At 41.9% G+C, this 141,611-nt stretch overlaps 13 protein-coding genes across 23 annotated transcripts in view; 10 read left to right on the top strand and 3 right to left on the bottom strand.

The window, feature by feature from the left end:
• Window positions 1-4,799, top strand: part of LOC306933791 (transcription factor A, mitochondrial-like) — a 6,609-nt gene extending 1,810 nt beyond the window's left edge. For both annotated transcript variants that reach the window (XM_079516113.1, XM_079516112.1), the window contains exons 2-7: window positions 1-112; window positions 297-367; window positions 811-960; window positions 1,770-1,865; window positions 3,511-3,567; window positions 3,654-4,799. The exon at window positions 1-112 is cut by the window's left edge. In XM_079516113.1, coding sequence (XP_079372239.1) covers window positions 1-112; window positions 297-367; window positions 811-960; window positions 1,770-1,865; window positions 3,511-3,567; window positions 3,654-3,878 — 711 coding nt within the window. In that variant the 3' untranslated portion in view covers window positions 3,879-4,799. The remainder of the gene's footprint in view (window positions 113-296; window positions 368-810; window positions 961-1,769; window positions 1,866-3,510; window positions 3,568-3,653) is intronic.
• Window positions 4,800-7,929: 3,130 nt separating this feature from the next.
• On the top strand, window positions 7,930-20,309 carry LOC306933270 (5'-AMP-activated protein kinase subunit beta-1-like). Of its 2 annotated transcripts, none has more exons than XM_079515410.1 (8): window positions 7,930-8,045; window positions 11,054-11,223; window positions 12,291-12,460; window positions 12,917-13,010; window positions 13,447-13,561; window positions 14,938-15,071; window positions 16,227-16,295; window positions 19,524-20,309. In XM_079515410.1, exons 2-8 carry the CDS (start codon window positions 11,086-11,088, stop codon window positions 19,599-19,601), a joined length of 798 nt encoding a protein of 265 aa, XP_079371536.1. In that variant the 5' UTR covers window positions 7,930-8,045; window positions 11,054-11,085; the 3' UTR covers window positions 19,602-20,309. The 2 variants fall into 2 exon arrangements, with proteins under 2 accessions (XP_079371536.1, XP_079371537.1); XM_079515411.1 differs by lacking the exon at window positions 7,930-8,045 and adding an exon at window positions 8,085-8,184.
• Window positions 20,310-24,132: 3,823 nt separating this feature from the next.
• On the bottom strand, window positions 24,133-26,327 carry LOC306934404 (phospholipase A2-like; the record flags this gene model as incomplete). Its single annotated transcript, XM_079516973.1, has 4 exons — window positions 24,133-24,306; window positions 24,577-24,704; window positions 25,444-25,600; window positions 26,288-26,327. The coding sequence occupies 4 exons, from the start codon at window positions 26,325-26,327 to the stop codon at window positions 24,185-24,187; spliced, it is 447 nt and encodes a 148-aa protein (XP_079373099.1). The 3' UTR covers window positions 24,133-24,184.
• A 2,438-nt stretch (window positions 26,328-28,765) lies between these two features.
• LOC306934027 (phospholipase A2-like) lies at window positions 28,766-30,430 on the bottom strand (the record flags this gene model as incomplete). The annotated part of the gene is made up of 4 exons (XM_079516442.1): window positions 30,382-30,430; window positions 29,769-29,925; window positions 29,440-29,567; window positions 28,766-28,890 (listed from the first exon to the last, which is right to left on the bottom strand). Exons 1-4 carry the CDS (start codon window positions 30,419-30,421, stop codon window positions 28,766-28,768), a joined length of 450 nt encoding a protein of 149 aa, XP_079372568.1. The 5' UTR covers window positions 30,422-30,430.
• A 1,893-nt stretch (window positions 30,431-32,323) lies between these two features.
• LOC306934403 (protein tyrosine phosphatase type IVA 2-like) lies at window positions 32,324-32,857 on the top strand (the record flags this gene model as incomplete). The annotated part of the gene is made up of 1 exon (XM_079516972.1): window positions 32,324-32,857. The coding sequence occupies one exon, from the start codon at window positions 32,324-32,326 to the stop codon at window positions 32,855-32,857; it is 534 nt and encodes a 177-aa protein (XP_079373098.1).
• Window positions 32,858-36,155: 3,298 nt separating this feature from the next.
• Window positions 36,156-38,714, bottom strand: unc119b (unc-119 lipid binding chaperone B). Its single transcript, XM_079516678.1, has 5 exons — window positions 38,260-38,714; window positions 38,053-38,166; window positions 37,140-37,248; window positions 36,766-36,938; window positions 36,156-36,664 (listed from the first exon to the last, which is right to left on the bottom strand). Exons 1-5 carry the CDS (start codon window positions 38,492-38,494, stop codon window positions 36,552-36,554), a joined length of 744 nt encoding a protein of 247 aa, XP_079372804.1. The 5' UTR covers window positions 38,495-38,714; the 3' UTR covers window positions 36,156-36,551.
• Window positions 38,715-39,309: 595 nt separating this feature from the next.
• Window positions 39,310-41,815, top strand: pop5 (POP5 homolog, ribonuclease P/MRP subunit). 2 transcript variants are annotated; one of them, XM_079516176.1, is made up of 5 exons: window positions 39,310-39,427; window positions 39,534-39,676; window positions 40,508-40,663; window positions 41,191-41,274; window positions 41,464-41,815. In XM_079516176.1, exons 1-5 carry the CDS (start codon window positions 39,408-39,410, stop codon window positions 41,571-41,573), a joined length of 513 nt encoding a protein of 170 aa, XP_079372302.1. In that variant the 5' UTR covers window positions 39,310-39,407; the 3' UTR covers window positions 41,574-41,815. The 2 variants fall into 2 exon arrangements, with proteins under 2 accessions (XP_079372302.1, XP_079372303.1); XM_079516177.1 differs by having other exon boundaries at window positions 39,323-39,427; window positions 39,534-39,637.
• Window positions 41,816-42,568: 753 nt separating this feature from the next.
• Window positions 42,569-51,990, top strand: rnf10 (ring finger protein 10). 3 transcript variants are annotated; one of them, XM_079515788.1, is made up of 17 exons: window positions 42,569-43,138; window positions 43,691-43,875; window positions 44,238-44,446; window positions 44,812-44,902; window positions 45,158-45,342; window positions 45,478-45,614; window positions 45,771-45,925; window positions 46,964-47,104; window positions 48,078-48,330; window positions 49,001-49,134; window positions 49,360-49,477; window positions 49,838-49,939; window positions 50,065-50,205; window positions 50,367-50,452; window positions 50,765-50,822; window positions 50,907-51,071; window positions 51,179-51,990. In XM_079515788.1, the coding sequence occupies exons 1-17, from the start codon at window positions 42,976-42,978 to the stop codon at window positions 51,250-51,252; spliced, it is 2,397 nt and encodes a 798-aa protein (XP_079371914.1). In that variant the 5' UTR covers window positions 42,569-42,975; the 3' UTR covers window positions 51,253-51,990. The 3 variants fall into 3 exon arrangements, with proteins under 3 accessions (XP_079371914.1, XP_079371915.1, XP_079371913.1); XM_079515789.1 differs by having other exon boundaries at window positions 50,364-50,452; window positions 51,182-51,990; XM_079515787.1 differs by having other exon boundaries at window positions 42,570-43,138; window positions 50,364-50,452.
• Window positions 51,991-54,538: 2,548 nt separating this feature from the next.
• On the top strand, window positions 54,539-89,315 carry LOC306934664 (uncharacterized protein). Of its 2 annotated transcripts, none has more exons than XM_079517332.1 (13): window positions 54,539-54,768; window positions 56,834-56,927; window positions 58,786-60,155; window positions 60,251-60,341; window positions 62,305-65,661; window positions 65,810-65,935; window positions 80,862-80,971; window positions 82,200-82,365; window positions 83,947-84,118; window positions 85,950-86,083; window positions 86,323-86,459; window positions 87,349-87,436; window positions 87,593-89,315. In XM_079517332.1, exons 3-12 carry the CDS (start codon window positions 58,801-58,803, stop codon window positions 87,422-87,424), a joined length of 5,724 nt encoding a protein of 1,907 aa, XP_079373458.1. In that variant the 5' UTR covers window positions 54,539-54,768; window positions 56,834-56,927; window positions 58,786-58,800; the 3' UTR covers window positions 87,425-87,436; window positions 87,593-89,315. The 2 variants fall into 2 exon arrangements, with proteins under 2 accessions (XP_079373458.1, XP_079373457.1); XM_079517331.1 differs by having other exon boundaries at window positions 80,856-80,971.
• Window positions 89,316-89,911: 596 nt separating this feature from the next.
• Window positions 89,912-93,079, top strand: LOC306934616 (beta-crystallin B3-like). Of its 2 annotated transcripts, none has more exons than XM_079517262.1 (6): window positions 89,912-89,985; window positions 90,926-91,026; window positions 91,287-91,405; window positions 91,861-91,993; window positions 92,357-92,499; window positions 92,681-93,079. In XM_079517262.1, the coding sequence occupies exons 2-6, from the start codon at window positions 90,952-90,954 to the stop codon at window positions 92,946-92,948; spliced, it is 738 nt and encodes a 245-aa protein (XP_079373388.1). In that variant the 5' UTR covers window positions 89,912-89,985; window positions 90,926-90,951; the 3' UTR covers window positions 92,949-93,079. The 2 variants fall into 2 exon arrangements, with proteins under 2 accessions (XP_079373388.1, XP_079373387.1); XM_079517261.1 differs by having other exon boundaries at window positions 89,922-89,985; window positions 90,929-91,026.
• Window positions 93,080-103,247: 10,168 nt separating this feature from the next.
• Window positions 103,248-106,606, top strand: crybb2 (crystallin, beta B2; the record flags this gene model as incomplete). Its single annotated transcript, XM_079516188.1, has 5 exons — window positions 103,248-103,310; window positions 104,204-104,322; window positions 104,768-104,900; window positions 105,460-105,602; window positions 106,438-106,606. 5 exons carry the CDS (start codon window positions 103,248-103,250, stop codon window positions 106,604-106,606), a joined length of 627 nt encoding a protein of 208 aa, XP_079372314.1.
• A 4,821-nt stretch (window positions 106,607-111,427) lies between these two features.
• ctu1 (cytosolic thiouridylase subunit 1 homolog (S. pombe)) lies at window positions 111,428-114,314 on the top strand. 2 transcript variants are annotated; one of them, XM_079516814.1, is made up of 3 exons: window positions 111,428-111,557; window positions 112,396-112,896; window positions 113,250-114,314. In XM_079516814.1, exons 1-3 carry the CDS (start codon window positions 111,437-111,439, stop codon window positions 113,783-113,785), a joined length of 1,158 nt encoding a protein of 385 aa, XP_079372940.1. In that variant the 5' UTR covers window positions 111,428-111,436; the 3' UTR covers window positions 113,786-114,314. The 2 variants fall into 2 exon arrangements, with proteins under 2 accessions (XP_079372940.1, XP_079372941.1); XM_079516815.1 differs by having other exon boundaries at window positions 111,523-111,663.
• A 136-nt stretch (window positions 114,315-114,450) lies between these two features.
• On the top strand, window positions 114,451-141,261 carry pxnb (paxillin b). Of its 3 annotated transcripts, XM_079516811.1 has the most exons (14): window positions 114,451-114,767; window positions 129,448-129,656; window positions 131,173-131,258; window positions 131,592-131,731; window positions 132,146-132,329; window positions 132,548-132,668; window positions 132,797-133,975; window positions 134,584-134,844; window positions 135,014-135,451; window positions 135,605-135,766; window positions 137,019-137,192; window positions 137,293-137,374; window positions 138,243-138,391; window positions 138,731-141,261. In XM_079516811.1, the coding sequence occupies exons 1-14, from the start codon at window positions 114,755-114,757 to the stop codon at window positions 138,995-138,997; spliced, it is 3,465 nt and encodes a 1,154-aa protein (XP_079372937.1). In that variant the 5' UTR covers window positions 114,451-114,754; the 3' UTR covers window positions 138,998-141,261. The 3 variants fall into 3 exon arrangements, with proteins under 3 accessions (XP_079372937.1, XP_079372939.1, XP_079372938.1); XM_079516813.1 differs by lacking the exons at window positions 132,797-133,975; window positions 134,584-134,844; window positions 135,014-135,451; XM_079516812.1 differs by lacking the exons at window positions 132,797-133,975; window positions 134,584-134,844; window positions 135,014-135,451 and having other exon boundaries at window positions 132,125-132,329.
• Window positions 141,262-141,611: the final 350 nt, after the last annotated feature.

Raw genomic sequence — 141,611 nt, 5'->3', positions numbered from 1 at the left:
GGGAAGAGTCTGAGTACTTCGACTTCGAATGATGGCCGACCAAAAGCACCAATGAATTCTTACTTCAGATATTTAGTTGAACAAAAGTCATTCGTAGTTAGACAAAACCCAGGTAGGCAAAATACAAATCGCATACAGTTGAGATCATTCAATTTCTAATGTTCATTGGCATTTTCTGTACTACTGTACTATTACTGTACTACTACTATTTGAATTGAGTCGTTCATGCTGGTGTAGTTCATAGTGTTTTACAATTGGTAAAAATGTATTGAATATTGAATCGTGATTTCCTTCAGCAATGAAACAAACGGAGGTCAACAGAAAGATTGGTCAACAATGGAGCACACTGAGTCCAGAACAGAAACGGGTAATTGCTCACTCTAAATTCTTTGTTCTAACCGTCGGCTTCATTTAGAATTAGAAGCTTTGTCTGAGCAACGCAGGGAGCGTAAACCTCTATCCTTGATAGCATTAGAAGTTTAGATGAGTCTTTGCTGAGTGACAATGAGCCATGCAGGATCAGTGGTTGTCTTTTATATACTGTATGTTTTATTTATAGAGTTAGGATAAATGATCTACATCTCCTAATTTGAACCGTATTTTATACATCTTTGTACCATGAATCACTATTTAGCTTTTTTTTTTTAAAAACATGTACAAAATAGGGAAGCTAGGTTGAAAGTAGTTATAGATGGCTGGGGGACAATGGATTAGGCTATATTGGGTTTAAGTGGTTCAATTATTGTCTTTTGAGTTTTCATAAGGCTGTGTAAACTTTATTGAAACATTCCATCTCTTTTCTCTATGTAGCCATTTGAGGTGGCGGCTTTGCGCGACAGGGAGCAATTTAAAAAGGACCTTGAGCAGTACCAGGCCCGGCTCACCCCAGCCCAGATCGAACAGAAGGCCGAGGAGAGGAGACAGATGTTGGCTAAGCGGAATGCTAAGCGCAAGAAGAGGGTAAGGGATGAACAACTGGATAGATGAAAAGTGGAAGACGGAGGGATTGGTGTATGGAATAAGGGTGGGGAATGGAGGCTGAAACGGGAGGAAGTCTATCCATATAGTCTGATTTAACCACTAGCCCATTTCGGGACCCTTGTTTAGCTTTTCTGTATTTGGGGAGATGGCAGGGGATATGACCCAATATGACATAAGGACCGATACAGTACCGGGACATCTCAAGTGTAAACACAAACTTTGTCCTAAAACAAACATTAAATGCCATTGATAATGAATGGCCAGTTTTACATCATTGTCCCAACACAAACATTAAATGCCATTGATAATGAATGGCCAGTTTTGAGTGTTTGTCCCAACACAAACATTAAATGCCATTGATAATGAATGGCCAGTTTTCAGTGTTTGTGTAAAGGTGAGGACGCAAATTCTAATTGGCCGGAATGAGATGATGTATGATGATCAGAGCGCCCCTCACTTCACACAGGTGTGATTTAAAAATATATATTTTGTTGTAGACTAGGGAACCAAGTATAGGGGAGCCCAGTCAAGGAAGTATATTTAGGTTGTTAAAGAGTCATTTATTCCGGATTAGCGGTCCAGGCACATTAGCTGGTAATCCAGCATGACAGTGTGTCACGGGTTCGAGTCCCGATCCCGACAAACTTTGCTGTGTGTCTTCCTGGCCATCTCTTTCCCGTTTCCTGTCTACCTACTGTACTTCTATCAATAAAGGCAAAAAAGCCCCCAAAAATATCTTCTATCTAAAAAAAGCTTCCTCTCTCTATTCTCTCCTTTGTCCCTATTAGGAATTGACCAGTCTGGGGAAGCCCAAACGACCCCGCCCTTCATTCATGATCTTCATATCAGAGCAATTTGACAAGGCTAGAGGACACAACATGGTGGTCAGTACACAACTGCACCATCTCTAATACCACTGTAACATTCGACTCATCTTCCCTTTGTTCTCTTGCTTTCTCTGTCTGCCCCCTCAGGAATCTGCAGTAAAAATATATATTTTTAATTGGATATTTTAAATTCTGTGATTGTGAACCATAATGTTCTGCAATATTGTGCAACCACTACGTGTCTGAGCTAAGCTGTCTGTGTCTATTTCTGTTTTGTCTTTGTCAAAAAATGTAAAAATCAATACAAATATTATTGAGGGGCACAGTGGCACAGTCGGTAGTGCTGTCGCCTCAACGCTAGAAGGTCCTGGGTTCGATTCCCGCTGGGAACGCTGTGGGTGCTGGGGGCGTGTTCTCTCCTCTGCGTCATCAGTGCCCATACCCGAGGCGGGGTTGGCGAAAGGGCCTTTCTGTGTAGAGTTTGCATGTTCTCCATGTGTCCCCTAGGGTAGGTAGGTATCAATCAATCAGCCTTTATTTATATAGCACATTATAACACAACCAGGGTTGACCAAAGTGCTTCACAACAAAAGAAATTAAAGCAAAATACAAATACATCAAGCAGAGCATAGAAAAACATATAGCATATAAAATCAAATAACATTGAAAGCCAAGGAAAAACGGTGCATTTTGAGTAGGGACTTAAAATGGCAATGGTTTGAGCAGCTCTAATATGGGGGGAGGTTGTTCCACAGCAATGGCACGGTCACCTTTTGTTCTGAGGGTTCGGGTTGTTGGCACAGTCGGCAGTGACTGGTCAGCCGACCTCAGAGCTCTGGAGGGGTTGTGACGCTGTATGAGTTCGGTCATATAGGGGGGCCAGGCCGTTGAGAGATTTAAAAGAGAATAGGAGGATTTTAAAATCAATTCTCTGTTTAATGGGGAGCCAGTGGAGTGAGGTTAAAACAGGTGTGATGTGGTCAAACATTTTGGTACCAGTGAGGAGGCGGGCAGCAGCATTTTGGACTAATTGTAGTCGTCTGAGGGAGGATTGGGGGATACCATAGTATAGTGCATTACAGTAATCTAGCCTTGAGATGATGAATGAATGGATGACTGTTTCAAATTGTTTAGGGGGAGGAAGGGTTTGATCTTGGCGAGTAAAGTGTCGGCGAGTCGAAAATAACGCTAAGATTTTTTTTGCATTAGTATGGATGTTGGATGTAAGGGGGCCGAGGTTGTTAACAGGGGTGGGGTGTTGTCCAAAGATGATGATTTCGGTTTTAATGTCATTGAGATGTAGGAAATTTGCGGCCATCCAGGTTTTTATGTCATCTATGCAGTTAATTAAGGGGTCAGATGAATTATTGGTGGCGTCGTCAGCATAACAGTGGAAGGAGAAGGTACCCTCACAAAAACATGCAGTAGTCCTGGTCTCTAAACTACCTCCCCCTGGTCAGCCGGGGCGCCTGATGGAGGGGAAAGGAACTGGCCGGAATAACGTGTTCCTTCCACATGCTATGTCCAGCCGGGGAAACTCTCCCCTGTCAGGTGAAAAGAAGAAGCTTGGAATTATCTTACAGATTAGATAATTGACACTGGGTGAAAAAATGGGTTGCAAAATCGTGGGATAAAAAAGAAAAGTTCTTCTAAACAGTTACCAGTTAAAGATAATAATGATGCTTTTGTTGCTGTCTTTCAGGCAAAGGTGTTGTCAATGACAGACGACTGGAAAAGATTGTTGACTTATCAAAAACAGGTTAGACTATACGTATCTAATGCAAACTCACTAAACTCTTTTTGTTCAGCCTTCAAATCATCATCTCGCTTCCCTTCATGTCTTAGGTGTACATTCAGCTAGCAGAGGATGATGTTGTTCGTTACAAGAACGAGATGAGATCATGGGAGAACCACATGGTGGAGATTGGACGAGTCGACCTCCTCCGCGAAAAAACCATCGCCGACAGGAAAAGGGCTGCAAAAAAGGTTACTGGGGCTAAACAAACCACCACCGGCAGAAAGACGGCTGCCGCAAAGAGTACTGCAGCTAAGAAAAGTACTGACGGCTAAGTCTGAATCTACAGCATCCATGAAGTCGTCAAAGTAAAAAACTACAGGAGGTGCAACAGGGACCATTCGGAGAACAAAATAAACATAAGATCTACTGAATAGGCCCGGGCGGCTGGCGTAGCCGTCTGGGCACCTTGGCTGGTAATCCAGTCTGGCAGTGTGCCGCGGGTTCGACTCCCGATCCCGACGGCCTTTACTGCGTGTCACCCCCCCATCTCTCTCTCCCCATTTCCTGTCAGCCTACTGTATACCTATCCCTCTATAAAAAACGAAAATAAAGGCGAAAGCCACAAAAAATATATCTTTAAAAAAAAAATCTACTGAATAGAGAAGAATTATAGCTTATTTATTCTTTGGCGAGTGACACCGAAGTCCAACAACAAAGAATAAATGAAGCTTTTGACATCTCAACTGGAAAGAAATGTTCAGATTCTGTCCGAGCAGGTACACATTTGGTATACAAAACTTGAGGAATACCTTTGTGATATTAGATACCTCTGTTTTTCCTCAGTTGCCGCATGTTGTTTTTTAAAGCTTGGAGGTTTGTTGTCACAAACATGTTCCAAAGGAGTTACATTAAAGTAAGTAAAGTAACACAAAAGTGTTACATTAACAAACATTTCTAATAACATCAATGCAAAGTACTTAGATCAGATAAATGAAACATGTAAATATTGGTCAATGGCCCCTCTTCTTCCTCTTGTTTTCTTTCTTTTTTAAGAACTGAGCGATGAATATTAGTTCATATTTTTCTGAAAAACAGATTGTAATGTTTTGGAATTGTCCTGTCTGTAAAGCACATGAGCAGATTGGTGTAATGTAATACTCAGATTTTGCGTCACATATTCAAGACAAGCATGTATGCAGTTAACCCTGTTTGGGTCAAATAAATATTATGGCTCCCATGGAGCTGACTCCTCATATTGCCTGGGCTCAGTTCCCACTTATACTTCACAGTTCACACCCACTGTAATCTGATAAGTCTGAAAGAGTCTAATATATAATATTAATACCATTAAAAGGCTAAAATTAGAAATAATAATAATAAACTTTATTTGTATAGCACCTTTCATACATAAATGCAGCTCAAAGTGCTTCACAGGGCAGGACACAAAAATAGAATACAATAAAACACAGTCAAGTAGTTAAAATGATGAATGAACAATGGCAAAGAACAAAATAAAAGTATAAAAACATAGAGAAAAAATAAATAAAAACACAACATGCAGCAAATCAGTCAGGACAGAGTAGGAACGCAGATATTAAAACTCAACTAAAAGCAAGAGTGAAGAGGTGAGTCTTGAGTTGAGATTAAAAAATGTCTACAGAGGGTGCGTGTCTTAGCTGGAATGGTAATTTATTCCAGGCTGTTGGGCCGTAGAAGCAAAAGGCTGCCTCACCATATTTTTTTGTGCACATTTTTTTAGGCACTTCAAGCAGGCCAGCAGTGGAGGACATGAGGGGGCGGTTAGGGACATATCTAGGTAGGCAGTCACGGAGGTACGAAGGTGCAAGACCATTTAGGGATTTATAAACAAGAAGACATATTGTTGATGACACATGGTGATATAGATAGGGCATAGTATACCACCACGCTGAAATGGATCCTTTATTTGCCCACAAAAATGCCATGGCTTGTCTGTTAAATAGCCTATTTGGGGTGAGTCGGTGTTAAATATTACGTTAATTGTTAATTTGCTGCTAGAGTTACTTTTTAAAAGAAGGTTTGGAATGGTCTTGGTCTTGCCTATACTAGTCTATTTCTATCTTTTATCTTGTCTTGTTTTTGTTATTTTTGTTTCTTTGAAACCTATAGGCTACTTTGTATATTATGCTGTTGTTGCACAGTAATGCAGAAATGCTGATGCCGCAACAACACTTTGCTATACTTGTACCTGTATGAGTGTGAGTGAGTGTCAAATAAAACCTTCTTTATTCTTGATTCTTTGTCATTGGATCCAGGATTCCAAGATTTGGAAAAAGTGTCGTATTCAGCTTGTGAGCACGTTGATGATAGATACATTCTATAGACGAGCAGGGGTGGGAACTGTATAAATGTAATTTATTTATCTAGTCCCAAACCAGAGAAAGGAGTCAGCGTTCCTAGATGTTGAAATGCAATTGACAGTTAACTTCTCTGAACATGCCTCTAACAGTGAAACCGGAGAGCCGTGAGAGCCTGAGCCTGGGATGTTACATACTGTAGGTGTGATACAGATACAGTGATAGCACAATACATTGTTGCTGAGCTTTCAATGCCCGTTATGGAAAAATGAAAGCACAGATGCATGTCATTCAGACTTTCAATGGTCTTAACCCTAGAGCTCATCCAGTTTTTGGATCAAGTCTAACTGATTCACGACTTTCCTGATTTATAAATAATTGTGTTTTTCATCTGATTGCCTCAAGTGCTATATGTTTTCCTTCACACTATGCATTTGAGTATATACAATTGCTGATCCACCACTCTCATTGAATTCGGAGTGGTGTATTCAGACCAAAATTACTGCCATAGGAAATGAAAGGGTAAAGACTTATGATATTCATCCAGAAGATGAAATAGCCTTATGCTGCTGGTTGGTGGTTGGCTGGGGTTAAGTCGAGGAAACATAGGTGTATCCTACTGTAGGCCCCGAAACCGAATACACCCCCATACACTCTCCAAAGATCCACCTCACCCCACCCTTTGGGCAGTATGCGTGTCTTAAGTACCAGGTCTTATGACTTAACTTAAGACCTGGAGGCGTGGTCAATGCCATTTGGCTATTCTGAGTGGCCAAATGGCATTGATCACGCCTCCAGGTCTTAAGTTAAGTAATAAGACCTGGTACTTAAGACACGCATAATACTGCCCTTTATCCTTTAATTTACCACCCCTAGGCCTGTAGGCCACGATCCACGATCACAACACCAGGGGGAGTTCAACAAACCACGTTCAACCAGATTCGGCTCAAACAAGGGGTTTATTCATTTCGCTCCTATGCCATTAAAATGTGCCCTACCAACAGCCATAAAGAAATGTAAATCCCTAGCCTCCTTCAAAACCGCTCTCAAAGAGAAGTTAGGGCGGCTGCAATTCGAAGCTGGCCCCTTTTTCTATAGGTACTGTTCATGTATTCCCCTTTGTAACTGTGTATCTGAGTGGCCAAATGGCATTGATCACGCCTCCAGGTCTTAAGTTAAGTAATAAGACCTGGTACTTAAGACACGCATAATACTGCCCTTTATCCTTTAATTTACCACCCCTAGGCCTGTAGGCCACGATCCACGATCACAACACCAGGGGGAGTTCAACAAACCACGTTCAACCAGATTCGGCTCAAACAAGGGGTTTATTCATTTCGCTCCTATGCCATTAAAATGTGCCCTACCAACAGCCATAAAGAAATGTAAATCCCTAGCCTCCTTCAAAACCGCTCTCAAAGAGAAGTTAGGGCGGCTGCAATTCGAAGCTGGCCCCTTTTTCTATAGGTACTGTTCATGTATTCCCCTTTGTAACTGTGTATTTGATGATTTAATGTTTTTATTTTGCATAGATGTGTATATTTGTAATTTTTGTCTTTAAATGTTTTGATTAATTGAAAATGGAGGACCCTGATGCTTTTTCTGGTTTTATCCTCTTAGCAGCTTTTGTATTGACCTGTACCTTCCTGGGACTGTACCCATTCTGCAATCTGTTAATACAATTTTCAATCAATCAATCAATCAATCAATCAATCAATCAATCAATTGTGTAACAGCTTAAAATGTGCTAAAACTATAGATGTATTGGAATAGTATGGTTATAGTAGGCAGTTTCTGCCAAAGGGTAGAATATTTGATATTTTTACATAGGCCTACATGAGCTACACGTTTTAATTTCCTACATTTAAAAATCATTATTGAACATATCAGGCAGTTACACGTTTTAATGTCCTACATTTAAAATATGCCCCTATTCATATTGAAGCAGGCAGTTTTACTTTAAAGTTTGTAGTTAAATACCGGATTTGTTGTTGTTGTTGATACTGTCACTGTCGTACTACGGAATAAATTACACGTGAAACAGGAGGCGGAAGGGGTGTGCTTTAAGCTGCGTCAACAAACAGCAGCGCACAGACACAAGACAGTACGTTTTTGACACGACGAGGTTTAAAGCATTTCCCCAAGCAATCGTTACAATTAAAGGTAAGACAAACGTAAAAACTACGACCTCTCATCTGGGGACATTTAAACCTTTTAATACGCACGTCCATGACGTTTGGTTTTGTAAATTATTAATCCGGAGACGAGACACAAAACACGGAAACAATGCAAAACTCAGGAGGTTTGTTTTAAATGTTATTTTTTTTTTTGTTTACTTGTGGTTATTTTCTTCATACTCTTACGGAGTACACAGCTTCAGGAGGAAAATTACTGTGAGTCACGTTGAGTTATAATAGTGAATGTTGACACGGCCATAAGGCCATATAACTTGAAGTGCCAGTCTTGTGTGGCGACAGTGGCGCTGTGACTTGTGTGCTATTGGATGGATTATCAACCATTCTCTAGAGCAAATGTGATGTGTGGTGTAGTGACTGTAGCCTATGAATGGGTGAGAAAGGCTTGGAATTACTTTGTGATTAGCCTCGGAAACCCAGACGTTTTATTTCCAGGGAGAAAAAAAAGCCCTAGAATGAACACTCATCCAATAATCCAACAATTAATGAGCTCTTCATCTACTATAACAGAAGACTGACTAGTATGTCTATGTACCTCTACCCCACGAGATTCCCAGTGACATTTGCAGTATGACGACAAGTATGACAAACAAATTGGCCACCAACTACAAATGCACCTGCCAAGTTGTGTGTCCCATACTGTATGCCTAATTTAAGTGTATTTCAAATGTTCAGCTGTTGTGTGAATGCCACCCATTCACAGAATGTGGTCTGTGTGATTGATCTCATCGTGGAAACGTGGACATTTTAGTACATTGCTCGCACATGTTCTATCAGAACTTTAGTATGTGGGTTTACTTTTGGTTTGGGCTACTATATCTGAAAAAATATGACCCCCATTACAGCAATTAACTAGAAAAAGTGCCCTTCTGGGCACAGGTCTCCACCAGGAGGATAGGACTGTGTGAGATGTTTGGCAAAATGTTTAGGAGTAATATAAACATGTTTGCCTTTGATGGCAATTGGATGACTTGAGGCATTTTGTTCCAAAAATGTGTTTTGCAAAAATCAACCTGTTGGTGGCGCTATAACAGGCCAATGTGAAAAGGGTGGGATATATTCCTCAGCCTAGTAAGAAAATGTGTGAAAGATTTCACGTAAATTGCATGCTGCGTTCATGATTTGAGGCTTTTGTTCAAAACGGGGCAATCTTGCAAACTGTGAAAGCCAATTCTAGCCAATTAGGATGGAATATGAAATATCGGACAGATCCGACTTGAGCACATGACCATAGAGATACTGTGTAACGATTTGTGAGATTTTTGGACAGAATCTGGAGGAGTAATATCAAAAAATGTGTTTTACAAAAGTCGGCCTCCTGGTGGCGCTATAAAAGGCATATGCGGAAAATGCAGGTCAAAGGTTGGTCCTTGGCCTCTAGGGAGTGTGCATCCAAGAGGAGAATTAGCAAGAGAGACCACTTTGCTTTACTTCCTGTATCTGCGTGAGGTGGGCGGTAACATTATTAGGAGACAGGAAGAATGTTGGAGTCTATTCATTTCCAATGGGAGAGTGAACGTGAACACAGCTTCTGAACCATTCCTTAACTCCATGGTCACTGAACTAAATACTGGACCAAATCATCACAAGGCACACAATATTTACAAGATATTCATAGTAAAATGGCTTCTTTTAGCGAGACAAATCAGGAGAAAATCGACTTTGTTAATGACATTTCTTTATCCCAGCAACAAACTCTCGCGAGATTTGAGATGAGTCCGGAAGCCTCTCTCTGTCCATCTGCAATTTCACGGACAACACATAGGGGGCTCTGACCCCATATTTAAGATGATAATATGTGAATATTATAATGTGAAATGAATGGACATATTTAAAACTATTAGAAATTATCCTTATGTGCCCAAATTAGAGCTGGCATACTTGGTCTGCATATTGAGACAGGCAGATATGTAGGCACGGTTGAGGAGGATAGATTATGTAGTCTGTGTGATCTAAAGGAAATTTAAATTGAAAAGTATTTCGTTTTTTATTGTCCATTCTACAACTCTATTAGGGAGAGACTTTTTAATGAGATAGATCCAAATCATGAATTTATATGGTTGGAGGACTTCGAGAAACTACTTGTCAGTTGTTTTCAATGTACTTTGTTAATGACTTGTCAGTGTTGTTGTCTTCTTCTTCTATCGGGTTTCATGGTGGTTGGCAAACCTAAATGGTGCATTACCGCCACCTACTAGACTGAGTGTGGAAACAGTGTTGTTGTCAGGGGGGGAGGGGGAGGTCGGGGAGAAGCAAACCACGCCTACTATATTTAGGAGACCATTTGTAGGCTTTGTGTACCATTTAGCCTCTAGTGGATCCAATGAAGATGGCCCATCTTCATACATAAACCATCTTTGGTGTGCATGCAACGTTTCACGCAGATCGGTGCAGTTTTAGGTAAAAGATGTGAAAAGCTGCCTCATGGTGGCGCTATAACGGGCCGTTCTGGAACGGCCTGTTCATCGTTGGCATCCAGGGAGTGTGTGTGCAAAGTTTGGCATCGACCAGGTTAACGGTGCCGGAGATTAGCTGGTAACAGACGGACGGAAGGACGGACAGACACACACACACACGGACGGACACACACACACACACGGACGGAGTGCAAAACATACTCTCTCCCCATGCCTTCGGCCTGGTGGAGACAATTACTGGGTGAGTGAGTACGGTATACACAGAGCAGATCGTAAGCGGAAGGCTCACCCCAAAACAACAATGCCACCTATCGGATGACAGTGACACCCGCCATGAAAAATACATTGAGTGTTCTATTTGTCTGTGTATAGAATCCAATGCATGGAATATATGATATCATATCAACCATGCATGGGCTAGGTTGTGGTGTAAACTACTGTAAGTAAGTAAGTACTGTGTCATTGGAGGATTGTTGAATGATGTGGTGATGTTTGGAGTTAATGAAGGGTTGATGTGTTGTAATGAAGGGTTGATGTGTTGTGTGTGTGTGTGTTGCAGTGGCTGTTGACTGTTGATGCCACAGAGAGACGATGGGGAACAGCAGCAGTGACCGAGGTGGCCAGGGAGAAAAGGCATATCGAGATGGGCATGGTGCTAAAGAGCCACGCTCCAACATCCTGATAGACAGCACAGACGATGCAGATCTTTTCCAAAGAGAAGATTCAAAAGTATTTATGAGTAATAATGAAAGTCATTTTATCCAACTGGTTCACTTTGCCCTTGCTGATGTTTGGTGTAATGTTGTGAAATACGTCTGATTTGTGTGTGTTTTGTTAATTAATATAATGATTCATTGTTTGAATACTTGATTAGTCAGAAATGTAAAGAGCACGAGGTACAGTCAGACATTTAGGCTAAAAGGATAACACAAAAACGTCCTGGGGGTTGACGGGTGGGAAATTTGGTATATAGTTTTTTTTTATTGGCCTAAAATATTGTTTATATGCATACATTCATGAATCCACTTGCTGACCGGCTGTGGGTATCGGGCAAATGTTTTTATAGGGGTTTCTTGTGACCTTACCATTAACATCCTATGGCAGGCAAACATGTAAAAAAATGTCAAACTCTCCTTTTGCTTTAAGTAGCATGTGACATGTCAAACTAGGGGGGTTTCATGATTCTGAATCCATTCCAAGCATTAGTTTTGCACAAAAAAACACTCTTTGGACTAAAAACAGCCATAGAAGTCATGACAAATGTGATGAGATCAGCACAAATGTGATGAGGTCAGCACATTTGGGCAAGTGGCTATGGCTGTTTTTAGCCCAAGGAGTGTATTTTGTACAAAACAAATGCTTGGAATGGATTCAGAATCATGAAAACCCCCTAGTTTGACACCCTACCTAAAGCAAAAGGAAAGTTTGACATTTTTGACAATTTTTCTTGCCTGCCATTGGATGTTAATGGTAGGGTCACAAGAAACCCCTATAAAATGGAATTGCCCAATACCCACAGCCGGTCAGCAAGTGGATTCATGAATGTACGCGTGTATATAGACAATATTTTAGGCCAATAAAAAAGACTATACCAAATTTCCCACTTTAAACAAAAGAAGCCTGTCGGCTGCCGGACTAATATGGATATTGGGTTGTATCGTATGTGTTTGTCCTGTGTTTATCCTGAGAACAGTGAGAGAATTTCCAAACTGACCTGGAACCTATCCGTTTTAAGTTCCAATATTACACACATATTGGTTCTACCAACTCAAAAAATATGCTTTGATCTTGTCCAGGCTCCACAGGAAATCCAAGAGTTTCTGGCCTGGCAACAGGACTTGGAGAGTGACACTAAATGTTCAACACAAGCTAGGCCCACTGTTTTCAGATGGACAGGGGGTGCCAAAGAAGTCTTTGTGTCTGGTTCTTTTAACAACTGGGCTACCAAGATCCCACTAAATAAAAGGTAGTGGGTAGAGAGATAACAGAATTATTTAGCCAAGATGCTACATATCATCGCTATCAGGCGTAAACCTTGTCGATTACTGTTAAGAAAATGGAAAAAAATTACCTGTGATCCAATGTAGTTATTATAGACACAATATCTGTTGTTAATACTTTTCATTAGTTTAATATTTATAAAACCCACAGAGAGAATGAATCACTTTCAATTTGGTGTCCTTATTTTGTCATTATAGGCTAAGATTGTAATGTGTTATTTAAACACTGGCGAAAATAACTACTTTTGAGCAACACTGTCATATGAAGTGTAAAATTGGGCATTCATTTATGGGGGGAAAATAATATAAATTATGGAGATACAAGGTTTCTTACTGACAGCGATGATATGTCAAGAATAATCTGAACTATGGCATTTGATACATTCCCCCCCCCCCCCCCCTTTTTAATGTGATGTCTACAGTCAGAACAACTTTGTGGCTATCGTTGACTTACCAGAGGGGGAGCACCAGTATAAATTATGTGTAGATGGACAGTGGACCTTGGATCCCAATGGGGTGAGTGGAAAGTTTTCTGACTGCCTGCCACTACTACTACTATCACTTGTCTCTGGCCCAAACCACATAAACACCAATGCTAGTCGCAACTCCTTGCAACAAAACGTTTACGTTTTAAGGACATGTCACAATCATACCAATGCAACTCCTTGCAACTGCCAGTGGGGATGCAACCAAACCTATGATGACTGGGAGGGACACATGAAATCGTATTCTAGGAACATTTGTTACACCTGTTGTCTTGCCATGTGTGACCGTGGCCCCTAATTGTATTAATTGTATTAACTTGCATGTAAATACAATTTAAGATTTTGACATTGTGGTTGATCATGTTAGACTGAAGAAAAAGGAAAGTTTCATACTTTACACATACTAGTTCTCCAACTTGAGTTTGCATTTTTAGTCAATTAATATCAACATTTGATCTCCTTTCTAGGCTGTTATGACTAGCAAAACTGGAACAGTCAATAATACAATCCAGGTGAAGAGAACAGACTTTGAAGTTTTTGATGCCCTCAGGCTTGACTCACAGGAAACTGCAGATATTTCAGGTACAGGCACATCTGTATTTGCGTATGCTGCAAACAAATATAATTTCTTTCATTCTTTTTTCTTTTCTTTTTTACCAAATACATCATTGTGGGACTGAATAATGACGCTACAAAATATTTACAAAATTAGATTTTTCATGAATAATCAATCATCAGTAATGTCTATATAATAAAATGGGTAGAACAGTCAGTTAAGTTGAGTGTCACTTCAGTGTAATGCAGCCTTTAAAAGTTTAAATCCGGGGGCACGGTGGCACAGTTGGTAGTGCTGTCGCCTCACAGCTAGAAGGTCCTGGGTTCGATTCCCGCTCGGGACGCTGTGGGTGCTGACGGCGTGTTTCCTCCTCCACGTCATCAGTGCCCATACCCGAGGCGGGGTTGGCGAAAGGGCCTTTCTGTGTGGAGTTTGCATGTTCTCCACCTTTTCCCCTAGGGTAGGTACCCTCACAAAACAAATGCAGTAATCCTGGTCTCTAAACTGCCTCCCCCTGGCCAGCCGGGGCGCCTGATGGAGGGGAAAGGAACTGGTTGGAATAACGTGTTCCTTCCACGCGCTACGTCCAACCAGGGAAACTCCCCCCCTGTCAGGTGTAAAGGAGCAACTTGGACACTCAGGCATGAAGGAAGCATGAGTTCAAGTCCGTTGCTCTCCTCATGTCCCCCATATATGGGGACTAGGTTGGCGGAGGGTATGTAGAGCCCAGGATCACTTTAGATAATTGACACAGGGGTGAAAAATGGGTTACAAAATCGTGGGATAAAAATTATATATATAAAAAAAAAAAAAACCCAGGAAAAGACAACACTTGTTGTTGCATATAATTTTATTGACATTCCAAATCCCACATATCTAGTCTCATCACAATATCAATTTAATATTGATATATTGCCCAGCTCTATTCTATACTTGTAGGTTCAAGTAGGTCTTTATTGTTACATCTTGTGTACATGCATATAAGAGTAGAACATGTTTGTTTTGCTTCTTTAGACATTCGTCTCCTGTGTTTGTTATCAATATCTAAAAATACAATCATTATATACTGTAGCATGATAGCATCTAATGTACACATATTATGAGAATGCAAAAGCATCAAACAATAGTAATTGTAATAGTAATTATTGCGAATCCAATAGTAAATATTGATTGGCATTGAGTGCCAATCCATAATATATTGAAAATGTATTTAATTTAAAGGATAGCCCCTTGAGATGCATCATCTCGTTTTAGAGGGGGTCCTTGAAGAAAATAAGAAGTCCATTAGAATCCATCAGTACTGTTATTTCTTTATTCAAAGAACTTTGCTAACCTATTAAGTTCAATGATTTGAAGTGCTGTGTTGTATACTATTGTTGTTGAAGTGATTGTACTTTTCCAGACCTGTCCAGTTCCCCTCCCGGCCCCTACCACCAGGATGCATATATAATGAAGACAGAGGACAAGGTTAAGAGTCCTCCTATCTTACCACCTCACTTGCTCCAAGTACTGCTAAACAAGGACACAGCCCTTTCTGTAAGTGTGCATTTTCTGCTGGAACACACTCCAAAATGAAATATCCATCAACAAAAAAATGACTACCATACTTTTGGAAATGTAACAGCTTTTAGGGTTACTATTGCAAGTTACAAGTCATCCTAATGCCAGAATCTGGAGTAAACAAAAACAAAAAAGTACTGTATGCATTATCCAGACGGATACAGCAAAGACAAAGATGGGGGAAATGTGGACAGACAGAGAACAGGGGATTCGAGATTCCTGCGGGTCCCGTGCGATTCCCACGGGATGGGATTAAAATTTGTATTTACCCGGGATTGGGACGGGAATGAAAGGTCAACGGGAGTGGGAGTAATTTTGAGTGTGACCAGGAGTCATACTACTAGGAGTGGGATGGGATTTATTTTTTACTCTGGTCCGGGATTGGGACGGTATGGGATGGGACGGTGTCAGTCTCTACAGGTGAAGTTTCCGGTTGGCCAAGAAGTAAATCGGAGAATCATTGTCAGGCATTAGACAGTGTTGCGCCCGCTAACCACTCGGCTATCAGGTCGCCCCAAATCTCAGGAACATTTGCATCTTGAACTGCAATATATTCATTAAATTAGCCCTTCACTAAATCCCACCTCAAAAAGCAATTGTCCAATGCCAATCCAAATAGTTTAGCAATGGTTGCTTCGTTGCTATGCAGGTCAAGCTTTCTTCGCTGCTAACGTGCCTATTGGACAAGGATGGGTTTGGGAGGGACTTAGTGAAGGGCTAATTGCCACAAGCAGGTAGACTACGGGAGGCAGATGTAAACAAAGATCTCTGTATACTTTTCTCTTGGAAGGCATCTGAATCTAAACGCATCGCACCAGATTTCTCCTCCGAATGTTGGGGATAAGAATGGCAAATTTCTTCTGTTTGTGCACAGTGTGTACTGTGCGTATGCCTGGCGGCGGCACTGGAGCTAAGCTTAAGGTCTTTGTTTGTAAAGCAGTAGTAAAAAGTTATGTTTTTGAAGATCAATCTTTCCTTTTTTTAAGTTATCTTTTTGAAAATCGAGCATCCTTTTTTCTTTTTTTAAACATTCAGAAATGTGGTATGCACCCTACTAACTGATCAAACACATGAGTTGCAAACATATTGGCTAAATGATTTGGCCATATTTTCCCTTCCTCTGTATCCTAGTGTGACCCCACCCTGCTTCCAGAGCCCAACCATGTGATGCTCAATCACCTTTATGCTCTTTCCATCAAGGTAAGCTACAGGAAAAAAAAGCTCTAGAGTATTTGACAAAAAGTATATTTCAGAAGTCAACTGCATAGCATACACCATAAAAGGCCATGTGTGGTAGTACAAAGCCTACAAAGCCTAATTTATACTTAATCATACAATGGAGACATGCATCTTTGATAGGGATGTCCCGATCACGTGTTTTTGCTTCCGATCCGATTCCGATCATTTGATTTCGACTATCTGCCAATACCAATTTTTATGCCATATCACTTATGCCATATCACAGTACAATATCCAAAATCACAGACAATATCCAGTCTAATATCATGATATGGATATAACTAGGGATGTCCCGATCACGTTTTTTTCTTCCGATCATTTGAAAATTACGTGATCAACCCCGATTTCCGATCACTTTATCGGATCGGGACAACCCTAATCTGTGAGCTTGTAGATCTTCTGTTTTCGGTGAGTGACTATGTTATATGATGTAGTAAAGTTAAAGTATGTAAAATAGCATAACGGAGAAGGACGCTAGAATGTCACTGACCAAAACAAGCTAAATCAATATGCAATGTTAACCTGTATACAGGGCATCTAAAGAACGCTACCCTGGCCTGCATGGCATTCTGAAGCATTTTGCTGATGCTCATATCTATGAAAGCAATAAGGTACACCCGCACACTGTGTATCTGCTCGGCACAAGTATTGTCTTATTTAATGAAGCAACGTTTCGGTCACTAGGGACCTTCCTCAGGCATAACGCATCATTTTGACAGTTACTTATATACAAACATTTGAAAAAGAATCAACCAATCACAATAGACAGAGTACCACAGACGAATAACAGTCTAAGTCCACACTATTGATCCATAATATATAAATGATAGATAAGGGTTCAGGACAACGAGGCCTTTTCGTGGAGGGGTCAGTCTGAAATTTGGACTTAGACTGTTTTTCGTGTGTGGTACTCAATTAGAGGAAGAGGTACAGCTTGTGATGATCCTCAATTTGATGACATCATTTAAAGGCACAAGGACCCCAAATAACTTTTACATAATTTCAGTTACATTCTAAAAATTATTATACGAGAAAAGATGTAAAGACTAATGGTTGTACAAATACATTAGGAAATCAACATAGTCAACAATAAGAGACAAAAGTCACTAGGTCCTGCTCTCATGACATACAGACAATGAGAGTGGAAAAATACATAGAATATATATCTATTATACATTTGAAAAGGTGTACCCAAAAGGGTGTACCCAACCCAGGAAAAGGGACCCAAAGTCACCAGCTACTACGTCACTGACACACTGCAACACACACTGCAACAACACACTAAGACGTCACAGACTTACCCTCCGCGTCGATCCATGCCTATCTCCTCATGTCGCGCCGCACGCCCACACTCAACACCACCCGCGTAAAAAATGTCATTGCACTGCCACTAAAGCCGGCTCCCGTCCAGACTCACAAACAATATCAATATCAATAATAAACACAAACACGCCACAAGCACCGACACCCCCGCACTCACACACAGGCCACGGAACACTGTTGCCAGGTCTATGCAAACAAGCCCAGAAAAAATGCCATACAACACGCTACTCACACACACTACAACACGCTTAAAACTCGCGGACCTGGCAACACTGCATCCTTTTTTCCCATTGGCTACTGTTGCTAATTTGTTGCCACGTCTATGAAAACAAGCACCGAAAAAATGCCATTCAACACACTACTTACACACACTACCACTCGCTTACAATACGCGGACCTGGCAACACTATATTCCCTCTCCCATTTGCTCAAAGCCCACCACGTGACCCACGTGAGTTTTTATGTTACGTATCTAACATCCGGATGCACCACCGGACGTTACACACACACACATTAGGATAACAACAAGACGAACGCTTGCCAGCCACACACACACACACACGCTTGCCAGCCACACACACACACACACACACACACTGTACAGCCTGCCGGAAAACAAAAGTAGAAGAAGAACAACAACACACCGCACACACTGATTCTAACTTGGATGGAGAGCGCCGCGATTACATACACAGTTAAAATAATGCAAACACGAAAATTGCGCGAACGACCGCGTCGAGACCTGGCGTGGAACAAACAGGACGAACCGAGGCGCATATATGGATAACAACAACAACACCAACACTACACGCACACGCGCGCTGCAACAACGCGCTGCAACACAAAACAGCTGCATACAACGCGTGTCACTGTGGACTTCTGTATCTGTGGACTTCTGTATCGCAACGCAGGGCAACGCAACTCTGGGATGAGCGGGCCAAAGGCCCGCGAAATTCTAGTATAGTACATACACAAACCAAATTCACTCAACTCTGATGCTCATATCTAAAAAGATTTTTAAACTAGAAAAAGTGCCCTTCTGGGCACAGGTCTCCACCAGGAGGATAGGACTGCGTGAGATGTTTGGCAAAATGTTTAGGATTAATATAAACATGTTTTTGAGGTATTTTGTTCCAAAAATGTGTTTTGCAAAAATCAACCTGTTGGTGGCGCTATAACAGGCCAATGTGAAAAGGGTGGGATATATTCCTCAGCCTAGTAAGAAAATGTGTGAAAGATTTCACGTAAATTGCATGCTGCGTTCATGATTTGAGGCTTTTGTTCAAAACGGGGCAATCTTGCAAACTGTGAAAGCTAATTATAGCCAATTAGGATGGAATATGAAATATCGGACAGATCCGACTTGAGCACATGACCATAGAGATAGTGTGTAACGATTTGTGAGATTTTTGGACAGAATCTGGAGGAGTAATATAAAAAAATGTGTTTTACAAAAGTCGGCCTCCTGGTGGCGCTATAAAAGGCAGATGCGGCAAATGCAGGTCAACGGTTTGTCCTTGGCCTCTAGGGAGTGTGCATGCAACGTTTCACGCAGTTTTAGGTAAAATTTTGAAAAGCTGCCTCATGGTGGCGCTATAACAGGCCGTTCTGGAAAATGTGGGGCAGAGGTTCATCGTTGGCATCCAGGGAGTGTGTGTGCAAAGTTTGGCATCGACCGGGTTAACGGTGCCGGAGATTAGCTGGTAACAGACGGACGGAAGGAAGGACGGACACACACACACACACACACACACACACACGGACGGAGTGCAAAACATACTCTCTCCCCATGCCTTCGGCCTGGTGGAGACAATGATATGCTGTACTCTTGTACCAACCTAAACACTGCATTTGTTTGTATTTTAGGATGGGGTGATGGTTCTCAGTGCAACACACCGCTACAAAAAGAAGTATGTTACGACACTCTTGTACAAACCAATATAATGAGTAATTCCATATATTATTCCATTTTAAATTAAATGCATTGCATTGCATTTTTACATTGTTATATTTTACAAATTTATACATTTCTATATTTTTTTGTTTTAAATACTCTATGCCTATGGAGTAGAACTCGACAGTTCATATGTACCTGGCGATTGAGTTGTACTCCGTCAATGACTGTGCCTCTTTGAAAGCTATAATTAAATTCCACATGCTGTATATTTCTGTTTTAAATACTCTATAGAGTAGAACTCGGTAGTTCATCTGTGTACTAAGTGATGCAGTTGTACTCTATCAACATCACAGACGGAAATGGTGTGCTTTTGCAAAATGGAAGAATAGCAGTATATTGATTTTACAATGCTAGAACAAATCATTTTCCAGTCCAGTGTCTTTCCATACTGTATGTAATTCACTCATCCTGAGTGTTCACAGGGAAGAATGATTTAAAATTGTACAGAAAGATTTAATGAAAAACAAAACAAAAATATAAGCTTTCTGTTTCAAAATGCTGTATATTCATGTTATAACTGTAACCTAGTGTTTATTATTCAACATAGAAAATAGTGAAATCCAAGATGACCTTATACTGTGTCTAAAGACTCAAGTGTGATAATACCTTGAATAATATTCACTTTTATACAGTATGCATTCCGTGACTTTTACTTTGATGCCAATAAATCTGTGTCACTCTTTCAAAAGGTGAATCTGTCATTTTGGAACCAACCTTTTTATTGTTATTAATGAAGTTATTGGAAACATAAATAGTAAAAGGCTTTTCTATTCTAATGCATTCTTAACCTCATTCACACTCACTCAAAATTAGCCACTTAAGCCCTTAAAAAGATCTACAAGCTCTGGAACAAGTTGCTCCCCAATTTGTTGTGAGCTTGTAGATCTGCATTTTTACACGTGGTTGCATTGTGACGTGTAAGAAGAAGGGAGGCGCTGGAGCAAATTCAGACAATTAAAGACTTTACAGGGTGCAACGTGACACCGTTTCAATGTCAATAAATCTTCATCAGGTCAACGTGATGAAGATGTATTGACATCAAAACGTCACGTTATTTGCATGCACCCTTAAAATAAAAAAGGCTTTAATTGTCTTGTTTTAACCCATTCTGGACGGGAACCCCTTTTGGTGTTTTAACTAAACATTATGTTATACTTTAGCTATTGAAAAATAACAGATCTACAAGCTCATAGCGCGCCACCAAGTGGCGCGCTATGAGCTTGTAGGTCTGCTATTTTTGAAAAATAGCAGACCTACAAGCGTCAGGCCTAAATGGATTAAACATGTGCTAGAACGCGTCCCCCTAGATTCAAGATGAGACCTAATCAACCTCGTGTCTGCGTCACCAGACTTTCCAAGACACACTAAGTACCCAGTGGTCTAGGTTTACCCCCCCTCCCTATTACTATTTTCACGCCGTGTCAAGTACCGTGCCGAATCAAATGGCTACTACTTTGCATAACAGGACAGCTTTAACTGTTTATACCTGAGCGCACGTAGCCTATACGGTAAGCATGCACACTCGCAGCAGTAGGCTATGGCTCCAGTAGGCTACTGCTGCTGTGAGGTTTTCTGCACACAAGAAGAATGCCTCCTCCTCCATCAAAGAACAGATTAATTCGTCCAAAGCAAACTTTTTAGTTTCGCTAGTGTGCACTAAAGATGATTTGACTATTTTAAGTCTACTTTTGTGTTTGTCTAAAGCTCTCATACACTATTTAACAATAGGCTTAGGCTATAGCCTATCAGCTGTTCTGTGTGCATGCCGTGATCGATGCGCACATGCATGCACAACATGCACGCGCGTGCACGTGACATCATTCAAACGCTGTGGTACCAGTAAAAATAACACGATGATGGTCCCGCTCCTGAGATGCACCGGACCAGCCTGAATTTGTCTTGAGGTGGGGTGGAACCCCTTTGTTTTTTCAACATCTTTGCCTATAATGACGTGCAAAAAATAGGAACACCAGGGTGAAAGTGGTTATTTGGTCAATGTCGGCAACACAGAATTATGTGACAGAGTTGCTTGTCTCAAGATTAAACAAACACTGCTGTTATCATTAACCACCCGAACAAAGATCTAAGGACATTGATAAACCTTGTGCAAAGGTGTCATTATTTTCCTTGTGAATGTCAATGTTTGTTTGTTATGTAATGTTGCGCACAGAAAGTTACTTAGTACAATGCTGGAATCAACATTTTTCCATCCAAATACTTAACAGGCTTTAGCCAAACTCTGTTACAAATATATTGGGTGTCAAATACTCACAATAATAAGCAAACACAGGGTTTACAGTAACAAAGCACACGAGTTCTTAAAAAGTTCTATACCTTGAATGAGTCAAATTTCACTGTGGAAGGAGGTAAGAAGGTGGCGAACTTAAAAGAGGGTCCAAGGCAGCTCTATCCAGTTGAAGTAGAAAATCCTTTATTTCATCAAGTTTTAAAAACAAGGGTTAAAAAACGAACAACGCGTTTGACACGTCATTATAAGTAGTGCCAGTAATCAGCATCTCATTAGATCAGGGGTTCTCAACCCGTGGGTCGCGACCCCTCGGGGGGTCGCCAAATTATTTTCAAAAAATATATATATATATATATTTTCACGATTTTTCAAAAATAGCAGACCTACAAGTTCAAGCTTGTAGATCTGCTATTTTTCAATAGCTAAATTATAACAATGCTTAAAACATCAAAAGGGGTTCCCGCCCAAAATGGTTTAAGGTTATTGTAGCAGTCAATTTATATTGGGGGTCGGGAGGGGGCGGGGCGGGGGTCCCGAGACATTGCCAAAGCATTTCCGGGGGTCCCCGGCCAAAAAGGTTGAGAACCCCTGCATTAGATCACATGACTTCACATCATCAGAATAATGCAGAAAAACAACACCTGGGTGTGCACACCTCACTATTACAGACCACCATTAGCAAGCTGCATATTATGTACCAAAAAATATCAAATGGGAAATACAGTATATAAATGGGAAAGAAAAAGGTTAAAATAAAAGTATAAATGTTGGTATGTTTACTATGTTATACTATGAGGATGGAGGGGATTGGAGAGAAGTCAATGTAGTATGTAAGGAACTATCTACCTATGTAAGGAGCTATCTACCTCCCCCTCCAAAGAGACCTGGCTTCAACGACCAGTGGGAAACTTAATTTGTGGAAATTGCAATCATTGCTCCAACATAGCCAAAACTAAAAGCTTTATTGATTCATCCACTCAAAAGACGTACCATTTCAGAGACTATGCCAATTGTAATTGTACTTATGTTGTGTACAGACTGCATTGTGAATGTGGCTGCTTCTACATTGGGCGCACCAAGCGCAGACTAAGAGACAGATTGACTGAGCATAAAAACGCTGTACGGGTGGGAAACCCAAACTACCCGATGGCAGAACACTATAAGATAGCCGGACACACAAATCCAAACAACCTAAAAATGATGGTTATTGAGACCATCCCGAAATCAGTAAGAGGGGGTGACAGACTAAAACAACTCCTCCAAAGAGAGACCTTTTGGATAGTCACTCTGAAAGCAACAATACTCCCCGGCCTAAATGATGACGTCGATTTCTCTCCCTTCCTGTAAAAGTTCCTTACATACTACATTGACTTCTCTCCAATCCCCTTCATCCTCATACATAGTATAACATACCAACATTTATACTTTTATTTGAACCTTTTTCTTTCCCATTTATATACTGTATTTCCATTAGATTTTTTTCTGTACGTGATATGTAGCTTGCTAATGGTGGTCTGTAATAGTGAGGTGTGCACACCCAGGTGTTGTTTTTCTGCATTATTCTGATGATGATGTGAAGTCATGTGATCTAATGAGATGCTGATTACTGGCACTACTTAATGACGTGTCAAACAGTCATCTTTAGTTGACCCTGATGAAGGCCCATGCAGGCCGAAACGCGTTGGTCGTTTTTTTAACCCTTGTTTTTAAAACTTGATGATGAAATAAAGGATTTTCTACTTCAACTGGATAGAGCTGCCTTGGACCCTCTTTTAAGTTCGCCACCTTCTTACCTCCTTCCACAGTGAAATTGACTCATTCAAGGTCTTTTTAAGAACTTGTGTGCTTTGTTATTTGAAACCCTCTCCAAAGAGCACCTGTCTACAGTTTTCTCTACATATAAAGGACCCACGTAGCGCCTCTTCTTTTCTTTTTTTTTTACAGGGTTTACAGTGTTTACAAAGGGTTACAGTGTTGTCAATCTGTTACGTTTCATAAACTCAACTAAAGTGACATGGCCCCATTTACATTACATTTCAAGCTGTAATAGTGAGGCAAGTACAGTCACAGGTACAGATACGTACAGTAAGTGGTAGGTTGCCATATCTGACTAAAGAAACAAAAGGTCACAGATAGCTTGAAACCTTGCATGTCACGGGTGTTTTTATTTGGACTGCTACTGTTGAACAACATTTTTTATTTATTTTTCCAAGATTAATCTTTTGTTTGACAAATGACAAAAGAAACAGCATTCTCTATTCTCTGATTATGTCAAATACCTTTTATTAATAAGTCATTTGATTTTGTTGGGCATGATTTTGCTCAATTTTCACAAAGTGATTGGTCTACGTTCTTGTTTTCGGGCTTGTATGTAGCCTTGGCAAAGCAGTTGGTTGCTGCTCGATCACACTCGCACACTGCAGCCTGGCACTTCGCATTGGTATCTGCAGACACAGATTTGGTCAGGGAGTAGTAAGGTTTAGCATATGCCAGCAATGCAATTGTTATTTGATGCACTGTTTATGTAATATCATAATAGTATGAGCTTCATCTTAAATATAAATAAAAGTACACAAGTGAATGAATTGCATATATCAAAGCCAGAAATGCAGTCTTGAATAAAGCTATGCTATTCAATTTAACATTACACCACCTATTGTGAATTACATTTTATTTAAATCATATCAAAGTACCAATCGCTCAATTAATGTTACCTGTACAGCTGACTTGTTGGTTGGTGCAGGTATAGTCATAAGTCAGAACATATGGAAGGTCGAGAATGGCTGTGCAACCAGGTGTAGTTCTGGCTGCATAGTAGCAGTCGTCATGGGTTTTACAGCACCTGACATTTTTTGGGGGAAAGTCAAACTTGGGTGGAACATTTCGTTATGCTCCATATCCTCTGTATAATATCTGTATAATATATATATATATATATATATATATATATATATATATATATGGTGTGCATGATTATGACCGATATCCGATCTCCGATTATTTGCAGGGTCATATCTGCACACAATGGAAACAAGTCTTGGCCCTAGGCCTAGGGGCTTGGCCCAAAGTCTGTTAATAAAGTATTCAATCAATCAATAAATAGCCTATACTCTTTTCCAAGTGTGTTTTCACAACTGAATGACTATACTGAATGAGATGAGTACACAAATTAAATGTAGGTTTATTTTCACTTAGGGTTTGATTTGGCTTTTGTTCTAGACTAGAGGTACTAGACACTTGATTTATATATATTTCTTTTTTGGGGGGATTTTCTTGAGGCAGATCCGATACCGATATGGCATTTTTATGGCCGATTACACACACACACACACACACACACACACACACACACACACACACACACACACACACCAAACTGGCCAAATGAGATGTGTTTATTCCAAAGAATGGGATGGCACTTCACTTGTATAATAAAGAATTTTAATTTAAACTTCAAAATATGATTTCTTCTATTTTAGACGGAATGCTTTTTCAGCTCCAGCCTGTGCACATCAACTACTGTAGTCTAAGCACAATATAGCACAGCAGTGGCATTTAACAAATCAAAAGTAATGTCTTACTTGTCCACCTCATCAAGAGGGGCACCTTTCCCACCATATCCACACCAGCAGCCATAGTCGTTGTAAGCCAAAGGGTTGGCCCCGGGCTGGACACACTGGATCATACGCCCAAACTGCCACAGGGCCTTTGGCAGTAATGCGCCACTGGCCATGCAGGCTAGCAAGGAGACATGAAGCAATCAGTATAACATATAGTTCAATACAACAGTTGCAGGTCTCCTCAAGGCATCAATTGGTATTGATTGTATTATTGTATTTGATTGTATTATTGTATTTGATTGTATTCACAGTATGTAGAATGGGTACATTTCAGCGAAAGTACAGGTCAATACAAAAACTGCTACGAGGATAAAACCAGAAAAAGCACTAAGACTTGTTTACATAAGGGTCCACCGTTTTCAATTGATCAGAACATTTGAAGACATACAAATGCACTTCTATGCAAAAAAACCCAAATCATCATAGAGTTATAAAAGGGGGCGAGCATGTGAATCTTATGAAGATAATGATAGGCACTTTAAATAAAATGTATTATTAATGTAGTAAGTTAAAATATACATTTTTTGTATTATTACAAACTTATTTGGGTAGAAATATTATATAAGATTATTATAGATTGTTAAAATCCAGAGAGTTTAACCAGCTAAACCCTGGAGTCCCTATTTTGAGCATGTCATTACAGGCGTTTTACAAATATTTCAATCAAAACTAAATAAATAGCAGATCTACAAGCTCACAAACCATTGCAATACAATTGTGTTGTGAGCTTGTACATAGGCTATTTTCACTGTTTCATCATTATTCATCATATTGTTAAAGTACTAGTTGTTTACATCAGTCTTACCAGTGAAAAGCAGCAGAGACAGATGGTAGGTGGTGTTCATGGTGACAGGGTGAGCTATAGAGCCAGCAGAAAGAAACACATTGGCCAGACCTTTTATATGATGCGTTAGGAGGTGGAAATATTGAGAGATAAGGGGTAAATAACAGGGTTGACAATTGGCATTAAGTCACACGGGGTATTGGGTAATAAAATACTTAACTCAAGTACCGTAGCTTTGAAGTTGAGCTTTTGTTGTCTTAGATCGTTTTGTGCTTTCATTCCACGTCATTTGTCCAATAAGTTACTATAGTGTAGTTATTAATAATGTTAAAATTCATTATTTACTCTTGGATTGAGCAAACAAGCATTAGTGAGACAAAGACAGCTTTAGACTATGTGTATACGCTGTCGTATTTGGGTTATATGCTTCAAATGAGAAATACTTGCAAAAGTATAAAGGATACCACACTATAATTATAATGGAATATTTATATTGACATTAAAGGTCATTCAAATCAAATACCTTCATTTATTTGTAGGTAGGAATCTCGCTTGCATAAAGTATTGTGGGATATGTATTCCCTTGTCCATTGATATGTAATCATTACAACATAGTTGTTTTCTTACCACTGTTGTCCTTTGGAATACTAATGCCACAAAATCTGCTAAAATAATCTTGTCCTTATTAATATTTTCCTTTTTTTCCCCTTGATATCACACATTTCTTGCTTTTCTTTGTTTAAATGAAAGTTCAGGTTTCACCTGGTTGCTGTCATAACACGTGTGCAGGTTCCCACACATTTTCACACAGAGACATGCACTGGCTGTTTTATGTTAACAAACAAGAATAAATGTACAGGAGTACACAAACATTCACAATTTCACTTGTGAAACACGCATGTGAACATGTGAGGAATAATGACTTTGAAAGGAGGTCATTAAAATTGTGACCTGATCCAAAGAGATTTCAGAGTATCTCAGAAGAAGAGTTCTTGGGGTTTTTAAGACCACATCGTGAGCTTGTAGATTGGCAGTTTTTGGTTAAGAGATTTAATGTTGCTAGGAAAATGGAGCCGACCAAGTATATAGTGTTTAAGTGCTTAAGCTGAGGACTATATTATTTTATTATTGTGTACTTTTAGGGGTTGTAACAAATACATTCTTGAATCTTGAACCTAAATTATGCTTGTGAGGTTAAAGGTGTTGTGCGATAGGTTGCTTATAACAAAATGGCATATTTCCCTTATTCCATTTGAAAATGGGACACTTTTATTTATTATTGTTATGATTATTACTTATTAGTAGTATTTATTCATGTTTCCTTTCGGAAGCATGAATTAGGCATCAGTTTTCCATCAGTCCAGGCATAAATAAATTCACAACATTCCCGGCTCACTCTCCGCAAGAGTGCCATAAGGTCAAGGAAGGTGACAAAGAAACCCTAACAGCTAAGAACCTGTAGGCTTGTATTCATTTGAGTCCACAGTAAAACTAACTGGAAAAATCTGACGACCGAATTCTGTGTCTACAGGACTCGTGTGATAATACCTTCAAGACTTAAGGTCCTTGCACACTGCTGCGTTTTTCGGATTTTTAGCAGCGTTTTTCCGCCAGTTTTCCGAAAAACGTGTCCAGTCTGCAAGGACCTTTACTATGATGCCAATACATCAGTTTCTGCAGTGTCACTCTTTCAAAATGTGAATGGATCATTAACATATACAGCTCCCCCTGTTGCACATATGAATTATTCACACTCACTCAAAGTTAGCCACTCACTTGTTGATCTTTTGATCATTTTAGAAAAGTTGTGAATAATTCTGAACATTTTATAAAATTTCCAAACATTTCTGCTTAACTGACAAAAAATGGGATGCCACGGGGTGAAAGTGGCAACAAAGAGTTGCGTGTCTAATGTCTATTCTGTATTTCTTTTTATCTTGATTTGTAAACATTAATATTTGGATCATTAATCTTGGGACAAACACAGTTGCTATTATGAATGGTTAATTGGAATATTTCCATGCCTGAACAAAGAGCCAAGGACATACAGTATAAACCTTGTGCAAAGGTGTCATTATTTTGAAAGTAAATATAAATATTTGTTTATATAATAATACAGGTACAGAAACATAAGTGGTAGTTTGTCATAATCTGACCAAATAAACAAAGGGTCACAGATAGGTAAAAAATCACACCCGTGTGAAGTGAGGGGCGCTAATTATATTAAAGTCTAACTCATGTTGATTAGGTGATGTAAAAGAAACGGTGCCAACACAAACATTAAATTCTCTTTATTGTTAATGGCATTTAATGTTTGTTAGGGACAAGATGACGTACATTTTCCCTTCATTGTCAATGGCGTTTTTAAAACAAACATTACACCTGTATACCCTCAAAAATAACCAAGGATGTCACAGAATTAATGAGGGCAACAAAAATAAATATAAAACTATGTTAAATACCTTTAATTTCCAGTATGAGTAATTGGATTTAGTTTGTTTATTCGACACAGTGAACTGATTGGTCTATGTTCTTGTTTTCTGGGTTGTATGTATTCTGGGCAAAGCAGTGGGCTGACACTCGATCACACTCACACACAGCAGCCTGGCACTTGTCATTGGTATCTGCGGACACAGATTAAGTCAGGGAGTACTAAGGGTTATTATCATATGCCAGCCATGATATTGTTATATCAATCATACACCGTTTATTTAAAATATGGATAGTATGAGCTTGAGCTTAAATATAGAAACAGACTGTACATGAGTGAATTAATTCCATATCATGTACAGACGAATAACAGTCTAAGTCCACACTATTGATCCATAATATATAAATGATAGATAAGGGTTCAGGACAACGAGGCCTTTTCGTGGAGGGGTCAGTCTGAAATTTGGACTTAGACTGTTTTTCGTCTGTGGTACTCATTTGATGGATACTTCTTACCAAGTTATTAATGCATATCCCTACATTTTTAGCATGGGTCTCCCGGCTCTCCCCATTTGAAATCAAACCTCTAACTCTAGTGCTGTTACTGGCATTTCATGAGCCAGAAATATAGTCTAGAATAATGCCATGTTATTCAATTCAACATTACATCAACACGCTGCTGTAAATTACATTTTGTTTTCTTTTAAACAAAAAAAGCACCATTCATTCAATTAGTGTTATACCTGTACACGTGACTTGTTGGTTGGTGCAGGTATAGTCATAAACCAGGACATATGGAAGGTCGGCAATGGATGTGCAACCCGGAGCCCTTCTGGCAGCATAATAGCAATTATCATGGATTTTACAGCATCTGAAAGTACGAGTGAAAAGTCAAACTTTGGAGAATATTTTAATTCTGTAAATCCGATTTCTCATTAGAGAATATTCTGATTTTTGTTGAATTAAAATGTCATCTATTTTAGACATGCAATGCTGTCAGCTCTCCAGTCTGTGTAGGATCTACATCACCTAGTCTAAGCACCGGTGGCATTTAACAAATCAAATGTCTTACGCATCCACTTCATCAAGAGGGGCACCTTTCCCACCAAATCCACACCAGCAGCCATAGTCATTGTAAGTCAAAGGGTTCATCCCTGGCTGGGCACACTGGATCATGCCTCCAAATTGCCACAAGGCCTTTGGCAGTAATGCTCCACTGGCCATGCAGGCTAGCAAGGAGACATGAGGCAATCAGTATATTATGACTTTATAGTTCAATACAACAGTTGCAGGTCTTCTCAAATACTATCAATACTCTCAATACTTTTCAAATAATCAATGTATCGTTTGACTTTAAATATATATATTTTTTAAATCAAATATAAATAGCCTATTGTAAAAAGAAGCCCAAAAAAAAATCATAATTTAACAAGCCACCTCATGAAGTAGCCTATAGAGAAGTTCATTTGCCACAGTCAGTATTTGCAATTAAGCCTGATCGTTGTGAAAGAGATTTTAAGTAAAAATAAAATTCAAATGTTAATTTGTTTTAACACATAACATAATGCCTGAGACACATCATGAGCTTGTACATTTGCTATTTTAGCTAATTTTGAAAAGTATAAAATAGGACTTAAGTGGTTAAAAGGACTCTTTAAAGTACAAGTTGTTCATGTCAGTCTTACCAGTGAAAAGCAGCAGGGACAGATGGTAAGTGATGTTCATGGTGACAGGGTGGGCTACAGAGCTAGCGCAAAAAACACTTTGACCAGACCTGCTTTTATAGGTGGTCGCTGGATGTGTTAGGTGGCTGGAGATAGGAAGAGATAAGGGGTAAATAACAAGAGGGAGTAATGACACAGGGGTACGTGTGTAGTTATTATTAGTTAAAGAAGGTTTGCGAACAAAGAACATAACCAATTTATCTTAAAACATATTTATTTACTTATTTACTTTATTTGTTTTACTTTACTCTTGGAGCCAATTAAGCACAAATAAAACAGAGCATGAATATACAGTTTTAGATTCATCTATAGGCCTACTGTACTGTACTGTAGATACTGTAATATGCATATACTGTTTGAGTGCATCAAAGTACTTATATCTCAACAGTATGAAGGATATCATACTGCAATGCAGTATATTGCCATTCATTAATTGCCAAATAACTATTGAAGCAGAATTTTGTTGGTAGGAATCTCACATTCATGTATTGAAGCAAAATATGTAAATATTGTTTAAACATGAATATGCGTATTTAACATATATTTGTTTTCATCTGTTGTCATTTGCCTTTTTATAACCTTGATCTCTAGGCTATTAACCCTATACAGTGGGGCACACCTCCTTTCTTTGCCTTGCTGTCATAACATGTGTGTAGGTTCCCATACATTTTCACACTGAGCTCACGTGTTCTGAGTGTTTTACCATGCTAACAAATAAGAACAAATATACTTCATACATATTGTACTTTTTTCATATCTTCTTTAAAATCATTGTTTAAAGTAGGGCTGTCAAATGATTAGACATTTTAATCAGATTAATCAGTTTAAAAAATAATGAATCACGATTAATCACCATTCGAACTATGTCCAAAATATGCCATGTTTTTCTGTATATTGTTGTGGGAATGGTAAGATAAATGTCAGAAGGTGGATATATAGCCTACATTTAACATAGTACTGACTACTGTATGTATGTTGTACATCTTATTCTTTATAACAAATCCAATGTGGCCGGATGGTGTCCCTCTGTCTCTCACCCCATGTGATTTGAGCCTTATCTGCCTATGTATGTAAATTGCGCAGCCTTTTACAGTACATAATGTTGGTTATTGCCATCCAGATAGGGCTATAGTGCAGAGTCGATGGGATTATGGTATGTACCATAATCCCATCGACTCTGCACTATAGCCAATATCTAAACATGGATTAATTGCGTTAACATTTTTCATCTAATTAATTTCACAAATTAAACTCAGTTAATTTGACAGCCCTAGTTTAAAGTAAACAAGTAGACTGGAAAACGTACAGTATGTCAACTTTTGGAGATATTTCAAAGTAGGCTACTTCAAGAAAAATATTTTTTGTTGATTATAAGACTGCTCCTCCGCTGTGGAGGAGCAGTAACCATGGCGTAACCATGGCAACCTCACTGATAAACAAACAGGTATATTTACCTGTTTGTTTATCAGTGAGGTTGCCATGGTTACGCCAGTACGCAGTATTTCCAACAGCACACCTGACCTCTGTGATTGGTCAAGGTCTGACATCATAGACCTATTTGATGATGCAAGATACGAGACAGCTATAAAAGCGTGATACTTGAAGCAGTAACAACACAACTACGACGTCCAGGTCATTATAGTTACATTTGCATTACTCACTTTCTACGGCACAATTACGGGTTCTCTAAGTTCAGTCAGCTTTACTGTTTCTGATGTTTACACCAGAAACATTAGAAACATTAACAGGTTAATCAGCCTTCCACAGCTGGACTGTGAGACCAAGAAACCTCCTTGACTCCAGGAACACCTGGGAAACAAACTGAGATTCAACGGGGGCTCCCAGCCGGTTAAGAGGTCTTGCCTTTCTGCTTTCTTTCTTGACAGCCAATCGATTAATTTGAATGGACCGTCATATTGCCAAGATGAACCAGCCTGCAGTTGAGATTGCCTATGAGCGGATGAGATTCCTCATCACCCACAACCCCAACACGTACACGCTCAAAAGGTTCACAGAGGAGCTGAAGAGATTTGGGGTGAACACACTGGTGAGAGTTTGTGACCCTACATACGACAAAGCTGCAGTCGAGAAGGAAGGAATCCAAGTCTTGGACTGGCCCTACGATGATGGCAACGCCCCCCCCACACAGATCGTTGAGGACTGGCTCAGCCTACTGAAGACAAAGTTCTGCGAGGTGCCCGGCTGCTGCATTGCAGTCCACTGTGTGGCGGGCCTGGGCCGAGCTCCAGTCTTAGTGGCTTTAGCCCTCATCGAATGTGGCATGAAGTATGAGGATGCGGTACAGTTCATAAGGCAGACGAGACGTGGAGCCTTCAACTCCAAGCAGCTTCTTTACCTCGAGAAATACAGGCCCAAAATGCGTCTGCGCAGTCTGCGCTTACGGTTCAACCACAGCCACAACTGCTGTGTGCAGTAGGCTGTAATAATGCAATTAACAGAAAGCTAGCTGTCAAGTAATTAGTGTGGTGATTCGTCAACCCATTTCTCAGATGGGTGGCTGACATCTCCCTTAAAGATCACGCGGGAGAGACTCGGAGTAGACCTACCGCTTCTTCGCTTGGAAAGGACCCGGCTTTGGTGGTTCGGGCATATAGTACGGATGCCTCCCTAGGGAGTTCCTTGCTGCACGTCCCACTGGGAGGAGACTCCCAGGAAAGACCAAGGACCAGATCGGGGGTTATAACTCCACACTGGCCTGGGAATACCTCCGGATCCCCCAGGAGGAACTTAGGAAGTTGCTAATATTGTTCTGGAGAGGGGAGTTTGGAGTTGATCTGCTGGAACTGTTGCCCCGTGACCCGACTCCGGATAAGCTTTTGAAGATGGATGGATGGTTATGCAATATCTGTTGTAACTACCCATTGTCAGAATGCCTGTTGTACCCATTGTCAGAGTACCAGTTGTCATAGTACTTGGAGGCCAGTCTATGACATCATATTGATGAAGGATCTCCATATATGGGCATAAAAGGGGCACAGACAGAAGATACAGAGATTGCATGTAGGCATAAAAAGGGAGAGAATACAGAGAATTTGTGGAATTCTCTGTATTCTAGAAATAATAAGCATGATGCCCCGGGAGCGCATGCCCCTTGGGCTATGATGTCATATTAATGAAGACTCTCCATGTGAAGATGAAAGATGAAATCTATGTATGTGGGCATACAAGGATCACAGACATATTGATGACATCGGGATTTCCATTTACAGTTTGGAGATCTGCAGATTGATCAATATTTTTTGAGGAATCGACCTCAGACCAGGCACAGCACTCCCTCGGGTCACACACATTGAGATTGAAGTTGAAGTAGGACGGTTCTCGAGATGGGCAAAGGACAGATTTGGAGTCCATCCTAATTCTTATTTTTTCAACCTGCAACAATTTTTACACAATCTGCAATTGTTTTTAAAAATTGCACTTAAATTGTCTTGGTTTTATATTAGCAATTATTCCTTTTATTTTTTTCCCCCATGTGTTCTTAAATTGTTCTAAAACAGTGCTTAAGAATAAAACTAAAACTTTGAATGCATTGTATTGGTGTTACTTTTTGAGCTGTGCTGCTAAATGGTGCTAACCAATACTATACATGATCATGATAAAGGGCACCACTCACTTCACAAGTTCACACAAGTGTTTTTGTACACAACTGCACTGATCTGGAAAAGGTTCCCCTGTAATAGTTGTCTTCCTCGATCCTTTCACTTATTTCAATTAACTTTCAAAACTACGTTTAGTCGTTTTAAATAACATTATGTCATCTATATTCACTGATTATGATTAGCATGGCAGTCTAGGTATATATAACACTGTCTAAAACAGGGTTTGTAAAAATGCTTTACTTTTTCATTTAAATATATAATCCTTCACCTGGAAGCCTGACGGGCAGTGTTGAACTTTGTAAAACCACACATTCATGAAATGTCTGTACGCTACGGGACATTTGTTACTTCATACCTCGGAGCATGGCAGGTTATCCTTCATGAGTGCTTAAGACATTTATTTGTACTGAATAGTGCATTTTAATAGGACACCAGGATGTTACAAATATTTAAACAATGACTGGAAGCAGGTCTGGAATTTTAGGGGCGAGGCCACTTGGCCTTTGGTGTTGTCCATTTTTTGAGGGCACAAATACCAGGGCAGGAAGGCCATCACATAAAACAAGATTTTAGTCCATTGAAATAATTGAATTTAAGGGTTAAGGATGATTTTAAATTTAATATGTAGTCAATCTGCAGTGAAATAAATAAGTTATGGTATTTACAATCTGATCCATGCTCCAGATGGGGACTCGGGGGAGTTAAGAATTCAGAATCTCAACAAAAGACACTGGTGTCTACATGACGAGAAAGAGATACAGCCCTATATCTTGCGCCACCCCTTACCCCTAAACATATTTGCCATTTTTTACTATTTTAAAATAGTACAAATAGCCGATCTACAAGCTAACAATGTGTCGATGTAGATTGGCTAGTTGAACTATTTTTAAATGTTTTAAAATAGTAAAAAATGGCAAATAAGTTTAGGGATAAGGGGTGGCACAAGATGGAGCCCAGTGTCTACAACTACTGTACATATAGAGGGTATGCGCATGCCATGCATAAAGTGAGTGGCAAGGTGAGTTTGACATTGTTTAATGCAATCAGATAGGACTTTTCTGTTTGGATGTATGGGCTGTAAAGGCCAGAAAAGTTTTTTTGCCACTTTGGCATTCCTGCATAACTTCCGGGTATGATGTCACACGCATACCCTCAACAAGAAAGACATGGAGAAAGTGTTACAGTCAGCTGGGGAATTAAGGCCACTGTGGCCTCAGGGCATGCAATTTTTTTAGGGGCACAAGGCCAAACTGGGGGGCAACGACAGCAATGGCCTTTGTGGCCTCCCTGAAATTCCTGCCCTGACTGGAAGACTGACCAGAGCAGCAGTCATAAATGGAATGGTCAGGCAACTGTTGCATCTCCATACTCTCCCTAATTCTGTCACTGACTCACTTTGAGAAGCTCTGTCATATCAAGAAACAGACACAACCTATATGTGGGCAAAAGCTTGCGACTCAAGCAACTAAAGCCCTAACCACACCAAAGTGGTTAGGGCTTGGGTCCAACGGTTGCTAAAACCGTCCCAACCCTTTGGTGTGGTTTGGGCCATTGAATTCCATGTGTTGAATCACTAGAGTCAACGTGGGTCAACCTTAGGGGTCAACGTGCAACAAGACATATCACACCGCAGGGACACCGCTAAAACCGTCTTGACCCTTTGGTGTGGTTAGGGCTTAAGAGTGCTCCAATTGTCAGCATCAGGTGCACACTGACTCGATCCTGGCTTTGTCATGGAAGCTTGCCATGAACGTAACAAACAGAACAAAGAATGTTTCCTCAGCACTTACCCTGTGAGCAATAACAGCTAGTTAATGAGGCAGTTGAAATAAGTGTATAACGGTTGGGCCAAACAGGCAACTATCAGGCATCTACAGTCTAACATCACAGTGGGACATTTTTGATTTGTCAGTTAAGTTAATGCATTAAAAATGTTAAGCTGTTCTTGAATTAGTGTAGGTCCAAACCAGCGACGACTAATACTAGGCCACTGAGGGTAAATGCCTGCTGTCAACTATAAATAGGAATCTACCATCCATTTAGTGGCCTCTAATTAACTCAAGTAAGAGAACTCACAACTATCAAAATAAATGATTTGAAATGAAAATCATATAATCCAAAGTGTCCCCTCTCCGAAAAGGAGAATTTAAGGCAAAAGGTATTCAAGCAGTAGCAGAAGATACACACTGTAGAACATGTCATGATAGTCCAATAGACGGTGCAAAATGTTTTTTTTGTATAAATATATCACAGAAATATTTTAGTTACATTACTGTGGGTCCCAAAAACGTTAGAGCATGAGGTAACAATGCATGAATAATTCCTTGTGGACGCAGATGCAGTCTGGTCAAGTTCATAGTAATGCCCCGCCAAAACAAAAAACTAAACTAAACAAAAAATTAAAAAACAAAACACTTTTGTCCCCCAAAAAGCTTTCGGGTGGTCATGATCCAGGCAGATCAAACCCCTGTGATGGAGTTATGTATTGCACTTGAATTTTGTCTTCAAGCATCACTGACCACCATTGTAGGCATAGTCTGCCTTGTTGTGCATGATTAGTTTGTTGTCCACAAAGTAGAAGCTGTCCGATCTGGTCTCGTATGGGTGCGCTACCATTTGTAGAACTGCAAAGACAGAAGTCATGAAGGAAAATAGCAGCTTTGTGAAAATTATGCACACTACTCATTACAAATGTATTGGCAGACATAAGTAAAATAGAACTCACTGAGGTCCTCCGGGAGCTGTGGAAACTCATAAATGTGCTCACACGTGTTGCGACTGTTAGGAATGCAGAAGCCGAAGTCAAAGTCAAAGTTCTTAAGAAGACGGCCCTGGAAATAATGCCTCTCAATCATCCGAAAGCTGTTAATAGGCTGGTCTCCCACTGTGAACTCCACACTGAGTGTTGTAAAGAAAAGGGGGGAAAAGTTAAGCTAATTCACAAAATATTGATGAGAACAGACTATTAGCTGATTGAACTCTCACACTGAACACATACTACCCTCTCTGTAGAGAAACACACATTAGCAGCAAGCGGACTATAAAATGCTCCAGTTCTCTCTAGTATGATGTATAAAACCTTTCAACATGGTTACTCACGTTGCACCAACAGTGCGCAGCTTTAGGAAGGCCGGTGTAAACTGATAACGAACAAAACGTCCAGCGCTGGCATCTACATCAGCACTCTCCTCTTCTTTCACAGCAGGATCTAATAAATAGCCCACACGTGTTTACTGGTGTCTGATTTCAAAATAGGACAATCTAAATACAATACAAATATCGTTGACATCTGCAATTATGGAGAAGATGTTGAGAAATATTAATAAGTTATACACGTTTCTAAAAAAAGATTACATTCTAAATCAAATAATATATCCATAAGACTTTTAATGACAACTACTGCATGAGTCCACTTAATTATATACTAGGATTTGTAGCCAATAGCCATTACATTAAATTGGTTAAATTCGTTGTTGTCTCCATCATGTTGCCAAATGAGGACACTTTACACACAAGCACAAAAACGTGATGTGAATGCGATTGGCATCATGGCATGCAATTCCACATTACATAGGCACAATATTCAACTGTGTTACAAATGTGTTCAGCTCACAGGTTGCTCCCATGTAACGTTAAAAAAAACAATAGAACGTTTGTTTAATACAGCCTTTTGGAGGTGAATACGACAAACTTTAATTATTCATGTTAATCTTGATGGCACAGCTATCGCTGATTTGACTCATATTTCTCTTGACTTCGGGATTCTTTGTTAAACACATATTGATTATTGTATATTAATCAATGATCGTGGCGCTTCCGAGCGTCAGTTTGTAGGTCAACCATGTGCATTGTACATCTGAATCTGAATTAGCCATAGGAGGGGTGCATGTATACTTTCAATTATCTTTTTTAGGGCTCCCAAGAGTTCTCATTATCAACAGACCTGTGGCTCCATAGTAGTAGGCCTACAATCTTATCATTACTTTCGGAATGGCATTGCACGGTGACTTACCACTGTTGGGAGGTTTGGCGATCTCAAACAACACCGTTCCCGTCTCTAGATCTCTGATCTTGAAACGCGTAAAGTCAACGTTGAACACATTATCTTCAGGCTTGCAGAGATAATCTGTGAAAGGGAATGAAACGGCGGGTCAAAAAGACAATAAACTACAACAACAGCTAAAATGCCTGTAACCGTGCATGAGATCTGGATACAAACCCTGTGTAACAGCACGGAGACCCAGAACCTGGTCTGGTGTAATATCTTTTCCTAACGCCCTGAGTTGATCCTCTGTAACAACAGGCCATTTATCCGATTGATTACGTCTCGATTTGAGTTTCTTTAGCATTCCTCCACCAGATTTTCGATCCCTTGGATTCGTAGTAGTTTGGCCGAAATCCGTATCAGACTGTCCTTTACCTGCGGGAGCCGTCTTGTTTCGTGAACCGTTCATATCTCAGCTACCTTACTCCGTAGCAAAGGAAGAAAGTTGGGCTATTTATTTTTTCTTGAATCCAGAAACAAACTGCGGATGAAATTTCAAGATGGCGTAAAACGTGTACGGGGACAAGAAAGTTGTGATTGGCTGTAAACGCTGGCGGTTGTCATAGTTACCAGTTGGGGGTGCGTTTGGGTGGCTGGACCGCGGCCAGAATTGGCTCACCACTTTTTACTTGCCGGTAGCGGTAGCCTCCCTATTATGTTGATTGATTGATTGATTGATTGACAAGAGAAGGGATACAATGATGCTAAGATAACACAAAAAGCCATGAAGGGCTTGTTTCCATTGTAGTCCTGTGGCTGTGTTATGTGTTGATTGATTGATTGACAAAATGTATTCAGTTTGTAAAATGGGTACATTTCAAACGAAAGCACAATTTAAAAAAACTGCTACGAGGATGAAACCAGAACAAGCACTTGTTTACATCAGTGTCCTTCATTTTCAATTCATCATTTCTCATGCAGGAAAATAGTCCTTGTAGGTGTTGCAGGTGTTGTAAAGAAGGCACAGGGTCCTTTTCACGGGTCACGCTCAGTTGTTATTAAGTAGGGCTCCCTTTAGTTTAAATTGGGCTAATTGGGCGGCACATTTCTGATGAATTGAAAATGGAGGACCCTGATCAATGTAAACAAGTCTTGGTGCTTTTCCTGGTTTCATCCTCGTAGCAGTTTGTTGTACTGACTTGTGCTTTCGTTTGAAATGTACCCATACATACACTGTGAATGCGAATACAATTTTCAATCAATGTCCAAAATGCCATTATTATTATTCTATTTCCAGAGGGGGCGCTAATGCACCATAGTGTGTTGCGTTTATTGTTGTTGCCGGAAGTCTTCCGTGCCGTGAAGAAGAAGAAAGTATAACGATGGTGCGGTGTAAATCAAGGTAAAAATGTGCTACAGTTTAACACAAGATATACTTTCCTCTAGTCATACAACAAGTAAGTGTGCGTTAAACATTTATACTCTGATTGTCGCTCCCCTGTCTGCAGGTATTTGCTGTGTGAAGTGAACATGCCAAACCGTAACAGCTTGTTGCCGCTTCGTGAAGGCGCCATCGCACAGGCGTTGAGGGAAGCTGTGGCTCGGGCTCACGGTGACTATGGAGCAGCACATTGCAACATTGGATTCTCTGGTAAACTAAACTTCAACATGGAAAGACTCATTCCCTCCTAGGGCTTCGCCAAGCCAGATTCTATTCTACGTCCGATCAACATCGTCTAACTCAAAGTCTAACTTTGATTGATTGTTAATTTTATTAACAGTTTGCAGAATTACAGTACATTTCAAGCACACACTCAATACAAAGGCTGTTAACTGTGAGTGGACGACCCAATTAAGCATTACACTTGTTTACAACAGGGTCCACCATGTTCAATTCATCAAAACATTTAGAGACGTACAAATAGACACTTCTATATAGACAAAACAGTACAGGAAGTCATCATAATGGAGGTAAAAAGGGGAAAGAAACATATACAGTGAGGGGAAAAGGGGGAAGTCAACATGAGTTAGACTTTTTATGTAGGCCTATTAGCCTACTCACTTCACACAGGTGTGATTTTTGACCTATATACAGGTTTAATGTTTTTAAAAACGCCATTGACAATGAAGATAATCAAATGTTTGTTTTGTCACTGTTTGTTTTACATCATAGCAACATGAGTTAGAATTCCCTCCTCGTTGTAAGATGATAAGAGCGCCCCTCACTTAACACGGGTGGGATTTTTAGAGTATAGTTTACTTTGTTCTGTTGATTACTTTGGATGCCGTAATGGTATTTTATCTTCTTTTTTTGTATTTGGGTATTAAAAGCCCTTTAAATTGTCACTTTGGCATCTGTCAAAATCAGACCAGACTCGTACGACTACAAAGTTCCCAATTGAATGTCATTCGACTCATTCCACTTTAAAGTATGTCACATAACTTTGCTAATTGTTTTTTTCCATTTGTTATATTTCCTCAGTGAAATATCTGAATGCCCTTACTGGAATGGTATTCCTGCGCTGCCTCAAAAGCTATTACAGACTTATCTGGTCTGCATTGCCTTTTATCACTAGTATTAGTATTGACAATCGAGGACAAAAAGTGCCATGTTTCCTGAACTGTTTGCATGTGGGAGGTAAGATATATGTACGTTTAGAATTGTTATTCATTGTTCAGCATGGAGTTGGTCATTTCAGTTGATCCAATTAAGTCTTTGAAAATGTAACAAAGTATTGTATTATATACAAAAAAAAGTAGTACTGCTTAATTCCCAAAAGGTGTAAAATGCAGAATTTCAATGAAAAAAACTATCTACCAGGTAGACCCTGATGAAGATCTTTTAGGTCGAAACATGTTGGTCTTTTTTGTTGCCTTGCTCATAAATAAATCATATTATATATTTTTTCACCAAAGACTGGGTGCCTTGGAATCTTTTTCTTTGAAAGTCTGCATTTTACACCTTTTGGGAATTAAGCAGTACTACTTTGGAGGGGAAAAAAACATTTTTTGTCTACAATCTTACCTGTATCACCAAAGAGCACCCAATCTATATATAATAGACAGTTAGCCACTGACTTTAGTGAACTGCATTTTTGATAACTTAATGACTCCACTCCAGCCCTGCCCCATCTTGTCACCAATTCTATGCTATTCTTTCTCCAGGAACAATCAGAACATGTCAGAAATTTCTGATCCGATACAACACCCAGCAGCTTCACAGAATGCTCCCTCAATGTAAAAGTGAAGGTAGATTGTTCTGTAATTTTATTCATACATACTGCAATTTCCTAATTACTTAATGGATCTAGCAGTTACATTTTTGTTTTGTCTAGCTTGGGATGATTTCTTTCCTATGGTACAACATGATTGTATTGTATGAGTGAGTATGACAATCTCCTGATAGCACTTTAATTCCTCCCCTTTCTCCATTTGCAGAAGAAAGACAAGAGATTCGCCAAGCAATACTAAGCACTACTAACTTGAGCTATAAAAGACCAGAAAAAGCTTCTGATGATGAAGTGGAAAGTGATGAAGGAGAAGAATGACCATCATGTCTACATGAAATGCATCCTGGCTGTTTCCAGTTCTGCCACTTTTTGTTTTCAAACTCATAGGAACTTACAGTGCAACTGCCGAGCTGAATTCTATGGCTAGTGGCTACTGGGAATTAATTGGGCCTGGCTTGCAGTACTATACAGATGATAAATGTTTTCTTATTTGTATATATGTACAGTATGTTGCGCTGTCTTTATTTCTTTTGTTATATTAAAGCCTTAGTTTTGATGAAGTAACAGTGACCTTATTTAGCTGTACACAGTGTGTGGATGTAGATACCTGCTGGGAGATGGAATATTGTTTTTCAAGCTGGAACAAAACAAAAAATAAGGCCTCTATTTTTACAATGGCCAGATTTTTTGTTTGTTTTGACAAAATATGAGTACCGGTACTTGAAATCAGTGAGATTCTGAGCTGAAATATAAATATAATAGTCCTTTCATAGACTTGAAAGTACATTATTGTTAACGAGACAGTGGTTCTAAACCTGTGGGGCAAGGGGGGTCGCCACATGATTTTGGATGACAGTAAATGTAAGGTCTTTTAAAGGGATATTTCACTTTCAAAAAAACTTTTGGTCATTTTATCGTCTACTCTGGCTTATGTGAACACCCAGACAGTTGATTTTAGATATTTGATATATTCATTATAGCTGCCCCCCCACCCCAGACCCATTATAACGTCAAACTCCATTTTAACCATGATAGATTCATCGAAAACAGTGAAACACCCAACCTTTTTCTGTTGACTGATATTGTCCTAATACGTGAGGCCGGGGGCTGTGGATTTTTATTTACTGTTTTCAGTTAGGGTTCAGAATAAATTATGGACTTAGACTGTTATTCGTCTCAACTGCTCATTACTCATTTCTCTCACCTGACTTGTGTAGAAAGCTTCAGGCACACGCAGCGTGCACTTCTTTCTGTAGTAAAACTACATTTCCCATAAATACCTAAGTGGGCGTTTTTGCCAAACACGGAGTTGGTAGAAGATCCATCCGGGTCCCTCAAGTTCTTGTCTGGCGACCCGTCGCCATTAGTGCAAGTTCGAAACAGCGATCATATATTTTTTGGTTAAAATCAAACACTTTACGCGTTTTCCAGCATTTGGAAAACGTGCGGCGCCTTTTCAAGGCATTTTGTCTTTTCTGCATCTAGAAAAAGCGAACATTTTTGGGGTCTAGGCCCCTCGTAGTGAGCGACGTTCGTTCTCTTTTTTCAACCTGCATACATTGAGACATCGATATTGTGTCTCTATTTTTTCTCGGTTTGTTTTGGTGTCAAGATGTCGCCGTAATGGGGTCTCCGTGTTTGATAGAAATGAACCAGGGCCTTTGCCGCCTGACCCACACTCGCCACAGTCCGCTTTCACCCACCGTTTTTATTCCGTTTGATGCTAGAGAGCTCGGAGGCTCTCTCGCTGGAGCTTGGCCTCAAAATATCTCACTGCAAGGAGACAAATATGGAGAAAAATCCCAACTATACCAACAGCAGCAAGGTTCCACCCCGTTCGAATTCTACTGGCCCGGTACCTGGCGATTCTAAACCCAAAACAGGTGAACATTTATAGTAATAGTAAGGAGTCAAGGACAGTAAACATATTATGCACCTTTTTAGGCACGATGGAGGCCGCTTTGGGCCTAGTTGTAGCATGGCGTTTACAATATAGGATTACGGATGACACCTAGTGGTAGACCATGGTGTTTACATAATATGGATGACGTTCCTGTCATAGGAAAGCGTTTGTACCTAATGAATTAATGTAACTGTTAACGAGTTACAAGAGGATACTTTTACTCTAAGGGGTGTTTGAAATGTCAAATGTGTCATTGTAGTCTACGTCTTGTCACGACTCACTTCATTAAATAAGTGTAGGCGAGTAGGCCTACTAGGCTAGTTGCCTAGTTTATATGCCCCCTATATCAGCTGGCTGCACGTGTGCTTATAAATATGTCAAGCAGCCACACCCCTCGGTTTGAGTTCTATATAGTCACGTTTTTTTCCCTCCCTCAGAATAGCATAATTGGCATTATTTTTGTATTGTATATTGATTTGGCCCCTAACTTAATATTAATTCAAGGTGTTAACTTATTATCTCATCTTTTCAGATGGTAAGAGTAATGGAGGCTCCAAGCGTTGCGGTCGCAAGCGGGAACCTTCCTTCCCTAAAAGTGACAGTTTCACAGGCCCTCAACGCACCAATTCACAGAAAAACAAGAATTTTGACAAGAGACCCCCCCAGAGAGGTGGAGGACGGCAATATGGGGTTACAGGCGGAGGACGACGCGAGGAGGTGAGCACTCTTAGCATCAAAAATAGAATCTAATCCAATTCATGGCAGAAACTGAAGGACTATGCACTCTTCAGTTTGGAATCGAATTCCTGACCTATTCTCACAAAGTCCTATTGAACAATTCTTGTGACCCATTTTAAAAAAAAAAAGGGAAATATTAGTGCTGTATTTGAAAGTGAATATTAGTGACAGATTAATAAAGGTGCTGTATTTGAAAGTGAAAACAGAAATAACCTTTGTGGATTGTTTCACTTGCAACACCATATTTTCATGTTTTCAACCCAGAGCAGCTGCCTTCTCCTTATTCTTTAACAGTCAAATTGTCTGTGTTAACAGATCAATATCCCTGTCTGTCTTTGCAGGTAGCAGAGACACGCCGGGCTGAGTTTAGCCCGGCTCAATTTACTGGACCCAAAAAGATAAGTTTGAACCACCTGCTCAACTTCACCTTTGAACCCCGAGGGGCCAATGGTGGCATCGGAGATGGAGGAGGCCAGTCCGGCTGGGGCCGCCGGAACAAGTGGGGCCACACGCACAAGCCCTTCAACAAGGAGCTTTTTCTGCAGGCCAAGTGAGTGGTTTCTCAACTTATCTGAATTGAATTAAATTTGTACTTAGAACAAAACATGATCATGGCGTTAGCTAGAACAGATGGCTAACGTCACGACACTGTCGTGCGATAGTGATGAATGTGTATAAATTAGGCATTCTTCATATAGGACGGTGAAGAGTGAGAGTAGGTATGAAATGCTACCCTTGGCCATTGAAGTTGTGCAGCCTAAAATACAGTGCTGTATTGTGTTGTCTTAATTTACTTTGTTGGTTATTCTTAAGCTATCGGCAAGCAATCTAGTTGCTTACACAGTTGTGTGAGAGAATATATTAAGTTCATAATTGCATTTGTCATGGATAGAACTCAATGGTGTTTCATTTTAGTTGCCAGTTTGTGGTGACTGATGACCAGGACTATACAGCTCACTTCACTGACCCAGATACACTGGTTAACTGGGACTGTGTGCAGCAAGTGGTGAGTGTCTTCTGTGTAGTTTTCAACTTTATTTTAATTTCCTTTACCAAGGTTTCTCTGATATTACCTCCTAATTCTTGAATTTGTTTCAGCTTTAATTATAAAAATACATTTTAGTTGGACACACTACACATTAATTCAAAATACAGAGGGAAAAAAGTAATTATAGATGAAGTTGAGAGCAAAACCAAAGTCACTACACTCAATCATATTGAATGATATTAACCCATAAATTGATTTCTTTTACATTTTTAGCGCATCTACAGCCATGAGGTGCCCTCATGCCCGATCTGCCTGTACCCTCCAGTGGCAGCCCACATCACACGATGTGGACACATCTTCTGCTGGCCATGCATGCTACATTATCTGTCACTCAGTGACAAGAGTTGGGCCAAGTGTCCCATCTGCTACGAGGCTGTGAATTCTGCTGACCTCAAAAGGTAACTATGAATACCAATGAGTGCTACAGATGCAACTTTGAAGCACAGCCATTTTTTTAACTGTTAAAATCTTTCGAATGGCTTTTCTATGGCATTTGAGCAATTGTCTTAGTAATCATGTATCTCCTGTTGCAGTGTGGTTGCAATGGAGACCAGGCAGTATGCAGTTGGTGATCTCATCACCATGCGTCTGATGCGCAGAGAAAAGGGAGCTCTCGTGGCCATGCCTAGTGCTCAGTGGGTGAAAGTGGAAGAACCAGTTCGCTTTGGAGGTATGAAAACAAAGTATCCATATTTAATGAAATAAAAATACTGTGTTGGTCTTGCAGCAACTATAAGAAACGGGCCAAACAACGAATGCAAATGGAACAATCTTGTTACATGGATAATTGAAGTGATATTCCTCTTTTTGAACATGTGTTTTCTAGATATGTGTCTCAGCCAGTACTCCAAGCTGCTGCTGGCCTCTCCAGAGCAGGTACTGAATCTGATGGCAGAAGAGAAGGCCACCTTGCAGGTCCAGCTCAGCCAGGAAGTGGATGCTGAATCCTGTTTCATCCAGAGTGCCCTATGCGACTTGCAGGTACACACCTCTAATAATACAATTTATACAGTTTATTTTATGTGTATTCATTCAGAATATCAAATAGGCTGCTTTCTAAGTTAGTGCAGTTGCCTGTATATTAATGTCATTGTACTTTTGGAGCATACACCGAAGTATTTGTGCCTTTTGATCCATGAAAATCCGCTTGAAAATAGTCCCATGATTTAGTTCAGTTTTATTTTCGGAATGTGGGGCATACAGTACATACATAACAAACATCATTTTCATTTTTTTTGAGTGTCCGTTGCTTGTATCCTGTCCAAATATCCAAAAAAGTGCTAGGGAGAAGCCATAGGCTTGTCGGGCCCTACCCCTGGAGTCCAGTTGCATATTTAGGTGCACATGGGTTGTAGACTGATGGACATCTGTCTACCTGCACAGTGCATACATTCATGTAGTCCTTACATATATACATTCACACACACATTCATATCTATAAACACATATATACATATGCACATATACACACCTACTTAGACACACCACAATATACATAGCAGAATCAATACATTCCATTGCTTGTCCGATTGATTAAGCCAAAATAGCAAATAGCATCCCGAATTACATTATTGGAAAATTATTACTATATAAGTGTTATTATTTAGGGGATATGAGTATGATTCCTGATTTTGTGATTGAGCCGACAAAAAAGCCACTTCCGCAATCCGGGTCACAGACAAAGAGCAAAGCGGGCTAAGATCGTACCCCCTCGTTCACTTTGCATTGGAGTCAGTTTCCCAGAAGACAAAACCGGATTTTCATAATTACCATCTAACGGCGAATTAAACACATAAAACAAATGGCGGGTTTAGCGTATTGTGTATTTTGTGAGCTTGTACATCTTGTATAAAGTAGTTTAAGGGTTTTATAAATATTGAACCATTGAAAAAGTATTAACTATAGCTTGTGACTAAATAATAACTACATTGGATCCATTGGAATGCAGGTTATTTTTTCTTCTTTCATTTACTGAAAAGTATAATAATCTGACTCTGAATTTATCTGTTTGCGTTTTAGGAGAGAGAGGAAGTTGTGTTGAAGCAACAGAAGACGCGCGAGAAGAAAAATGTTGTGGACCACAACCTGTTCTCACTCACTCTGGAAGAACCTTCCTCCCCTGTGGAGGAAGTGGTGACCATAACCAGCAGTAGTACCAAGGTCAGTCTAGTAGGAAACATCAGCCATGAACAATTTTCCTCAAGATTGTAGGCGCTTGGCATGGATGCCCCTTTCAAACATTGGTAATATGGATTTAGGTAATTTTCTAATTATAATTCTGGCTGTGGCTGACAAGTAAATAAACTTGTTGAATAAATTACAGCTAAGCAGTGACTGAGTTTAGCTGTCATTTGCCACTAAAATTTGCTGTTCAGGTGTGTGCGATGAGATTAGCTTTATTGCCTGAACATGGTCCCTTATCTTGTGGAGCGTGTAAATTGTCCTTGTTTTGTAATCCAAGAAAGGACATGTAACATTGTATTCCCCTTAGGCCTGCAAATTAATTTGGTCATCGATAATAATCAGCAATGAATCACAGGTGTTTTTTGGCAATGAGTCTTGTGTATTTTTCCACTTGAACATACTAACATAGTTATTCTTTTTTGCGCTAATGTCAGCTAAGCTAAGGAGGAGTGGGCCACCTGCCAAGTTGCACATGTGTAAAAACTACCGTAAAGCAAAAGTTGGATATGCAATGGCACCACCCCATACAAAGCGCATCACATCTGAGAGCTTTAGACCTGCAACTTAGTAAAGAGAAGAATTACATGCAATATCTGTATTAAGATGGACTTTGCTCGGCGTGGAAGTAAATCCACAATGCGAGAGCATTTGAAGAGCAGTTATGTTGCATTATTTGGTATTGCCTTGTTAACTATCTAGCCGTGGACAGATCAATTCGCATTGCATGTTGTGGATCCGGTCTGGGGCGGAAAACATTGATTGATACAGTAGGCAGGCTCTAGGCCGGATCAGAGCACTGAGCAATAAATAGAAACCCAGACCCATTGAGCTACAAGTATATAAGGTAGAAATCTGTATCCGCTCTAGACCGGATGTGAATTGAACCTAGTTTTTTTTCTTCTTGCATTTTGATATTCATATTTGTAATCACTACTGTTCTCTCCACTAGCCTGTATTGCAATACTCCTCTGCCTTTGATGATGAGGTGGCTGAGTTTGCAGAGGAGGCCACTTGTGAGGAGCCAGAGGAGGCCACTTGTGAGGAGCCAGACTGCCCAAATGGAATCCTGGAGAGTGTGCTGGAAGAACCTGCTGAGTCCACAGAGCTCCAGCCTATTAAGGAGAACCCTTCTGGTCAGGCAGAAGCAGGCCGGCCCCCAGTCAATGTGGCACATCATGGACCCTACTATTACTTCTACCAAGGTAGAGTCAGCATTCTGTTTAGCTGTGAGGGTTATCTGCAGTCACGTGGGAGAATTCAAAACTGAAATATGTTCCAAATTTGCTTGGGACTGCTGTTTGGTGAGGTTAGGATATTCAGAGATTTTGCAACTTTTGTGTCGTTTTTACTCAATTTAGTAGTTAATGCCATTGACACTTGATTCCTCCCCATACACAATTGTGTGTTCACACTACTGTTGTATTCTACTGACTCACCTGCCAGTGAGGAGCCCCCACTGGGAGGATGTAGAGCCCAACACTCACTGCTGACAGGTGCTGCCCCAGAGTGCCTGCAGTGGCAAATACCTGCCCGGCTGCTTCTCTCCCCGAAAACGAACCAATTGTGTTTGTATTGACGCTCGACAAAACCGGTTCCCCCACGGTGGATTCGAACCCACAACCTCCTCGTGGTGCACAGGCACTTTACCACTGTGCCACCTGAAGGCTAAAGCTTAAAATGTTTGAGGGAATCATTTACAAACACACAACAGCCAACATAAGACTGGGTACATTAAAATAAGCTCCTTAGTTGGCAATAGTTAAAATAAAATTAGTACATGACATCCAATTAAATTGCTCTGTCAGAAAGTACCCATCATATTGGATAATCAAAATGGTTTAGTCTTGAATTATAATCTATACTTTATTTCAGCTGAGGACTGCCAGGAAATGTTCTTGCACCCTGTGAATTTACGATGCCTGTTGCGTGAATATGGCAGCCTGGAGGACTGCCCGGACACCATCACTGCCACATTGGTGGAGATAGTGGGACATACGATCACTGAGGTAAGACCATGAAGAAGAGGATGTTTACAGTCTTCATACAGACAGTGTAGTTTTTCCACTTTAAAGCACTTGATAACTTTTAGAAAAATGCTACTCAATCATTATCTGTTTAGTATTTGGAGTTGTATCGATTGATGATAAGGTAACTTATCAACCCAAACTTCTACCAAAGTGTAATTTTGCTTTCATTTCTCTGACTGATTTGCCTTTAATGCTGTCCTACAGGATGTCCGCCGTAGGCACCGCTATCTGGCTCACCTGCCACTCACTTGTGAGTACAGCATTTGTGAGCTAGAACTGCAGCCACCCATCGTGTCCAAAGAAACCCTGGACACATTTGCAGGTCAGTATCCTTAAATTTACTATAGATATGAATTGAATTCCACTAAGAGCAAGCCCACTGGCACTCACTCTCTCTCTCTGTGTGTGTGTGTGTGTGTGTGTGTGTGTGTGTGTGTGTGTGTGTGTGTGTGTGTGTGTGTGTGTGTGTGTGTGTGTGTGTGTGTGTGTGTGTGTGTGTGTGTGTGTGTGTGTGTGTGTGTGTGTGTGTGTGTGTGTGTGTGTGTGTGTGTGTGTGTGTGTGTGTGTGTGTGTGTGTGTGTGTGTGTGTGTTCTAGTAATAATGAGCTGGTAAGAATTCTGAATTTGCAGATGTTGTCTTGCTGCTTTTTTATTTTTATCTAAAAATGTCAACCTTTTTTAGATGATCTTGAGAAAAGAAAGCGCCTCAGGCAGAAGAAAGCAAGAGATGAAAAGCGCAGGGAGAAGCGCATTGAGATCGAGGAGAACAAGAAACAAGGGAAATGTAAGCATGTCTAAAGATGTATTGATGCAAACAGAAACTACAGGAAGATGTCTACAAATCAGTCATTTGACATGGACAGTGTGTGAGACATCTGTAAGGTTTTCGTCCTCCTTTTCCCCCCTCAGATCCTGAGGTCCATATCGGCCTGGAGAATCTTCAGCAGTTCCCAGCGTTCGGGTCACCTCCTCACAGCAGTGCAATCCCTGTCTACTACCCTGACTTTCAGTTGGCACCTCCATCACCACTTAGCAGCAGCCCTGTGACTGGTGAGAGCTGCTCTTCTTGCTATTCATACTTAATTTGCTCGGCTTTACAGTTCATCTTGTTCTTTTTCAGTCCCCCCCCCCCCCCCCCCCCTTTTTGTTTTAGTTTTTAGCAGCTGCACCATGTACAGTAAATTGTTATGACTTCTCTGCTGTTTCAGAAGGGATGTTCCCTTGTCTGAATGGACAAAGCCCTTCACCTATTGTGGGCAGTGTAGAGGATGACTCTAACTGCATGTCCTTTGCACAGGTATGTTCTTTTGTAAAATTAATCACTTCTTTAGAGCTGCATCTATCGATTATTTTCTGAAAAACGGAAAGGTTACATTTCACATTGCACACTATATGCACTCCTGTAACTTTAACCAGCAGCAAACAATATAAATTGATTTTATTAAAATAGATTTTTCATAATAGTCGATTAACTGTTGCAGCCCTGCCCTTTTGCTATATCGTCAGTCTTCTGGTCGACTGTCTTGAGCAACAGATTCAATACTGTTATTGACACTTTGTATGTGTGGCATGACTCCAACTTTTGATTCTGTCTTGTTTTATTCTGTAGATGCTAAGAGATGGTAAAGCCAGAGGAGAAGCTGGACCCAGGATCACTACAAAGCAAGGTAGAGCAAGTTTATAAACATTATAGTACTGACAGACAAGATTTGAGCCATCCCTGTTCACTTGTTGGTTTCATGGTCCTGCAGACAAGCTACTGGCTCCTCCAGCTGTGGACAGCGATGGGGAGAGTGATGGGTCAGATCGTGTCCCAGTACCTAGCTTCCAGAACTCTTTCAGCCAGGCCTTTGAGGCAGCACTTCTGCAACTAGACAATGGCGCAACTGCTCCTCCAGAACCTGTGGTTGACCCTGGTGAGTTTTAAAATGTAATTGGTTTATCTGTTGGTTTGAATTTTTTTGTGTGTTTGTATATATATATGAGAGCTGGTGCTGTACTTATCCTTGCTGTCTCTCTTCAGAAGAGAAAGGAGGGAAGAAAAAGAAGAAAAAGAAGATGCTTCTGTTCAGCACATCCATGGTCCACACAAAGTAGACAGCACTGAATTTCATGATCATCATCCTCATTCATCCCCTATCTCATGTTGATTTTCTCTTGTCCCATGCTGACCATTGTATTGGAATTATAAGCTATTGAAATAGGGTTTTGTGCATAGCCAAAGTTCATACTGCCTCGTTCACTGTTCAACCTAACCTACCGTTCAGATGTTGGGTTGTCATGCAATCGGATCAATTTTTTTTTTACATTCTTAAATGGGATGAAGGTTTTAAAGTGTCCCCTGTTGTACCACAGATAACCTTATGGAAGATATGTAGAAAGCAAACAAGACGATAACGAATGTTGTCACATAATGCCAGTTAAGACAGTTTAAATGATCTGGATATAATTCGTTTCAGTTGGCTTCCAGGTCTTATAATGTAGCTTTGGCTTAAAGTTGACCCAGAATGTTGCCTATAGAGGATGTATAGGAATAATATGGAAAAGTTTATGGGGTGCTCTACGTATATTTGAGTAGCAGTCAGCCAGCTGCGGGTACGTCACATACTCTGAATATCCTCTAAATTTTCTCAAACAGGGCTCAAGGCTCAAACATTATCGGCATGGATAAGTTGTCTTTGGACATAATGGGGAAAAAGTAAAGTATTTATTCCTTGATATTGAATAAACAGTGGTTAGCAAAACATAGCTCTTTAAGATAATGCATAGCTTATTTGGGGGATTATTGTTTTTAAGAAGGATGGCCTATTTTGTAATGACAGAAATACTTAATCTCATACCAGTGTAAGAAAGAAAACAGTGTTGAATTAATCATTTAGATCTATTGTTTCAGGAGAACTCAAGTATTTTCTGCCTGGTTATTCACTAAACCACCATGAGTATGCACTTACTTCTGCTTTATTTCTCTTTATTGTGTTCAGTGCAGGAAGTTTACTAATTCGAAACTTCACCCCAAGTTTAAATTGTTCCAAATGTGAGGCTAGAACTGCTGACATAAGGACTGCTTGCTAAATGAGATGAGCAAACGTGTGTTGTAAAGAATCAGTTTTGTTTGAGGATTATTTGATTCACATTTAATCTTGAGCAATGTTATAGGCTTGTGAATAGCCTTTTCCAAAAGTTTTGGAATTAATAAAGAAGTGAATAAAGAAATATGTTTATTGGTATGATATTTATATAGGCGCTGGTACTAAAGATGTTTACACAGGAAATCATTTCTCTAACCCCTTCTTTACATTACAGTGGTTCCCAAACCTTTATTTTCGGGGTACCCATTTTAAGATGGAAAAACCAGGCTACCCAATTCCCAATATTGTCTTTTACTTGCATAAGCACAGAAAATCCTAATTCACACTTGTAAGTGGTTGTAAAAGGTATCAAATGCCTGCTTTACTTTAGCAGAAGATATTCTGGTACTTATCCAGAACCAGGCCAAAATAAATATTTTGGTGACCCAATTGAAATCGACCCAGTCTTTAGGAAACGATGCATTAGTATACTGTAACTATGGATCAATTGTATCATGCAAGTATTATGTGTCTCCACATGGGGGCAAACTGAGACCAACCAATGGCTCTGGTTCAAAAACCATACGGTTAAATTCCTTTGTGAATGATCCATTCATATTTTAGATTATCAAACTGTTTATATGGTTTTAATCAGTGATCCTTTATTTGGTTTTATCCTAAAAGAAAGGGTAGGCATAAACCCAATCAACTTATATGTCTGGTCTTTTTTAAATACTCTGGAACATGTACCTGTCAAACTAGTGAGACACCCATAGGCACAACACCAGAGTGCGTTGACCTAGTTACCCCTAGGTTCGGCTCAAATGTGGGGAAAATGTCATACCACCTGAAATATGGAATACCATGCAGCCTCCACCCCTTTTTTCTAGTAGCTTATATTTATGTTTAGTGTTGTTGCTGATGGGTAGCCGTAGCCTAATTTAATGTATGTCATAATGAATTATTCAGTACAAAGGACCACAATGGAAACAAGCCCCCGGTGCTTTTTGTGTTGTACTTTAAGCATAGCTTTTGTATTACTGCCAAACTATTTCCCAAACTTTCTAATCAAGTGGGGTATTCAACAATCAATCACGTTAGCCCGTTTCCCTCATCAGTGGCACAGTGGCAGCGCAGCAGGATAGTCTAGCCAGCCCTGCCAACGACTGCAACCCACTGCTGCAACCTGACCAGTCTGTCGAGTCGACTACTCGGCTTCAATAAACTTCACACGCTCATCAAGCCGTACTTGTGAACATTAGACTTCCGGTTGGTGTACTTCAAGATAAGAGTAACATTGACTCATGTTCGTTTTTAACTAATATGGGAATGAATGAGGAATGTAAACAAATACAGACCGTAAACAAAAAGGATATCAGTTTAAAATAAACAAAGGAACCCATTTTTCAATCTTAACAGGACGGGAACTACAGGTAGACCTAATATGTATACTTAACTATACCATTCTCTGCTGTCTGGACTTGAATGTTCATAGTTCAGGAAATGAAAAAACATCCAGCTCAAATGGAGTTAGGAGGTTTTTGTCAAAGCGCTTTTTAATACTTTTCATTGGTTCAATATTTTTTTAACCAACACACAGGTAAGGGTGTTCACTGTTCAATAGTATTCGTTGTTCAACCCAGATTCGGCATAAACAAGGGACTACATTAATTTCACTCCTATGCCACCAAAATGTGGAACGCCCTACCAACAGTCATTAAGACATGCAAATCTCTTGACTCCTTCAAAAGTTCTCTCAAGGGCACCTACGGACGGCTGCAATTCGAAACTGGCCCCGTAAAATCTGAATCCCCCCACGCACCCCCTTTCCCCCTCACTGTATATGTTTTTTCCCCTTTTCGTACGTCTCTAAACGTTTTGATGAATTGAAAATGGTGGGCCCTATTGTAAACAAGTGTAATGCTTTATGGTGTCGTCCACTCACAGTTAACAGTTTTTGTATTGAGGTGTACTTGAAATGTACTGTAATTCTGCAAACTGTTCATATCTATCAACCAATCAAAAAACTGATTTATGAAAAAAGATAGTGGCAGATAGTTTGAGGATTCAATGGAGAATAGGAAACCGACGCAGCATTTTTAATGCTTTCCAACATACAGATGTAAACGGTGTTCAATAGAATTGATTTATGACACACAAAAATAAAAATAAATGTTTGAGTTAAAGGTGGTTTTCTGGTTTCTTTCGGACAGCAAGAGATACAGTAGAGTAGGTGGTCTACCACCTTTCTACGACCCTTTTCAAATATCTTATTTTGAAGTCAGGCAACTGGGAAGTCTCATGTTTATGTTGGTACGACTTGACGAGCGTGTTATGTTAACATTGTTTTAACATGAGGGGACGTTTACTGCAACCTGAGACACACGGGATAGATACTCAGTTGGCTCTGGCTAACCAAACTAGCTAAGTTAGCCAGTGTTCTGGCCACAGTGCAGGGTCACAACAACTTTAGCAGCGTACAGGAATACCGTCTGTTAGGAGCTACTCCGTGGGGGGGAAAGACAAAAACTGGCTCTGTCATTTGGTAAGTTGTCTCTGAATTAACAAGCGCAGAAGGCTGGACTTGGACTGGTCGATGGTTCCATTTTGCGTATTCAGCGTCTTGGCTCGATGGCTGACGCTAGCTATAGCCCGCAACAGACTGATGCTTTCATGGTTTTCTCCCAGGGCTTTGGAATATAAACTGGTTAATTGGATATCTCTATAGCCTTCTATAGTTACTGTTGACGTGCCAACTTGTGCGTGTTTATGAATATTAAAACTAAGTATGCCTGGACAGGCTAAAACGTCCTCCTAGCGATGCGAGTACAGGAGTAAACACTTGTTGAAAAGTTGTGCGTTCACAATCTTACCAGACTGTTTCAAAACCTTATTTCTATTGGTATCTCTTCAGTCAGCAAAGTGGGAAATAAACTAATGCGTGTGTAACGTATTTTGCCCGCTGCTTTGCATTCAGTACAAGTTAATTTACTGTGTCAAGGATTAGTCCGAACCGTTTTAGGACCCTTGAATGCAGAAGTACAGTACATTATTGGATTTACGAGGAATCGCGGTCAATACGCAGTTACTGACAGGTTTATCTTGATTTACTGTACAGTCAGCCACCATCAAGTTCAAGCCTGAGGTGTTCTGTTGGAGATTTGTTTGAACTTTGAAGTAATCCACAAGTGTTGGAGAACTAGCTAGTTTCAGCATCCTTTTATATTTTATTATTGTTATTGCATCCACTGTTGAGGCTGTTCGCTGTTGCCCTTTGATGTTGTTGGGAAGTTTCCTCTGCGAAACTGGCTTAACAAGGTCATTGACTTGACATCCCTTTGATACAAACACTCTCAAAGCACAGGAAACAAGGTTCATTGTATACAGTTTTCAGCTGTAGGCTTTTTTGTTTTTATTTAGTTTTCTGTTTTGTAAAGCAAAATTACTCAGAAAAGCACTGTATAAATTCTATACTGTATGTATTATTTATTATTATTATTATTATTCAATTAACTGTTTTGGAAATTTCCCATCACGAGAGTATCTCACAATCTGTCAACATTGCAGATAGTTATTTGCTGTATCTTGTAATTTAGACTTTTGGATGCATAGCATATAGGGTAAAGTATGATGTTAAATCTATATAGGCCTACATATATATTCAGCATTTACCAGTGGGGTTAGGGTCAAGCTGAACATGTTTATTTGTAGGATCTTTAAATAGACATACTGTATTGCTAATGTATATATTGCTTGTTTAATTTATAATAATAATCATAATATAGTACACTTGTTAAGTGTCACTCTATTTCATATAGCCTACACTTATAGTCACTCAATAGACCCAGCTATACAAGTCAGCCCTAGTACACTCTTTCCCAATCCCTGCCGTGCTGGACACAACCATCACACTGAATGTTTAGCATTCCAGCTTAGCAAAGGCGTTTCCTGTCAACATGTACAGACTCAAGTTTTCAAACACAGTTAGCCAAGTACACTCAGTCCCTGCCTTCAATATAAAATTGTTCATCATTTCCTTTAGTGTAACCCGTATCTAGAGGTCCAATTGGATCAAAATATCTAAATGTACTATATTGTACTATAAATGTACTGTATTTCTGTGCATACAAAAAGCAGCACAATATGAATAAAAATGCATACATAAACAAAACAGGCAATACAATGCACAACATCATGGTATATATGGTTAAATATTTATACATTGATTGACTACATAGACGTATGTTAAATAGATAGTGGTGAAAGACGTGCATGAGCAATGAGCATAGTGCAAATATGAGGGCAGGAGAAATGTAAACATTGGAGAGACATTCATTTACTAACTTTCTGTATGGATTTTGTTTGTCATTCCTTTTTTTGTCTGCACATGTCCATCGACATGAATGCGTGGGTGTGCCTATGTTTGTGTTAGTCTGTGTCATTGTAAAAATCATGTGTGTGGGAAGTCTGTGAAAATAATGTGCTGCAGGAGAATCGAGGCCAACTCATGCTAAGCTAAACTCTACTGTTGTGATTTGTGTACTACAGCCTTAAGGGCTACACTCTGAAAGCTTTGTATTGTTGACACAAAGTTTCTCCTTCACCCTCAGTGTTCTCCAGCCACTTTCTCCAGCGTGATATGACATCACTGTGCGGGTACCACAGAAACCAAGGCTCCACTGCAGACGGTCGACAACCAGTCAGGTAAGTTATGGTGGGATACTCTATGGCAGTTTAAGGAAGGCAGACCAGGCAGCCTAAATCATGCCAAGGCGAATAATCGCATCAGCATGCAGCTCTGGCCATATATCTCTGTGGCGTTAAAGGCAGCTGCGTTGCAGAGTATTGCAAGACTGGAACATGTGGAAAGCATTATTGAGAGCTGAGAGAGGGGAGGCTCTCAAAGGGCTGACGGAGAAGTACTTGGGTGGTTGATGTTGTTTCAGCTCTTTCAGGCACAGAACAACTGATAGACTGTAGGTCCCAAGAGCACTGCAGTAGTACACAGTTCTTAATGTTACATGTTATCTGATATTCTTCACTCTACTTCCTTAACGCTCCAAGGGAAGTAACTAGTGTGTTAATATCATATTATGAGCATCCTCCATAATGGGAGGATCTAAATATCTTATGGCAGTGACTGGTATGAGCTGTCAGTAGAATCTCCATTTCACTGCCTGAGCCTGACCTGCAAGTTATTATTACAAGGAAAAGAAGGCAGTTCTACACTGTACACTGTGTACAGCGCACTTGCCCCTCCTGCTCACAGGATCCACCTCCAAATGTCATAATCGTGATCACTCCCTTGATCACCGTTTGCCTGTTCAGTCAGCTATCAGCAATGTTGTTTTATCCTGTCCAAATCATCAGTATCCCTGTGTAGAAAACATACCCTTACTCGGCTATAAAGTTGTGTTTTCAGGCACTCCCAAGACAAAGTCCAGAATACTGGCTAGAGATAAAGGGAGTCCTGTAAAGCCGCGTCATTAGTCTTGATTATTTCCCATCCTACAATACAATGGCTGAGGGCCTATTTTAAAGCATTAATTAGGAGTGCTCCCGTCAGGTTTTTTGGGTCTGATCCCGATTCCCGATCACTGAATGTTTTTCCCCACGAATGGCAGAAGAACTATAGAACTAAAAATATTACTTTTATTAACATCATAAAAACAGAATGTGTTTTTTTTTACCAATTAAATGGTGCTGCTACTCAGTTATAAAAGCACCTAAATACATGAGGGAATGCCATGAGAGATATTGCTGAAGGTGGTAGATCAGCTTTAGAGCCCGGCTCTGGACTGAACTGAATCCGTCCTAAGACTGAGAGCGTAGTAGCCGAGTCCAACTTTAACCTGATTTATCATTTATAAATATTTGTCTGAACTCGCAGTGTTTATCAAGTGCTTTGTTACCCTGACACGTAAACTTCTGTTACCATGGTTACAGCTTGTGTGTGTGTGTGTGTGTGTGTGTGTGTGTGTGTGTGTGTGTGTGTGTGTGTGTGTGTGTGTGTGTGTGTGTGTGTGTGTGTGTGTGTGTGTGTGTGTGTGTGTGTGTGTGTGTGTGTGTGTGTGTGTGTGTGTGTGTGTGTGTGTGTGTGTGTGTGTGTGTGTGTGTGTGAGTGAGTGAGTGAGTGATACTGGTATTGAATTTCTTTTTTTGGGGGGGGGAAATGTTTGGTTGATTTTTATCAAATGTGAAAATAATAAAAATAAATAAATAATGTCTTTGTAGGAAAAAAGTTACAAAAAAGATGTTTACTCTGTGACCCACAAATGGATCCCAACCCTTTTAATGGTTCTATATAAAACCATTTTACAAAGTCACAAAGGTGCTATATATCACCTTAAGATAGTTGTTGTATAGCACCAAAATGTTTCCCTATGATTGCAAGCCAAAGAACCATTTTTAGTGCTATTTAGAACCATTTCTGTTTTTATATAGGCTATATTGTTACACAGTACAGTAAATACACACAACATGTTAACTCAAACTAATAGATAATCCAACATGTGGGTTTATTTCTTTTTTATTACATTAAAGATCTATCTCCTCTCTGTAGGTGCTATTGAAGAGCATGGCTGCTCAGGTGGAGGTGCAGACTGGGGAGGTGGTGGGAAGGACAGGCGTGGGAGGGCGCCTGCACCTCAGTCCGTTGACTGACTCCAGCAACAAGAGCCTCACCGAGGGCCCTTCCAGCATCCATGGATCCCTCATCATCGCTCCTGAGCCCAGTAAATCTGCCCCTATCCCCAAGCCACGGCTCACTCCCAAGCCTTTTTCCGTGGAGAAAAACCCCACCATTCGACCCATACTTGCCCCTAAGCCTCATCCCAAGCCGCGGCCAGAGTCCACCCGACCCCTGAGTTACAAACCTGACCCTCCGAGCGCTTCAAAACCTCAGCAACCAGATGTAGGTGTCACCAGTAAACCCAGGCCAGTGTTGACCAACCCCAGTCATCCTGCTCCTACCTCCTTTAAACCTTCCCCTAAGCTGAACACTGGGCAAACGACCAAACCTGTGGCACAGCCGTTTAAACCCGCGCCCCCTCTCCCCATCTGGGACTCCAGCAAACCCACTCATCCTAAGCCAGCCGAGCGACAGAAACCCATCACTGTGGGAGTGTCCTATTTGAGGAGCTCCACAAAGCCCCCTGCAGCAGAGTGGTCTGGAAGCACTAAAAAAGAGGCAGAGAAGGGTCTGGGGTCTGGTAGCAGGCTAGGAGTGTCTTCCATGACCAGAGCTAAGTCCATGGGCTTCCTGAGTCAGATAGGGCAAGCGGAGGAGGTGATGAAGGAGGAAGAGAAAAAAGTGACATCAACTGTTGCCCTCCGGCCCCAGTCGAAGGGCTCCAGGCCGAGGCCGGTTTCAGCCATTTTCCTCCCCTCCCCGACACAGACTGAATCGTCTGCACCCGCACCTCCCTGGGCTGGAAGACGGCCCCTATCTGCTGACCTCACTTCCAAGTTTGAGTCTATCGGTCTTTCGCTGCATCGCAAACCCTCCAACGCGGACAGCAAGGAGAACACTCCAGAAGAAGGGGCACCACTACGGAGGAGAGAAAGGGAGAAAGCCCCTCAGATGACGCTGCCCATACCTCAAGGTTCAGATGGCGGGGGAGCCAAACCTGCCGTATCGGACCCAGGGAATGAGAGGGGAAAAGAAGGGACAGAGAAAGTTGAGGAAAAGAGCGGAGGCAGCATCAAGAGACGAATAAGCCTCCTCCTCGATTCCTCCTCTCCTGTGGTGGGTGTCACAGGCCAAGGGCCAGAACCCCGCTCTCCGGTGCAGCCAATCTCTGAGGCTGAATTACCCCTGGAAGGTGTCAAGCAGCGAATCAGGCAGCTGACAGTGGATATACCACCAACTCAGAACCCTGTTGTGAAACCGACACCAAGGCCCCGCCCATTGCCCCTTGACCTAACCAAAAGGTAAAAAAGCTACTTTTTTTTAGTCTGCTTTATTCTCATATTTTTGTCATCCTTTGTTGTCCAGGAGTTAATTTGATGTCATGTTTTGTCTTCAGGTTTACTCCTGATGGGTCCACAGACCTTGGCAGTCCCTTGCTCAGTGAGGCGACAGACCACCATGACAGTGCCAGTGATCCTCAGAGCAGGGTAAGGAAGGAAATAGTTCTCCTTTCAGATGTAGGAGATTTGCTTGTTTGGTTGCAAACTCGGAGTGCAGCAGGCAAATTAGTTAACATGATGACCTCGCTGAGAGTCAGTGAGGTAGAATACTTACTTACTTACACTTAATACTTGGGAATGAGCTGCATCTTATTGTGGTTTCTGGTCTTTTACAGCCTACATAAACACAAAAAATTAAGATATCGTTGCTGTCGGGCAGAAGCCATGGGCAGTATTATTCGTGTCTTAAGTACCAGGTCTTATTACTTAACTTAAGACCTGGAGGCGTCAATGGATCAATGCCATTTGGCTATTCTGAGTGGCCAAACAGCATTGACCACGCCTCCAGGTCTTAAGTTAAGTAATAAGACCTGGTACTTAAAACACGCATAATACTGCCCCATATCTCCAGTCCATAATTTTGTTTTTGTAAATGAATGCCCTACTTCATCATACAAGAGTTGAAGATAACAGATCTACAAGCCCACAAGGCGTTGAGCTTGTAGATATTTTACGGTTATTTTCACTATATGAAATCATTTAAAAAAGTACATACAAAAAAAGGAATGGTTTTAGAGATAGAAGGTTTCCACCCGACCGTGACGATAGATAGTATGTTCACAGGATCCTTAAATGGAAATGGGACGTAACAAGTTGAGAAATGGTTTGATTTAGCCATGTAGTCAAATATGAATTCAAATAGGACATGGTTTTGTTTTGATATCGTTTGTCTTGCTGTGTCCTGCCGGCACTTTGTTATGAAACAAAATGAAACTACAGTATGTCAATGTAATATAAGCTCATGTAGTGAATGGTCAGTGACGTATAACTTGAAAGAATTGAAGGATCACAACACTTGGCTTGTAATGGATCAATGTCTGACTTCATTTTTCCACGAGGGGAAGTTCTCTGGGGAAATGGGCCATTGCTGTGAAAAGAAGATTGGTGCTGTAGAGTGTAGAGGTACAAAGCTGTGAAACCTAAGACAGCAGGCACATTTGTCATCCCTAATGGCTGTGTTCGGTTATGAAACATGCTCTGGAGAGATCACTGAGAAAAGGTCAACATGGTGAGGCTTTGATTACCAGCTCCAGCACCACACCCACTGTTATGGGGCCAACAATGAGGAGTGGGATATTGTTTCTACACTGAAGTTGTCAGTTGTTTCCTTTGTGTTTTCGTCTTTCCTGTTTGCCATACTAAATACGAAGACTATTAGATAGTGTTTTTAACTTTTTTTAAAGAAATGAAAACCTTCCACCATACGTGAATTTGACATGATCTTCGCTGTAGTAAAATTTAAAACCCTTATGAATACACATAAAGAAAGAGAAACAGGTGCGCTTCCTCTGGAAACTGCCCTTAGTTAAGTGCAGTTTCCAATAACTTGACTCCTAAACCAACTAAATGGAAAAAGCGGCACTCCAAAATAAAAGATGCAATTCAGATGCAATTTCTCATGTTTTTAGCGTTTGCAAATAGACATGAGAAATTGCATCTGAGCCAGTCTTGCATCTTTTATTTTGGAGTACCGCTTTTTCCATTTAGTTGGTTTATGAGTTAAGTTATGAATACTCGTTTGAGAGCCAGAAGGTACAAGGACATAACAGAGTCTCAGTTAATATTAAATATGTCTTTGCGAACACTATGCCATGTGTTGGTAATCAGTCTTGTGAAATGTTGTCATAGATTGTCATGCTTCTTATGTTTAATATCCTTTTCAATTGGTATAACAATCAAACCATCAAGTGTACATCTAATCCAAAAGGGAAATAAGATGTGGGTTGTTTTTAAGATACTCAGATACGTTTTTGTAAAGTCATGCAGTTTCAAGCACGTAGACTGAAGTTATCTATAACATTTTGAAGGCTTTTCTTAAAGTTAGAAGGAGAAAAAAAAACATTTATTGTAGCTAAAGAAAAACAAGCTCTGTATCTCTGCATTTTCTTAGGTTGAAGCATCATCTGCCAGCTCCAGTGACCAAACGAAGATGGCAGAGGACAACATAAGAGCACAAGAGCAGCTCACAGTTGCATCCCCTTCTCCTGTGGCTGGGAGATCTGATGAGGGACAGCCCATGGGCAGTGTATCCAAGGAACGTGAATCTGTCAGTGAGGTACAAACGGTGCGAGCGTCCCTCTTTGAGAACGTTGTGGAAAGGCACAGTGTGCAGGTGTTGGCCGATGACCTGCCTAAAGACAAGGGAAATGCACTACTCAGGAGTCTGTCAATCAAACAAAGAGACAATGAGGATGATGGAACCCTGGTCACTGCCACCTATAGAGAGCCTGTCTCTCCTTCAAGCCCCATGCGTGTTATGCATTCCTTTGACACTGTGCAGGCTGTGGAGGGGAGCAGGGCAGTGAGTGAGAGTGTCCCCTCGGCTCATTTAGAGGATAAGGCCATGACTCTTCGTTCTAGGCGTTCAGAAGGGAACAGACCTCCAGCGGTGGACAGGACTCCTCCGGTTCAAGGAGACACTGGTCTGGCTCAGCTACCTCGATACTTGAGGGTTGGAGCTCTGCCAAAGTGGGAGGCTTCTGGCCCAGAGCAGGAGGTAGATATGGAGAAAGGAAGTCAAAGGGAATTGGAAAAGGAGAGACAGCTGGCTTTGGAGAGGCAAAGGGAGGCAGAGAGACAGAGGGATGCGGAGAGGGAGGAAGCTGCAGCGGCCCCTAAACGACTGAAAATGTTGGAAGCAGATGAGCAACCTAAACCCAGGGCCACCTACTTTGCTTTGACTGGCCAGATACAAGAACCAGTTCCTCCTGCAGATGCAGGGAACACCCCAGTGCCCTTTGACGACGTCTCTGCCAGAGCAGGACAATGGGGCTCTCAGAGGAAAATAGTTCAGTTGAGAAGGAACCCTTCGCTAGATGAGGCTTTTGGAAAAAGTCTTCAAAGTCCATATCAAGTTGAGGAGCCAATGGAGAGGACCCAAGTGTCAGAAACGGAGCGAGGCTCAATGCGGGACAAGCACACTGCAGGGGAAGCGATGGATGTAGAGAAACAAAGAGACACAAGGACTGAGACTGACAGGCAGAGAGATATGAAGAAAGAACTGGAGAGGGAAAAACAGAGACAGGTGGACATTGAGAGACAGAAACATTTAGAATTTGCACGAATGAAGGAGAGGGAAAGGCAGAGAGAATTTGAAAGACAAAGACAGAAGGAATATGAGAAGGAAAAGCAAAGGGAACTGGAAAGACGGAAGAATTTGGAGATAGAAAAAGAAAGACAGCAAGAGCTGGAGAGAACACAGAAGTTAGAGAAAGAGAGACAGTGGGAATTGGAAAGACAGAAGCAGATAGAGATTGAAAAAGAAAAACGGCAGGATTTGGAGAGAGAGAGACAACTGCAACTAGAGAAAGAGAGACAGCGTGATTTGGAAAGACAGAAGCTGTTGGAGATGGAGAATCGAAGACAACAGGAACTAGAGAGACAGAGGGAGCAGGAGAGCAAGAGACAACGACAACTAGAGAAGGAGAGACAACTGCAACTAGAGAAAGAGAGACAGCGTGATTTGGAAAGACAGAAGCTGTTGGAGATGGAGAATCAAAGACAACAGGAACTAGAAAGCACGAGACGGAGAGAGCAGGAGAGCGAGAGACAACGACAACTAGAGAAGGAGAGACAACTGCAACTAGAAAAAGAGAGACAGCGGGATTTGGAAAGACAGAAGCTGTTGGAGATGGAGAATCGAAGACAACAGGAAATAGAAAGAGAGAGACAGAGAGAGCAGGAGAGCGAGAGACAACGACAACTAGAGAAGGAGAGGCAGAAGCAGGTAGAGCTTGAAAGAGAGAGGCAAAAAGAACTAGAGAGAGAGAGACGGCTTGAGAAAGAGAGGCAGCGGGAATTGGAAAAGGAGCGACAGAGGGAGGCTGAGAGAGAGAGAAGAGAGCTGGACAGACAGCGAGAGATAGAGAAACAGCGAGAGCTAGAGAGACAACAAGAGCTGGAAAAAGAGAGACAGCGGGAGATGGAGAAAGAGAGACAGCGAGAGCTGGAGAAAGAGAGACGACGAGAGCTGGATAAAGACAGAAAGAGAGAGGTGGAGAGACAACGAGAGCTGGACAAGGAGAGACAGCTGTTGGAAATGCAAAGAGAGAGACAGAGGTTAGATGAGATGGAGATGATCAAGGAGATGGAGAGAAGACGGCTCCAGGAGTTTGAGCATCAGAAGATGGAGATGGAGCGGCAGGAGCTGGAAAAGCAGAGACTCAGGGAGAAGGAGGAGACAGACAAACTGAGACAGATGGCCCTGCAACTGGAAGCGGGGCGACTGAGAGAGGCAGAACAGGAGCGAGTGAAGGAATTGGAGCAGCAGAGAGAGCTGGAGAGACAGAGGCAAAGGGACTTGGAGAGGCAGAAGAAGCTGGACTTCGAGAGGCGAGAGATGGAGAACCAGAAGATGAGGCAGCTGGAACTGGAAAAGGAAAGACGGCGGAAGGAGGAGTTGGAGAGGATCAAAGAGATGGAGATGAGACAGTTGCTGGAGTTTGAAAAACAAAAGCAGGCAGAGAGGGAGCGGATGCAGCTTGCAGAGCTTGAGAAGCAGAGACTCAGAGAAAGGATGGAGAGGGAAGAGGCGGAGAAGATGAGACAGGTGGCCAAAAAAGAGAAGCAGAGAAGAGAGGAGCAAGTGCGGGCGGACCCATCACCTCTCAGACCAAAAGTACTGGATCTGGACTCCAAAGCCTCGTCTCAACGCGGTGATCCCTCCTCCCGCTGGAAACAACCCTCTCCCAGGACAGATGAACCATACAAACCTGTCATTCTTGACATCGATTCTTTCACGTCCCAGACTCAACACTCTCCCAGTAAAGAAGTGTTCCCTGTTGCTGGTATTCAGGATGTTGGTGCAGGTGTTGGGGCTAAATCCCTGCCCCTCACCCCTGAAAGGGGCAACAAGGCGGCACCAGAGACTTTAGCGGCGAGGACAAGTTTGCCGTGGACACCATCCTCACAGGACCCTTGGGAGATGAAGCCTGGTGAGATGTCTGTGGACAGACCCGCGGCTGCACCCGAGCCGCCCAGGAAGCCTGCCAACAAACCCAGCCTGGATCAGCTCCTTCTCAAGCACGAGGAGAGACACCAGACCCCAGAAAAGCGATGGTCTGCCTTGGCTGATGAACCACCACATGCAACAGCTTGCCTCAGGAGAGACCCCGGCAGAGCTGGCTCGCCAGGCAGAGCTCCATGTGGCAACAGCACTCCTATGGAGTTGATGTGGGCCCCCAAGGAATCGGAGCTTCAGGGTCGCACCGGCAATGCCCGGGGCCAGAGGAGATCTCAGGGATCCCAGGTGAGAGAGAGAGAGAGTGTGTGTGTGTGTGTGTGTGTGTGTGTGTGTGTAGTAAAATGAGTATGGAGTTACAAAATGTATTGTAGGATTTATTTTCCACTGATGGCACTGCGGAATGTGACTAATGAATCCACTGCATGCCCATCAGGAGCTGACTAGGATGCGGTCTCGCAGTGTCTCTCGTCGTTCAATGCCATCAGAGAGCGTAGTGGAGGGCAGCCTCTCCAGGATGAGGAGTCGCAGTGCCCACAGAGAGAGGGACCAGCAGAGTTGGGTGAGTCAGTCAGTCCTTCAGGCAGCCTGTTCCTGCTGAGTTTTTATTTTTTCTTTCTTTCCCAGCACCGAACGTATAAAAACGTTGTTCCAGGAAAGTGTCTGTGTGACTGTGTGTGTTCCAAGTGGTTGTGTAATTGACATGTGCGCTTTGTATGCATAATATGCATGCACACGAGCACACACGGTCAAAAAGAGCCAGCGAGAAGACTCTGCGCCAACTAGCCCGAGACACATGATGGCCTGTCAACATAATTGTATAGGTGTGTTTTGTGTGAATGTGAACTTGCTTGGCTGCGCATTTAACCTCGTCTGTGTGTGATATGACGAGAGACATTGAGCATAACAGGAATGCAGTTTGTTGACTGCTGTAAGTAGTTCATTAGCAGATGACGGTTGACAGCAAAGGGGAGCGTTCTCAGTAATGACTTGATGAGTCACAGCCTCACACGGTCAGGGAACTGTATGCCAGCTATTTTCTCAGGCCTGCAATTTGGGATTGTATTAGTCAAATAGCTGATGTATTGCATTGTCAGACTGCTCACTTGACGCCGGCACCCTACTGACACACTCTGGGCTTGGGAATGCTGTGAAGTGAAGCGTTTTTTTTTTATGTTTTGTGGCTTCTCTGTGACCATGCAGACATGCAATGCTTGTGCATTTGATATCCTTGTCTCTGAGGAAGAGACTGTGCTGAAAACCATTTGATATTTAAACTCACATCTGTGTCTAGGTGATAGTTTTTCACATCAGAGAAAATAATTTCCCCTTTTTACTTATTACCACTTATGTGTTCCTCTTTTAGTATTGCCTGACATCTTGACTCAAGTAATGCTGTCGTTATAATGACATTGATACGTCCTTGTGCGCTTATTTTAATGTTTCTCTACAGAGAGAAAAACAACATGGGTACAGTATCAGTTATAGTATGTGTCTGTCAGTCACTGACTGAGGGTGAACAGCAAATCTTTCGTAACTAATTGTTTTTGGGTATGCTAGTAATAATCAGAGGAGGTAATTGCCCATGCCCTATAGAAAGTATAGATCAGCCTGGGCCGGCCTAGTGGTCCAGGCACCTATGCTGGTAATCCAGCCTGACAGTCTGTCTCGTGGGACTCGAACGAGTCCCGATCCTGAACTTTGCTGTGTGTCTCCCCCCCCCCCCCATCTCTCTCCCCGTTTCCTGTCAACTTACTGTGTCTATTAATAAAGGCAAAAGAAGCCTACTACATTTTCCTACATTTAGCGTGCAATGTACGTAAAATTTTTCACAGACTTTCCTACTAAAACAAATTTTTGGAACAAATCATCCAATTGCCATGTAAGAAGAAATGGCACCCTTTTCACATTGGCCTATTATAGCGCCACCAGGAGGCCACAACCTGACCTGCCCTGGTGAAGTCCTGTGCCCCGAGGGGCACTTTATCTAGTTTATTATTTCAAAACATTTTCAAAAACACATTACGAAAAAAGCATTTTTTTTTCATGAATTAACACATTTGGTGATTATTTATTTATTTATTTATTGTAATTTCATGAAGAAATCGGCTATTTTCACTAGTTTGGGTCCCGGGGGAGTGTGGGTCATTATGCTAAAAAGTTTGGGAACCACTGCATAGCCATAAAGGCTTCACAAGGAGCTTTATATTTATGGCCACTATTGCCATCTAGTGGTCTGTCTGAAATGTTAGTTGTCTCATTGTTCTCAATGAAACAGTAGGAGTTATCAGTTAACCTACAATTTCTGGAAATCTATTTTGGGCTCAGTTTAGTGACACTATACTGACATTCACAGTGACATTCACAGTTCACACTTCAGTTGGCTAATGCATATCATCTACAACTCTATGCATAGGTATATAATGTTAGTTAAAAAAGTTATTAAGTCACAGTTGCAAAATTATCAGTACTCGTTGGTGTAGTATGTATTGGTATGTGCTTGAGTAAAATGAATATTTTTGTTTAAGTAAATTCAAATGAATACTTTTGCAGAAAATAACAACAATACAAATAATAAAAAAGACCTTGATCCAAAGTAGACCAGTTCACATTCATTTTTAAACACCACAATACCCATGTTTTAGAGTTCAGGAATCAATATTTGGTGGAACAACCCTGGTTTCTTTAACTAGTACTAATGTAGTGATGTACTACTGGTGCTGATTTTGCCATCCAGCTAGTCCTATTGCAAGAAGATAGCGACGACAGAGCAGTGTTTTTACACTTTTCCTCAATAAAGAAATTCAGGTGATCACCTCCTAAATCACTCATTAAGTCGAGTTAAGTGTTTTTGTGTTGGACATCAACCGACTGCAATGGAATGGATTCCATGCATGCAGATGGTGGTCTCTTAATCTTTTCCAGAGCTTTATATGACATCATCCTAGTATGATCACATAATTGAAACAAGACAGACAGAGAGGCAGAGGTTGGTGGGGCTGGGTAAGGTACCCAGAGCTGAGCTGGACACTGGACTGAGAGCCATGTTCTATATGCTGTGTTGTTGTCTGACACCACACTGCCTGTGGGTGAGTTACAACATTTATTCAGTTATCTGTTAGTACTATGGGTCTTAAATAATATCTGACCTAGAGAGTTATTACTTTACAATTAGAGGTTTATATCTATAGCCTGTATTCTGTATTTGGTTTATAGCTGCGGCTAGTTGCTCATTGGGCAGCTTGGTGTGAGTGACTTCATCAGAATTGAGGAAGTGATCTTCAGTTGCCATGAGTCATTTCTCAGCAAAGAATGATGTCAGAGTGACATGAGTTTATTAACTTATATATTTTTATTTTATATTATTATAGCTCCTTAATAGTCTATTTCAATGAATAATTATAGCCAAAAAATAAAATCGAACTTTTTTTTGTTCTGTTCTTTTGTTCTCCTATATGTGTATCTGTGTTAAAATGCTTGCTTTACCATATGCGTCCAAGTAATGGTGAGGAGGCAGCCATTTTACTCCGGAGGAAAACAAGTGTTGGATGTTTGAGCTCTGCTGGGAAATGAGAACCTTTTTTACAAGAGAGAATTGATTGGTTGCTTTTAGTGCCGTGTTCCCTAGAAATGCTATCCAGACCACCACCAGGTGGTGTATGTGGACGGCACTGTAGCTTCACTCAATGTCACTGAATGCCCCAGTTTTCTCTGAGAGAATAGGGTTTTGTTTTGGGGTTTTTCTCTGAAATTCATCTGGGTTTACTATTGTTGTCGTCCTTGAATGTAGCAGTTCAAAGACTTTGGTAAGTGAGAGTTGTTGGTGTTGTAACAAGGTAGTTTTGGGCCTTGTTTTTATGCCTCATGTATGACCGTCTCATTCAACAAATATAACACATTTTCATGAATTGAAAATGTGATCTTTCGGCAAGCCCACAATAGAAATATGAAGTGTATTATATAGCAGATCTATAGGCTCACAGCGCATCACATCAGCGATATGTTATGAGCTTATAGATCAGGTATGTTTGGTCTGCGATACGGTCATACAAGGAAGTATAAATCAGGCCTTTGAAAACTCTCATGCTTCTGTGGCCTGCTCTCCTGTTTGCATGAGTCAGTGTGAGATTTGTTTAAGCAAACTCTCCCAAGTGTTGTGATTACTTGTTATAGCTGTGTGTGCTCTCGTTGTGCTGACAGACTGGTTGGCAAGTACACAATCCCAGTACACTCATGCAGCCACACCTGTCTTTTTTCCTATTACACATCTCTCTCTCTCTCTCTTCCTCTCCCCCCATTCTGTGTCTCTTATGTATGTCATCTGTATTGGAAGTTGACCCCATGAAGTTGTTCCTGCTCATTATTTTATTCTGTTCACGTCACAATTTATTTTAGACACCCATCTTTCTCACTTTCCCTCACCTGTCTCTCTTTCCGTCATCTTTTAGTTTACATCGAAGTTGTGACGGCATCGGCATTTGTTATCTGTACATATTGCTTAGCACGTTATCTGGTCCTATTTCTTAGCATGTTGCGCCCCTCTGTGCCTGGTTGTTTTTATACAGCAACATAAATGGGAGAGAGCGACCGAGCTCCGCAGAACATATATCACCCCCCCCCCCCCCCGCAATGGATCAGATCCCTCCCATTCCCTCACTGCTCTCCTCTCTCTTCCTTGCTTCTTTCTGTTTCTGATTCACACTCCCCTCCTTTTCACTAGTCCTCCCTCCCTTTCTCTCTGAATCCACATGCCCCTTCCCTGCTCTCCTACTCCCCTTCCACCCCCCCCCCCCTCCTCTCTCTGTGTGACTCCACTTTCCCCTCCCTCTCTCCACCCAGTTTCTCCTTGACAGCGAGTCCTGTAGTGCTACAGGGCACGGTGCGAGGAGGCTGACGCATTTTCTTCTACCTGCCCGTACCTGCAGGAAAGGCAATGGGGGAAACATTCTATCCCCCTCCTCCGTCTTTATCATTCTCTCACTGATCTCTGCATTCGCCCTTCCTGTCTGCTCCAGTCGTCTCTGCCATCACTGCTCTGCGTTCACTTGGGGGAATACGAATGACCACAGCAGTTTTCCTGATGTCCCGGTCCGTTCTTCTTCCTCACATGTTATTGACCAGAAGAGCAACATTGCATCCGTCACGCACTGTAGAGATGCGTTGGAAATCATTGTCTTTCTAGTTTCGCGGTGGTCGTGTTTTCAGCAAGAGTGACACCAGCATTGGAAACACACCTCTCAGGTTTGCGTAGCCATGTGTGAAGACGGAGGAGTTTGTTTTGAGGGAGTTGGACAGGACAGTTGAGCTCACACCTGGAGTGTTGGCGAAGGGGCAAGCTAGCATTACCGACTGTGTTCTTGTGGTTATCATTAGCATCAGCAATTGTGCGATGAAAGGGGGTGCTGTAAATTTATGCCACAATCTTGTGTTCCAAGTGAGTGCTATGTCAGGATGTTATAATATTGTACATCTCTATAGCTATAAACTGCTGTCCCTATTTACTACTACTATAGTATTATGCCAGAGGAAGATGGATTGAGATACCTTTGTGGAGTCATTGCAGAAGTTTACATCCATCCCCGTAGATTAATCTTGAAACTGAAAGGGTAGAGCGCCCTTACGTAACACTTGCGTGCCCACGGCCCCCAGTTGGTTTAGCATATGGCAAGCATTTCATTCCCCTAGTGTGTTAAAATAGCTGTAAGCATCACAGTTCACTTATGACCTGACAGCGTGGGGCCTTGAAGGTGATGAGCCAAAATGGAATCCTGCTGCTTATTTGAGACTGGCCTGCAGAAAGGCCCATTCCGAAAATCTGGAAGTTAAACTGAATGAATGCAAAGGACCTTTAATATTAATACACGACTGGCTGGTGTTCCTGTTTGCTGCAGTGTTGCGCGTACAAGCTGAAGACACCCCCCCACCATCACCACATCTGACCGGCTGAGACGTGTTGTTGTTGCCCTGCTACCAATAACCACACTACACTACTTGAGCCGCATTGACCTAGCAGCACACAACAGGAACCACAATCACTTCCTTCGCTTTTGGGAATTCATCTTTGTGACATTTGTGTGTGTACAGCGTAGTGGCACACATACCGGCACACATGGTACAGGGACAAGTACACCAATACCCCTGCATGCTAGTGTTGGATTGACCCCTCTGAAGGCGGACCTCCAGAGATCTGAGTGCCTTGGATCGCTCATCATTAGCATACCCGGTTTACTTGCAAGACTCTATATTCACAGAGAAGGCTTAACTGCTGCTGTTCTGCTATGGAGTACCTGGGGGATAAGCTATCGGTGGCCCACTCGCAGGTGTCGGGGTGGATGGGGAATGTCCGTCGCTCCCTGCAGGGGGCGCTCAGCCTCGTGTCCAGCGCAGTAGAGCGGGGCGGCCGGGGAGAAGACGGGGCCGGAGGATTCAAGAGGACCAACTCTCTGCGTTCTCTTGCTTCACGGAGCAGGGAGTCCTTCAGGAGGTTCTCGCTGCGTAGCCAGCAGCGTCTGTCACTACGCAGGCGAAACACCGCACCCAACACCCCTGTAGCTGTAAGACACACACACACACACACACCTGAGATAATCTTTGTATGGTTGTTTCATTGTAATAATACTCTTTATTTTTTACATACAACAAGTTTAATAATCGATGTAGAAGATTCTTTCCTAAAGTCGCAGTCTGCGCACGACTCACGCACGCACGCATGCGCACGCACACACACACACACACACACACACACTAGTGAAATTAATCTGGCTTTCTTCCCAATTCCTTGAACTAATCTTTATCTATTGGCCTGTACTTTTATTGTTTTTTAATCCATTGCTCAACAGTATCCACTTTACTTATACCATTTGTTCAGGGTTATTACACAAAAAGCATTCTACCATTATACATTTGCCATTTCGCTTTTTCTTGGTGAGGAAAGGGCAGAAAGTCAAGTTGTATAATTTTGTATTTCATCATGACATGTTATGTGACTCATGCCGGTATGTTTGCATTTGGTGAAGTATTCAAAGCCAATACTCAATCTCCATGTATTAGACATTGATGCATTCCAACGTGCATGCACACACACACACACACACACACACACACACACACACAGAGACACACACACAAGAGTACACAACCATGCAGTTGTATTCTCGCCTTCTCCCTTCATTAAGACCCCGTCCATCATCAACAGCTTAGTCAAGGGCGTGCATCTGTGTGTGTCTTGTTAGGTTCTTTTAGACTGATATGTTGTTGTATGCTGCCTGCCCCCTGCTGTGTCCCATCCATCTCACTCCTTTCAGCGCCCACATGCTATCATTCACGGCTGATCTGTCAGTCTTGTCTTTGCTCAGCCAAGCTACTGCAATACAGGTTTCTAAGGTCACTGTGTGGCTGTGTGGCCTTGCCCGAGGCGACACAGTAATGCAGCAGGAGCAGTAATGCAGCAGGAACACAAAAAGCAGGTCAAAAGCAGGGAAACATTAATCTTGTGTTTAGAAATGTTTTTGAAGAGTTTACCTAAAAATGGTGCAAAGGGTGGGGGTTGGGTGACCAGACGTCCATTTTTTTTTGTGATTGTGTAGTCTGAAGTTGGCTAAAGGTTAAGCAACATGGGCCGCCATGTTTCATTCACATTGAACCTTCTGTCCTGTGAGTGCCTCTCAGGTTTCCCACTGTCACAATAAATCAAATAAACATGCCACGGATTACCTGTTCTTTGTGTTGAACATTGTGATGAGGCTGTTTGACATACTAACTGAAGCTCTGACTGTACCGGTAGTTTAACACACACCATTCTTTTTCTCAAGCAGTCGGCATGAATATTTCACCCTTGCACTGAGGGCGAGACCTTGACATGTAAGATGTGAAACTGTAGAAATAGGTGTCTGTTTTCACTGTTTGTATATATATTGTTAACCCCTTAAGGCCTAGACTTTGTCGTACTATGAATAGCGATTTAGCCAAGCTAGATTCTGGACAACCGCTTATCCGACAGGCTTGACGCCGGAAACCGCATTACCTCTGGTCCTCTGAGGTGCGCGCCAAGTTAGAAGTTGGTTAATCTCTCAAGAACAGATTTGAGCTATGCTGTTTTGTCCCTTTTTTGCTGATGGGTTCACAGATTGGAAGGTGGAGAACTACAGATGTGTACACCGACAGACGTACAGAGATTTTATTACACAATGTACTAGGTAAAAAAAAAAGAGAAAGAAAACGCAAATTTCACTCAAAATGCTGTCCTTTTTAGTGTGCAAACTTCCACGTGCAACTGATGATAATGTACCTAATAGTTACAAGCTCACAAATTGCAGCGCTAGGTTGCTAAAACAAATGTGGATAATGCTGTAGATGTCTTTGTCCCCCTCGCCCTCCCACCGTTGTCGTTTCTAGATCAGTTGTTCCCAAACCTTTAGCTATAGCAGATCTACAAGCGCACAACACGTGTTGTGAACTTGTAGATCTATTTTCACTAAATGGAATTCTATAGATTTTATGAATTTGTTTTGAAAAATATTTTTTGATATTCAGCTATAGTGTAGATTTTCGTCTTACACAAACATTAAATTCCCATTGAATGGAGAATTTACGTCATATGCGGACGAGAAAACCGCCTATTTCATCCTACACGAATATTAATTTCCCATTGATAATGAATGGAAAATGTACGTCATATGTGGACGAGCAAATCACCTATTTCATCCTACACAAATATTAATTTCCCATTGATAATGAATGGAAAATGTATGTCATATGTGGACGAGCAAATCACCTATTTCATCCTACACAAATATTAATTTCCCATTGATAATGAATGGAAAATGTATGTCATATGTGGACGAGCAAATCGCCTATTTCATCCTACACAAATATTAATTTCCCATCGATAATGAATGGAAAACTTACGTCATATGTGGACGAGCAAATCGCCTATTTTGTCATACACAGAGATTAATTTCCCATAGACAATGAATAGATGATGTATGATCATAAGAGCGCTAAGAAAGGAGAGAGGAGATCCGCGCACCGTTTAACCGTCTTACTTTTTTGGAGCCTGCACCCGTTGAAATTTGTGGATGTGCGTGCACCTCTTGACCATTACTGATCATAAGACTTCACACGGGTGTGATTTTCCTTTTCTTTCTGAAAAAGGGGTATTTATTTACTGTTGACCCATAAAAGTGTGTCCGCGATCCACAAATGTGTGCTGACCCAGTGTTTGGGAAGCACTGGTCTAGATCATTTCCAGTTGTCAGGCTGAGTAATCCTACTTCCTGAAATTCTACTCCTTAACTATATGTGGCTCACCAGGGTATAGCCCTCTCCCTATGTACATCCTGGTTGACAGCTCGCATCAGGGATCGGTTGTATTCTTAGCTCTTACTACTTAAGCCAAGTCAGACTTGATACATTCTAACATTCTGTTCTACTTTTAATTCCAGGCAGCGTTGTGCAGGTCTGAGGCTAAGGTCTGTTTGTTCCTCTTATGTAAGAAAAGTACAACAGTGTCTCGTTTTCAAAATAGTCTTATTGTAAGCCTCTCTGACATGGCGCTGGAATGCCCAGTTGTTGATATGAGATTAGTGCTCATGGGAGCAGGTGTTTTGAATATCTCTAGGATATTGGTGCTATGGCATAAGTGTTGTCTTTTATTTTGACCAACATTTTCCAAAATGGTGAAAATAACCGATTTACAAGGCTACAACAAACACATTGCCCCTTGTAGAAAATGTTGAAATATTAAAAGAAATGTATATTATGATCGCAATACAATATCTACACAATTAGTTATATGGTCAAAAATATTGTGATATTTGATTTTGTCCACATCAACCATTTCTAACTGTAATATCCAAGATACTGAGGCATATAGAGAAACCTACTGCCACTTTCTATTTTATTTAGTTTTTCCTTTTAGTGCTCAGAACATTCAGTCTATTGGTGTTCATAGGGAATGGATATCGGTGACATGAACAAATTCATATGAACATGAGTTAAGTGAGATGGTGGTTGGACATTTACACACTAATTCTACGTAGAGTAGCTGTTCACGCTGTGCTCTGCTTCCAGGTAGGACCATCTGTTAGTTGTTACAGTGCACTTTCCCTTTTCACAGAGCCCCCGTACAGAAATGAACTCTCCATTTCACTGTTAGTGAAAGTTTCAAAAACGAAATCCGAATTTATGCACATTTATATTCCATCCACTAATAAAATTCAATTATTGGGCGATAATTCAGCTTAGCAAATACTGTATTTTAAAGGATGTTATTTTGTTTTAAAAAAATCACACCCGTGTGAACTGAGTGGTGCAACTCCCCCCTCTCTCGCTCTCTCTGTCTCTCATTAGCAGGCATCAGTGCAGCACTATCTCTCTCTCTCTGTTTCTGGCACAACAGCGCCACTTTTGGTAGTCATTGGTACTCGTGCTCATAGTGACATAGTCGGGTGAACACATGGGTGAACACATAGGTGAACACGAACATTGCTGTTCCTTGGAGTGGTTGCACCACTCAAAAAACAGAGTTGAACTCTTTCTGTGGGCCATGAATGCTTCATGATCTGAGATTACTCTGTTATCGTGCAGAACTTTCCAAGGCTTTGGTTCCAGACACTTCCTCCTACATGTGTCAGATTGTCAGTCAATCCCCCTCGGTGATCAGCCCTTTCTCTCCTTCATCCTTCCATTCATCCGCTCATTGTTCTGTCGTTTCCCCGGCGCACCCTTCCTGTCCTCGTCTGAGGCTAGCTGGCCTTTGCTAATGTTATTAAGGGAAAAGTCTGCCTCTCAATGGCTCTAAATCACTGTTACTGGACCTTGTTAGCTAGATAGGCCTCTTTCATCATCCGTATTATGCGTGTGTGTTGTTGATAGCATGGGGGCCAACTCCCTGCCACTGTCAATAAAGGCGTTTCAGCACAGTAATTGTACCTCCTCAGCACACTGATAGGTGGCTCTCTTAAGACTTGGCCTATAGACATTAGTGGCCGACTAGGTCAAAAACTAAAATCTCCAAATAAAACCATGTCTGCTCTTTTATAAAAGCAAGTATAGAAATATAATGTTTGGTCATTAAGATAATTAAGACTTGGCTATTTTAACGCTATTTGTGTAGTCACCTTGCCATGATATATATATTTTATATATTAAGTTACATCATGGTAAGGTAAACTATGTAAAGGTACCTGCTCATGACATATTCCTCTGTGCTGCTGAAGTGAGGGTGTGGTTTGGGTATGTGGCAATACAGCACCATACACAGAGTAGATAGCTGATGTATTCAGACTTTACTTGCGTAGTCTTGTACATTTAGCTTTTCAACATGGTGCATTTTATCACCTCAGGGCCAAATCCATTATATTATTATTAAAAGATCAGCAAGGCTACCGATTCAGCAAGGGTACCGATCAGGAACTGTTGTGGATTCCAAACGTTTGTGCTCCATTGATCTCTTGATTGCTGTTGGAGCTAGCGTAGCACTGCGTAAATGCTCTCCCCATCAATACTGTCGGGCAGGCTAAATGCAGTGGCGTGCTCTTTCTGACTGAGCCCTGGTCTCTGGAAGGCCCACACATTGTTTGTATCGATCCATGAGACCACCAGATAGCCTGTAGTCACAGGCAAGCATGTTAATACCTTCATTTTCAGCTGTTTCTAACGTGGGCTTTGTTCACAGGTGAGGAGTCAATTGGAACACGGGTTTGATTTGATTTGAAACGCATTAAAAACCACATGGTTACAGCATTTTGAGGACTTTCACATGAAAGTCCAGGGACTTATTTCCATTGAGGTCCTCACATTTAACAGATGAATAGGTTTAAAATACATTACAAAAACATATGACAGTCACAGTAACATATACAGTACATGCATAACATAAAAGAGCTAGCTGTTTTGGGTGCTTACAAGTATAAATCTTTTTTTTTAATGCAAAACAATGTCCCAAATACAATTTTTTGCTATATATGGTTAATCTATTTTCAGTATAGGGCTTAAGTGGTAGCATGATGGTCCGCAGAGCCTTGAAAAGAGGATGTACTTGAGTTCAAGTGGTTTTTCAGATGGAGGGAGCAGTGCTGAATGCCATTCTCACTGTTATCCTTGCTGTTCTTTGTTCCTTTCAGGAAAGGCATAGTTGATTAATGATATCCGGTACTACAGTTGTCTCTCGCTTGCTCTTTATCGTTCTCTCCCCCTCCCTCAGTCTGTCTCGCTTGCCCTCCATCATGATCATCTCATGGTCACTCTTGTGATCTGTCTGTCATGTTCCCCACGTCTCGTCCTCTGTCTCTCCGTTAGGTTTGGTCAGTCCCTGTCTTATGTCTCCACGTCTTGTCCTCTGTCTCTCCGTTAGGTTTGGTCAGTCCCTGTCTTATGTTCTCCACGTCTTGTCCTCTGTCTCTCCGTTAGGTTTGGTCAGTCCCTGTCTTATGTTCTCCACGTCTTGTCCTCTGTCTCTCCGTTAGGTTTGGTCAGTCCCTGTCTTATGTTTCTCTGTCTCTCCGTTAGGTTTGGTCAGTCCCTGTCTTATGTTTCTCTGTCTCTCCGTTAGGTTTGGTCAGTCCCTGTCTTATGTTTCTCTGTCTCTCCGTTAGGTTTGGTCAGTCCCTGTCTTATGTTTCTCTGTCTCTCCGTTAGGTTTGGTCAGTCCCTGTCTTATGTTTCTCTGTCTCTCCGTTAGGTTTGGTCAGTCCCTGTCCTCTGTCTCTCCGTTAGGTTTGGTCAGTCCTTGTCCTCTGTCTCTCCGTTAGGTTTGGTCAGTCCCTGTCCTCTGTCTCTCCGTTAGGTTTGGTCAGTCCTTGTCCTCTGTCTCTCCGTTAGGTTTGGTCAGTCCCTGTCCTCTGTCTCTCCGTTAGGTTTGGTCAGTCCCTGTCCTCTGTCTCTCCGTTAGGTTTGGTCAGTCCCTGTCTTATGTTTCTCTGTCTACGATTTTGTCTCAAGTTCTCAGAATGACATTCTCTTTCATGTTCGTTGTTTATCATAATGCTCAGGATTTTGCACTTAGCTTACCTCTGTGTCTGTCATGAATCAAAACAAGTTTTGCTTATATGGACTTGATTGTTAATTTAGGATCACTGATCAGTCCACTTAACCCATTCTGGGCGGGAACCCCTTTTGGTGTTTTACCCCCTCAGGCCGGGAACCCATTTTTGGGTTCTGTACAGTATGTACAGTATTCAAAAATGTAAAACTTTCGATGCTGATATATAAATATTTGAAGTTTTTCAGAAAACTTAGGTCAGGATTTAGAGGCGTTTTTAGAATCGGCCTCAGGCCTAAATGGGTTAACTCTGAAAACTAAATGAAAAGTGCATCTGTACAATCAAATTTGTGCAAGAAACTTTTAACCACTTCACCCTGGCACCCGTACAGTATTTGGGCAATGCCATAGTAGGTGACATAGCCCTGTGAGCAGGAGTATTCAGACATTAAAATCTTTCCTATATGGGCCAGGTTCGTCGGTTCATGCGCATGCATGCAACGGGAGCAGTGTGTTGTGTGTTTTTTGGGACAGTGTGCCCTCTGTAGCAGCCTCATTAAAAGAAGCATGGTTCAGTAGACAGCAAACACACTCTTCATCCGCCCACCCTTCCATGTCCCTCTCCTTGTCCCTATGAGCTCATCCCGTTACCTTTCATTATCCGACACACCAACTGCTGGCCAGTCGGCTTCCACACAATGTAGTGCTATCAGCAGCTCTGTCAGCTATCCAACATTGGGGGTGCTGGGAACCATCAACCAACCCTAGTCCATTATTCACTGGGCCATGTACTATTTGGCAGTACCAGTGTGTTATTGTTCTAACCCATGTTTTTTTTCTTATCCTCCCACTTCTCAAGCTACGTTCCTTATCTTCAGATTCAGTCATGTTGATTGAACGGTGTAATTGTTGCCAGCGTGTCCTATTGTGTTTTATTGTCTCATATATCGCTGATAAACATAATGGGAGCAGGTTTAACATTATGCTGTCTCTACCTTACCCTTTCTTTTCTTTTCCTGTCATAGGTTTTTGTATTGGGAGTTATTCCTTGCCCAATTGAGGGTACTAGAAAAAAATCTGTTGGGCTTCTCTTTAACAACGAGGATGTGGTGTGCTCTAGTTTTTGAGGGCCACTAGCCCCTCCTATGCCCAGCGTTGAGGATTTGTGTGAACATAAACATTGGCTGATGATTGGCTGATCACCCCATAGCGATGATTTGATTGGCTGAGCAAAGTACGTACTGAGGATAAAAGTGAGGTCAGAAAAGTGAAGACGCTAAAAGTGATTGGCCGAAATGTCATTTGTGATGATTTGACTGGCTGAGCACGGAATGTGATGTATGATGTATGATGATAAGAGTGCCCCTCACTTCACACAAGTGTGATTTATTTTAAACTTGCTGAACTTGACATCTCCAGGTGGCCTGTTGTGAATTGCAGGGTGCTGTGTCCCAGTCCAGACCATGCTGATAGATGGACTTAACAGACAACCAATAGATGGGCCTAGTGTCGTCTAGGGGTCATAGCCCCAAAACTATAATTTGTGTGTGTGTGTGTGTGTGTGTGTGTGTGTGTGTGTGTGTGTGTGTGTGTGTGTGTGTGTGTGTGTGTGTGTGTGTGTGTGTGTGTGTGTGTGTGTGTGTGTGTGTGTGTGTGTGTGTGTGTGTGTGTGTGTGTGTGTGTGTGTGTGTGTGTGTGTGTGTGTGTGTGTGTGTGTGTGTGTGTGTGTGTGTGTGTGTGTGTGTGTGTGTGTGTGTGTGTGTCACATGTGCATATAATTTGCTATAATATATAGTATCTGTATAGTCATAATTTAGCTGCACTTTGTATATTTTATGATGCCACTTTGCACATGAGCTAATCATTGAACAATACATTTAAGATGGTAGCTACTCTCTCTAAAGTTTGTTTCATTTTCAACACGTACATCTCAGGGGGGCCAGATACCCCCCTGAGATCTCAAAGTGCAGCTGATGGAATAAACGGGATTGCCTCCAATCATTTACTTACTTACAAGTCCAGGTTGTCATTAAACTACACTTTAACCCATTCCGACCTGTGGCCTTCTAAAACCTAAGTTCATACGGTATATGTCCAGTCGGTGAGAGAGTCAAATATCAAACCTGCTAGATATTCAGAAGACAATACATCTCGAGAAGACATTGGCGAGCGCTTTTATCGCCGCTGGATCTTCTCGCAGAGCCTTTCACACACAGCGAGCAAAACCTTGCCGATCAAAGCCCGATCTTGCGTCAGATCCGGGGGTTTATCAGCGAGCGCCGACAGCATAATCGGAGCAAATATCGTGCAGTGTGTAGGGGCCATTAATCAATAATTGCTCTCTTTCTCTCCATCCCTTTCTGTTCCTCTATCTGTCCATTTCTCTCTGCCTCTGTCTCTCTATTCCACTGTCTGTCCATCTTTGTCTCTCTCTCTATCTCTGTCTCTCTCGATCCCTCTCTCTTTCCATTTCTCTGTCTGTCTCTATCCATCTTATCAGGTGCAGCAGAAGCAGAGTGGCAGTGGCGAAGATGAGGGGAAGGACACAGATACTCTGGTCCATGAGACAGACAGTCAGTACGGAACCTGGGAGACAGGGCTTCACACTGATGATAGGTAGAGACACACACACACACTCTCACGGTGACTCACGGACTGGCTATTTTTCTTGCTTGCTCAGGTAGCACATTTCATATAACAATCTTAACATTTATTTGACCTTCTCTCTGCCCGTCTCACTCCCTCCATTCCCCTAGGATGGCATTTTTCGGATTTAGCGCCTTCCAGATATGCGGGCCATTCCTTTGGACTCTTCTCTCATTAATTTTGAATGGCACAAAATACTTTTTCCTGCTTGTTCTTGCTTTATTGTGTTTCTGATCACGTCCCTGGATCTTATTCCATAAGTGACTGTTCATTTCCTACCAGCGGCCGCCCTCCCCCCCTGCATTTTTGCCCGGTGTGCAGTGATGACCTTCTAAATACTGCTGATTCATCCCTCCTCCTATATATACATTTCAGTAACCTCTATAATCTGCAATCTAACACCCCTCTGATCCGTAAAAAGCATCACATGTTTGCAGCAATAACAAGAAATCAGCTCTATCACGTCTTGTCTTCTCCCTGAGCGGCTCTAATCTTTGGAAAGTCGCAGTGCTGTCAGATGTCAGCTTTTTCAAGGGGATGTAATGGGACGATATTCTATAACATGACTGTGTTGCTTTGCTTGCCAAAAAGAACCGATCTGTTTTCTGTGTGTGTGACCATCATGCAATAAAGTTAGCGTTATTCTTCCTCTTGCTCCAATTCGCTCCCTGATATCTCAGCACTGCAGTGCTGAGATATCAGCACTGCTGATGAGTTGAATCATGATGGTTATTGTGTGCCTTACTGCCATCCCAATGTTATGTTATCAGGGCAGACTGTATGTTTTGGAAATGGGCTGTAGCTCACTGAGAAGTGCATGACACTGTTAGAGGATCCATTCTCCATAATACGTAGCTCAATATGTAGCTTGGTGTGTAGAGAAGTCGTCTGGTAATCGCAAGGTCACCGATTTACTGTGTCGAAGTGTCCCTGACCAAGACACCTAACCCCTAAATGCAAAAATGACCGATAGAGCTCTACACCAGCAATCACATTATCTGCACCTCTCATTGCGGTCCCTTACTGACCTCCTGTGGCCAGATGTCAGCATCACAACAGAGTACATATCCTGAATAAGAATATGGTATAATACACACATGGTGTTTAAACTGAAACCGGGTTTACAAGAAAGGCTCAGCCGTAGTTCTGTAGCTTCAAATGCAATGCCTAACTTTAGACTTTTTCCTTTTTCATCTAGCCTGACTCCAGCTACACCATCCTCTGACGGCAACCTCAGTCCCTCACCAAGGAAGTCAACTCCCCCCCAGACGCCAGAGGATCCTGCCCCATCCATCGACACTGACGCTCCAGACGGCCTCTCGCCCTTGTCCCCATCTGAGATTGAACCACTTCATTTCCCAGAGGTACGTCCTGACTGTACTGTATGCTCTGAATGGGACTACTGTCTGAAACGGGGGTGATTAGTATGTCCCCTGCAAGTATGTATGTACAGTACTGTATGTATGTACAGTACTGTATATGTGTCACTACACGAGTAGGGAGAAGAACAAAGACATGCACTTCCAACCCAAACTTGGACGGGTGCTGAGCGACGACGGCGAGTAGTATACAAGGATAACAAATAAGGACGCTCGTACACTGAGGGCTCCGATGTGTAACAGATGCCTTTATTGCACCATAAGGTGACTTTGACGTCTCGAGCACAAAGCTCTTCCTCAGACTAAAGGTGGACACAGGAACACATCTTTATACAACCCACTGGTAATCAACATGATCACATGGAATGTGTGACAGCTGTGTACAATCTCACGTGATCACTGAGTAGACCTATCGGAGTGAACTACACATCTCAGCTGACATTGTAGCTATACCAATCAAAGTCCCCACAAAAGTACACCAATCACAGTGAACTACACTCAGCTGACGCTGCTAAACGAATCGAAGCTCTGCCAAGTCCCCTCACCTGTGCAATTTCCAGCCTCTCCATTCCACTTTTCACAGTCAGTCAGTTTGCCTTCTTCAGACACAGGCAGATACAGAGATCTCCATGTGGGAAACAGACAGTTAAAACGGGTGCTATGACAAGTTGACAACGGGGTGGCCGATGGGCACGTGCAGGTCTAGTGTACTGTAACCCAAGTTACATTTTAGTAGGCTAAAGCTCACTTGGATAGCATTTTAGCTCATCGTTCAAAGGATGAAGGATATAACTTTTTAATGGAAGCCAAATAGGCTGCTGTGAAATGGTATATTCAGTAAGTCAGAACACTTTTTTTTTTCCTCTTTTTTTTGAACTTGACATTTTAAGATTTATGCTAACGCTGATGTTGGCCATGCCCAACACTTGTTGTCTCCACCGTCCGTCTGTGAACAGCTAATCTCCGGCACCGTTAACCCGGTCGATGCCAAACACACTCCCTGGATGCCAACAATGAACCTCTGCCCCTACATTTCCAGAACGGCCTGTTATAGCGCCACCAGGAGGCAGACTTTTTCTTTTTATATATTACTCCTCCAGATTCTGTCTAAAAATCCCGCAAATCATTGCACACTATCTCTATAGTCATCTGTTCAAGATGGATCTGTCCGATATTTCATATTCCATCCTAATTGGCTAACATTGGCTTTCAAAGTTTGCAGGATTGGCCCTTTTGAAACAAAAAGCCTCAAATCATGAACGCAACGTGCAATTTACGTGAAATCTTTCCTACTAGGCTGAGGAATATATCCAACCCTTTTCACATTGGCCTGTTATAGCGCCACCAACAGGTGGATTTTTGCAAAACACATTTTTTGAACAAAATGCCTCAAATCATCCAATTGCCATCAATTGTGTAAGAACAAAATGGCACCCTTTTCACATTGGCCTGTTATAGCACCACCAGGAGGCCACAACCTGACCTGGCCTGGTGGAGACCTGTGCCCCGAGGGGCACTTTTTCTAGATTTGTCTTGGTTTTGTTGTTCAAGTATTTTCTGTTCCAGGTCCCTACCACTCTACTGGACACCAGTGCTCTCCGGTGCAGAGCTCAGCTGGGTAAGAAGCGGGCACCTCGGTCTCGGCCCTCCAGAGCAGCGCGTCAGAACACTGCCCTGACTGTCCTTCCAGAGGGACAGGCTGGTGCCACAGAGGACTGGCGCTACAGAGACTCTACAGGTCAGTGCATTGCTACAGCACCTTACAATCTTACAAAAATATATGAATTTTATTACAAAGTAGAATATTAGGGTATTTTCTATAACACTCATATTTGTTAGTCATCTTGGCACTCTGGCAAACCAATTATCTGCTGATCATTCCACAACAAGAGTGTTTCTGTAAATACGGATGTCATTCTGTGATGGTGTCCGTGTGGCGCACCTAACTCAGGGGTGGGTTAGGTTACAACATTGGCTTTCAATGAAAATAACAAAATCAAACACAAATAGCATTCAAAATTCAGCCTCAATTCTCATCCAGAACCAATCAAATAATAAACCCCTAAACCAAAATATACTCAAAGTTTTCAATCAATGTTCAACTCAAAAATCTTCAAATTGGAATAATTCAACCTTTTGAAAAATAAAGCAAAATGAGCTTTCAGGAAATAAACCAGTTAAATTCAAATAAAACAAAACAAACAGATCCTCTTCAAATTTCAATGTTAATGGGAAATATCCTCTTGCTGTTAAGGCAATGGGGAGCAAACTCCTCTTGCTCTCAGCAGGCCTACTTTCCATATATGGAGTTGGGTTACCTTTGTGTTCCTTAGGTGAATATGGTTAACTCAAAACGCAGGCAAATCCAAGAAAATCCTGAAGGACAACTCCTGCTCCAAACAATTCACTCCTCAGCTCCAATTCTCCCTGGATTCCAAACACAGTGGAGCTTGAAGATCTGCAGGCCTGCTTCCACAGTTAGTGAATTATTGCGACCAAAGGTCGTAGATAACTATGAAACCTTGCGTTTTTGTCAAGTCACTCACAACAATTCCCGTCACTCTGTCATGTCACCTAACTCAAATCCCTGTCGCTCACCCCAGGCAAGCCCCCAGGTCATCGTGACATCAGCCCCCTGGTCACCCCAGGCAAGCCCCCAGGTGCCCAGGTCATCGTGACATCATCATCATGACATCAAGGACCATATAAGATAGCTTGAACTTGTCTCGTTAGATCCCGCTGCAGTGGTGTCCGATCCGAACTTAACCGGGATGCAGACATATTTAACCAAACGATATCCGGTTGGAAAGCCAGATATCACTGATGACATTTGGGTTGTAAGGCCAATTATCCTGTCTCGTCCGGAAGGCAATGGAGTCTCTCGTGAAGAGCATAGCTCCTAGCTCCATAAACCTCGGATTCTGCTTATATATGGTTCACTAGATGCGTGTCATGATGACGATGCCAGCCAACTGAGTACATATCACCATGACGATGCCAGGCGTGTATATCCATATGAGGTTTCTACAGTCTGATGTCAGCACTGGATATCGCTGTTGTCTCCATAGATGGAGCTATTGGTTGTATCCATATATGGAGCTCTAGGTGAAATAACGAAGGCTTTCACATTGAGCTCCATATATGGAGACAACCTATAGCTATAGCTGATGCCCAGCGCTCGCCCAGCAGTCTGCCGTCAACGAGGAGGATGCGTGCACGTGACCTCGCCCCAGGTGTTTTACTCCATATAGTTTGTTTAGTTAGTTTGCTCCAACTTGAGCCACTTCAAGGATAAAAGAACAACACTGGGTAAAGATTGTTGAGTAGAGTGCTGGACAACTGTCATGAAGTGCTGCTGCCAGCATACAAACTTCTCTTCCTCTGAGTCACACACCTGTGGCAACTTCAGTCCTGAGCAGGGAGATTGCCCGGTGTCAATCATCGTTAAGTGGTGATGACCTGTTAATTAGTCAATTACTCAATTAAGAGTCAATTGTGACTCTGGCCGTCACATTACATTGTGGATACACCTTTAACAGTGACTTGTTTATTCTCTTGTCCTGCCACAGAGGAGAAGGTGGCGAATAAACCGGAAGAGTCTGACTCTGAGGAGCAGGCCAGAGGAGCTGACTCCCGCTCAGCTGCTTCCTCACAGCCACAGAGAATTGCCCTGTTCCCTGGAATGGACCCTTCAGCGCTAAAGGTGAGCTGTGAAGCAGTTTGTCAGAGTTCTTCAGTCCAGTCCAGTCTTGTGCAGGGACTTGGATAGTAATTAATGAAATCACCTGTTGGCTGAGAGATGGCTGAGTGTCCATAACATAACCCTAACCCTAATAAAAGAATAGCATACAAAATATGTATAGTATATTGTTACCCCTCCCATCCCCCAAAGTTCCCGCTCCAAAAGAGCCATTTGTTGATTTGTTTGACGATGGTCCTTAGGCCCAGCTTAAGAAGAGGGGGGAATCGGACTGTCAGCTTGATGTCCCTGCGCCTTCTCAGCTCTCTCGCTCTCCCAAGTCCCCCTTCCTCCCACGGGCAACACGTGTACTGCCCCCCTCTGGCGGGAAAGAAAATGGGTAAGCAACACTTTGGGTCACATTTTGGTGTGTGTGAAGCAGAGCTTTATTGTTGCCGTTGAATGCAACATGTAGCCCTCAACCAGCTCGTAAATATACCTACAGTATATATATACCACACCTTTGGTTAGGGAAACGTGTGTGTGTGTGTGTGTGTGTGTGTGTGTGTGTGTGTGTGTGTGTGTGTGTGTGTGTGTGTGTGTGTGTGTGTGTGTGTGTGTGTGTGTGTGTGTGTGTGTGTGTGTGTGTGTGTGTGTGTGTGTGTGTGTGTGTGTGTGTGTGTGTGTGTGTGTGTGTGTGTGTGTGTGTGTGTGTGTGTGTGTGTGTGTGTGTGTGTGTGTGTCAGAGATGCCTCCTCCCTTAAATGCAGTCAAATAAAGACAAACTATGTATTGAAAAGAAAATGCTAATACTAGTTATTTTTTAAACTATCTACTATCCTTGTGAAAAGTACAATCATTTGATAATATTTTTTCCTTTAGATTTTGAGGGGCGCTAGCCCCTACTATATATAGCTTTTGTCCCCACACGTCTCATATTTGCCATTGACAATGAAAGGAGAAATTAGGTCATATGTCCTTCAAATATGATGTAAATTTGTGGCAACACAAACATTAAACGCCTTTGACAATGAAGGGAAAGTTTACGTCATATGTAGACGAGCAAATCGGTTGAACAAGCACATAAATGCAGTTGTTCCTGAGATGATGTATGATAATGATAAGAGCGCCCCTCACTTCACACGGGTGTGCTTTTTTTTATGTTTGTCGGTCTGATCCCAAACAACATTTGTAAAACTACAGGCTCGATTTCCATACTTCATTCTTGACTCCAACCAATGTTTCCTGCCTTGAACTTCCTTTTTAATTATGTCTGTCTCTTTTCTCAGTGAGGAGGAATCGCCACAGTGGTTGAGAGAGCTCAAGTCTAAGAAGCGTTTGAGTCAATATGAAAATGACAGCTAAGCGAATGAGTCGGTGAGCTATTTTTACGTTATTTTCTCAAATATTATTTGTAAATATATTATTTACACATGGGCCTAAGTTGTTTTGCACTGTATGCACACTGCATGTTGGAATGGAAGCAAACATGTGGTCAAACATTAAAATTAACCTCTCCGTTCTCTCTTCAAGGTTGCCTTAAAAAAAAAGAAGAATCTGTATGAAACCGAAGCCTTAACTTTTGACCTGGAGATTATGGTCGGGACTATGCTGCTGCTGATGTATTTCCAATCTTTTTTTTGTTTTTCTTTGTTCTCTTCCCACCTGGGGTCGTGTACATGTGCATGGTGCCTTTTTTCTGAGAGTCTTGGTCTAATGGAACAAACGGGCAAGGGAAATATCTATATACCAGGCTGCTCCGCTTGTCCATATCACCGTTTGTTCCTCTGAAAGCTCTTCTGTGTCAGGAGGGTCTCAGCATAGTGGCACTTTATCCCTGAGAGGGACACACCGGAGGAGAAAACCAGTTACTTCCTGTCAGGACGCATTTCAGGAAACGCTTGACTTGTGGGACCACGACGCCTCTTAATCTGGAAGTGCTTCAACTACACGCTGGTGGGAGGAGAGACCATCTCTATGTCCTCAGCAACATTTTGTATTTCGTTTACTCTTTTTTTTTTTTTTTTTCTGTTTGACAAGTTGACATTATTGATTTACAAGTTGGAGTCACTGATGTATCGGTGCGTTTGTCAGTGGAAGCTGTTGGGCGGTAGTCACTCAAGCATTGCCATAGGACATTTTGGATCATGGATGATTCTTTGAACATGGAGAACAAAACACTGCTGACCTGATTGTCGGCGGAGGTGTATATTATTTTAGTATCTGTAATCATTAAAATCTATATTTGTATTGTCATTTATTTGAAAGAGACAAAAGGATGAGTTTTGGAAGCACTCCTGTATATTCCATGACTTCACAACATTACAAGTGCTGTGTGGTGAAACTTTAAAGTCTTCAATGACTAGATTCCTTTGTGGTGAAATTGTGGGGAAGGTTTGGCATGTCAGTCACACACTGCTAATCTGCACAAAAACACTAATGACAACACACTGGCATGTCAACACTAAACTCAAATCAACCTACATTTTCACTCGGTTGGATCAAATAAATGATTGTGTGACAACAATGAATGAGGATTGCAGGGACGATGTTCTATGTGAATGTGTCACCCAAGAGCCATACATTCATTACGAGTGCCCCTTAATTTACCTGGATCATGTTATGTCAGGTTGCCTTGTTTTCTTGATTTCTTTGAAAACAAATGCTATTTCCAATAAGCTTTGCTCGTGCTCCGAGTGGCTGAGAGACTGATAGTCCTCATAGAGAAGGTGGAGAGAATGTGCTGTACTCTTGTGTCCACTGTCGTTTTCCCCCACTACCCTAATAAACAGTAAGAGTGGTGGATTGTATGGCATCGCCACGCCAGAGTTCAGTTAAGACTTATTCACTTAATTTCACTCCAAAACAATTAGATTTTTGCACCTGGTAAAGAGCTCAACTCATGCCATCTCCTGGCTCTGCTCATCCATAAAGCACTTTGTCACTTGATGCACTGTAGCACTGACCTCTGTTCCCCTCTTGTCAGTAATGTTCTGAATATGTTGGTAGACTCCATGTGGGAATGCTATTACAGTGCTACGTGAATGTGATGATTGAATCGTTGGGAGTCATTGTCCCTATTATGTCTGTACATGGCATTTTACTTTGTCATACATTTTGACAATTTAAGGTTTTATTTTTTATCTGTCTCTGTATGTTTCCTTTTTTATTTGAAAGTAAAATATGTATATTGCACTGTGTTGTACTGGCCAGTGTTCTAAAGTGTAAATTCTTAATAAAAATTAACGTGAGTTGAGCTGCAGACTCTGCTTGGTATTTTTCTTTTTTTTACCATACAGTACTTTCCATCCTCTTTAATTCTCTGCTGCTTTTCAAAAGCACTTTCCCCTATTTTGGGTGGTATTGTTATGACAGGTTTGAGATGTTAGGCTCTTTACTACTTTTACTTAATCAATGTCAATTTGGCCTAAATCACCTGAAACTGATCCTGTAGTGTTTTGTGACCGGTTACTTTGAGATGATTGTTGGAGATCCTGTATACAGTAACTTCAATGTTAATATAAATGGGTGAGGAGTGTACGACCCGTGGTGAATTGGGTGTGGTGTGTGTGTGTGTGTGTGGTTCTGTTTCTGTGCACGACTGCACGTTTGTGCTGATCTGGGCTGTTTGCTGAATCCTCTTGGCTCCCTCTCCCTGTGCCCGTGCACACCACATACTGGCAGCCAGCCGGGCGGATGGGCAGGGCTGTGTGTGCCAACACAGCTGCCTATTGAGAGGCAGCGTTATGGACACAATGTGAGTGACAGACTTGCTGCATCAACAGCACCCCTTTTCTGCTGTTGTGGCCAGAAATAAACCATAAATAGCCCCCTGCCCCTGCGCTCCAGTGGCTCATCCCCACCAAACACCAACAAGTGGCACTGAAAACAGAGGGACATTACCGCTTCCAATCAGGCATACCCAGGTAAAGCATGGACATATTAACCCATTCAGGCCTGACGTCGAAATAAAAAAAACGTTCGCTTTGAAAGAATATATATTCAAATATTTGTGCCGCATTTTTACGATTTTTCAAAAATAGCAGACCTACAAGTTCATAGCGCGCCACTCGGTGGCTGCTATTTTTCAATAGCTAAAGTATAACATAATGCTTAGTTAAAACACCAAAAGGGGTTCCCGCCCAAAATGGGTTTAAAGCTATAATATGACACACATGCGTCCTCAGGTCTAAATGGGTTAAATGTAGTATTCTGTACCAGTAGTTTACGTAGGGCTTAAAGTTCTCAGTCCTGGGGACGGATTTCAGTCCTGAGGATTTCATAGGGGTCATTTAATGAGATCAGTGCAGATTTGCAAAAAATCTTTTTCAGTCTTGGGATTTTTTTTGTTGCTTTAAGCCCTGTTTACGTGCATGTGGTACATTTGAAAGTCACCAGTAAAGGCCACTAACACTTGAGAATGCGAGAATGTTAGCAGACCTGCAAGCTTGTTGAGGCATGTGAGCTTGTAGATCTCTAGAGCTTGTAGATTATATTTATTATATTTTTTTATAGAGCTGAAGTGATTAAATGATTAATAGGGAAGGGCGTATGCTAGGATTAGAGAACAGTTAAAAAAGTTAAATGTGTTTTAACAAGGCTTTTGGTTCAAGTATTGCATTTACTACAGACTTTAGATGGATGTCGGTGTGGTGTGTGTGGGTGTGGTCAACTAAGCCCAACTAACCACAAATGGACTATTATCTGTGGATGAGGGATTTTCTTGATAAATACGTTTTCAAGGGCCGAACATCGTTCCTAATTTGGACAGACGTACTTACCAGACACCTTTGGTTAGGGAAACTTCAGACTGTGTGTGTGTGTGTGCATGCGTGCGTGCGCGGGTGTGTGATTTTGTTTCATCAGTAGAGGCGGACCAGTGGACCAGGAGAATGTCAGAGCAACAGAGTGCCCCTGAGCAGCTGCCTGCTGGGAAGAGCCAGGGCGGAGCTGGAGCCACTTACAAGGTATCAGAATCCTCCCTCCATCAAGTGAAACTGAACTCTCATTCTTATTTATGTAGTTAACCGTTGTTTATCCAGGGATAGATTCTTTGTCATCAACACCCGGATCAAATGGAGCCTTATAATGCTGAACTATCTCCTACTTTCCTATTATTATTATTATTATTATTATTATTAGCAACACTATTGGCTCTCTTCCCCTGGAGAGAGAGAGAACCATGCTACACCCATTCAACTTTCCTCATTGCCACTCTCTGGCCCAGGTGGTGTTGTTTGAGCATGAGAACTTCCAGGGCACCAAGGCTGAGTTTTCTGCAGAGTGCAAAGATGTATCAGAGAAGGGCCTTGAGAAGGTGGGCTCTATCCTGGTCGAGTCAGGGCCGTAAGTATATTGTCACATTCACCGAAGACACACAAAAATGTACAAATGAATGGCACTGCAAACAATGTCTTGTCTTTGTGGTAACAAAATAACCAACCAAATAACATTAATCTTTTGCCATATCAAACGCTCCAATGCGTGGCTTTGTGTGTATCCCCGTGATGTCATGTGGCAGCTATTTTTATTCCGTATAAACCTTTCAGGCCAAGTCAATGGCAAAATAAAATTACCATGACGCCATGTTGTTGCTAGTGGGTGGCCCCCCATGACATGTGGCTGCCAAGTGAATGGCAAACATTTTATCATCATCATGATAAAAGGCACTCACTTCGCACCTGTGTGATTTTTCTTTCAATATATTAAAGACAACCATGAAAATCCCAAATCTTCCATTTACGTTTCTCTTTTCCTTTCCTGTCCACTGTTTTAGCATGTCTCCTTTTTTCTCAATTCAGCTGGGTGGGTTATGACCGTCAAGGCTTTGGAGGTGAGCAGTTCATCCTCGACAAGGGTGAATATCCTCGCTGGGACACCTGGACCAACAGTCAGATCAGCTTCTCTTTCCTGTCTCTAAGACCACTGAAAGTGGTGGGTATCTTTTCATTCAATGATATTCACAAGTCTTTATTAACAAAACATGTATGAACACCACATATTTGCTCTAACACAATAAGGATGTGCACACTGCATGATTTCAATTATAAATGTACTTAATGTCACTTAATAGTTTGATACTACTCCAGTAATATTACTATTACTACTACTACTACTTCCGCACATTACTTAGATTATAGTGAAATATCCTCTGATACATTTTGTAGCCATTGATATTGTCAAAGATTGACCCAACGTTATTCATCCATGCATCCAAATTCTTCACATTTAATAATAATCCTATCACCCTAGATACTCAATGGGTTCTCAATTTTGTACACTTTTGACCATTTATAGGACGGATCTGATCACAAGATACATCTGTTTGAGAACGCTGACTTCAGTGGTAGAAAGATGGAGATTGTTGATGATGATGTTCCCAGTTTGTGGGCGCATGGCTTTCAGGACCGCGTAGCAAGCGTCAAGGCTCTCGCTGGAACGTAAGAACTCAACCTCATATTTGTCCCTGTCTCCATTGTTTTTCCATGATTATCCTGTGTTGTCTTGCCCCTAGAGTCGCTAAAGCATGGTTATTTGCTCCTACCCGGTAGCTATAATTGTATTATATGACAAGACAAACAGAACTACGTGTACAGCATCATGTGATTATCTTCTCTCCAGATGGGTTGGCTACATGTACCCAGGGTATAGAGGACGCCAGTATATCTTTGAGCGGGGAGATTTCAAGCATTGGAACGATTGGGATGCCCCCGCTCCCCAGATCCAGTCTGTCCGACGTGTGCGGGACATGCAGTGGCACAAGAGGGGGTGTTTCAATGCCTCTGCCCCTCTTCCTACCCCGGCTCCTGCCCCTGCCCCGGCCCCTGCCCCTGCCCCTGCCCCTGCTCCTGTGCCACCTGCCCCCCCTGCTGCAGCCGGGGCTAGCTGAACAGGATACCCAAGCCCTACCTCCCTACCCAATATACAATCCCACCTCCTACCACCTCTCCCATGCTACCACGACAGTGCCTGCCTCACCCCTCCTCTAACTTATCCCAGCCTTCCTCAGCCAAAGCTGCTTGTGCCCAGTAAGAAGTGCTACTATATGTATGTTTCAGTGGCAAATAAAATTAGTTTGATGAGGAGCTGCCCATGTTTTCCTTCTTGTATGATGTTGACAAATATCAAATTGTAAGCTGATTCTGCAGGAATGGTGAAAAATTGACAAATTGTCTAATAAACAAATGTGAAATAAGATAGAATCCAGTTATTGATTTGTCATAAGGATCCCCTAATTCAGGCAATACTAGGCAATAATGATTTGTCCAAATGTATAAATAAGGTGAAAACTCAAGGTCTGAAACTCTGTTAGAGAAGAATATGGATTACGGGGTAAATTAGCCATCAGTGTCATAGCCATAGGCACACAATCTAATAATTAGATTGTGTGCCTATGGCTATGACACTGATTTTAAGCCCAACCAATAACACTCTAGATTTAATGGAGAGAATTCAGAGGACGAAAAGTGTTGGAGATTGTGTGGGATGCTAATCACTTCTTTCTTGGACTGCCCAGTAATAAGACATTTCTGGTCAGAGATATTCAAGGCATTGTATGTTATATTCAATGTGAAAATAACTTTTCAGTTTGATATTTTTATTTGAGGTAAAACTGGCACTTCAACAAATGGTCTGCTTACTACACTGCTTATTCAGAATGTAAATCTTTTTTCTTGCTGTGTAAAAGACTAAATATCATAATCTGGGAAGGGTTTACTTTTAAGCCAAGATGTTCACTTACTTGGTTGTTGCTTTAGAACATTCTGTAATCATAAGGAGATTATTTTTGTTGTAAGACGTACACACAATTGTCATTTTCTAAGATAGAAAGTATATCTGGATACAGTACATAGTATAGGCCTACTTGGGAAAATTGCTCAAGACAATGCTTTTCACAGTTTGTTTATTGGTTATTGGGAAAAAACCCTCCAACTTTGGGAACAAATTACTTATTTAATGAAGACATTCATTCACATCTGCTACGTAGTTGAGTAATATTGCGACTGAAAACAACCAAAATCACACTTGTGTGAAGTGAGGGGTGCCCACTTGGCCACATGATGTCACGAGTGGGGTCCTGACAAACCTGACAAACATTAAAAGTCCATAGACTTTAGGCCACATGACGTCATTTCTGAAAGCCAGACGTTGGAGGGGCTAGCATCTCTCAAAACAGAAGTCAATTGTTCCTTTCCTCTGGAATGTAGAGGTTTCTCTCTATAAAAGCCCTGCAAGACAAAATCAGAAATACATAATGAGCAGGCTCAGTCAGGTAACATTGTAATATGCCTTGGCACATAATGCACTTTGGACCACATATACCACAGGCTATAGTGTCTGGTGACGACCCTTCTTCTTTCTTATTCTTCCTCTGAGCTTTCAACAGAGCACTATATGGCCCTCTTTGAGTCACTTGTTACATGCATTTTAAGCATTTTATGTGTATGCCTGGCTAGGCCAAAAGCCTTTTCTAAGCTAGCAGAAGCTGACGTAGAGTCGTAGACAACCTAAACGTCTTTGGTATTTTAGTCACAATTCTTTGCAATTATTGAGGTCCAGGCAAGCACAAAGAAAATATATTTGACCTACTAAGGGTGTATTTAACCACTTTCAACCTGGTGTCCCTATTTTGTGGTTCTCGGAGTGGGGTCAGGGAACAGGGACGAGAGTTTGTACCTCTCAGAGTTATGGGGGTCCGTGGTCCTATTTCATACCAAATCAAAATGAACATGCTTGAGAACTACTGTTGTGTAAGGAGTGCATTTAATGACTTTAACTACAAAATGTGTTTCTCAACAACCTGGTGGAAGGTGTGTCCCCTTTGTTATGGTTAATTCTCTCAGCAACGAAGCAGAATGCTCAATGTGGTCTGTGTGATGTCTGATGCTTTGATGCCGTCATCCCACACACACACAGTCTGCTATATCTCCTGTGACAGGAGATATAGCAGACTGCAGCTGTGAAGCATTGTGGGCTTGTAGGCTTTAGGGTTATGGTTACAAATGGACAAAAGGTGTAAAAAGGATGCATGGAAGCACGGCTATAAAAAAATTATTTGCCCACAAGTATGCTAAATACAAATGTGTATGTGTGTTTATTTCAGTGCAACACTGATTTGCTTGAAGACATTACATGTCTTCAAGCAATAAGTGTTGTGTTATTGCGTTATTGCATACCTGTGTAGATAATTATGTCAGTGGTTCTCAAAGTGGGGTCCAGGGACCCTCTCTAGGTTTTTGCGGGGGTTCCAATTTTTAAATGGACCTGGTCTTTTATGACTTATATTGTTTATAAAGATTTTCGGTTTCATGTTAACAGGCACATTTGTATAGCTGGCTTGACAGCAAGAAACATATATGATAACACAAACACAATGAAAAAAGTAACATAGGCCTACATCACACACAAAAAAAGAAATTCACACATCCACAAAAAACAATCAAAAACAACCAAAAAGGTCAGAACGGTCTCAAAGACGGGGCCCCTGCAACTCATTCCCCACTTTGCTACAAATGCCGTTCTCTTGCCTTAGTTGCACAATTCTCATCACTGCTATAACATCCCACTTCTCTTCCCCGAATGAAACACCCAAATCCTTTTCCAAAACTGTTTAAGGGCAGACACCATCCTTGTCCCTCACTGTTACAGTGTCAAGCTATAGACTAAGTTATGGGTGGCGAAGTGGACCAGGAAGTGGTTCAGAAAGGGGGAAAGCATCTTAAATGAAAGGGACTCTTCAAAAGGTTATACAAGCAAGTAAAGGTCAAGTAGCCATTTTCAGGGCAAACATGTCACAGCAGGGACGATACTGAGGGAGACATTTCAGGACATTCCATTCATGTGCGGTGGTTACAATGTTAAAATAGGAGTTTCGCTCAGATAAAATAATACAACACCAAAGGCTTACTTTTAAAATAGCACATTGTGACCTTGTGAAAAATAAACTTTCAAGTTGTTCTACTGTGAAATGGTGACTAACGGTGATGTTTATATGCATGCCTGTGTGTGCTACCAGTACACATGCACGCACGCACACACGCGCGCACACACACACACACACACACACACACACACACACACACACACACACGCTAGGACAACAGGGTGTGTTTGACTGACTGGAGGGCGCACCAGTCAGCGAGGGCCAGTCAGATATTTACCCGCTGTGCGAGGTTCATTTCCCGGCCAGAAACATATTCATGTCAAGGTCCTCCAAAAAGCGAGTTCGGCACTAGCCACGATGATTTTGATTATGATTTGATTTTTATAGAGCCTAACTAAATTCGTCCCTATAGGACCTTGCAGAACCGACTTCTTTTCGGCTCTAAAATAGCAGTATGAATCGGCCCTTAGCCCCTTAGCAGAACCTGACAATAGCCTTTTGTGGTGATTCTGGTCTTCTGGACAACCGTGTATCCGACCGACTCAAGGCCGGGTACTGCACTCCGTGTGGTGGTGTGGAACATATACACACAGAGACGTGGTGCATTTTTTGTAAGAAGATGGACTGCATCTGTGTACATAAAGGGCCCAAGGGCTATTTTGCTAATGACATGATAAGCCTGGCTTTAGCCACAGCAGACACACAACGTAGATTCACTCACGCCTTGAGGAAGCGTGAGTATCAGAAGGTCCCTGGTTTGACCCCTTGCTCCGCTCTGTGCATGTCATAGTGTCCATGAGCAAGACACTTGACCCCTAACTGCTCCCTGGCAAACTGTTCCTAATAAATAGGATGGGTTAAATGCAGGGGACAAATAATATGTATATGTGCAAATGAACAGTGACAAAAAGAGGGGACCTTGTTTTCTAAAAGTATGAAACATTTGGATTTTGTTTTCCTTAAAACATTGTAACCACACAAATTGTGTATGGTTAAATACATTTTTCAGATCGGGGGTCTGTGGCCAAATATGTGAAAAGGTTTGAGAACAGTAACACAGTACAATTATTGGCATAACTGAATTGCCACAATACAGTCTTGGAAAAATATGTGATTTGTGATATCTGCAGTGACACATCATTTTGTGTCCCTATTTTGCGATAAAATGCAGCACTTGACAGTAGGCGTTTCTGATATGAACGTGTATTAAAGGATGTTGTGTGATCTTGTGTTCTCTGTGTGTTCAATTGCCTTCTTACACGGGCATCATGGCTGAGTCTGACTGCAGCATACACGGCCCTCAGCTTGAATTGACTGCTGAAGAGACAGACGGTAAGAGAGTTTAATAGAATTTTTAAATGACAGAAATAAATAAATGTTATTTTATAATCCTAAATGTAACTACATTTTAGGTTCAAACATCTTACATCTTGCGTGTGTGTGTGTGTGTGTGTGTGTGTGTGTGTGTGTGTGTGTGTGTGTGTGTGTGTGTGTGTGTGTGTGTGTGTGTGTGTGTCCTCCAGATCGCCCAGCCCAGTTCAAAATCTTCAAATGGTGCAATGACAATCATGACGTCTGCGCTGTTTTAAGTCTTCTGAGTTTGGCTACCATCGTTGCCCTAAGCCGTAAGTTTCATAACAATGTGTTTTATTATTGCAATGTTTTATATATCTACATAATGATGAGCCATTTTTTTGTTCCCAGTATAATAGCATACATGATAATCCATAAAATATGTTATTATTAGGATATTACAATATTAAGTACTATAGTGTAGTGTGGTACATTAAAATATATACTGTATGTATAATATATATTATATTATAATGTATCTGTATCACTGATTTCTTCTCCAGGTTCTGGTATAGTTGGAGGCGAGGATGCCGAGGAAGGAAGTTGGCCCTTCATGGTCGGTTCTGTTGAGATAAGGCATGGTTCTACTTCTACCAATGTACAAAGTATCACGTGCGGTGGTTCCCTGATCAACAATGAATGGGTCCTCTCTTCTAGTCTCTGCTTCTATCGGTAAACGACACAGACTCATTCATTTATTTATAGTCTAATCTTTGGCAGTGGGAGCCTGACTGATAGAACATATACAACTTCTAAGAGTAGCGGTTCCCCACATTTTTCATCTAATATTTTTCAGTTTAGACCCAAACCAATCGTGATGAATGAATCACTTACCCTCAGTCAACACAGTGAAAATAGCCTATCTATAAGCCCACAACGTGACTCGTTGTGAGCTTGTAGATCTGCTAGATTTACTGTTTTTGAAACAAACTAAGAAGCTAAAAACATTGACATAGAAAGATAAGCAATATACATTTTCACTAGGATGTTTATATTTCTCTTTTCCAGCCAAGAAAATGTGCACGTTGTCTTGGGGAAGAGAAACCTGAATGGTCCAAATGGAGTGTCCAGAGCTGTTGCTGAAGTTGTGCTTCATCCAGAATATGACCCTAAGACTGGTGCCAACGACATGGCTCTGCTCCGACTGGCTTCTCCTGTCCCGTTCACTGACAAGATCAGACCCGTGTGTCTGGCAGCCACTGGCAGCGTGTTCAGCAACGGCACTCCCAGCTGGGCCCTTGGCTGGGGGAACCTCTACGCCAAGGGAGGTGAGCATGACATCACATGTCACTTGAAATAGTGAAAATGGCACCCTGATGGCCAACTTGGGCAATTTGGGAAAATACTGTAGAATAATGTTTTGACAGATTGCCGAGTTTTAATACAACATGCACAAAATATGGTCACACGGTTGAAAGTGATTAATACTATAACTGTCTAAGGCAGCCACTACAGTGGGCGGCTGCAGACTGATAAGATTGTTCTACTGTCTATTGTCTATCTACAGTCCCTCGGCCCCCTTCTAACGTTCTGCAGCAAGTGCAGGTTCCAGTTCTGGACAACAAAGTCTGCAACCGTACCTACCCTGGATGTATCACAGACAACATGATCTGTGGTGCTTTTGGTTTGCTGGAAGCAGGCGAGGTATTAATGCCATTCAGATGCCATTCAAATCTTAGCGATAATTAACTGAGTAGAACTGAAGAGTAAAACCATGTTCATTTCTGTCTTATCAGTACGGAAGTCCAATGGTCAGCAAATACAGCTCCGACTGGGTCCAGTCTGGAGTTGCAAGCTTTAGCTACCGCCGCGGCTGTCGATCGGTCTACTACAGAGTGGACCGGAGCCAGAAGTGGATCGAGTCCATCGTCAAAACTGGCGGCCTGTGCTTCATCCGCTTTGAGGACACTGCGAGCAGCTCTACCCACCCCGGCCTGCCAGCTACTGTTGGCTCAGTGCCAGAAAGTAAGTTGTTCTCAAGACTTTTCATTCCAAGGACCCCCATATACTCTGAGAGTGTACAAATACAAGGGTCCATTTCACACTCTCAGGACCTGATAAGGGTCCATTTGGAATGCGATTTCAGTCTTTAATGTACAGTACTCTGTCTGTACTGTAGTAATCCGACTTCCACCAGTCCAATATAGTGCTGTTTAATCAGGTACACAGACACTATAAAGGATAATTTGTGTGCTGTCTCCCTTTTGTCTCGTCCTCAGACCTTGATCTGGAGACCTTGATCTGGAGACCTTGATCTGGAGGACAGTGTGGAGGAGTGAATCATGGGAGGCAAGGTAACGCTTTGCAATCTCATTCAATGCACACACACACACACACACACACACACACACACACACACACACACACACACACACACACACACACACACACACACACACACACACACCCCACCAGAATGCAGTTCACTCTGTGTAACCCTTAAATCGCAGCTTTCATGGTCTCACAATTTTCTAGTAAAAAAATATAAATTGTATTTTTGTAGATTCAATAAGATGAATAAATACACGATGCTCTTTGTCTTGTTTTTCTGTTTCCAGATCATGGACTAAGGAGGAGAGTCAGGCTTGACTACTGCAACTCCAACATGTTCAGCACTCATCTGCCATTCTGCTCGCTTTACACCTGCACCCGCTCCAAAGACCACAACACAGCAGTCCTCCAAGACCTTCACTGGCGTCCGCTCAACAAACCTACAACAAGAGCCCTCAACAACCTCCCTCTGGCCCTAACTATCTGTCCTTCTCCACCAACATGAAGCAGTGGTGCAAGAAGTACTTTTTACTTAAGTAAATGTAGACATTCTCTGTTACAAGTAAAAGTCCTGATTTCAAAATATAATTAAGGCATACTTAGGGGCGGGCATAATTCACCATGGTTCTTTAAGGGGATTGGGTGGGGCTTTGGGGGAAAGAGGTGTGTGTGTGTTGTGTTGTCAGTGTGAGTGCAGAGTGTGAAATAAATGGACACGCTGTTCTATGTACTCGACATCAGAAGTTGCAGTACTTTCATTCTTTCAATTCCTGCTACAAGTACTCATTATTTTCAGTGTAATTTTCAACATGTCATTCATTCATTCATTCATTCATTCATTCATGGTTTTTATGGCCTAATTAATCTAAAAAGTATAACAAATACCTCAGAATATGTTGATTACTCTTGTAACTGTACTCTTGAAACAGAGGTAGCAGCAATAAAAGCTCACAAGGTGACTAGGCTGCGCATGTGAGCTGACAGATCTGCTATTTTGAAAATTTCTCGATATGTTTTGAAATTGTTCACCTTTATTAATGACAACACCAGGTTGAAAGTGGTTATCCAAAAGGCATTTAAAATGATGAAATAGGTTTCAGGGCTGACATTTGATGGGAGACACTGCCTGCAAAACCACTGCCTTTCATACTTTGTGGCAGGATGGTGTTGTTTTACTAACAATAACCAATTTGTTCAAGTGAAAAATGTGATGCAATGCATCACAGATATCAAATAAGCAGTCAAATCCTCAGTGTACAATTATTCACGTGTTTAATACTTTACAGGTCCTGTTGGTTAGATTTCCCTCGTACAAATAAACATATTTCCACACAGGATCAGAGAGTCCCCTTTTGTGCCCATATGTTTTTTGTATTGTACCACATACACATAGGCTGTGATGAGCCTGGCAGACCTTTGCTGTGTGTCACTCCCCAACTCTCCCCCCCTGCTATTTACAGCAGAGGTTTTCCCAGAATACGGATTCTATGATTTAAACTGTTAAGATTCCGTTTCTTGCTCAAGGGTCCACTTCAAGAGCGGTTGTTGCCTCCCACCAGTCACTGGCTCATGGCTGGAACTCTTCCTGCAGCTGATGCTGATAACTGAACCAGAAGCCTCAGTTCATGGTCAGTCTCAGTTCCAGGCCTTCTACTGTACCCAAAAACCTCTGTACACAATAAATCAATAATATTCTCAACTGTTGGTATTTGGTGTGTGAACCAGAAACCTGTTAAGTGTCACTACCTCTATGCCATCTTCCAGTTGCACACTGAAATTCCGCTTAGTACAATACCTTTTCTCAAAACTGGACAAATATTCAACTGATGTTTGAACAGAATTGTATTCATATGGGTTATAGATATATGATCCCTTTACATTGTAAAGGGATCATATACACAATACCCAGGTCTGTGCATTGTAAAGTTTACAATGATGCAACTTCTGTTTTCTCAGATAACTGGAAGAGTTTCTTCAAAGATCTCTTCCACAATGTTCAGCCACTGCTTTGTAATACTTGTACAATATATCTTCTCTTTGTGTATTTTCCTGTGTTAGGTTTCCCAAATACAGTACCACACTTGTGTTGGGTATCTCATTTTGCTTATCTTATTTATCCACACATTATCCCAATAACTTGTATATGTTCATGGTCAGCATCCACACACGCATATACTGTAACCTCCAACATGGTTGTTGTGCCAACAACACCTTCCCTCTAATATCTGGTGTTATGAAAATCACTTGTTAAACACAGAGAGAGCAATGTGCTTCAGTCACATTAACCGAGTGTTTACATTCTGATAATACTAGCATGTAATACAACTAATGAAATGAAGAGTTGTATATTTGTCCAGATTAACTAGCAATTTACTTTAACTCTGACCAGGTCTTACTCAGAAAAGAGTTCTCTGATCAAAAGTGACTACCTAAAAATGCAATTCATTACCTGGTAAGAAAAAGGTTAAATACATTTACCATGCAAAAGCATGCATGTTCCATCAGCGATTTTGACTGTTAAACTTATTTCCTTGTTTAAACTGCAAACATATTCTATTTCTATGTATAGAGAGAACAATGGTGGTATCTTATTGCATTTGAATTGATAACCATTAAAGTGAAATGTTCTACATTAGCTTGAATTCAGTATTCCTCTCCGTCCCAATCTTTCTGGCACAGTGACATCCTTTCTATAGATCATCTCTCTCCCTTTCTCTTGCTCTCTCTCTCTCTCTGATGGCACACAGGCCGTTCTCATTGTAGATGTGGGACTCTTGGCACTGGTTGTGCTGAATCATGTGGATATCGAACAATGACCGGCTGGACAAAATTGACAACTAATGAAATAACTTTGTGGGGGCGTGAGATGGGGGGTTGGCGGGCAGGCTGTGTGGTGACCCTTTGGTTCTGTCTGTTCGGCCTATTGCAGGCTGATCTGGAGGGAAGCTTGGACACAGGGGTCTGTTGGCAAAGTTTCCACCCCTGAGCGGCCTGTATATATTGAGCTCAGAATGCCATCACAAACACACTGGCACAGACAGGTACTGGTAAGGGATTCATGTCACACTCAATTTGATAAAAGAAAAAGAGAAAAGTATATATAAATATATATACACACACACACACACACACACACACACACACACACACACACACACACACACACACACACACACACACACACACACACACACACACACACACACACACACACACACACACACACACACACACACACACACACACACACACACACACACACCATTTGTAAGGGCTTATTGTTTCCTTTTTAATACTGTTTTTTATTTTAGGTTTAAACTTCTAGAATCAATCCTTAAACCAATATAAACTTGTATGATTTATTTTAAACGTTGTAGCTTGTTTGGGAGGGAAAGGGGAAGGGGCTTTTGTTTTCATGCATATGTGATATTTAATAAAGGATAGATATTGGATTGGATTGTTATGCATTTTTCACATGCATAACAAACATATTTCAAAATTATATGTTATTGCATGATGTAAAAATATCATAATCATTGTTGTGTGGCCATTGTGCTCCATCTAAACTTATACATGTTTAATTATGAATACACACCCCTGTGGTGTTTATCAAAAACAAAACAAATCATTCTTCATGGCTGTTTCTTTTTTTTCAGCTTCATCATTACACATCCATTCACTATGGCCACAGACCACCAGAATCCTGCCTCCAAGCAGCAGCAGCCAGGAACCAGTGCTTTCAAGGTGAGGCACCAAAATCATCTTTTGGGTCTCAAGTGAAAAGGTCTGGAAATGGCTGGGGTAGAAGGTGTTTATTATGACAGGGTTTCATAATAATAATATAGCCACCACTGCTTTGGGGTACTTTTGTTACAGTACATTTGCACTTGTCCTCTGCATTTATACCCATCCTATTAGAAGCAGTGGGTGCCATTAATGTACATGCGTGTCTTGCTCAGTTCAGGGACACTTGACACATAGACCAGGCCTCATTCAGCTTGTATGCTCCACATTTGACACTTGACACATAGACCAGGCCTCATTCAGCTTGTATGCTCCACATTTGACACTTGACACATAGACCAGGCCTCATTCAGCTTGTATGCTCCATATTTGACACTTGACACATAGACCAGGCCTCATTCAGCTTGTATGCTCCACATTTGACACTTGACACATAGACCAGGCCTCATTCAGCTTGTATGCTCCACATTTGACACTTGACACATAGACCAGGCCTCATTCAGCTTGTATGCTTCACATTTGACACTTGACACATAGACCAGGCCTCATTCAGCTTGTATGCTCCACATTTGACACTTGACACATAGACCAGGCCTCATTCAGCTTGTATGCTCCACATTTCAAACTTCCTACTGGAAGTAAACATAACATGTCCAGTGTTAATTTACTGTAATCATGGACCCGTAAAAAGTTACATATTGATGTAAGAGTCAAAACAGGGACTGTCTCCTCCACCAATCAGCTTATTTATTTATTTTGAGGTTGAGTGGAAATATACTGAACTCAGTAGAAAACAATATCAGCACTGAAATCTCATCACACGTTTAAGTTTGATTATACAAGGCTATTATGATAAAAAAAAAAATCATTCTCATTTTTCTTCCACACAACAGCTGATTATCTATGATCAGGAAAACTTCCAGGGACACTGCCATGAGCTGACTGGTCCCTGCAACAACCTCCCGGAAGCAGGCGTGGAGAAAGTGGGCTCCATACTGGTGCTGTGTGGACCGTGAGTGTGTGTGTGTGTGTGTGTGTGCCTCAGACATATAATGAACATTGGAAAGGACAAAAATAAAAATTATGAATTAAAGATAATAATAATAACCGAGAGAGTGATGGAGACAGTGAGAGAGTGAGAGAGCAAGATTTGAAGCAATTGAGTGAGTGAGTGAGTCAGTGAGTGAGTGAGTGAGTGAGTGAGTGAGTGAGTGAGTGAGTGAGTGAGTGAGTGAGTGAGTGAGTGAGTGAGTGATTGATTGATTGATTGATTGATTGATTGATTGATTGATTGATTGATTGATTGATTGATTGATTGATTGATTCTCTTTTTTTACGATGGATTCCCAGATTGGCTGAACAGGTAAATGAGAGAGAAAGAGGATGAAACACTCCCCATCTTTGTCCCATTAATATTCTCCTGCCTAACCCACCTTCTCTCCACTGCTTCCTCTTAGATGGGTGGGATATGAGCAGGTTGGCTGTAAGGGGGAGCAGTATGTGTTTGAGAAGGGGGAGTATCCTCGCTGGGATTCCTGGACCAATAGCGGGCGCAGCGATATCATCTCTGCATTCCGCCCCATTAAAGTGGTAAACAACTGGTCTACTAGTATACTACTATTCAACAAACACTTAAAGTTAGTTGGGATTCAATTGTGTGTGGGACGCTCTGTCAGGGTGTGTTTTGATTGATTGATTGATTGATTGATTGATTGATTGATTGGTTGATTGATTGATTGATTGATTGATTGATTGATTGAGTGATTGATTGATTGGTTGATTGATTGATTGATTGATTGATTGATTGAAACAGCACGTGGTACACTGGTACAGTAAGACATTAAGGCTAAAAGGATAACACAAAAAAGTCCAGGGGTTTCCATTTCGGCCCTGTATTCAATTCATCAACATAACGTAAAAACTTAACACAATAATACATGTCATCAACAAATACAAAACTCTATATAGTATGTACATCGGAGATGGGAAAATTACATTTACTACTGTTACACATCCTTTTAATGGATGGTGTCATTCCACATTTTGTTTGGCAGAGTAGTAGAATGAGAATGATTCTGCCTATTCTGTTGTTCTCCACTTTGTTGTTTGATCCACACGTGATGCAATTTGATGTGTGTTGCTCCCTCAGGACAGCCAGGAGCACAAGATTGTCCTTTATGAAAACCCCAGCTTTGCGGGGAAGAAGATCGAGATCATAGACGACGACGTCCCCAGCTTCCACGCACATGGCTACCAGGAGAAGGTCTCCTCCATTAGAGTGGCGAGTGGAACGTAAGTTCAGTGGCGTAAAGTCACAAAGTGCATTTACTTAAGTACTGTACTTAAGTACAATTTTGAGGTATTTTTTTGTACTTTTTTTTTAATTTTCAATTTCCAATACTTTTACTTCTACTTTATTGTACTTCTACTACATTTATTTGAAAACTTTTGTTACTTTCAGCCATTTGAAAATAGCCGATCTACAAGCTTACAATGTGTCGCGATGAGATGCACTGTGAGCTTGTAGATCTGCTATTTTCAAAAGATTTTTATACATTTGAAAACTTGAAATTGCATTATAGTGAGCACTTTTAGTTCTACATTGCAGAGTAGTTCTACATTGCAGGATACTTTTACTTACAACTGAGTACTTTTTCCACTTTTTCCAAGATGACCTCACTGACAGAAAAGTATGAAATAGAATAAAGATCAACATATACATTTTTTCATAGTACAAATTTTTAAAACAGAACAGATGCAATACACAACCAGACCACACGTCACAAGTGCAATACAACCAAGGGGCCAGTGAGGCGCTCCAACGTTGAAGCTCTGGGACCTAGTGGTAAGAGGAAGGACTGCAGGCGGACCCGTGCACGGACACGTAGGACCATCACTCCCTACGTCACCCATACGTCACCCCGAACCTCAAATTTGAGGTCCGGAGGAGGTACTTCCGGCAGTCTTCCGGGTGCTTCAAAACGCCACTGAGCAACTTCATCGAAATGAATAGCTTGGGGGCGGGGCTAGTGCTCCAGTTCGGTCTCTATCCTTTATATACTCTATGAATACAACTGATCTTTTTTATTTTCCTTCCCCTCCCCTCACTGTGCTCCCGGTATACCAGGTGGGTGGGATATCAGTACCCCGGCTACAGAGGTTTCCAGTACCTCTTTGAGAAGGGCGAGTACAAGGATTGTGCAGAGTTTGGAGCCCAGATTCCACAGATCCAGTCAGTTCGGCGCATCAGAGACATGCAGTGGCACCAGAGGGGTGCCTTCCACCCAACCAACTAGGCTTGTGACTCATTCCAGCAATGATCCACAACTTTGATCCTTTCTGACCTTCGACCTTCTCCCGTCACCTCATCTACTTCAAACTGCATTTTGATGCCTATTGAAAATGTTGTAACATCCTCTGAGGCAATTGTATCAGTAATACAGCAATAAAATGAAAATGTACATCTTGTCGAAAAAGTCTAGCCTGACTTAATTTATCGATCCAATCACAGAATCAAATACAAGAGATATACTATATGTATACCGTGTATTACCGTCCCATTGAGTCAAATACAAGAGAACTGGGCAATTTGGTGAAGTCTCACGTACCCCCCAATTATTATTATTTTTTAAATATTTTTTTATCCCACGATTTTGTAACCCATTTTTTCATGGGGGTCATGGGGAGAGCAACGGACTTGAACTCATGCTTCCTTCATGCCTGAGTGTCCAAGTTGCTCCTTTACACCTGACAGGGGGGAGTTTCCATGGTTGGACGTAGCGCGTGGAAGGAACACGTTATTCCAACCAGTTCCTTTCCCCTCCATCAGGCGCCCCGGCTGGCCAGGGGGAGGCAGTTTAGAGACCAGGAGTACCCCCCAATTTATAAATAAGTAACTGTACTCTACTGTGTGCTCTGGTACTGTAATCTCAGTAATCTCAGTAATCTCAGCAAGGCAAATGGCTTCTTGGTTAAAGTAGGTGACAATGTTATCACACGTAAAGATTAAATTACCTACCTAGGTTCCATCCTGGAGGCTAATCTTTCTGGTGATAAAATGGCCACCAACGTAATCAAAAAGGTCAACCATAGAACAAGATTCCTTTACAGGATCTCCTCACTGGTCAACAAAAACACCTTGAAGACCTTAACAGGAGCCCTTGTACAGGGTTTCTTTGACTATGCATGCACCTCCTGGTACCACAGCACCTCAAAGGCCCTTAAAACCAGGCTCCAGACTTCCCAAAACAAACTGGTCAGGCTCCTACTTGACCTAGCCCCCCGAACCCACCTCACCCCTGCCCACTTCGACAGGCTGGAATGGCTTAGGGTCGACGACAGAGTACAGCATCTTGCAATGGGTCTGGTCCACAAGATTCGATACACCACCAAGATACCCATGTACCTGTCTAGATACTTCCTTAATGTTAACGAAGTCCACACCCACAACACCAGAGGGAGTGCAACGAACCATGTACAACCCAGATTCGGCACAAACAAGGGACTAAATTCTTTTCGCTCCTATGCCACCAAAATGTGGAACGCCCTACCAACTGTCATTAAGACATGCGAATCCCTTGACTCTTTCAAAACCGCTCTCAAAGGGCACCTACGGACGGCTGCAATTCGAAACTGGCCCCTGTAAAATCGGAATCCCTCAAACACGAACGCAAGGACAACACAAGAGACGGTCGCGGCCACACAGCCAACTCAAGGTATGGCCACTGAGCCAACTTGGGGACCCAACGCAAGGACAACACAAGAGACGGTCACGGCCACACAGCCAACTCAAGGTACGGCCACGGAGCCGACTTGGGGACCCAACGCAGCTCCTCCAAGGAAAACAAACAAATTAACGGAGCTGAACGTGAATCCCCCCCACCGCCCACCCCTTTTTTTCCCCTCACTGTATATGTTTCTTTTCCCTTTTTACCTCCTTTATGATGAATTCCTGTTCTATCTATAGAAGTGTCTATTTGTACGTCTCTAAATGTTTTGATGATTTGAACATGGTGGACCCTATTGGAAACAAGTGTAATGCTTAATTGGGTCGTCCACTCACAGTTAACAGCCTTTGTATTGAGTTTGTGCTTGAAATGTACTGTAATTCTGCAAACTGTTAATAAATTCTTCAATCAATCAATCAATGTACTCTACTGTGTGCTCTGGTACTGTACTGTACTGTACTGTACTGTACTGTACTGTACTGTACTGTACTGTACTGTACTGTACTGTACTGTACTGTACTGTACTGTACTCATAGGAGGCATTAGCTGGCCCCTCAGGGGGGCCTCCAAGCTCCAACTGAACATCAGGCGTCAGTCAACCCCCCCGCCACTCTTGGCCCTCTGAGCCCTTTCTATCTCGCTCACTCAATGCCTTGCTCTCTCCCACAATGTTAAGTTACACCTATATTATGTTAATAACCTGGGTAAAATGTGCAGCATTGGGAGGTAAAAGGGAGACACTTTAATTGTGAAGGGATGACAGGATGAGGAGAGGTGTTGTTGTTGCTAATTGTCGAGAGTAATGGCTGCGTGTGATATTGAACAGTCAAACTATTTGTATCAATACGGCTGTATCAACGAAATAATTATGTCATAGGTATATGGGGGCCTATTTGGTCTTGAAACGGGCCTCCAGATTCCTAAGGCCGCCCCTGAGTACTGTACTGTGTACTCTGGTATGTGTGTGTGTGCAGGGCCGTAGCTGACCATTTGATTGCCCTACTCGTAGGATATTTGTGCTGCCCCCCCTCCCGGCGAGAGCGCTGCTATTCCTCATGCAGATCGGCTATTACTTCCTTAATGTTAACGAAGTCCACACCCACAACACCAGAGGGAGTGCAACAAACCATGTACAACCCAGATTCGGCACAAACAAGGGACTAAATTATTTTCGCTCCTATGCCACCAAAATGTGGAACGCCCTACCAACAGTCATTAAGACATGTGAATCCCTTGACTCCTTCAAAACCGCTCTCAAAGGGCACCTACGGATGGCTGCAATTCGAAACTGGCCCCCGTAAAATCTGAATCACCCCCCACCGCCCCCCCCCCCCTTTCCCCTCACTGTATATGTTTCTTTTCCCTTTTTACCTCCATTATGATGAATTCCTGTTCTGTTATTTGTCTATATAGAAGTGTCTATTTGTACGTCTCTAAATGTTTTGATGAATTGAACATGGTGGACCCTGTTGTAAACAAGTGTAATGCTTAATTGGGTCGTCCACTCACAGTTAACAGCCTTTGTATTGAGTTTGTGCTTGAAATGTACTGTAATTCTGCAAACTGTTAATACAAATTTTCAATCAATCAATCAAGGGCTCCGCTGTGGCTGTGGCTGTGTGCGTGCGACAGTGCCACCCCAGGTCAGTCAGTGCTACTGCAGCTGTCCGTACTACGGACAATAATGATATCATATCATATGATAGAATAGTAGCCCAAATATGTTCCCTCAGTCCCTACGCTAATGATATAGTAGCCTACTTTATCGTCAGTTTGCACTGATTTGTCTTGCGACCCAGCGGCCTTGTATGCAACACATATATATACACACATTTGACATAACACAAAAAGAAAAAGAAAATACAATTACATACATAGAAACATAAAGGCAAGAGCAATATCCACAGCTCAGTCTATAGTTCTGGCCAAAATCCTGATTAAGCCTCAAAGTTTATGGACAAAAGACCTCTTGACTTCAGTTTGACCTTATTGTATGCTGGATCTCATTGTATTGTATTCAGGAATATCTCATTCCTGAAGGCAGCAATACTATCCATACAACACATGGCTAGTATTAGAGGTACATTCCTTGCTAACCTTAGGATGTTGTTATACATGAATGAGTCTCTGAAGGGGTTGTCCAACAATCTTTGAACAAGTTCAGTTGTTGCAGCAGTTGGCTACAGACAAACATCCATACCATCTACAGTACTGGAGAACACTCATAATAACAAAGTGAAAAACAAAAGAAGAATCTGCACTAATAAAGGATCTTAAACGGTGAAGGAAATAGATTATTTGTTTTGTTTTCTTTCTCCAGCAAAGATGGTCTATTACTACTCCTAGGTAGCCTATATATGAACATACCTGTATACCTGGTTGATCTGTTCACTATGAATAGTGATGGGGGATCTGTGTGTCTCTAATGGTGCACCAAAAACATATCTCTTCTCTCTTTTTTGTGTTAATGATGAGAGCGTTGTTATCACACCACTTAACCACCTTGTTTACTCTGAGTTGGTGCAGTCTAGGATCACTGGAACTATCTAGGAGTGAAATCAAAGTTGTATCATCTGAGTACTTTAGAATGTAGCCTATTGATCTGGTGTGTCAGTGCGACATTCAGACAGACATTCCTCAGTACGACAGCTGTCAGTACTCAGGAATGTATAAAGGCCCAAGGGTGACAGCTAACATTGATTGATTGATTGATTGATTGATTGATTGATTGATTGATTGATTGATGACAGTTTGCATAATTACAGTGCATTTCAAGTACAACTCAATACAAAAACTGTTAACTGTGTGAGTGGACGACACCATAAAGCATTACACTTGTTTACAATAGGGCCCAGCATTTTCAATTCATGATCAAAACATTTAGAGACATACGAATATACACTTCTATATAGCCAAAAACAGGAAATGAACATAGGGACAGACAGACAGACAGACAGACAGACAGACAGGCAGGCAGGCAGGCAGGCAGGCAGACAGACAGACAGACAGACAGACAGACAGACAGACAGACAGACAGGCAGGCAGGCAGGCAGGCATGCAGGAGGCAGGCAGGCAGGCAGGCAGGCAGGCAGACAGACACTGCTCAAAAACAAGAATGCATTCTTATATATAATTCTGATACAAATACATATCATGTATGTGAAAAAAATTTAAACTCAAAATCAGAGCTAGTGTTGAGTAAAAACAAACAAAAAAAGGATTCAAATTAATAAGGTTGACAATTGAGTCATTATGCAGCTTACTATTCAAAGTTATTTACAACGAAAATACACACGCACGCGCGCGCACGCGCACACACACACACACACACACACACACACACACACACACACACACACACACCCCTAACTTCACAGTAGGTGGCGGTATTTCACGTTTATGTCAACCACCAGTAAGTCACATTGCCCAGAAGAAGACGCTGACGTAACTTCCTGTTTATTAGTTGTTGTCCTCGTCGTCGCATCAGATGGTGTGCTAACCATAGTGCTAACACATGGTGGTAAATACTTTTTAAAAAGTTATACTTATACATACAGTTTTCATTGATTACGTGGGCATTTGACCAACCCTTTGTTATTCTGACTCTAGTTGTTGTGTACATTTTTGTAAGTATTTGCGGATACATTTTGGTTAACTTGAATATAAATGAGCTGACTACTAGTCAGCCGGGCTCAATGTGCATGAGGACTTGCTAACACGTTTGACACGGCGGATTTACAGGCTGATTTTAATGATCAGTTCAGTCAAGATCTTGAGCATTATCCAAAGTGACACTTGATTGATTGAATACTTTATTAACAGTTTGCAAATACAGTGGTACGGTTTTACAAGGATGCTAAACGGACAACACAAAACGTCTTGTTTCCATTGTCCTACGCATTCAATTAATCGACTCTTACACAATCATATACAGCAATAAATACATCATCAACATTAGTGTAGGCTAATAAACATATATGTAAACAGTTGGGGGGAGTCATTTCAAGTGTTAAGCTTAGATCCCTTTTATAGGTCTATAGGACCAGTTGCAAATTGCAGACCGGTGCTCTTTTATTCGGTTTTGAAGGAAGATAAGGAGTCACATTTTTTGATGTTTGTTGGTAGTGCATTCCCACATGTTGGTGGCATAGCATTAGAACGAATTTAACCCCATGTTTGTGTTTGTATCCCTGTTCCCTTGAGTAGACCAGGCCCGGCCATACGGCAAGTGCTGTACTCTGTCCTACCCTGAGCCACCACCTGTTTTTTCTTTTTAATATATAATTTTGCTGTTTGCTTCTCTGTTGTACAATATTTATTTGTCGTACATCCAACTGTTTTTCTTTTCTTTTCAATAGTAAAGATGCCAATACAGTGCAGTAGCTGCTCTGAGAAGCGTGCAGCACTTAGACGTCCAAAGACCGGCCACTCACTATGCAAAGAGTGCTTCTTTGGTGCCTTTGAGGAGGAAATACATCAGACCATTGTGGCAGCGACGCTTTTCAAACCTGGAGAAACTGTAGCAATCGGTGCCTCTGGTGGAAAGGATTCTACGGTGCTAGCACATGTAATGAAGACGCTAAACGAGCGATACAACTACAGACTCAATCTTCTGCTGCTGTCGGTGGATGAGGGAATCACAGGTTACCGAGATGACTCCTTGGAGACAGTGAAGAGGAACCAACAGCAGTATGACCTGCCACTTAAGATTGTGTCCTATGAAGAGCTGTATGGCTGGACTATGGATGCTATAGTGAAACAGATTGGACTGAAGAATAACTGCACTTTCTGTGGGGTGTTCAGGAGGCAGGCACTAGACAGAGGAGCCATTATGCTTAAAGTAGATAAGATATGCACAGGTAACTGGAAACTGTTTGCTGTACTGGTTGTGACTTGTCTGTTATATCATGCATTTAATGAAAGGAGAGGGGTTGTTTAGTTGTTCCATGCTTATCTCAAAGAAGCTGATCTATGGATAAACACAAGAAAAGGAGAAAAACAATCTTTTGGCTTTTAAGCCACTCGCTTTTAAATGCTCCAATTTCATTAACAGCTCAGCAGCAATAATATGACAGTTTGGCCTTGCAGTCTTTACTTACTTGAAAAAGATGGCATGGTCGAATTGTATTATTGCCCCCATCTTGTTTTTCATAAATACAATAACTTCACAGTAATGGTTGATACAATCACTCTTGCTATGTTTGTACTCCAGGTCACAATGCTGACGACGTGGCAGAGACGGTGTTGATGAACGTGTTACGAGGGGACATTGCACGTTTGCGCCGCTGCACAGCTATATCTACAGCCTCTGAGGGTGAGGGTGTCATCCCACGCTGCAAGCCTCTCAAATATGCCTATGAAAAGGAGATTGTGCTCTATGCTTACTTCAAAAAGTTAGATTACTTCTCCACAGAGTGCATCTACTCGCCTAACGCCTATCGCGGACATGCTCGTACCTTCCTGAAGGACTTGGAGGCTGTGCGGCCTAGCTCCATAATAGACGTCATTCACTCTGGTGAGAACCTGTCTGTGAAGGAGGGGGTAAAGATGCCCGTCCAGGGGACTTGCGGCCGATGTGGCTACATCTCCAGCCAGGCGCTCTGTAAATCCTGCGTGCTGTTGGAGGGGTTGAACAGAGGGCTTCCTAAGTTGGGGATAGGGAAGCACCACCGCCTCCATGGCAAAATCCTCAACCAACAGCCTCTCACCGAACAGGAGAAGAGGAAGTTGAAGGCTGTAGACTTTTGAAAATGTATCAGGAACTTTATATTTATATACTATCTCAGTAAAAAAGAAAAGAGCCCAATCTATTGACACGTGCACAACTTGCACAAGATCAGGTAAATTATAAATGGGCACACTGGTCATCACTTTTAAGATTTTCTAACTTCAAGGTATAATTGCAATTCATTTTCTGAGAATTAAAGACCCACAATTTATGTTAATGATGTATGTTTTGTATTTTATAATAAAAACAATCTTATGTCTGAGTTTTCCTAGTGGTGAAAAATAAAACTTCTGGGAACTCAGATTCGAGTTTTCCTAAATAGTTTTGCAATTAAGTGTTTTTAAGTGTTTGTGTCCACACATTGAAGTGTGGAGAAAGTTTTACCTCGAAGTAACATTCTGAATTCTGAAAGCCTATGTTTTCTCTTTTAATTAACATTTTTGTCGTTTGTCGCTAGAGGTCATACACTACCTGGTTTGTGCGTTTGTTATTTTTCGTAGTAATTGGTGACTTATCAAATTCTGTGCCTCCAGGGGTCGCTTTTTTCAATTTTGGTGAATTCGTACAGTAATGCCGTTTTACATTTGTCCCTCGGTTCATTTTTGAAGAAATACATGTATCTAAGACCGTTACTGGCAGTGGCAGGTGTAATGAAAGGGGAATTTAAATTCCTGTTAAAACCTGAAACACGTCAGTGTCACAATGTTTCGGCCCTCATGATTTTGTAGATATTTCCAAAAAGCGAACTGGACACCAATCCGAGTGTAACGCAACAAGTTGTGATGCGCGTGCTCGTGAAGTACACATGCACACATCACAGCGCGGCCGCGAGTAGGAGGACTCACTGACTGGACTACTCCTGAGTCCTGAGCAACTTGCAGGAGGACAGCAGTAGCAGTTTCTGAAGTTTAATTTAGATAAATCCCGGACATTGAAACCGGCCAAATAGATAACGAAAACATATTTGCACAACTTCAAAAAGGTGAAACATGGACGATTTAGGTAAGTTGGCTCCGAAATCATTTTACGTGTTATTCCACAGCTCCACTGTAGTAGCGGAAAGCTGGCTAGGTGAAGAAGTAACTGGGCTTGCTACGAGGCTAAGGGATGTTGCGTTTAAAAACAATCATTTGATTTCATTCAGTTACTTTTCTCTGGAATGGATAGCCAGAATTCTTATTACAGACTACCGTGGCTGCGTATAATTGTCAGATTAAATTAATGTTTACTGACATCTTTTTGTTTCCTTTTCTTTTTTTTACTATGTAACGTTACTCGCCTTTACTTTACTACCACCTTTAAAGGTGACAACTGATTCTGAATTTCTGTCTAGAATGTGGTTTTCGATTTTATCAGACACGCGTGGTGTCGTACCAGCTCCAGAGTCCACTCCAGACCGTACCTGTTCTAGACTGAAGACATTTTGCTGACATTTTGTCCTCAAGTTTTCCTTTCCCAACTTTTTTGCCCTCAGGCGAAAGTTCATTCCAACTTTGAAGTGGGAGATTCACGGGCCTATAACTATTAGAGCAGTGCTTCAGTCAGACCTTTCCATGTTAAGGGCCCCGGATTCATAATGTATTTAGCCGGGGCCGTGGGGTCGCATGTGAAAGATTTGTGCCAGGGGCAGGGACCGCATTCCTCAGATAGGCATACTAATGTCCTCATTTTTAGAAAATACCACATCTAAAAAGGTGTATTTTCAGTTTATCTACAAGCTACGTGAACTTTAGCTGAAAAATAAAAGAACCCCTGATTAGAGCACAGTGTGGGCCTAACCCTGGCTTTAGTTTCCATTCTCCTATGTCCTGTCATATTTTCAGCCAGATGCAGTCTGAGACTCTGAGCCCACGCAGCCAATGCCATTGGTTCTGCTAACCATAGCCTCAAATTAAATGGTAAGCTTTGCCTCTGAGGGGGATGTTGATTAGGGAAGCTTGACAAAATAAACACTGTAAAAATCCTTTAACTACAATCTACAAATCTACAAATGTCACATTTACTCTTTAGAGTTACAAATGGACAAATTAACACTAGGGACCTTTTTTGATAGTGCAGGCAACTAGTGTAAGATATGACATAACTCATTTCAAGAAATGAGTTGTGTGTCCAAATAAACAGAGGTTTGAGGAAATACCATAACGTTTACCTGGCTGGCCTTGATGTGAAATAAGACTGTAGTTCTTTCTTTGGTTACCTGTTGTGTGTTGTGTGACCGGCTTCAAGCCATGTTTCAAGCCATGTTCTAGTAAGAATACTTCAATACAGTCCTGCAGCTGTGACTGTCTTCACACAAAAGGCAATATTTTCCATTCCATATGATACGTCATACGTGTCAAATATCTCTTTGATTGGTTGACCACATGGAGGACGGGATATGAACCCCTTTTTGCTATCACATGTGGATGGCTTTTTATTGATTGATTTATTAACAGTTTGCAGAATTACAGTACATTTCAAGTACAACTCAATACAAAAACTGTTAACTGTTAGTGGACAACACCATAAAGCATTACACTTGTTTACAATAGGGCCCACCATTTTCAATTCATCAAAAAGATACTATTCAAACAAAGATACCTCAAGGAGTGATTCTTTTCTTGACTTGATGAAATTGAAGTCGGTTGAAATATCTTAGTCATAGACAAATTTAATTGTAACACTTGGCAACCAACATCCATTCAATAGCTCTGAGACTATTTGTTTGGGATCATAGGCTGAAAAACTGAACCATGTTTTCCAGTGGTAAAATCTAACATCCCATTAAATTAAGAAAACAAAGGTATCATCTTGATATCATATGGCAATATTGCTATAGCATCAGCAGGAGCTCTGTTCTGTTGTTCCCTGTATCCGTTTAGCCCTCAGTCTATTTTTTGAGCACCGTTGACCAGTGAGTCTTCAATCCACTAACCTTTGGCCTTTGGCACTGAACTCTGAATTCCTACTTTTATTACCATTTTCATCAGGTGGCCTGATCTGTCTGCTACTCCTGTATAACCCAAGGCTGCTTGTGAACAAATTAATTCAATAAATTCATTTGCTTCTCTATCCACAGGAATACTGGTATTACAGAAGTCTGAGAATAGAAAGGCAGTAAAATTAGTTTCTCAATTGTTTAAGTGGAGAGACGAGGAGCCACATTTTGAGCATGGCCCCGTGCTGAGAATACCTCCAGCCTCCAAGGCACATTAGATGCTAAAGCTGCCTTGGGCCAGTGAAAGGGCTGATTGTTAGTGGAGAGGGAGCCTGCAGTCTTAAGCAGGGGGAACAGTAGGCTGAGCGAGGGTGCAAGGCTGCTATGGAATGTCTAACATCACTGTTTGTCAGGGTCCAAGGCCAAATACTAACCGAGGTCATGACTTACCTCCTACTACAACTCATGGTTCCATGCAGCCGTGCCCCTGTAGAGATGACTGTTGGGTTACCCTTACATCTGACTCAGATAGGAGTTGCAAACTGAGCTTCTGTTGTACCTTGTCTTGAGTGCAAGAGTGTTGGGTGTTGTTTTACTGCATTGGCTCAGCGGAAACGAAGCTCAACATGATAATAAGACAAAAAACAAAGAAAAACACACATTGGCTTGCCAATGTTCATTTGGCAGTTTTTGCTTCTTCGAGAGTTTTTGAATTATCAAAACATCACCACAGATGCACCAATGCGAACATCTTGTGTGATTGATTGGTCATTGGTCAGAAACTCAATACGCTCAGGATTTATATTGTTTGATTTCCGCAACCTGCCAGTAAAATAAAATAGTTAGAATACCATGGACAGTTTTGAAGATGGCTGAGGAGTTTAGGAGTGGTGGAAAAAGTATCAAATACAATCAGAAACTGTTACTCCGTTTTACTCTGTGAAAGTCCGGATTACTCCGGAATTCTACATTTACTTGTATATGAATATAGGACTGAAGTGAAATGTGTGTTTTGTAATAACGATCATAATCTAAAAAATAAAAGTAACTAGTAACGTTTTCAAATATTGTAGTGAAGTAAAAGTATAATATTTGCCGAGATGTAGTGGAGTAGAAGTAAAAGTACAGAAACTTAGAAATACTCCAGTAAAGTACAGTACTTGAGTAAATTAACTTGGTTACTTTACACCCCTATCCCAGAGGGACTACAAACAAAACCAGATGGCAATTAATGAATGGAGATAGCACACTACTTGTGCACCTGTTTCTGTAGCTACTAGCTAGATGTAAAAAAAAAAGAGAGAAGATCCAGGTGTCAGAATCACAATTCCAGCCTTGTGTACATACAGTGGGCACTGGGCAGGGTCTTAAAGGACCACTTTTCAACATCTCTTCATATAATTGGTCCTCACTAATGTTCATGATAAAACACCACCATTTTTTCCTACTCAGTCTGTGTCTCATAGGAGGGCTTTGGGCAGTTCGGACACCCGTCCACCAGTGACATCATCATTAGGCAGATTTTTTTTAAACAAGATTTGTTTTAAAATATATTTAGATTTTTATTATCGTGAGAACGATGGCTTCAACTTTTGCATTGCAACTTTTCAGGAAAAGAAAGCCTGCCATTTCTATTAGCTTGGATTCACCATCGATGATGTCACTGGTGGACGGGTTTCTGAACTGCCCACAGCCTTCCTATGAGACACAGACTGAGTAGGAAAAAATTATGGTATTTTAGCATGAACATTAGTTAGGACCAATTATAGGAAGAGAAGTTGAAAAGTGGTGAAGTGGTCCTTTAACATTCAGAAGTCTGCATGGAGTAACAAATGACAAGCCCAAAATAAGTTATTGCACTTGGTGTAAGAAAGAACCTATAGTCAAACTCCACTCATCTGGCCCACACACGTACCCTAAAAGAAGCCATGAAAAGCATTATTTTAGTACAGTTAGCCCAGGTCTGCTTTCCTTTAAGTAAGCTCCTATAACAGCCCCCGTTCATTGGCCCTACCCTTATCGCGGCGTCTACTCAATGCTGTTTAGAAACCTGATCAGACCAGCCTCCCATGACTGATAGTAGCCTCTCCTCTTCGGCTCTGTGTATATTGATCCTTCCGCGTCCTCTAAACTACTCAGAAAGAGCACTTCCCAAAGGGCACTATATAAACTAGTAGATTAGACGGTGCATTCTGGAAGTCATTTTTTCCTTTGCGGTTCTGTCTGATCAGTCTCTCACAGTTGGGACCAGGTGGCGTCCAGCAGGCCTGGCTTCCAGTGGTGTAAACTGTAAAGCGGAGGTTCCCAACCACTGGTACAAGTACCACTGGTGGTGCTTGAGCCCCCCTCTGGTGGTACACAGAATGATAGAGGAGTCGCCCATAAAAGGAGAAAAAAGACAAAAGTGGAATGAAATATAAATATTACTACAGATGGTTCTTCTGACCAAGCAATTGGTTGAAATGGGCTATCCAGCTGTGCTGAAATGAGCATGACAGCACACCTAGCCGTTAATACTAGAAGATTTGAGAACGGATTAATCACATTAGAAATATCATCAGTTGTGCTGATTAGTGATTAGACAGAGTTTTGTCAGAGCAGCAGCATTATTGGCTTAGGAATGGAACAAAAAGTGCAGGTACACGCTCCTGTATTTTAACCATCAGTTATGGTGGTGCTATTTTCTGAGGTGGTACTTCAGTATAAAAAGGTTGGGAACCAATGGTGTAAAGTAGACAAGTACATTTACTAAGTACTGTACTTGAGTACAAATTTGAAGTATTTGTACTTTACTTGAGTATTTCCAGTTTCCAATACTTTTACTTCTACTCTATTACTATACATCTCAGATCCAAATGTTGTGGAGTAACTCCACTACATTTATTTGCAAACTTTAGTTACTAGTTACTTTGTAGATTTCGATTATTATTACAAAACATACCGGTACACTTCAATCCTAAATACATTTTTGCCATTTAAAAGTAGCTGATCTACAAGCTCGGTACTTTTTTTGTTTTGTACTTTAAGTACATTTAGATGCCAATACCTTTTTACTTTTACTCAAGTACATTTTGAATTCTGGGCTTTTACTTGTAACAGATACGTTAAGTACAAAAATGTAGTACCTTTTCTACCACTGCTGGCTTCAGCATTGTTTGTTTCTGTTTGTGGCTGTTTCTCCCCCAGATGTGGTTCATATAACCACATGATGTGTGACACAGTGTCAGGCCTGGGCTGGCACTGGCAGCTTGTTTGATGTTCGTTGGGGTGCGAAGCCGCTGCTCTCCGCTCAGTGTAAATTCCTCAGCATCCTGTGAGGTTTCGACTGACTCACTGGTGGCTGATTGACCCCAGTGGGCAGTGCAGAGTCTGGTCCATGTCTGCAGAGTTATGCGGAAGAAGATGGATGATAGACATGCATAGGGCGTCGACATGGAGTTGTAAGGGAGAAAAACAAACCAACAGGGTATACATGTGCTTAGTTAGTAAGTTACCATTCCAAACCATACATTTTTCTCGGATCCAACATCTGGCTTTTGTGTGAGACGTCATGTGGCAGCCAAGTTATTCCTGCCTCCCTGTGAAGTCATGTGGCAGCCAAGTCTATTGACTTTTTATGTTTGTCTTATTCATGCCCCCTGTAACATCATGTGGCAGCCAAGTCTATGGACTTTGCATGCCCCAAAAGGCACCGTCACTTCACACAAGTTTTTGAGGGGTGCTAGCCCCTCCTATATACAGCTTTTTGTCCTTAACTCGTGTCACATTTGCCATTGACAATGAATGGAGAATTTACGCCATATATGGACGAGCCAATCGGCTTTTCTAAACACAGTGCAACTGTTAATTATAAATCACATAAATTCAGTTGTCATCTTACATGATCATGGTGAAAAGATGAGTTTTTTAAACATTGTATTCATCATGGTTAAAAGATAATAACATAAGTTGACAAATTAATTCATGAAGAAGTATATTAATTTTTTATTGGATGATGTACGATGACAAGAGCGCCCCTCACTTCACACAGATGTGATTTTTTTTTAGAATCAGTTACCACCAGAACATTAACATTCATGATTACTGAATAATTTACTATTGTCTTTGTTATTATGCCTTTTTACTCCCAACAACAAGCATAGAGAGAAAATGGTCACATTTTCTACCTACCGGTAGTTCAAGTTGTATCGTCCTCTCTGGACGATGTGTGTGGGACCTGTGGGTGAGTGTGGGATAGTTACTGTATGTGGGCTGCTTATTGAAAGAACTGAAAGGGAAAGCACCGTTGGGTGCCAGATGTTTCACACACTCAGAGATTTGATTGCATTAGTTGATTACCTTGCAGTGTATTCCACAGGCAGGATGAGGTCCTGGAATTGGCCGAGGTATACTGTAGAAGTGGGGTGGTCTCAAATGTTTACAGCGTTTCGTTTGCACAGCATACCAAAAGATCTTAGAAGGTCTTTAGTGACTTCTGTGTTTCAGTATGTCGGGCAGTGCAGAGTTAGTGTTACCACCAGACTAGCTATCATCACCCCTCGAGAGTAACAGGGTTAGTGCACAGCCCCTTAACCCAGCGCTGTCAGATTGGGCTTGCCTGTTAGGCTGAAGGGAGGTCCTGGCTGTAAATCAGCTGCCTTGTTCCTGGGCTCCACAGTCCACACCCATCCGGTTCTGGGGTCTGGGGAAGGGAGCTGCATGGCTGACCTCATCGCTTAGGCAACAGACCCTGCCCCATATCCTGAGGAAACAGAGGAGAAAACAATGGGCTGAATCAGGGTTGGAGGCCAGTGAACATGGGGGTGGGGTGGAGGGCCGGGGGGTGTTAGGATGGTGTTTTCTCTCCTAAAACCAGTGTCACACAGTTGCTTCACTGGCAGCAGTGTCTCTTCAGTCTCTTCCTCTTTCCATGCTGTGTCCTCTCCTTCCTTGATCTCTGGCCTTGTTACACAGAGCACAGAGAATAGTGCTGTTATTTTCCCTGACGGGTCAGTAAGGGAACAAGAATTTCTGAGTCTGTGCTGGATTCTTCCCATATTACTCAAGCTGGGACTCCCCAGGGCTTGTTCAAAGAGCTCAGTGTTGATGCCAGTTAGCTCTCTACAGGGCAGGAACCATATCTCTGTTTAGCCTCAGTTGTTGAGTGATCTCTGGAATTTTTCAGCCACTTGATGTTTTACCAGCTATCTGATTATTACTGTCCATATAATTGCCTTTTACCTGTCACTGTGGCTGGAAGACAACACATTAAATTGAATAGCTTTAAATCCCAACCCTTTCCATGATTGGTGGATGTTGTGAAAATTCTGGACGGTTTTCAAGTTTGCAACTTTGTTTGCACCACACCACAGACCACACCCCACCCAATTACACTCACTTGTGTCACAATAGGCTGCTGCTCACTGACATAAACTCTTAACAAAGTTAACACATATGATATGCATGAGTGTGTCCTCAGTGACTGTGTGTCTGAATCTTTAGACTTTCCCCTGTCATCTGATGTACTGGTCTGTGGGGAAGTGCTTTTATTTTGGTCCAGAGTTCTCTCCAGGGGAGTGTCGTCTTTCGGATATGGGGCTGTTCTGAAGGGTATTTATAGGTATGTTTATTTTGAAGTCATTGCCCCTTAGATACGCCAGTCTCTCTTGATACTATACCAACCCATTAAGTCTCAATCTGCATGTGCAGTGCAGGTCTGACTTATTTGCAGCAGTATAGATGGCATATGGTTTACAACAATCTCATTGACACACACACACACACACACACACACACACACACACACACACACACACACACACACACACACACACACACACACACACACACACACACACACACACACACACTCTCTCTGTCTCTCTCACTTGGGTCTTCACCCAACCTTCCCTGTTGGTTTCACTGGCATCTCTCTCTCCACCCCTTCACCCCCTCCCCCCCCCCCCATCCCTGCTGCTGGCCCCTGTCTCTCTTGTTTGATATAAATATCATGCCATGGTTGGCTAGATGGGGTAGGGTTTCGGCGTGGGTCTGTGGCCAGCTCTGCACTATGCTCTCTGGCTATAAACAGGTGAGCTGTGGCCCATCTCTAGTCACCACATGTTAATAGAAAAGATTAGCTGTCCCTGCTCGTATATATGTCTGCCTAGACTGACTGCACTGCGGCTGCGCCACCTTGCCTTCTCTGTGGGAAACAAGGCAATAAAAACATTGACATCTCCCTTATCCTGGAATTCAAAGCACGTTGTAGTTTGTGGAATCGGTCCTGTAATTGTCCGCACATTATTTTCATTTTCTGAACTGACAGCTGGCGGTTTGTGTTGAAGCACATTCCTCCCTGCCCCTCTACCTAGAAGCCTGTGGAGTTTGCGGTGTATGTTGTGCTTGAGTAAAATATTATTTCAAATCATCATTAAGAATGTTCTTTGTAGGTTTGCCAGGTTCATGTCTGGTTTGATTGTTAATGATGAATTGCACTCTGTGCAGCTCAGCCATATGCTGCCCTACAAACTAAGGCAATCACTCCCTTTTTTCTTTTTTTGCTACATAGCTCCACTGGTTGAGTAATGTTTAGATTTCATTTCAACAGAAAATATATCTTTTCTAATGGGTGATAAGCTATCTACGGTCTTTATCCATATTTGGTATAGTAGGAGTTAGAATGTTATGTTACTGCTGATTGGCGTTGTAGGACGGGTTACACCACCCACCTCCTCTGTGTTGTCCCTGGCTTGGTTTGCTTTCTTTCTGAGTTGGACAGAGGAATGTCAGGAATTCATCATGTTACCTTCCCGCCCATCAGATAAAGCCTGCAGGACTACAGCATAGCCCAGAGGCAGAGGTGGGGGGGGGGGGGGGACTAGTGGTGGTGGGTGGGGGCTACGCCAACAAGAATGTACATGTACCCACTGTCCAAAGAATGTGTACAGTATTCACTCACAACTTTCATTGTTGTTTATTGAATAACACAAATGTTAAGTATGCTACTGCTTTCACTCAAAGCGTGGGCCTACCACTGCCCGCAGCAAACTGTTTAGCTGTAAACGGGAGTGGCTGAAGTCCTGATGAATTTTGCATGAGCGTATACAGTATAAAGTATAGGCTCAGTCACATCCCATTTGACAGGACAGTCAATATTCCTCAATATATCGTATAGTGGAATCTGGGGTCAGGATGTTCAGAGCTGGACTTTGACTGTTGTAGGAACCCCCCCCCCCCCCCCCCCCCCCCCCCCCATCACTGGAATGGAAAAGATTAGTCTCATTCTTGGCCTACAGGGCATGTTTGCATTCTAATGCTTTTCATTCCCCATGGACCAAACTTGTCTCGCAGACCACGGCCCCTTGTCCACTCATAAGAGACGCAGCACTGCCCTCCTCAGGCAAACAAACTGGGCAGGAAAAAGTTGAGTTGCATCCTCGACTATGAAAGTGATATTCTAAATTTTCAGACAGTAACAATTTAAGGTACTCATTGAAATGTGCACTCACTCAAGAATGTGAGCTATGAAAAGGGGATGCACCCATACCGATTTTCTTTATCACAGTGATAAAGCTTGACTTCTGTCACGGCAGAAGAGAAAACGAATGACGCGCATGCGTGTGTACGTGGCTTTATACCCGGGGAACCGGGCACGTATTACGTCATGACGCACAAGACCCATTTCTCCTGTCAAAGTCGAAATGTGAGTGTATGAAATATACTTCTGTTCAGCGTCCAAGATTGAATACCTCCCAATATGCGAATTGCGAAGCGCAATATATTTTTAATATAACTTGGCACGCAAGGAAGATCAAGATGTGTGATGTGTGATCCCATTCCAATTGGCAAATTTCGCAGGCCCTGGGTAGGCAACCCAACCAAAATAGAGGGTATGCGTGTGACATCATCATCAAACCCGGAAGTTATGCAGGAAATTCGGAATGTCTACTGACTGGCAAAAAACGACTTTCTGGCCTTGACAACCCATGCATCCAAACAGAAAAGTCCTATCTGATTGCATTAAACAACGTTAAACAATGTTAAACTCACTTTGCATGTTGCTTTGCCACTCGATGTGCCATTCACTTTAAGCATGCGCATAGTCGCATACCCTAATAGGCCAGATACTGATTTTAGCTTATTGTGTCAGTGTGACACTGTTGTCATTGTTTCAGCATGCGTTAATTTCAATATGAAGGAGTGAATATAGCCTTATTGCATTACCAATTACAGGTTTGATTGAAATACTTAATCTGATATTGACGGAAATCCCCCAGTCATCTTATCCTGTGACACAGATATGAGTCACAGATGTAGTATAGGCAGGGGGTGTAATGGAGTGGAGAGATCTCATTCTGAGAAACCTGGCTCTGTCTGAGACTTCTGGAAGGCCTCAAGCGATATGGCTGGCACTGTTGGTAGTGAGGCCAAGAACTGCTTTCCAGGAATACATCATCATTTATTTGATTGCATTGTGATGACTAATTCTTAAGGCCAATTACATAAAAAAAAGTTCAATGGTTCAGTATATGATATGACTCAAATCCCACAGCAAATGATGGTGTTTTTCTTTCCTGGGGCTTTGTTTTATGAGCGAACAAGTCAACTTTAGTAAGGCCTTGTTTAGCATGCCGACACCAGGTGCAGATTATTTTGAGCTGGTAGTGATATTTCAGCACATTTGCGCAGACTTGGGCTACTTGCTGAGCTTACAGCTTAAAATAGGCTTCTGCTCCCATGCGGTTTATGCCGAACTCGCATTGGCTTAAACATTTAGCTGCTGGACTGGGTCTCCCTGTGGTGTGAAAGAATATCCTTTAGATCACTGGTTCCCAAACAGTGGGTTGGGAAACGGTTTGTTGGCCGCGGACACATTTTTATGGGTCCCTTTATTTTTTTATTTTTCCTACATTTTGTTTTTACTTACTTTAGTAAGTAAAAACAAAACATTACATTACTTCATATTCAAAATAAAAAAATAAAAATCACACCCGTGTGAACTGAGTGGTGTAAGGTCTTATATAGACTGATCAGCTGTGGTCTGACGTAATGTCTGACGTAATGAAATCACACCCGTGTGAACTGGGTGACCATAGCAACCATGCTCACGGACAGCATGGTTGCGGACAGACATGTACACGGACAGACACGTAAACTAACAAAGCCAGTTGTAGGAGTGGTTTACACCACTCAAAAATAAACATTCCCTAAAAATAAATCAATGATTTTCTTTTCTTCAGTAATTTCATGAAGATGAAAAAAAAATCCATAAATTAGAAAACAAATGTTTAAGAAGTAGTGAAAATAGCCGATCTACAAGCTCGCAACGTGTCGCATTTGAGCTTGTAGATCTGCTATTTTCACTAGAAATGTCTCTCTCTCTCTCTTTTTTGTCGCAGACTAATTGGTTAGGGAACCACTGCTTTAGATAGAACATGAACTGTGGAACATGTGGCACTAAGCAACATTTTGGTTTGTAAAGATCTAAGACAGAACACATGCAACCTTGTCTGTTTGAGTTGTACTTTCTAGATCTTCAATCACTTGCACATTAAACATTTTGTCAGTGTTGCCAATTCATCAGCCATCCACGAGTCATTAACAATTAGCATTATTAGATTATGAATGTCAAGGCACTGAGGGTGAATTCTATGGAGTTAAAGTACCCTCAAATAATTTATGACACTATATTGACTGAGGTATTACTATTATTCTTAAAATGAGTATGAGAAATTATGGTATTTAAAAAGGTTGTTATGCTGTAAATCATGTCTTGCTCTGTAACCACGCCTCCCAGCAGACTGGCAGAATGTTATCCCTCCATGTCCCTCAGACTAGACCTTGTTCATCCTACTGTCTGCTTTACTCTCACTCACATCTACAGGGTTACTAGTGATTGCTACAACAGCTGGAATAATGTGAGTAAGATGATGTGTAGTGATTGTTTTGAGTGCTGAACATGTTCGATGGCTGGTTTAGTGGCAAGTGTTAAAACGACAACTTGTGTACAGTTGTACACTGTATGTTAAAGCAGTTGCTGTTTCTGTAGGGCCTTCACACAGGCACAGACGTAGAAGTAAGCTGTCGTGATCTAAAATAAATGTTGACCTGTCTTTGTGTGTGTCTTTAGGTTTTTAAGATAATTGAAGGGTTTATTTAAGCATCGCCTACCATTCTCAGTAAGGAATAAGCTGGTGAAGCGTAGTCTAGCCTATGCCACCAAGACAACTTTTTAAGGTCCTAGTTCTCAAGGAAGTGTTGACTACAAATATGTTGGCTGTAATCACAATTGCATGTTTATCTTTGACTTTGTTCATCTGATTTTCTATTACAAGTGATGTAACTTGTAGTATTGTTTGAACAAAGTAACAGTTGATAATTGGAAGGAGTAGAGAGCAGTTCAGTCAGCCAGATAATTGTGAAAGCTATTATGTCATACTAAATGTTCTACTGTTGTTTACAATGACAGTTCTTGGTATGGCTACAGTGTTTATAAGAAGAAGCACTGTCCATCTGTATTATGGACCTGGTAATTTATTTAAAGCATCTATTCACAGTTTTCACAGTTGCCAGGCTGATCCTACTAATGAAATGGTTGCTGGTGGATTCCAACTTTTAAGAGCCATTTGTAGTGTCTAACCAGACAAATATCTTTTTAGGCTTCAAAAGGCACCGGCAGGTTGCCCGGCAAAGCAACTGAGAAACAGAGTAGCTAACCTTACCAGCCAAACCAAATTGTAGTAGCTCTTGGCAGGTGGCTGGTGTTAATTAAGCACCCTCCTCCAGGGTTTAGAAGTAAAGTGAAGCAGTTCCCTGAAAAAGCCTGCGACCGTTCTTCTGCTTCTGCTACACTATAACAGTATGCAGCCAATCTATCCAGTCTATTCTTGACTGGCTGTGGATGGACGGACGGATGGATGGATTGTGTGATGTAAGAGCCTATTTTGTTCTGACGTTCCAGTGGCCACTCAGCTGGGTAACACTGTACCCCCCCCCCCCCCCATTCTTGGACGGAGGTCAGACATGCTCTCTCTGCCTCTTTGTACTTGTCGGTCTGACCCGTTATGTTCAAACACCACAGGGACCATAGGCAAAACAAAGAATACTTTTCTGAGTTGTATGACAGCTAGAATGACAGATGGGGCTCCGATAGACAGGTAACCACTTACTGACAAGCAGTGCTTGTATTTATAGAGCACGATTGCTGTCAAAGGAAAGTCGGGGGGGGGGGGGGGGGGGGGGGGGGGTTTCAGAGAGATATAAACCAGAGACCTAATGGCTTTGGCTATGATGACATCTAGGCTTTAGTATGCCATGCTGGGCCATTCCCCGCCATACAACAACGCCATACTGTGATGATGACGGAGGCTAACCTTGGCTACTGGTGTAGAACTGTTGCTGTGTGGAAGTGGTGGTGGTGAAGGGGCAGGCCATTTTTGGTGTCAGGAAGATGGCCGTGAGTCAGCCTCTCATTCCAAGCCGTCACGGCTTGGAATGAGAGGCTGACTCACGGCCATTGTCAGTTTTACACACACACTGACCCCTGTTCCGTAGTCACTACAGAGTACCCAATAACCCCGGCAAAGTATTTATAGGTCCAGCAGACTAAATGTGTTTGCTGGTCGCCATTAAAAACCTGTTGTAAAAATGCAGTGAAGGCATTTGTGTGTGACTTATTCTGTTCAGTTGTTAATTTTAAGCAAACTGATAAAACGATGACATGCAACGTAGGGAATCTGACAGATACTGATGATTTTATATTATATATTTTTTTATTTTTTGTGTGACTTATGAACGCCCATGAAATGTAAGCGACAATTCGCGACCTAGTCATACTGATCTGATTGGCTCTCTGGCCAATGGGACACCATGCAACGGCAAAGCTGCCCTCTGACCAATGGGAAGGGGAGAGGCAAATATCCCTGGCAGCCACACAGGCTGCAGAAAGAGAGCAACGCAGCAGAGCAGCATGCTCACACTCACAGGGTGACGGGGAAGGAACTATGAGCTCACCCCAACACGGCGCAGGGGGGACAACGGACACACAAACATACATGTTACTAAAATAAAAAAATCATATTAATATGGGGGGGGGGGGGGGGGGGGGGGGGGAGGCCGCGAGGCTCGAGGTTGTGACACACAAACATACACGCAATAACTTCACCTGACAAATATCACTGTGCTCATTTCTTGTTTTAAGATTTTTTTTTTGCTTTTTTTTGCCTTTTATTGATAGGTTGAAAGTAGACTGACAGGAAATGGGGAGAGAGATGGTGGGAATACACACGGCAAAGGCCGTCGGGATCGGGAGTTGAACCCACGGCACGCCATCAGGCTGGCTCAGCAGCCTAGGTGCCCGGATGGTTGAGCTATATATATATATTTATTTAAGCAAATTTTGTAATGGACCGGTCGATGATCATTAATCCATCTGCGTTGTGGCAGCGGTGGCCGAACGGATAGCGGCGCGGTCTAGATACCGGAAGGTTCCCAGTTCGAACCAGCCGTCCGACACGTTAAAATTACCACCGCTGAAATGCCCTTGAACAAGGCATCAACCACTACGATGAAATGTGTTCTATGAGCAGGGCCTGGCTGGAAACAAGTTCTTGAGCTTAGCCCAGATACCCTGGGTAAATATAGATTTCATTTCATTTCAATTAGATTTTTACGGGACATGCAACTTTTAGTTGTCCTGCTCTTCCATGTTTCTAATTTCCTGTCCAATTAAGCTAATTTTGGATTATATGTAACCAATAATCACACATCTTTTTTTTCCCCTAGATGCGTTACTAGCCGACCTGGAATCAACGACTTCTCACATCTCAAAGCGTCCGGTTTTCCTCCCTGAAGAGACGCCCTACTCCATTCCTACAGGAGGAAACTCCTACCAGGATGTGTCGGTTCCGCCCCCAGTCCCTCCCCCTCCGTCAGCTGAGGCTCTGAATGGTTCTCTGATCGACACCCCAGACTCCCACCACTCGTCACTGCAAGTAAGTGGCTCACACTGGGTCCCTGTGGAGCCAAAGCAGTTGAGGTCAAAGTCAATACTTTATTGTTGCAAATTGCATATAAAAGGTACATAGAAGACATGCAAGACACATTAAAAGAACTGATGTCTACACATTTCTTTACATTAAATTAACACGATTAATGGAACCCTGTAAGGGCGCTTTCACACCGGGACTGTTTGGTTCGTTTTAAACTTAGAACTCTGGTGCGGATCAAAGAAACGAACCATGGTCCGCCACTGTGCGGTTCGTTACTGGTGTGAACGCATTCAGACTTTATAGAGGACCAGTGAAAGCCAATGGTGACAACTTAAGAGAGTTGAGATTCTGGAATATATATATATATATATATATATATATATATATATATATATATATATATATATATATAAGAGAGACAACGAATGTCAAGAGTGGCCTACATGCAAGCCATTTAAAATGTTAAATAAGCTACACAGGTGGTCCCAAATGATTAATTGATTACATCACTATAGCAACAGACTTGAAACTGGGTCAACTCAATTAGCTGCAGCGGATCTGTTCTGACTTGAAGCTCAATACTAACTGACCAGCACGGCTTCAAGTTTTTTAACCCATGGAGGGCTTATATGTGGTTCTCACCAAAGATAATATACAAATATACACACTGTGTGCGTGTGTGTGTGCGTGTGCGTGTGTGTGCGCGCGCGCGAGTGTGTGCGCGGCCTGAGTGTGCCTAAGTGTACATGCATGTCTGTCTGAGTATGCACAATAAAGCATCAAGCGGAGAGGGTTGCTTCAAGAGGCTGGCCCTCAATCTATGTTTAAAGTTACAGAGTGAAGATGAGGAGTTGGCAATAAGAATGTGTGAATTCCAGAGTAAAGAACCTCTGACTTGTATGGAGAACTGGCTAAGAGTGGTACGGCTGAAGTGAGGATGTCTAGTATTATAATAATGAACTTGAGAGTTGGTCTTAAAATATTCTTTCAAAGTTGTAGGAAGCATATTTGGAAGGTAAGTGCATTTATAGATGAAAGAACAGGACTGTACTATGTTAATGTCATAGATAGACAATACATTTAGATCTTTAAACAAAGGAGCAGATGGAGCCAAATAGTGAGAAGAGGTAGCTATTCTTACAAATTTCTTTTGAATAATGAATTCAATAATTCATAATTTGTGTTTAAACCATAATATGACATGTAATTGCCCGCCGATTTGATGCGCAGAAATAACACATCAGATTCTAATCGGGTTAAGGTGCACACATGGAAGAAATGTCCTTTTTATCGGGGATACCTTGTAGGCTACGTCTCCGGTGAATTACATGCAGCAAAAAGCACATTATTGTTTAAACACCTGCTCCTCTGTTCATCTGTTATTTGGCTTATAAAATAATTATTAAGAATGAATGCAATAGCAAGTTGTTGCTGTCGTTCCATGTTGAGAAAGCCATTTCATAAGATTAATATGATATGATGGCAAACTTGATACAACATGAACATCTGTCTTCTGCAGTCCTTAGGTTCAGGCCAGAAGAGCTCATGGTCCAGGGATAGCAGTAGCCCTCCATCGTCTCACATCGAAGAGGACCACGTATATAGGTAAGCTGCCAGGAATCTGTGATACTGCTGGCCACTGTGGGAATGGAACACTTTTATCACCTGGAAAATATTGATTATGGGTTTGGCTGAAATATCGGTATACTCATCTTCAGCAGCAACCACTTTTACTAGAGACTGCACCGTCATCTTGTGAATAATACGTTTAATAAATCGTACATGGTTGTTATTTGCTGTGAGCTCATTTATAGTATACAGAACTGTTCACCATCTGTCATTGTTTGTTTTTCCTATAATGGCTATTGACAGTCCTCTGTCTCGCTCTCTCTCCCCTCACACCCTCATTCCCTCCCCCATCTCCTCGCTCTATTTCAGTTTTCCAAATAAACAGAAGTCGTCGGACTCATCTGCGTTGGCCATGACCTCTGCCCTGGGCAGTAACCTGTCAGAGCTGGACCGGCTGTTGCTAGAACTCAATGCCGTGCAACAGAACTCGCCCTCCTTCGCCACCACAGGTAAACACATGATAGCTCATTGTCCTGCCATGAATGTTTAGTGCTTTAGTCCATTTATAAAGTGGGCCATGTTATGTTTCATTACTGTAGTGTTTGACTCAAACGTATACACTCCATTAGTGTATAAATCTTACGGATGGATGCCTGGTAATTTGGTAAATGGAGGGATAGATGGATTGATAGACAGGCAGAGGGCAGACATGTACTGTACATAGTTTGTTTTATTCATCCATTCTCAAAGGGAAATGTGTTGTTCACATAACAGCCTGTATTCATTCTACTGTGTACATAGATGACCAGACAATAGACCAACTCCATATAAAGATGCCATATGTCATCACATGCCTATTGTCTCTCTTCATTACATTAATTACCTATTGACATTTTTATTAGAGTGCCTTTATTGTCCCATAGAGGAAACGGCCCCGCCCTTACCATCTTGCAGCATCACCCACTACGAGAATGGTGGTGGCCCTGAAATCATGGTGAGCCCTCCCCCTCAGGAGAAGCCCAAGAGGAATGGAACACGAATGGACGAGGGCCGACCCACAGTGGAAAGTCTACTGGATGAACTGGAAGGCTCAGTACCTTCACCCAAGTAAGGTTCATTTGGTTCATTCAACCCCACCACCAGCAGCTGAGCTTTCATAGACTAAGCATTTATGATTAGTAGAAACATGACCATTTGTTCCAAGCTGATGAACACTATGCCACCGTTTTTATGTTGGGAACCGACAGAAGTATCAACTCCTAGGTTTTAGGCTTATGGAACCTATGGTTTAATTGTGATATATAATACAGTATCCTATTTGACAGCCCCAGCCCCTGCGCTCTTAACAGTGAGTTGGACACACCTTCTCAGCAACAAGCAAGGATTTCAGCGTCCTGTGCCACACGAGAGCTTGATGAGCTCATGGCCTCCCTGTCCGACTTCAAGGTATTAAACCTGAATATTATGTCTCTAACTCTTATTCTCTAATTCTGTCTCCATCTCCTTTTCAAAATTCTGTCATATTCTGTTTTGGCTGGTCTCTCTTACTGCTGTCTTTTTCTGCTGTCCTCTAGCCCAGTACTGTGGCTATGCTAGATCAGGAGAGAATGTCTTCCAGCTCTCCTCATCCTCCAGTCTCTCCTTCTCTACCTCCTGTGGCCTCACCTTTCCTTAGCTTGTCCCAGCCGTCTGCCAGGGACTCCTCTCTCTTCTCTAGTCCTGCTGGTCTGGAGCTGCACATAGATGAGGATGGAGGGGACAATGGCACACCCATGCCCCTCCCTTCCCAAAGCCCCATCTCCTCCCTCTCAGCAGCCAGTGACCAGGACTTGGATTTGGTCATAGGTGTTAATGCAAACATGCTGTCGTCCGATCTCAAGTCTCTGCTGGTCCTCACTCACGCTGCCAGCAATAACTCTACCGTGCCTAGAAATAGCCCAAGTCCATCCTACACCACCACCCCCTCACTGACCTCAGTTAACACTGTCCTGGACCACAAATCCTCCAAGTCTCCTAGTCCCCAGACAGTTTCATCCTCTTCTACTGCCTATAATTTCTCCACTCCACCTTCTTACAGAAACTTCGCCCCTGCTTCATCTCTCCCTGCTGCTCTCTCTGTGCCTTCCTCTCCCACTACCTCTAAAACACCCTCACCATCTCCAGTCTCTTCGGTGAGGGTGTCCTCTCCGCCAGCTCTCCCTGTCCCCAAAATACCCAGCATGGAGCTACCAGGGATATCCCAGGCACACCAGAGTGCCCCCCTGATCAGTCACCATTCACCTATGATGCAACGGTCAATAGATGAGGAGCTAGACAAGCTTCTCGCTATGAGTTTTGCACAGAATCACATGACGGCATCTCAGCCGAAAATGGATGGCCTGTGTCTGAGTAGAGAGGCACAGGAAGTTCACGAGGAGCTTATCCTGCCTATGGACAGATGTGGCATGCAACCTGACACTTTCACCTCGAGCACCACCACCGCCGAAGGCTCTGTGGACGGGGGCATGGACGGCCACGGGGACCTGCTCGACTGGGCCGACGAGGAACTGACCATGTCCTTCAATGACATGGATGGCACCATGACACCTTACACCGAGAGACCTTACACAGACGGCAGCATGACCCCGTTGACTGAGGCCAGCTGGATGGACGGGTCCATGACCCCGTCTACATGCCCTGGGACCCCCGATGTTGCCCTAGACCTTCCCCTTCTGCAGCCTGCCACAATGGACAGAGTGTCGGCATCCGGACATGTATGCATCCTCCTCTCCCCTTGGCCTGCTAAAAATGGAACGCTGTTTTGACATAATTTTGCCTTTGCACGCTAAATCTGGCTATTTATCAAGAGTGGGTTCTGATTTGCTAGTGCTTTCATGCACCTCAGTTTGGAAATAGCCATGTTTGATTGGCAGTATTCCTTTAGCCTATTACTGCAGTAACAAATGGCTTGTTGATTGGTTCTATAAGCAATCTGCATGGCTTGTTGTTGAAATGTGATTCCAAACCCCACTATTCCACCCCCACCACCCTACAACTTGCTATCTCCTGTTGCACTACGCTTGTATGATGCCTGTAAAGCATCTTGAGAGTGATCCTTGTCTGTGTTGTGGATGTGGTTGACTGGTGCGTTTGGGTTGATGGAGTTTGACGGCATCTGACCTGAGCATGTGAGACGTGCATGGAGTGTGACGCTGAGCCCAACCTACTTTCCACAGGACATGCCATAGCCTTTCACGACATCTGGCTGTGAATGAAAGGGAATGGACCCCTGCCCTCAGAGTCAGAACTCAGCTGCTGCTTGTGCTTGGATTGGCTCACAGATAAGAAGGTTCCTATGATTGAGTGCTTACCCTCCCTTTAGCTAAAGTCGGTGATCAGGCGCACTAAGGAGACTCCCAACGTGCACCCCATGTTGCGCGATGGTCACCCACGCAGGAAAGTGGGCCCCATCATCGTGAACAAGAGCAGTTCCCAGGACCGCCTCATAGAGGAGCTGCAGGGCAAGCTGGGGATCGGACGTGCGGAGCGTCGGCGCAAGCAGCCCGACGACTGGCTCACCGAAGGGGTCATCGTCATGTCCAATCCGCAGCGCCTCCGTCCCGAGAGGTTCGAAGTGGACAAGGTTGGATTGAGAGTGCATAAAAGAACAGAATCATCCCAAATAATATAGCTATTTATTTCAGCTAAACTCAGCTCAAATAATCATTCTCCGTTAACTTACCTACAGTGCTTGCTATACATTTTCCTTTTCTTTTTCCTCTACTTCTTTCTCTTGCTTCATTTTTCTTCAGATCATAATTCCCCCCGAGTCACCGGTTCCTCAGAGGAAAGTCCTTCCCCCTCCCTCTCCACCCCCTCCTCGCCGGCCCCCCATAGTAGAAGAACCCAAGAGGCCATCGTTTATGAAGCATTCCCCTGTTCACATACCAATACCCCCACCTCCTCCTCCTCCTCTACCCCCTCCCTCTCCCCCTCCACCCCCTCCACCCCCCCCTCGTATGCCGGAGCCCATTAGGGCCCCGCAATACTGTGTAAGAGTACCTCCTCCACCAGCCCCAGTGCAACCACCACCTCCACCTGTCCATAAACCAGAGCCCCCTCCCCCTATCCTCAAAGCCCCAAGTCATCCACCCCCACCTGCGGAGCCCACGCCACCACCAGTCCCCCCCAAAGTCCTGGTGTCAGTTGGTTGTCAAACAGAATATGATCCCATCTTCCCTCCAATGCAGGCATGGACCTTTTGTCTTTATACTTATTTTTCTGAACTGTTTTCTGAACTGTTGTCTTCTTTCTCTGTTAACATCAGAGTTGGATATTTCCAAATACCTGTTTGTTGGAAGATAATGCATCTTCATCTCTTTGAACCTTTCAACATTTTACAGATTATGGCCCAGGGGAAAGGTGGAGTTCCTGGAGGCGGCCCAACACAGGTCAACAAGCTGGATAACATGTTAGGCAGCCTGCAGTCTGACCTCAACAAACTGGGTGTACAGACTGTAGCCAAAGGAGTGTGTGGTGCTTGCTGTAAGCCAATTGTGGGGCAGGTGAGGGATAAGACCCATTTATTACCCCGTTGTTTTTAAACAGGCAAAAATTAGATATGGAGACACTAGTGGCCTAATGGTTATCATCATATCATATCATCATCATCATCATCATATCATATCATCATCATACTATAATTAACGCAATGTCTGTCTAAATGTCTGTCTGAATGAATGTCTGTGTGTCAGAAACACTTTCGTAGCTCCTCACTGCCTGCACCAATCGCTCCCACTTTTCACACAGGCATTGACCATAATAATATGGGGGTCTTAACAAAGCCCTTTTTCCAATTTAACAAAATATAAATTACGAATTTTATAAGTGAATTAAATATTCCCATCCATTTGTCTCTCAAAAACCATCAGAGCTACAGTTACAACACTTGGAGGGGAGGTTCATAATAATTATTAAAATTAATGTAATGAATAATTACATCAGTCGGCCTCAAAATGTCACTTTCCCTGGATTCCTTGGGTCTCCCCATATAGGCCACGCCCATTTGCGCCAGGATAGATTTTCCGCCATTTTGACTTTTCTTCAAAACACAGTTTTTGCTCTTCCACCTACAGCTTTTGTGCAAATCTCGCAAAAATCTGTACACATGATCTCTGGACCTATCCGATTAAAACGCCACAGGCAGAATTTTCATAGTCCGGATCGTTCGGCTGTAATCGGTGTCCAAAGTTAGTCATACAAAATGACACAAATCACGAACGGAATGTCCAATCCACCCCAAATTTCATTCACATGGTTTAATCAACGGAGAGCCCAAAGCAATGCCATTTGCATCCATAGGGGCCGCCGCAAATGCGGAATTTTACAACGTTTATTGCAAAAACATGCTTTTTGGGGGATGCATCCGCTATGTTTGCGAGAGCGTAGCCTACGTGCGCTATAGCGAGACAGGACAATTCCCTCCCAATCAGTAATGTGATCTATTACATCGCATCACCCATGTGTGTGTCTGTGTCTGTGTCTGTGTCTGTGTGTGTGTGTGTGTGTGTGTGATCTTGGTATGCATCTGGAGAAGGCTGTGGAAATACCATAGCGTTATATATAAACTAGAGGGTGGACTTCCCCGCCCCCCCAGCTATTCATTTCAATGGAAGTTGCTGTACTGGCGTTTGAAGCATCCTTCTCTCATGCAGTTTGTATGATAAAGAAGTAGAATGTGTTCTTAGGCCACCTTTTGGTTCTCATGCAGAGAATTTGCCTGATAGATAAAATGTGTATAATACCCTCTTCCTGTAGGTGGTGACTGCCATGGGACGCACGTGGCATCCTGAGCATTTTGTGTGCACACACTGTCAAGAAGAGATAGGCTCCAGGAACTTCTTTGAGCGTGATGGACAGCCCTACTGTGAGAAAGACTACCATAACCTGTTCTCCCCACGATGCTACTACTGCAACGGGCCTATACTGGATGTTAGTGATGCTTTCATGTACTTTCTTTTGTACAATCAAATCATGTATTGCTTGCCTAGCACCCAGTTGATGCTACCTTTTCCTTACATCTCCTGTACAGAAAGTTGTGACGGCATTGGATCGGACATGGCATCCGGAACACTTTTTCTGTGCTCAGTGTGGATCCTTCTTCGGCCCAGAAGGTGTGTGTTATCTCATTTTGAATTATTATAACAGATCCTATACCAGGGTTGTCCCTTTTTATGGTTTTATTATGTTTGGCATCCCGGTGACATAGAGGTAAAAACTCATCTAGGTTTGCTAGCCTGACATGGCCATACTAATATCACTGCATAGATAGTCTGGAATCTCTGCATTTCCCAGGGACTGATTATAGGCGGGAACCCCTTTTTGTAACCCTACCCTTCTGGACGGGGACCCCTTTTGGGGTTCTGTACTTGTACAGTATTAAAAAAGGACACAAAAATTGATGCTGCTACTGTATATAAATATTTTAAGTTTTTCAGAAAACTTAGAAGGCGTATTTAAAATCAGCCTCAGTCCAAAATGGGTTAAAAAAATGCCTCAACACAACATTTGCATACTGGGCCCTGATTGGCGCCTGACAACTTAGGGGGCAACAAAATCGCAACTGTGCGGGGGCCAGGCAGCTCTGTCCCAAAAACACAATTGGCCGCTGCACTAGTGACACCTACTGTTTGGTCAGGGTGCCTGTTCAGCAGGGAGGAGAACTGAGCCTGAGCCTCTGTGTACAGAAGCTCACACTGTGGTGACTCCATTTGTATCAGAGGAGGGCAACCAGAAGAGGTGGTTGTCTACTCTCTACCCATGGCAAGGGGTTGGTAGCAACATGAACCACAGTCCACATAGGGGAGAATTGTCAATGTATAAATTAGGGAGAAATTAAAAACAACAATGTGAAGAAAAATAAAAAAGACGAAGAAGGAACAAAAAAGTGTGTAATATGTTTATTAGCAATTATTATTATTTATTAATATTAAATTATCTTTCAATCAGTTATCATCAAGTTTGCTATCTTGTCTCTTGAAGGTTTCCATGAGAAGGACGGGAAGGCGTATTGCAGGAAGGATTACTTTGACATGTTTGCACCTAAATGTGGTGGCTGTGCTCGAGCCATTCTGGAGAACTACATATCTGCGCTGAACTGCCTCTGGCACCCCGAGTGTTTTGTCTGCAGGGTACGTGCACTTTGTTTTTACAGTATTCGCCTGCCACTGAATCCTCAAAACCCTGTGATGCCTAGTTTAGTGCCAGTGTCGCGTCCTGAAAATAGTACATCTACAAGCTCACAACAATGCATTGTGAGCTTGTAGATCTGCTATTTTTGGGACGCTGCACTGGTGTACAACTATGTATGAATCAGGCTTCAGACTCTGTAAATGTAGACATAACTGCATCCTGGTGTAGTTCCCATCCAGCCTTAAAGAATTACATGACAATTGGCTTTAATAAAGAATTAATGTCTACTCATCTCTCTCTCTCTCTCTGTCTGTCTGTACTGTCTTTTGCATCTACAGGAGTGCTTCACCCCGTTTGTGAATGGAAGCTTTTTCGAACATGACGGCCAGCCCTACTGTGAAGTGCACTACCACGAGCGTCGTGGTTCCCTCTGCTCGGGCTGTCAGAAACCAATCACTGGCCGTTGCATCACCGCCATGGCCAAGAAATTCCACCCGGAGCACTTTGTCTGTGCCTTCTGCCTCAAGCAGCTCAACAAAGGTACCTTCAAGGAGCAGAACGACAAGCCCTACTGCCAGGGCTGCTTCGTGAAGCTGTTCAGTTAGGAAGTTCACATGGAGCAGGGCTTGGAGAAAGAGGTAGTGTGAATCAGGAGGATTATTGTGTCTGTAAGAAGGTGACTATGTTGGAAGCGTGTATGGTGTAAGTATGTGCATGTAGTTGAGGCAGTTGCTGTCAGGTTAAAACCTTGTAACTTCAAATAATGTTTTGTGGGTCTTAGGGGAAATGAAACCTGCAGAGGAGTGAGTTACCTACGTATCCACTTCGTGCCTTGTGGCACATAATGCAGGAGCGAGTAAACCTTCAATTCAAGTAAGAACAGGAAGATTATTTGAGAAATTAGAATTCCAAGGTTTCTCCCCCCTTCCCTTGTCAGCAGAGATATGCAGGAGATAACATCATTCTCCTAATCCCTTGGCATGTACTGGACATTTTTACAGGCCTGGGCCTGTCTACCATTTCTGTGATTCTCGGAATTGTGTGTTTTTAAAAATGTATTATATCTTTACTTTATAGATGGGGTAAAAGCTTTCTGAACACTGTAGGAACACATGGAATACTATGCGTGTTTGAGGTTGTTGCTCACTGGTTGAGTGTCTTTTGGAAATATTTTAGCAGGGAGCAGTTGACCTGTTGTGTGTGTGTTTTTTTTTAAATCATATGACATGGTCTTTCTCCAACCGGTGAAAGGGAAGGACTTGTGATAACTTTTTTCCCCAGTGTTTGTAAATGAGAACAAAGCAGATGGATAAACTCATGATGTCATTGTAGCATTGACTGGAAGCGAGATGAGTCAGCATTCAGATTTATTTTTGTACTGAAGTTCATGGTAGCGTCTTTTACAGACTTAGTCCCAATTGCTGCCTTGACACCTTCCAAATAAGGATTGAGTACTTAAACTTTAAGGCTGACACGTCAGAAGGAAAATAAAGTTTCTTCTATTAATAAGCAGAACAGATGGCAGGAATTTGCCAACTTAACTTAGTCAGACTATGATCTCTGAGAGAAAAGTATTCCACTGGAGTGTTCTTTTTTTTTTTTTTCTCAACCAAAGTGTAACCGTCACCAAATATAGTGATATTATTTATGGTCAGAAGCCTAACCTCAATGATTAAGGTAGCCATCTTAGAAGTCCCCCTGCGTGCATCGGTGCTTCACTAGAACTCCAGCAGTTGTCTACCTATTAGTACCTTCAGCAGAGTTATCTCTCCGAAATGTTAAACAAATATCTCATATTGCGAATGATTTCGCTGCCAGAGCATTCCTCACATCTTTGAATTCCTTCTGGGTGTGGAACAACAGTGTAGCAGTGATCCACTGCTCATAAACGGTGCATATTCTATAGTGAGACTTCTTGGATGCATACATCTGTAAAAGATCATTAAAAACCTAATGATAAAAAACACTAGCTCTGTTTCAAAGATGACCGACAACATCCTGAACCCTTTTTATGTAAATATTTCATGTAACTACATTGTACCAACATTGTACGCAAAACATGCTGGTCAGTTCACGACCATGCCTCACATCTACATCTGTTGAATAACCACTCATTTAGAAAGGGAGCGGTCCTCTGTCAAGGTGTCTGTCTGTATCATACTTTGGTATTCAATCTGTGTGATTACTGTATTGAGAAGCTGATGAATTTTCACTGCTTAAAAAACAGGAAGACATCAAGACAATGCACACAGCAAAATCATCATAATCTATTGTATGTGATATCCTAATAGTACTATGCAATCATACATTTTAGAAAGTTGTCATCTTCTATTTTCCAAGTAACGGGCTATCTGTGCCACTGTATCAATGCAATGTTTTTTTTTAACACTGGCAAAACCAGCAAGATACTGATATCCAATTGCTTGTCCAGGATTGTGTCTTCAGATTTTTACTTTAATACTTGGCTGAAAACTGTAGGCTGTTTAAATAAAAGCCTTGTAGCCTCTGGGTTTAAATACAAGGACTAAAGGTGACTCATTTCCCTCAGCATCTGAGTTGTATCTACTGTATGACTGCTGGCGTTAGGACTGAAGGCTTATTACATTGTTAATCATGTAATGCAATAAATATTGGGCCTTCGTCTTGTTCAGGGAATTCCAGAGCCTTAAAATGTTTCTTGTGCTATTTAAGAAATCATGTAACTATTGTCTGTTCAAATCATTGTTTCAATCATTTAAGTAGATTTTTATGTAACCAAAGCCATACTTTCTTGAAATTGTCCTTGTGATGTCTCTTTCTCTCTTTAGTTCAGTAGGAGTGAGCTTACTCACTTCCAGCCTGATTTACTCAAATAAATTCAGTTTTGCTACCTGTGTCATGGGTGGATTTTATTTGTGACATTGCTTTCCATTTCTTTATGGATGTTTAGATATTGGTTGCTCTGTGAATTAGGCAAAAGACCAGTCTGTTCTGGTTTGGTTATTTTGTGTTCCTTTTATAGCCAAAATGTAATATGGAAAATGCATAAAGAGTGTGTTATAACTTTAATGTCAATATCAGAAGTACCTATGGGCTGTGGGTCGGGACCCACACATGGGGCCACAATACTTATTTCAAACCTTATGATTCATCAGATCAGATTCAGCATCAGATTCAGATTCTTTTTTTTTTAAATCATGATGAGCTCATGTTGTCTGGGACCAGTCTACTATAAACTTT

Source organism: Electrona antarctica (genome assembly GCF_951216825.1).
Source record: "Electrona antarctica genome assembly, chromosome: 12".
NCBI lineage: Eukaryota > Metazoa > Chordata > Actinopteri > Myctophiformes > Myctophidae > Electrona > Electrona antarctica.
This window is presented reverse-complemented; position numbering and strand designations above follow the sequence as displayed.

Bases quoted from the DNA above. Each gene is read 5' to 3' on its own strand.
- rnf10 (XM_079515787.1), top strand. From the start codon at position 42,976: ATGCTAGAGAGCTCGGAGGCTCTCTCGCTGGAGCTTGGCCTCAAAATA. The intron at 43,139-43,690 runs GTGAACATTTAT...TCATCTTTTCAG, and splicing joins CGATTCTAAACCCAAAACAG to ATGGTAAGAGTAATGGAGGC. The intron at 50,453-50,764 runs GTATGTTCTTTT...TTTATTCTGTAG, and splicing joins ACTGCATGTCCTTTGCACAG to ATGCTAAGAGATGGTAAAGC.
- pop5 (XM_079516176.1), top strand. From the start codon at position 39,408: ATGGTGCGGTGTAAATCAAG. The intron at 39,677-40,507 runs GTAAACTAAACT...ATATTTCCTCAG, and splicing joins TTGCAACATTGGATTCTCTG to TGAAATATCTGAATGCCCTT. The intron at 41,275-41,463 runs GTAGATTGTTCT...CTCCATTTGCAG, and splicing joins CCCTCAATGTAAAAGTGAAG to AAGAAAGACAAGAGATTCGC.
- pxnb (XM_079516811.1), top strand. The intron at 132,669-132,796 runs GTATTAAACCTG...GCTGTCCTCTAG, and splicing joins CCTCCCTGTCCGACTTCAAG to CCCAGTACTGTGGCTATGCT. The intron at 135,767-137,018 runs GTGAGGGATAAG...CTCTTCCTGTAG, and splicing joins GTAAGCCAATTGTGGGGCAG to GTGGTGACTGCCATGGGACG.
- LOC306934664 (XM_079517331.1), top strand. From the start codon at position 58,801: ATGGCTGCTCAGGTGGAGGTGCAGACTGGGGAGGTGGTGGGAAGGACA. The intron at 65,936-80,855 runs GTGAGTCAGTCA...CCATCTTATCAG, and splicing joins AGAGGGACCAGCAGAGTTGG to GTGCAGCAGAAGCAGAGTGG. The intron at 86,460-87,348 runs GTAAGCAACACT...CTCTTTTCTCAG, and splicing joins TCTGGCGGGAAAGAAAATGG to TGAGGAGGAATCGCCACAGT.
- ctu1 (XM_079516814.1), top strand. From the start codon at position 111,437: ATGTCAACCACCAGTAAGTCACATTGCCCAGAAGAAGACGCTGACGTA. The intron at 111,558-112,395 runs GTAAATACTTTT...TCTTTTCAATAG, and splicing joins CATAGTGCTAACACATGGTG to TAAAGATGCCAATACAGTGC. The intron at 112,897-113,249 runs GTAACTGGAAAC...TTTGTACTCCAG, and splicing joins AGTAGATAAGATATGCACAG to GTCACAATGCTGACGACGTG.
- LOC306934616 (XM_079517262.1), top strand. From the start codon at position 90,952: ATGTCAGAGCAACAGAGTGCCCCTGAGCAGCTGCCTGCTGGGAAGAGC. The intron at 91,406-91,860 runs GTAAGTATATTG...TTCTCAATTCAG, and splicing joins ATCCTGGTCGAGTCAGGGCC to CTGGGTGGGTTATGACCGTC. The intron at 92,500-92,680 runs GTAAGAACTCAA...TCTTCTCTCCAG, and splicing joins GTCAAGGCTCTCGCTGGAAC to ATGGGTTGGCTACATGTACC.
- LOC306933270 (XM_079515410.1), top strand. From the start codon at position 11,086: ATGGGGAACAGCAGCAGTGACCGAGGTGGCCAGGGAGAAAAGGCATAT. The intron at 12,461-12,916 runs GTAGTGGGTAGA...TGATGTCTACAG, and splicing joins AAGATCCCACTAAATAAAAG to TCAGAACAACTTTGTGGCTA. The intron at 13,562-14,937 runs GTACAGGCACAT...GTACTTTTCCAG, and splicing joins GGAAACTGCAGATATTTCAG to ACCTGTCCAGTTCCCCTCCC.
- unc119b (XM_079516678.1), bottom strand. From the start codon at position 38,494: ATGAACGGTTCACGAAACAAGACGGCTCCCGCAGGTAAAGGACAGTCT. The intron at 38,167-38,259 runs GTTTGTATCCAG...TCCCTTTCACAG, and splicing joins TCTCCGTGCTGTTACACAGG to ATTATCTCTGCAAGCCTGAA. The intron at 37,249-38,052 runs GTAAGTCACCGT...GCTATTTATTAG, and splicing joins CGCCAAACCTCCCAACAGTG to ATCCTGCTGTGAAAGAAGAG.